Source organism: Narcine bancroftii, chromosome 1 (assembly GCF_036971445.1).
Source record: "Narcine bancroftii isolate sNarBan1 chromosome 1, sNarBan1.hap1, whole genome shotgun sequence".
Taxonomy (NCBI): domain Eukaryota; kingdom Metazoa; phylum Chordata; class Chondrichthyes; order Torpediniformes; family Narcinidae; genus Narcine; species Narcine bancroftii.
The window spans coordinates 144063456-144207634 of NC_091469.1; the positions used below are offsets into that span (position 1 = coordinate 144063456).

The 144179-nt window shown below is 41.9% G+C and overlaps 1 protein-coding gene across 4 annotated transcripts; it reads left to right on the top strand.

The window, feature by feature from the left end:
- The first annotated feature begins 4528 nt into the window (after positions 1-4528).
- LOC138764726 (15-hydroxyprostaglandin dehydrogenase [NAD(+)]-like) lies at positions 4529-103506 on the top strand. Of its 4 annotated transcripts, XM_069940982.1 has the most exons (7): positions 4534-4887; positions 6603-6726; positions 8649-8755; positions 27094-27190; positions 84163-84239; positions 86629-86792; positions 99948-103506. In XM_069940982.1, the coding sequence occupies exons 1-7, from the start codon at positions 4552-4554 to the stop codon at positions 100084-100086; spliced, it is 1044 nt and encodes a 347-aa protein (XP_069797083.1). In that variant the 5' UTR covers positions 4534-4551; the 3' UTR covers positions 100087-103506. The 4 variants fall into 4 exon arrangements, with proteins under 4 accessions (XP_069797087.1, XP_069797097.1, XP_069797090.1 ...); XM_069940986.1 differs by lacking the exons at positions 84163-84239; positions 86629-86792; positions 99948-103506 and adding an exon at positions 30733-32479 and having other exon boundaries at positions 4529-4887; XM_069940996.1 differs by lacking the exons at positions 84163-84239; positions 86629-86792; positions 99948-103506 and adding an exon at positions 56036-56133 and having other exon boundaries at positions 4530-4887.
- The last annotated feature ends 40673 nt before the right edge of the window (positions 103507-144179 follow it).

Below are 144179 nucleotides of genomic sequence, written 5' to 3' on the forward strand. Positions count from 1 at the left end.
CTGCCCACTCTTCCAAACAAACCAAATCCTTCTGTAATCCAAGAAAATCTTCCTCACTATCTACCACTCTCCCTATTTTTGTATCACCCGCATATTTGCTTACCCGGTTAACCACACCCTCCTCTAAATCATTAATATAAATGATAAACAACAAGGGACCCACCACCGATCCCTGAGGCACCACACTTGTCACAGGCTTCCAACCTGACAAACAGTTGTCCACCATGACTCTCTGCTGTCTATCTCCCAGCCACCTCTGAACCCATGTCACAATCTCTCTACTAATTCCTAGTGACTGAATGTTCCTTATTAACCTTCCATGCGGAACTTTATCAAAAGCCTTACTAAAATCCAAATAGATCACATCCACTGCTTTACCTTCATCCACCTTTTTTGTCACTTCAACAAAAAACACAACACGGTTCATCAACATGACTTTCCTTTTACAAACCCAAGCTGGGTGCCCCTAATCAATCCCTGCCTATCCAGATATGCGTATATACTATCTCGAAGAATACCCTCCATAACCTTCCCCACCACCGAAGTCAAACTTACTCTGGCCGATAATTACTTGGCCTCCACCTACTGCCTTTATTGAACAATGGAACAACATTTGCAACCCTCCAATCCTGTGGTACCACCCCCTCCTCCAGTGATCTTTGAAAAATCACTGTCAGTTCCCCCGCTATTTGCTCCCTGACCTCCCTTAAAGTCCTGGGAAAAAAATCCCATCAGGGCCAGGAGACTTATCCACCTTAATTGACCCTAGAAGCTCCAAAATCCTCGCTTTACTAATCCGTATCCTTTCCATAACTAAGCCCTTTGCCTCTCTTATCTCGTATAGCCCAATGTCCCTTTTCCTCGTGAATACGGACGAGAAAAAAATTATTCAATATTTCTCCCATCTCATATAGTTCCTGACATAGTTCACCGGTCCCATCATCCAGTCGACCTATTCTATCCTTAACCCTCCTTTTACTGTTCACATATCTGTAAAAACCCTTAGGATTCGCCTTCACCTTATTAGCGATGGACACCTCATACATTCTTTTTCCTTTCTCATTTCCATCTTAAGGTTCTTCCTGACCATACATCTCCTCAGTCCCTTGGTTTTTTTTATATTTGGTATAGGCCTCCCTCTTGTCCCAAAACCAACTTCTTAATTTCACCAGAAAACCACGGCTCCCTCGAACCTTCAGTCTTTCCTTTCGGCCTGAACATAAAGATCCTGTACTCTCAAAATCTCACCCCTAAATGCCGCCCCCCCCAAATTTCCTCTACATCCTTTTTGGCAAAAAAGATCAGCCCACACAACTCTCTGCAAATTCCTTCTCATTTCTCCAAATCTGGCCTTCCCCCACTCGAAGACCTTCAACCTCAGACCTAACCTATACCTTTCCATCATTAAGCTAAAGCTTACTGGATCCAAAGTTCTCTCCAATGCTTACCTCCATCACCTGCCCCATTACATTCCCAAACAACAGATATAACACCGCTTCCCCTCTAGTTGGTGTCTCAATATATTGCTGCAAAAAGCAATCGTGAACACAATGCATAAATACTAAGCCATCCTGCCCTTTTACTAACTGCATTTCCCAATCTATGTTTGGAAAATTGAAATCCCCAACCAACACCACCCTATTTCTACTGCACATCTCACCTATTTCCTTGCACATTTGCTCTTCTAGTTCTCTTTCTCCATTTGGATGCCTTTAATATATCCCCATAATAGTAACCTCACCCTTCTTATTTTTCAGCTCTACCCACACTGCCTCCCTCGACGAGCCCTCCAGTCTACCTTGCCTCAGCACTGCTGTAATATCCTCCCTGACAAGTAATGCCACACCTCCCCCTCTTTTAATCCACCAACTCTGTCACATCTAAAGCAGCGAAATCCTGGTACATTCAACTGCCAGTCACGACCTTCCTTCAACCACGTCTCGCTAATGGCCACAAGATCAGAATGCCACATGTCAATCTATACCTTTAGCTCATCCAGCTTCCTTACTACGCTCCTCGCATTAAAGTAAATAAATCTCAGGGATCTCCTACATCCTACCTTCTGCCTATCCTCCTCTCTACCATTCTCACAATTTTCACTACAACATCTTTTTACTACTTCCTGCTGTTCCTCCCTCAAATTATTTAAACTTGCCTCTTTCCTTAGACTGCAAACCCTCTCCCTGCTGCCCTCCCTAACTTGAAACCCTGTCCCCAACCATACTAGTTTAAACCCACCCCCACCCCCCGACGACCCTAGCAAATGCCCCCACCAGGAGACTGGTTCCTCTGTGATTAAGATGTAACCCATCATTACAGTATAGGTCCCATCTTCCCCAAAAAGGTCCCAGTGGTCCAAGAACTTGAAACCCTATCTCTCACTCCACCCCTTTAGCCACGCGTTTAACCTCCACCTAATTCTATTTCTGCCCTCACTGTCACGTGGCACAGGAAGCAATCCAGAGATTACCCCCTTAGTGGTCCTCCTTTTAAGATCCCTACCCAACTCCCTAATCTCATTCTGCAGGACCACTACCTCCTTCCTTCCAACATCATTGGTACCAACATGTACCACAACCTCAGTCTCCTTACCCTCCCCCTTTAGGATGTTCTGAAAGTGCATAGTCACATCCCGGACCCTGGCACCAGGGAGGCAAACCACCATCCAGTTTTCCTTATCGTGTCCACAAAAACCTCTGTCTGTCCTCCTAACCATTGAATCCCCTATGACTATCACCCTTTTTTCTTTTATCCCTACCTTTCTGGGCCACAGAGGTTGACACCACACCTCTGCCCACCATAGTCTGACTCTCCCCCTCCTCAGTACTCAAGATGGAGTACCGATTTCGATTTCTGATGATATCAGACTTGTGTGCTTGCACATGAACCTGACCCCTCCCTTTCTTCCTCCTAACTGTAACCCACTGCCCCTCCTCCCGTGGCCCCTGTGCGATCCCCTGCCTGTAGCTTTTGTCTACAATAGCCTCATTCTCCCTAACCAGAGTGAGGTCATCGAGCTGCAGCACAAGTTCCTTGACCCGGTCCTTCAGGCCACACTCCTTGTCCGTGATGGCCTCACTCTCCCTAACAAGAAAGAGGTCATCGAGCTGCAGCTCAAGTTGCATCTTACAACCTAGCTATGAGTCTTACCAGAGGATGGTAAATCTGTGGAATTTCTTGCCACAGGCAATTCACTGGGTGAATTTAGAGGCAGAAACTATGTTCTTGATTAGCCAGGGCATCAAATGTTATGGGGAGAAGGTCGGGAGATGAGGCCGAGTGGGAAAATAGATCAGCTCGTGATTGAATGATGGGAAAGACTTCATGGCCTGAATAGTCTAGTTTTGTTTCTGCCTTGTGGTCTTTCAACCCCTTGCTTGACTGGCAGTGAGAGGAGACCTGCAGGTCAGATGCATCCTGTGCATTGGGATTATTGCTTCCAACGTTGACCTGGAGACAACTGTGTTGAGGAGGGGACAGTAGTCAACCTCTTTGCAGACTATGGATATGTGATCTGGAGAAAGACTCCTCAGATCTCAGGGTCTCAGGGAGAGGCAGTCCTTATCCGCTTTCAGGTGGATTCGTCGCCAAGAATGCACTTGGAGAAGCGGATGCAGAGCTTTGGGATCAACATTCAGGTGGCAGCCTTGAAAGCGCTGCGCTGTCAACCTGAAAGGGACAGCTGCACGGAAGGGCCTCGGAGCGCACTCCAGCTCCTATCCACTGTAGCTGTACTCCCGCCCACTGATGTCTTCCTTCTTTGGCTTGGCTTCGCGGACGAAGATTTATGGAGGGGGTAAAAAAGTCCACGTCAGCTGCAGGCTCGTTTGTGGCTGACAAGTCCGATGCGGGACAGGCAGACACGATTGCAGCGGTTGCAGGGGAAAATTGGTTGGTTGGGGTTGGGTGTTGGGTTTTTCCTCCTTTGCCTTTTGACAGTGAGGTGGGCTCTGCGGTCTTCTTCAAAGGAGGTTGCTGCCCGCCAAACTGTGAGGCGCCAAGATGCACGCCCACTGATGTAACATCATCTAAAGCGCAGCGAAGGAGAAGCAGAAGGAACACAGGATTATGGCGGACCCAGAGCAGGTCTGAGAAATACTGAGGATGGTTTCAGCCTTTCTCAGAGTTCAGGATGAGATACCCTGCCTGCACACTGTGTTTCCAAATTCGCGCCAAGCGTCTAGAGAGTGCGCCTCGGAGGCGCCGCCTGCTCTTTCAGGTGGGTACCCCGAGCCGCATCGGGGTACAATATGCGGCTTTACATCGGGGTACTCTGGCCACCTGAAAGAGCCTTTTGGTTTGGAGAAGAGGCTGGTCATCTGCCCTCGTCAGGCCAAACATGCATAACCAGGCGGAGCAACTGGGAGACCCTGAGTCTTCAAACCACGAGAGGACACATCAGCCCACGGAGTCAGCAGGTCTGCTGCCAATAGTCTGATGTGCAAAAGAAAACACCCCTTCTGATCGCAATCCATCCTATTAAAATGAAACCAGTTCTTCAAGGGGGAGGAGAGACGGGAACATGAGAACGGGGAGAAGGGGAGGGGTCAAATGGGTAATGCAGACCATGTTGACTGGGGCCCAAGGGGATTTAAATGGACTCAGTGTCACCATCAAGCCCATGAAGTCCACGTTGCGAGGAGGTGCAGAGAGGAAACAGGGAGAGGGTGGGAGAGAGCAAGAACTTCGCTGAAGTTTGCACGCAGCCGGGCTCTTGCCCTTCCGCCTTCTTCCAACACACACACGCACAAAAGGCATCCCTGCGAGCGGGGCAGAGCCTCCCGGGGAGTCCCGATGGCGTTGAGTGGCAAAGTTGCGCTGGTGACCGGAGCGGCGCAGGGGATCGGCAGAGCGTTCGCCGAGGCTCTGCTGCAGGACGGCTGCAAGGTACCCGGGGGCGGCCGGCGGCGATGCTGAACCCTCTCTCTCTCTCTCTCTTCGTCTCTGCCCGTCTTCCTATCCCCACCGTTCCGATCCCTTTTCTCTCTCTCTCTTCCCCCACCTCCCTCGCTCTCTTCATTTTTCCCACCCCCTCCTGCGGCCAGTTTTCTCCGCTCCCCCTTCCACCCCACGTTTATCCAGCTCGCTTTCCTCGCCTCCGCGATCTCCTGTTATTTCCTTTACATTCCTCCTCTCTGTTTCGTCCACATTCCTTCCCTCAGCTCTCTATTCATTCCCAACATTCTCTCCATCCCTCGATCTCTCCCTTCACTCACTTCGTTCCTTCCTTCATTCCCTCCCTTCTCTCACTTCATTCCTTCCTTCATTCCCTCCCTTCTCCCACTTTGTTCCTTCCTTCAATCCCTCCCTTCTCTCCATTCCTTCCTTCAAACCCTCCCTTCTCCCACTTCGTTCCTTCCTTCAATCCCTCCCTTCTCTCACTTCATTCCTTCCATCAAACCCTCCCTTCTCCCACTTCATTCCTTCCTTCATTCCCTGCCTTCTCCCACTTTGTTCCTTCCTTCATTCCCTCCCTTCTCTCACTTTGTTCCTTTCTTCCTTCAATCCCTCCCTTCTCTCACCGTTCCTTCCTTTTCCCTCTCTTCTCACACCGTTCCTTCCTTCATTCCCTCCCTTCTCTCACTTCGTTCCTTCTTTCAATCCCTCCCTTTTCTCACTTCATTCCTTCCTTCATTCCCTGCCTTCTCCCACTTCATTCCTTCCTTCATTCCCTCCCTTCTCCCACCATTCCTTCCTTCATTCCCTCCTTTCTCTCACTTCATTACTTCCTTCATTCCCTCCCTTCTCCCACTTTGTTCCTTCCTTCAATCCCTCCCTTCTCCCACTTCATTCCTTCCTTCATTCCCTCCCTTCTCCCACTTCATTCCTTCCTTCATTCCCTCCCTTCTCCCACTTCATTCCTTCCTTCATTCCCTCGCTTCTCCCACCATTCCTTCCTTCAATTCTTGCTCAGTTCTGTCCATTCACCCCTCTCTGTTCTCTCTTCATCTTCTTTCCTTCCTTCTATTCACCCCCTTTATTCTCATTTCTGTCCCTTCCATCCATTTCCCCTCTACCTCTCCATCCATCCCATCTGTCCTCTTCATTCATTCAATCAACCCTGCAGTCTCTGACCCTTCTCTCCATCTCTCCCCTCAGATCTCTCTTCAATTTTTTCCATCCTTCCTTCCCCATCCCTTTCCCTCCCCTCTCATTCCTTGATCTATCATTTGTTCTCTCAATTCTGTCTCTCCACAACCCCTTCTATTTTTCTCTCTATCCATTCCCTTCATCCCTGCACTCTGTTCTCCCACCTTCAGTCCTTCCTTTGCTCCTCCTCAATATATTCTCCTATTCCTCCTTTGCATTCTGTCTGCATTCTTCTTCCACACTCTTTTCATCTCTCCATTCACTCTCTCTTGACCTTCCCTCTCCTTTCTTCTTTCTCCATTCTTATAATTCATTTCATTTCGTCTCTCTCCATTCCCCTCGTCTGCATGTTCTGCACATCCGTCTCACCTGCTCCCCTGTGCCACCTCTTCTCTGTTCCTTTCCTGTTCCTCCATCAGGTCTTTATTCTGTCTGACCCTCTCCGCTGCTCCAGTTTGCTCCATTCCTCTCCATTCATTCTCTCCCTTTATTCCCCCTGTCCTTTTTCTCAGGTTGTTCTCCTGGACTTTAACAAAAATGCCGGAGAAAGCTGCAAGAATGCACTAGATATGGAATATCAGAGTGCTGACAGTTTGTTCATTGCCTGTGATGTGGCATCCGAGGAACAGTTGAAATGTAAGTGTACGAGTAGGAGATGTGTGGCTCTTTGATAATAATTATAATTCTCATGTAGCCTGAAGCACAACGGCAGAAGGAAAGACATTGAATCTTAAATTGATCAGTAACACACTCTGATTGCAATGATCTGAGGGTTAATAATCGCAGCAGTGCCTGCCGAATGTTATTTCGACACGTCGACCACATGCAAACACACCCACACACACACCCCACTTCACACCCCTCTTGTATTAATATTTGCCCAACTGTTAACAAACATCTGATATTTGTTATCTGATGAACATTTAAACTTGCACCTGAGGACTCAGGTGAACTATTTAGACTCTCAATGGCAAGCATTTTAATGATCTGTATTCGCTATGCAGACTTTATTTCCAATATTTTTAATGTTGCATTCAGTGGAAGAAGATCAGCATTTTTATCCCTCTCCCGTGGGTCCCAACATGCTTGTCTCCTGCCACAGTGTATAATGGAGCTAGGTATAGCATTTAAGTATCTGAGTGAGCCCTTGAACTACTCAGGCACCGAAGGCTGTAACCCAAATGCTGATAAAGAGAATTAGTAATAATGGGTACTTGATGGACTCTTTGTTTAATTGAGTGAAACATGGGCCTGAGCCCTTCCTCATGGTATGAATGACTAAAGTTAGACATCTGAATTAAAGGCTGGGACAAAAAAGGGGGAAAATGGGAGAGGAGGGGTACAGGCCAACAGATAAAATGCATTAATAGGATGAGGAAGTGAGAATTGAATTTGGCTCTTTGAAAGGAGACAGAAGGAAAAGAGAAAGGGAGAAAGATCTGGGGGAAAGGCAACAGGGGGAGAGGGGAGGTTTAATTGAAACCGGAGAAGTCGATATTATTGCCATCCAGTTGGATGGGAGATGAAGTGTTGTTCCTCCAATTTGCACGTGGTCTCAGTCCGGCAATGCATGGACAGATACGTCAGCAAGGGAATGGGATGGGGAATTGAAATGGGTGGCCACTGGGAAATCCATACTGTTGTGGCAGACAGATCTGGACGCTCCACAAAGTGATCTCCAGCCTGCGCACAGTCTCTCCAATGTAGAGGAGACCACGACAGGGTCATCAGATACAGTAGATGATCCCTGCAGATTCGCTTCACCATGAAAGACTGCTTGAGGCCCCGAATGATGGTGAGGACTGGGTGCAAGTGGAGCATCTCCTGTGATCATAGGAGTGGGGGCCAAGGGGGGGATTGATGGGGAGCAGTGGAGGAGGAAATCACAGAGGGAGAAGACACTGTGGAAGGCATTGAGGGAAGGAGAGGGCAAGATGTATCTGATGGTGGGATCACCTAGTAGGTGGCAGAAATGGAAGAGTAGGATATGTTGGATGCAGAGACTGGTATGGTAGTAGGTGAGGACAAGGGAAATCCTGTCTGTGTTGGAAGGGGCTAGGACAGATATGTGGGTAGTGGCGAATGTGTGAGTGTTCGCTATTATAGTTTTTTTTCTTTTTAAGGACTTGTTTGGCTGTAACAAGTAAGAATTTGGGTGGATATATACATTGTACAATGTGCATAACAATGAACACATCGTGATCCTTCAGGGCTGAAGGACTTGTATCTCTGCTATATGATCATGACTTTAGAAGAGAGGAATCCTTCTACCTTGGCAGAAATATCAGTAGCCTGATGTAAGGCCCAACCTGAAATGTTAGTTACCCTTGACTTCCTGTGAATGTTGCATGACATGCTGAGTTTCTTCAGCATAATACAGATTTCACTTAACCAATAGATAAATAAGCGAGGAGGGAGTTTCGGAGGGATAAGTAGTGTGGCAGGGAAACCATCTGGCTAGATCTTCTAAAAACCCATTACGTATTTGATACGTTAAATGTGCTTGTTTGATGCTGCTCTATTCTTCTGTGATTGCATCCTGCACTGATTTCTTTTAGGTGCCTTTAAGAAAGCAGTTGAACACTTTGGAAGTTTGGACATACTGTGCAACAACGCTGGAATAAACAATGAGAACAAATGGGAACAGACAATCAGCGTTAATTTGGTAAGACAGACCACATCCTCCTTTACATACAAAGATAAAAATGCTCGGTCAGCTTCTCAGATGCAACAAGCTGCACTTATGTCAGAATAATCGTACTTTAGGACAGTGGGTCTTAACTTTTCTCCCGCACTCACATACCACCTTAAGTAATCCCTTACTAACCACCGAGCACTGATGGCGTCCTTCAACAATCCAGAGAAATGTTTGATCTTCAGAAAATAATTCAGAACTTAATGGCACAAGTTCACAAAAATTTACAAGAGCGCGAGGCATGTGTCGAAGAGTTGAAGCGGGCTTTATCAACAAAATCTTATCTCATGCAGGTTTGAAATGGTGGCACAGTGGGTGGTCCTGCTGTCCCATGGCAACCAAATCCTGGGTTTTGATCCTGATCTCAGGGTCAAGTTTGCACCTACTCCCAGACTCCTCTGTGTGCTCCTTTTTCTCACATCCGAAAGGCGTGTTTGTTTGTTAATTGGCTGATGTTAATTAATCCTTAAAACAGTTAAGTGGTTAAAAAATATAAATATATAAAATATTATCTTTCAGTCTTTTTATTTAGTTTTATAGAACAAGCACACATTGTATAGAGAACACGAGGCTATCAAATATGAAGAATATAAGTACATTTCCAAAAATAAAACAATAGCGACCTACCCCTTCCCCATACAACGTCAGAATGACAAAAAGATTTTTTTTTTGAGTGGCATGGTTGGTGTAGCAGTTAGTGCAATGCCTTTTACAGCAGCAATGATTGGGACTGGACTAGTGTTCGAATCTCGCGCTCTCTGTAAGGAGTTTCTACATTCTCCCCGTGTCTTTTCTCCAGGGGCTCCAGTTTCCTCCCATCATTCAAATCATACCGGGGGTCTAGGTTAATGGGGCGTAAGTTGGGCGGCATGGACTCATGGGCTGAAATGGCTAGTGACTGTGCTGTATGTCTAAATCGAAAAAAAAATTTAAGTTGTCGCCTCCAGTAGAAAGGCAGTGGGACTCATGAGACCGGCAGCTGGTATTGATTCAAGGGACGCAATGGCCACCTTCCTTTTTCTCTGAAAGGAAAAGTTACTTGATTATTTCTATATGTTGATCCCAAGACTGCAAAAATCTGTGATGACTTGTGTTCGTAGTTCAGGCCATCATGCAAGCCAACCTCGCTTCCGTCGACTCCATCTATGCCTCCTGCTGTCTTGGGAGAGCTATCATTTTAAAGGAGACATCCCACCCCATTCAGTTTGTCTTCTCTCCACTTTAGTCAGGCAGAATAAACATGACCTTGCAAACACAGACAGGGCAGTTCCTTTCCTGCTGTTAGCAGGCTCTTAAATTGACCCCTCATTGCTAAAAGCTGATACCTTGAACTGTTTTAACTGTAATTTTCTCTTTACCCTGCTCAATTTGACTGACTGTAACATTATATCCTGCATGTGCTTTATTATTGCGCTACTTGCTATACTACTTATGAGTTGATTTGTCTGGATAGCATGCAAAACTAGGCATTTTACTTTGGCTTGATACACATGACAATAAACAATTGAATTCAATTCACTGATTTTTTTTCATCTCTCCGATGATATTGCTATTGGAATTCCTATTAGCAGTGGGTGGGGTGGGGGGTGGGGGGGGGAGCAGCCACTCCCCCCAAGCACATTCTTTAAAAGTGGCACCTTTTTGAACTGTGTGCTCACTGCTCAGTCTCCTGTGATATGCTGGACCAATGAAAACAGTGAGCACACAGTTCAAAAAGGCACAGTTGAAAAATGTGCTTGGGGAAGAGATCTGGCCACTGGCATCAGGGGACAAATAGCTCCAAAGGTATTTATTTCTTCTTGGCTTTCAAAATTATAATGACTTCATAATAAAAGGTGTAAGTGTGATTTTAAAAAAAATAATATCCTTTAAAACTGTATCTTACTTAAGTTCCTGTCTTTTGATGGTAGATACAGAATAAAAACATATAATGAATTTAAAATTACTTGGTATGCGCCGTACTCCTGCCACCTCAACCCCACGGTTGATGCCACTGCCAACCCCTCACATTTCCCCCCCCCCACCACACCCTAGTCTAACACTGCCGAAAAATCAAGTGTGGCCTTTCATTCTACCATCGATGCACCATCTGGTATGTGTTGTGGAGCCTTTTACATGCGCTCGCTCCCTCTAATGTTAGAACCTGACCTCACTTCTGCCCATTAGATAGCTGGTAGGTTCACGGTTTTGCAGTCTAATTGGAATCTGTTTATACTGTCTCTTTGTCTTTTTCTTCTCAAGGAAATAACTGTGGGGTGACCCACCAGAGATCCAAAGTAATGAGCAATTTTGATAATATAAGATGCACCTCTTGTAACCAGAGACCTCAAAAGCATCCAGGAGCAAACTTAAGGGAAATTTCTTTACTCTAAAAGCATTGAGAGTGTGGAACTCACCACACAGAGAGTAAAATAGCATTAATGTACCAGTCAGAAGGCTAGAGGCAGAAACAAATAGAAGATATTGCTGATTAATTTAGATGGGAGAAAGAGAGGATGCATGGACTGTAAATACTGGCTTGGTCTGGTAGGGCCGAATGGTCTGTTCTGGTCCTACATAACCTCTGCAATCCTGAGAATGCTGGTTATATTACCTTGATATTCTTGAAAATTTGCTCTTCAAGACTCCAGAGGCAGTGTAGTGATAGAGTGGTACCACCAGAGGAGTCAGAGACAGAATTTGTACATCTGGGGAATGTTGCATCTTGTGAACATTGTTGCATCTTTAGAAGATTCAAGATAGATGCCTTTCATGAGGTCTTCATGTGTGTGTTCTGATTTTGGTGCTGGTTTCTTAGTTAATAAATCTAGTTGTTTTAAAAAGAACACAAGTTTCTTTATGTAATAAAAAAAATCACATGGTGCCAGGAGTGGAAAAAACAACCAAGTTCTGCTGTGCACAGAAGTAAAAGAAAAAAAAAGTGTGCATAGTGAATAACGGTCGATGTCAGCAGAGAAAATATGGAGGGTTTAAAAGCTCCTAACATGGAATATTTGACTGGAAATATTGACAACAAGTGGAGGCTGTTTAAGCAAAGGTTTATGCTTTACCTGCAAGTGTTTGCAATCGATAGTGAACCAGATACACAGAAGATTGGAATGCTACTTACTGTGGCGGGACCTCAAGCTGTAGAAGTTTTGAACAAATTTGATTTTGCCGAGGCAGAAGACCAGAGCAAATTTGACAAGGTTATTGAAATGTTTGATGAACACTGTTCACCAAAGATAAATGGAACCTTTGAAAGTTAGGTGTTTCACTCACTCACGCAGCTGCAAGAAGAGAGCTTTAACACAATTTTTTTAACAGACTTAAAACTAAAAGGAAAAATATGCAATTTGGATGGCTGCAAGATTCAATGGTCTGTGATCAAATTGTGTTTGGGATTATTGATCAGAAAATGAGAGCAAATTTGTTGCGAGAGACAGAGCTTACCTTGGTAGGAACAGTGAAAATATGCCGCATGCAATAAAGTTTGGTGATAGAGTAAAAGCCAGTTGAGATGGAGGCATAGTCATAGCCACAGTGTCTGGGCACACACACAAACAAAATATGAGATACAGGAACCAACAAACCGATGGAGACACATTCAATTCTAAACAATGTGGCACTAAGCATGCACCAAATCAATGCCCATCTTATGGAAAAGTCTAACAAGAGCAAAGGGCAGAATTACCATGCAAAGGAATGTTTTTCCAAAGGGAAAATAAACAGAAGTAAAAATGTACACATTATAGAAGAAATTGCTCTCAGTGGTACACTTTTCAATGCATGGTGGTGCAGGAAATGAACAGTGTCGAGCAGGATAAATGGACTGTTTCATTTCATACAAATGGAATAAATATTCCTTTCAAGTTAGACACAGGGACAAAGATCAATTTGATCTGTGAGCACGACATCAGGGCAATGAAGATAAAGCCATACATCCACACAAATCCTGCACTGCTCAAAGCCTACAATTGACATAAATGGTATATGTAAACTCAAGGTGAAAATTAAAGAGCATCATCTCAGGTTCACAGTAGTCCAAAACTGACATTATTGTTATTCACTGCTTGGTGGCAAATCACCCTTTTCAGAGGTAAACTGTTAGAGACATGTGTAGAGACAGATAAGAGCAAGGTGAAAGCAATTTTAGAGATGTCCAGACCAATTGACAAAAAAAAGCATATTGAGAGTGCTGGGAATGATCAATTTCATTGGTAGGTTCATATCAAACCTGTCTTCCAAAACAATGTACCTAAGGAAGTTGTTGCAGGAAAAATGTGAATTCAAGTGAAGAGACAACCACGAGGAAGTATGGTGATGACTACAGAACCAGTAATCTTGGTATTCTTTGACATATCCAGAAAGATGAAAATATCCACAGATACTTCAGAAGATGGAATAGGTGCCAAACTACTTCAGGCTGTAGGAGAAGATTGGAGACCAGTAGCATATGCATCAAGGATGATGACAACATCTAAATGTCGATATGCACATTCGAGAAAGAGTGTCTAGATCTGGTTTACAGACTGGAGAAATGTGTATGGTCTACCAACATACGTGACAGAGACAACCACAAGCCATTAATAGCAATAATCAAGAAAAAACTCAGCCAAATGTCGCCGAGAATCCAAAGACTGATGATGAAGCTACAACATTATGACTTTGAATTAGTGTACACACCAGGGAAACATATTGTATTAGTTGATGTGTTATCCAGGCCAACGATGCAGAGTGAAGCACACAATGAGAGTTCCACAGCGACAGATGTGAATTTCCATGTGAATCTCTCCCTATATCTGACATGAAATCCAAGCAGATTGCAGCTGAAACACAAAAGGACACAGGTCTACAGAAGGCCATCAAGAATGGCCTAGAAATGAATATCAGCCATACTACAGCATCAAACCTCAGCTGAGTATTGTCAATGGGCTTCTACTCAGAAGAGCAGAATTTGTCATTCCTCCATCACTGAGACAAAAGAAATGCTGAAAAGGGTGCATGGGGGCACCTTGGAGTGGAAAAATGCAAGAGAAGGGCCAGAACTGCTGTTTATTGGCTAGGTATAAATGCTGATATTTTACAGGATGGTTTACAGCAGTGAGACCTGTTTGAAGAACTGCACACTTACGTTTGTGCTGCTGATGTTCATATTACTTACGTGTTGAACTTTAAATTGAAAGAATACTGTATTAATGTGTCATGTTTGATTAAACATCTTAAAGAAAGGGGATGTAGTGATAGGATGCTACCACCAGGAGAAGTCAGAGTATGTAGCATCTGGGGAATGTTGTATCTTGCGAACATTATTGCATCTTTGGTAGATTCAAGATGGAGGCATTCCCATGAGGTCTGCATGCAAGTATTTTATTTTTAATGCTGGTTGCTTAGTTTTTAAAAAGAATTCCAGTTTCATTATTGTAATAAAAGAAACATCACAGGCAGCTGATGAAGACTAGCAATTCTGCTAGTGTTTCTGAAGCCATCAGCATACCTCACCCCCAAGACACTTTCTTTGCCTTGGCTTTGCGGATGAAGATTTACGGAGGGGTATGTTCACGTCTGCTGCAGGCTCGTTGGTGACTGTCAAGTCCGATGCGGGACAGGCAGGCACAGTTGCAGCGGTTGCAAGGGAAAATTGGTTGGTTGGGGTTGGGTGTTGGGTTTTTCCTCCTTTGTCTTTTGTCAGTGAGGTGGGCTCTGCGGTCTTCTTCAAAGGAGGTTGCTGCCCGCTGAACTGTGAGGCACCAAGATGCACGGTTGGAGGCGATATCAGCCCACTGGCGGTGGTTAATGTGGCAGGCACCAAGAGATTTCTTTAAGCAGTCCTTCTACCTCTTCTTTGGTGCACCTCTGTCTCGGTGGCCAGTGGAGAGCTCTCTCAAGACTACTCAACCTATAAGTGATTTAAATTGCTTTGTTCTACAGTAAAATCCCCGGAATCCAGCACATCTGGGGATTGTTAGATGCCGGATAAGTGAATTTGCTGGTTTCTTGAGATTGTGTGTTGCTCACTAACTAACTAATTAACTGCTAGGGGAACCAACTTTTATTTTTTTTGTATTTTTTACCTATTTATTTTCCATGATTTTCTTTTGCTGGGTACTTAAGGCTGCCAGTTGCTTCAATTCCAGATTACAGGGATTTTATTGTATGCTTATATTTTCTGGAAAAAATGCCCTTTTTTGTAATCTGGTTGTTTTTATATCTTTTATTCTTTGAAGGCATTGTTTACTGATTCCTTGTTTTTTTTTTCTCCATAAATGAGTGAGGCCCATCCATCATCAGTTCATGGATGGTTCAATGCTATCAATAAATACTGTAAAAGCATTTTTAAAATTTAAATCTAATTTTAAATTTAGACATTCAACATGGTAACAGGCCTTTCCAGCCCATGAACCTCTTCCCTGACAAATTCACCAATTAGTCAACAGACCCTGTATTTGAAGTGTGGAAGGAAACCAGAGCACCTGGAGGAAGCCCACACAGACACTGGGGGAACGTACAAACTCCTTGCAGACAGCGCCAGATTTAAACCGGGTTGTTGGTGTCATAATCATGTCGTGCTAACTGCTACGTGAACTGTTTTGCCCACGGTAATTTACAAATCAATAGAATTAATTAAGCAGAGCAAAGACAACAGAGCAACTGTTTAATAAGTCAAGACAGTGGCACAAAATGAACTGAATAGTATGGGAGCAAATCTTGGCTATGACCCAAACCATTCTGGAGTTGATAATTAAACACAAGTCATTTTGTCAAGCTGTATTTTTTTTTAATTAGGAATGCACATTGATGAAAATTATTCATTCATTTTTCTTTCATTTAAAATATTTTTATGAAGTTTAATAGAAAAATCCTTCATACAAAATCATCTAATAAAATAATAAACAACAGATCAAATATACATATAACATATTAAACATACAATGTAAATCAAAAAACCATCCGTAAATGTTTATTTAACTTGTTTCTTTAAGACATCAAATTCTATAAATATGATAATTAATTGTTTATCCCTTTCTCATAATATATCCCAGTATAATTCTGGATAGAAAATACATAAGACTAAATTAAACAATCCCTTTATATAAACCAAAGGTAAATTCCATCTTAATTAATGATAAACCACATATAACCCCATGTTTAACTAATCTAAAAAAATAAAAGATAAAAGAAACAAAACAAAACAAAAACCACTGATTAATCTAACCCCTCCTTCTAACCAAGGTTAACTTGTAAAATTGTAAAGATATGGATGGAATAGTGACCTTCAAATACCAGAGAGTCTCTGGAGCGTCCAGACTTCTTACATCTTAGTGAGCTGTGAACAGGCCTCACATCTTGTCAAATTGAAACTTTATATCTTCAATGTTATATTTAAGTTTCTCTAAGCTTTAACAGGGCATTACATCATGCCATGACTGGTTAGGTGGAGAGTCATCCTTCTACTTCCTTAAAATTGCTTTGCTAAAATTTTCCATGGGTTGAAGACAAAAATATACCCTCTTCTTTTTTTAAATTTTTTAATTTTTCACATTATGAACCATACTGACCAAAATACACATAAACATTTCCCTCTTGAATATACACAGTGTCATTTTCTCCCCTTTTCCCCCCTCTCTTTCCTCCCTCCTTCACCACCCCTCCCCACTCTCTCAACATTCAACATATATGATACATTAAACCCATTAAACAATATCGTAACACAATTAAAATAAACAAGAAATTTGTGTCTTCTACTTTTACACACTGGGTCAGTTCATTTCGTCGTCTTCTCCTTCTGTCATTTTAGGTGGTGGAGGTCCGTGGTAGGACTTCTCTATTGTGTTCCATGTATGGTTCCCAAATTTGTTCGAATACTGTGATGTTATTTCTTAAATTGTTATTTTTTCTAATGGAATACATTTATTCATTTCTATGTACCATTGTGGTATTCTCAGGCTATCTTCTAATTTCCAGGTTGACAAAATACATTTTTTTGCTACAGCTAAGGCTATCATAATAAATCATTTTTGTGCTCCATCCAAACCAAGTCCGAGTTCTTGACTTCTTATATTACTTAGAAGAAAGATCTCTGGATTTTTTGGTATGTTGCTTTTTGTGATTTTATTTAATACCTGATTTAGATCTTCCCAAAACTTTTCCACTTTCTCACATGCTCAAATTGCATGTACTGTTGTTCCAGTTTCCTTCTTACAGCGAAAACATCTATCTGATACTGTTGGGTCCCATTTATTTAACTTTTGGGGCGTGGTGTATAGCCTGTGTAACCAATTATATTGTATCATGCGTAACCTCGTGTTTATTGTATTTCTCATAGTTCCGGAGCATAGCTTTTCCCATGTTTCATTCTTTATCTTTATGTTTAGATCTTGTTCCCATTTTTGTTTAGGTTTACAGCTTGTTTCCTCGTTCTCCTTTTCTTGAAGTTTGATGTACATGTTTGTTATAAATCTTTTAATTATCATTGTGTCTGTAATCACATATTCAAAATTGCTTCCTTCTGGTAACCTCAGTCTGCTTCCCAATTTGTCCTTCAAGTAGGTTTTCAGTTGGTGGTATGCAAACTTTGTACCATGACTTATACCATATTTATCCTTCATTTGTTCAAAAGATAATAATTTATTTCCCAAAAAAACAATTTTCTATTCTTTTGATCCCTTTTCTCTCCCATTCTCTAAAGGAAGGATTATCTATTGTGAAAGGGATTAGTTGATTTTGCGTGAATATTAATTTTGGTAGTTGATAATTTGTTTTCTTCCTTTCTATGTGAATCTTCTTCCAAATGTTGAGCAGATGGTGCAGTACTGGTGAATTTCTATGTTGCACTAGCTTTTCATCCCACTTATATAGTATATGTTCAGGTACCTTCTCCCCTATTTTATCTAGCTCTAATCTGGTCCAATCTGGTTTTTCCCTTGTTTGATAAAAATCTGATAGGTATCTTAATTGTGCTGCTCTATAATAATTCTTAAAGTTTGGTAGCTGTAAGCCCCCTTGTTTGTACCATTCTGTTAATTTATCTAGCGCTATCCTCGGTTTCCCCCCTTTCCATAAGAATTTCCTTATTATTTTCTTTAGCTCCTTGAAGAATTTCTCTGTTAGGTGAATTGGTAATGATTGAAATAGATATTGTATCCTTGGGAAGATGTTCATTTTAATACAATTTACCCTTCCTCTCAGTGGTAGTGGTAAGTCTTTCCAATGCTCTAAGTCATCTTGTAATTTCTTCATTAATTGCTGATAATTTAGTTTGTATAGATGGCTTAGATTATTATCTAGTTGTATACCTAGCTATCAAATGGCAAATTGCTTGCCATCTATATGATGATTCTTTCTTAAACTTTGTGAAATCCGCATTATTCATTGGCATTGCTTCACTTTTATTTGCTTTGATCTTGTACCCCGATACTTCTCCATATTCCTTCAATTCCTTATGTAATCCAACAGTGGTGGTTGCCTTAGATGCAGAGAAAGCCTTTGACAGAGTAGAATGGAATTATTTATTCAAAGTACTACAGAGGTTCAACCTTCCAGAGAAATATATTAATTGGATTAAAGCATTATATATATAAGGGACCAATGGCAAAGGTGACAGTAAATGGATATATATCAAACCAATTTAAATTAAGCACATCAACTAGGCAGAGATGTCCACTATCTCCCTCACTGTTCGCGTTAGCTATAGAACCACTGGCAGAACTGATGAGAACAGAAAATAAAATAAGAGGGATAAAAATAAAAGAGAAGGAACATAAAATCAGTCTATTTGCAGATTACGTCGTAGTATAAACAGAACCAGAAATATACCCTCTTCTTGAGGAGAAAAAAAACAACAAAGCAATGAGGGGGCATAGTTCTAATTTGATCTTTAAAATCTTTGATAAAACTGGAAAAATAGCTTTCCAACACTTTTTTTCTCAATTAGGGCACTAATGTAAAACATACGAATCAATGAGGCTTCAAAGATTTTATACTTACTGCACAGAAGATCAACATCCGCTTAGAAACGAGATAATTTGAGGTTGGACTTGTGTATCCTATGCATGTGATAGTACAGATTCTATCACCAATGTGTATATGTAGATAAGTACGGATGGTAGTGTAGGATGACTGTGATTGGCTGAGAGTGTAGCCACACCTACTGGCAAGTCTTAAAGGATTGCTCCTCGCCAGACCAGGTCATTCTGGACTGGTCGACCTACTTGTGATACACTCCAGTCTTTTAGTTAATAAAAGCCTTGGTTTGGATCAATAAGTCTTTGGTTCTTTCGACGGGCATCACGATGCACAACCTTAAATTGTAACAAACAATGTTGTGCACAAAATGACGATTCATTGATCAGGTTAAGAGTGGAAAACCAATCTTGGTCTGAAATTAAATGTTTAAATCACATACCCAAATACTCTTAATCCCAGTACATGGAGGCTGCTCTTAAATCTAATAAATTATTATAAATAATTGATAAATTATGCCAAATGAACCATGTTAAACCCTTTTTATTGTAATAACGTATAAAATAAGGGGAGAAAATGAAAAAAAAAATTGAAAACTAAAACTAACTTTAATCTAATCCCATCCCTCTAATCAAGGAAGTAATGCTACAGCTGTTTAAGGCATTGGTGAGGCCAGGTTTGGAGTACTGTGCTCAGTTCTGGTCTCCAAATTATAGATAAGATATAGATAAAGTGGAGAGGGTGCAGAGAAGGTTTACAAGGATGATGCCTTACTTACAGCATCTGGATTACAGGGAGAGATTAAGGAGACTAGGACTTTATTCATTGGAACATCGACGACTGAGAGGGAACTTGATAGAGGTATTTAAAATTATGAAAGGATTAGATAGACCAGACATAAACAGACTCTTTACCCTGAGGGCAGGGGAACAAGAGGCCATGAGTTAAGGGTAAGGGGGCAAAACTTTAGGAGAAATATTAGAGGTGGCTTTTTCACTCAGCGAGTGGTGACAGAATGGAATGATATTCTGAATGAGATAGTTGCGGCAGGGTCCCTTCTGTCCTTTAAGAGAAGGTTGGATGTGTACATGGAAGTGAGGGGTTGGGAGGGTTATTGTTAGAGAGTGGGAGGTTTGAGCTAGTGGAGTTGTTCTAGTGAACCGGTGCGGACTTGGAAGGCCGAAATGGCCTGTTTCCGCTCTGTAAATGGTTATATAGTTATATGGTTACCTTCTGAATTAATTAAAGAAAAAATTCCACAGGCAATGAACGATCAGAACATGCAATAATTGTTAATTCTTTCAATTATAAAAAAAATTTGTAGAATGGGCCCCAGAATTGAAATAAATAAATTGAAACTTTCCATCTTTGATATTACATCTAATTTTCTCTAAACTTAAATAGGACATTACGTCACATAACCACTGGGTATGAGTAGGGGATGAGTCCTCTTTCCATTTCAATAAAATTGCTCATCTGGCTATCAACATGGAAAAAGCAAAACTTATATCAGCGTCTCGTGAAAAAATGTTTTTCTGAATCCTGAGGAAGAACCAAACAAAGCAATTAATGGGCAAGGTTCCAAATTAATCTTAAGAATCAAGTTTTGAAAATGTCTTTCCATAACCTCTCCCTAAACACATGGATCAAATTTGTAACGAAACAGCAGACATTTGTAGTAAGCACCGGGTTGTGATTGTGGGAGATTTTAACTTTCCACACATTGACTGGGACAACCATTCTGTAAATGGGCTGGATGGTTTGGAGTTTGTTAAATATATGGAGAATAGTTTTCTACATCAATATTTAGATGTACCAACTAAAGAAGGGGCAGTGTAGATCTGCTATTAGGAAATGAGATAGGTCAGGTGACCAAGGTGTGTGTTGGGAGCACTTTGGGTCCAGTGATCACAGTACTATTAGTTTCAAAATAATTATATGGAGAGAGATGGGTCTGGACCAGGGTTGGGATTTTTGATGAGAGAAATGTTAATTCTGAGGAGATGAGAATGGATTTGGAAGGTGTGGACTGGCATAAATTGTTATATGGGAAGGATATAGAAGGAAAATGAAGGGCATTCAAAGGTGAAATTTTAAGGGTTCAGGGATGGTATATTTCTGTTAGGATTAAAGGTAAGGTTAAATGTTTTAGGGAGCCTTGGTTTTCAGGAGTTATTGGAAATCTGGTTCAGAAAAAGAGAGGTGCTTTGACAGCATGAAGTAAATGTAAATGAGGTATTAGAGAAATATAAAGAATGTAAAAAGAATTTTAAGAAGGAACTTGGAAAGGCTAAGATGAGATATGAAGTTGCTTTGTCAAATAAGGTGAAAAAAAGTCCATAGGGTTTCTACAGATATATTAGGCGCAAAAGGATAGTGAGGTATAAAATTGGTCCCCTCGAGGATGAGAGTGGACGGCTATGCGTGGAGCCAAAAGAGATGGGGGAGATTTTGAACAGTTTTTTTTCTTTTAGTATTTACTGAGGAAAAGGATATTGATCTGTGTAAAGTAAGGTAAATAAGTAGGGAAGTTATGGAAATGATGAGAATTAAATAAGAGAAAGTACTGGTGTTTTTCAGGAAAATAAAGGTGGATAAATCTGAAGTTCCTGACAAAATATTCTCCAGGATCTTGAGGGAGGTTAGTGTAGAAATAGTAGGGGCTTTTACAGAGATATTTAAAAAGTCATTTGTAACGGGAATGGTGCTGGGGGATTGAAGGGTAGCTCATGTAGTTCTATTGTTTAAAAAAGATGCTAGGAGTAAATCTATTAATTTTAGGCTTGTTACTTTGACATCAGTGGTTGATAAGTTAATGGAAACTATTCATAGTGATAGTGTATATAAATATTTGGATAGGCAGTGTTTGATCAGGAATAGTCAACATGGATTTGTGAGGGGAAGATCATGTTTGACAAACGTTATAGAATTTTTTGAGGAGGTTACTAGCTGATGAGGGTAAGGCAGCGGATGTTGTATGTAAGGACTTCAGTAAGGCCTTTGATAAGGTTCCTCGGAGAAGGTTAGTTAGGAAGGTACAATCATTAAGTATTAACAATGAAGTAGTAAAATGAATTCAATGACGTTTGAATGGGAAATGCCAGAGAGTAGTGGTAGATAACTGTTGGTCAGACTGGAAGCCGATGACTAGTGATGTGCCTCAGGGTTCAGTATTGGGTCCATTACTATTTGTCATATACATTAATGATCTGGATGATGGGGTGGAAAATTGGATTAGTAAATATGTTGATGATACTAAGATAGGTGGAGCTGTGAATAGCGAAGAAAGGGTTTCAAAGCTTGCAGAGGGATTTAGAGCAGTTAGAAGAGTGGGCTGTAAGATGGCAAGTGGAGTTTAATGCAGATAAGTGTGAGATGTTACATTTTGGTAGGCTAATCAAAATAGGACATACATGGTGAATGGTTGGGCATTGAAGAGTTCAGTAGAATAGAAGGACCCAGGAATAATGGTGCATAGTTCCATGAAGGTGAAGTCACATGTGGATAGAGAGGTGAAGAAATCTTATGGTATGTTGGCCTTTATAAATCAGAGCATTGAGTATAGGGGCAGGGGATATTATGTTAAAATTGTACAAGGCATTAGTGAGGCCAAATTTGGAGTATTGTGTACAGTTTTGGTCACCAAAGTATTGGAAAGATATCAACAAATTGGAGAGAATGCAGAGAAGATTTGCTAGAATGTTGCTGGGGTTACAGAGTCTAAGTTGTAGGGAAAGGTTAAATAAGTTAGGTTTTTATTCTTTGGAGCATAGAAGGTTGAGAGTGGATTTGATTGAGGTATTTAAAATTATTAGGAGTATAGATAGTGTTGATGCGGAGAGGTTTTTTTCCTTTAAGAATGGGGGAGATACAAATGACAGGACATGAGTTGAGAGTTAGGGGGAAAATGTTTAGAGGAAATATGAGGGGGGACTTCATTACTCAAAGAGTGGTGGGTGTGTAGAATGAGCTTCCAGATGGTATGGTGGAGGCAGGTTAGATATTAGCACTTAAGGAGAAATTGGAAATGGAAGGAATGGAGAGTTATGGGTTTAGTATAGATCAATGGAGTTAGCTGGGATTAAGTGTTTGACATGGGCTAGAAGGGCCAAGGTGGCCTTTTCTATGCTGTAATTATTGTTTGGTTAAATGAAGTTCCAAACATTTTACACTTCTCACATAATGGATCAACATCTGAATAAAAACTAGATAATTTAAGTTTGGCCATACGAGTCCTGTGAACCACTTTAAATTGTAATGAGCAGTGTCTTGCACAAAATGAGGAATCATTAATCAAGCTGAGAGTAGAGAACCAATCTTCATCTGAGAATGTTAAGTTCAAATCTCTTTCCCAAACACTTTTAATCTCTGCCATTGGAGCTGAATTTAAATCCAATAACTTATTATAAATACATAATGTTAAACCACAATGAAACTAAAACAGTAACTTAAAAACCAGATCAAGAATATTTGAAAATATCCTTTTTCAGCTCGCTGGATTCAGCTATTTCAACTTGAATATGGCAGGCAACAAAAAAAACACAATAAATAAAAGATCACAATAAATGGATGATTATCATTTCCAGATTTTAGATTTTATTATTGGGTGGATTAACAGACATAATTTACTTTTATTATTAAATTTGTATAAGCCAATGAATCACCCCTCTTGGGTAGAAATGGAAGTGCAGTTCTCCAAAAAAAATGTCTATGTTTAGGTAATTCATCAGAATTAATGGTTTTTCGCTGGCTAGTCCAGTTATAGTAATATCTTCTTGACCATCTTTATTGGCTGCAGTTTTTGAGAAATGGCATAGAATAGGCATTCAAAGTTTTAATACTCTTTATTTGAGATCATTTGCATCCTTTGAACAATTCTGAGCTAAATTTAATTTTTCCAATAGACACTTTTTTAGATATTTACAAATTAGACATTTTGTTCAGACTAAGATTTCAGATTTTCCATGTATTTAGAACTGCAGATCAAAAGGTAAATCAAGAATATTTTAATGCATTTTAATATGATGGAATATTTCAGCAGGTCTGCATTGATTCAATCTGCCTAATTAGTCGCAGGCCCTGGCTCTTGCCTTAGAACTTTTGAGAAAGTTGTAAAGTAGCAAGGAAGTTTGCTTCTGCCACACATACTCACACTTCACTAGGTGCATGCTAGGGGTGGAGATTGGGAGGACTGGGAGCTATCTGTAGATTCAGGGATGGCACCAGAATGAGTGTTAGAGTAGGGCATTTGGGGTAACCAGGTGGGGCAGAGTCCAACAGATGTAAACTTGCTCATCTGGGGGGGAGGGGTGGGGGTGATGGCGGTGGCCTATCTGCCCAGGAGGGCCAAAATGTTTGGCCTGGAAGTCAGCCTGAAGAAAACTGAGGTCCTCCATCAGCCAGCTCCCCACCATGACTACCAGCCCCCCCACATCTCCATCGGGCACACAAAACTCAAAACGGTCAACCAGTTTACCTATCTCGGCTGCACCATTTCATCAGATGCAAGGATCGACAATGAGATAGACAACAGACTCGCCAAGGCAAATAGCGCCTTTGGAAGACTACACAAAAGAGTCTGGAAAAACAACCAACTGAAAAACCTCACAAAGATAAGCGTATACAGAGCCGTTGTCATACCCACACTCCTGTTCGGCTCCGAAACATGGGTCCTCTACCGGCACCACCTACGGCTCCTAGAACGCTTCCACCAGCGTTGTCTCCGCTCCATCCTCAACATCCATTGGAGCGCTCACACCCCTAACGTCGAGGTACTCGAGAGGGCAGAGGTCGACAGCATCGAGTCCACGCTGCTGAAGATCCAGCTGCGCTGGATGGGTCACGTCTCCAGAATGGAGGACCATCGCCTTCCCAAGATCGTATTATATGGCGAGCTTTCCACTGGCCACCGTGACAGAGGTGCACCAAAGAAAAGGTACAAGGACTGCCTAAAGAAATCTCTTGGTGCCTGCCACATTGACCACCGCCAGTGGGCTGATAACGCCTCAAACCGTGCATCTTGGCGCCTCACAGTTTGGCGGGCAGCAGCCTCCTTTGAAGAAGACCGCAGAGCCCACCTCACTGACAAAAGGCAAAGGAGGAAAAACCCAACACCCAACCCCAACCAACCAATTTTCCCTTGCAACCGCTGCAATCGTGTCTGCCTGTCCCGCATCGGACTGGTCAGCCACAAACGAGCCTGCAGCTGACGTGGACTTTTTACCCCCTCCATAAATCTTCGTCCGCGAAGCCAAGCCAAAGAAAGATCTGCCCAGGAGGGGCACAGTCTGACAGTTGTAATCTCACTCAGCAAAGCTGTGAGGGGGTGGTTTCTGATACCTACTTGCTGAGCATACAGAAACCTTCTCCATCCCTCTGACATAGTAGTCAAAGCACTGCGGTGATGTGAGAGGGGTGGGTCTGATGGTAAGCGATGGCCACGAATGTATGGGGGTACAGCCCCTCGCAAGAGAGGGCCATGCCCACAAATGCCTCCCTCTGATGCCAACCATGTGTAGTTTGTAAAGGTTGAGAGAGGCTTGATGTGGGGAAGGCAAGGATAGTGGTTCTCAACATTTTTCTTTCCACTCACATATCACTTTAATTATTCCTTATGCCATAAGTGCTCCGTGATTAGTAAGGGATAGGTTAAGGTGGTATGTGGGTGGAAAGAAAAAGTTTGTAAACCAGAGTTTTAATTGTGCCTAAATGACTTGTTATCTGCATGGTTTTATAACTCCAAAAGAAATGGGCCATTGACAATTTTTCTCAAACAAAATATTTCAGTAACAATTGGGTCTAGAGCAGTGGTTCCCAACCTTCCCAGTCACATCCCACCTTAAGCAATCCCTTATTAATCACAGAGCACCGATGGTATAGGGATGACTTAAAGTGCGATGTGAGTGGAAAGGAAAAGGAGAACCATTGGGCTAGGAAGTGGCTGGAGATGTAGGAGCTGAGAAGGAAGCTGGAGATGAGGATAGTCATGGATTAGGTGGCGATTGGGGGCATTTAGACACTGAGAGGAGATAGGCTGAAGATCAGAAATCCAGAGGGTTGGGAAGTGACCAGAGATCCAGAAGGCCAGGGGAAGGTACAACACATTTGTAAGCTGGATTGAACCTTTCTGAGTTCTGTCAGTATAAGAATCATCCCACATGACATGTTTCAAATGTCATTCAGCAGGGTGCTATGACATTTCAAGTCAAGTTGTTTATTGTCATCTGATTGTGCAAGTACCACCTGACAAAACTGCGTTCTCGAGTCCTCGGTGCAAAACATAACCAGAAATAACATACATACAAACAAACAATACTTACGCAGTATTCACAAATACAAATAAATAAATAAATTTTGTTTTGTGAATAAAAGAATCTCAGATGGTTAGTATGAGAAGTTCCTTTGGTCATTCAGCATTCTCACTGCCCATGGGAAGAAGCTGTTCCTCAGCCTGGTGGTTCTGGCTCTGATACTCCCGTATCTCCTAAGAATAAGGCGAAGACTACAACTAAGAATATATAGCAACACATCTTATTAGATCATTCATTAATTTGTATCTTCACTACATTTACTGTCATGAGGCTTTATAAGATGGACATGCCTATGTTGCCCACCATAGAGCAGACCAGACAAGCAGATTCAAGGGCTGGGGCTCTCCATTGAATCTAAGTCCAGCCCACAGCAGACATTGTGTGATCAACATCAATCTCATTAGGAAGGAGACAAATGAGGATGAAATCCATTTGTCATTCTTCTGATAAGAAACCCCTGTATCTATTACACAGCCATTCCTCTTCATTTCCCCGTATAACTAAGTACCCTGTGATTAAAATTTTTACCTACATCATAATCCCAATATGTTCCTGTGGGTCAGCTACATTCAGTGCTAAGGAACAACGCAATGCACAGACCTTGTCTCTTTTCAAGATTCAAGATTCTTTTGCATCACTTAACAAAACAGGTGTAATACTACACAAAATTGCATTTAGTCTGCCAAAAGGCAGACAAAGATTCGCTATCAGCAGAAATTGCACGATGCCCCATAGTCAGAGAAAGGGAAACGAAAGAGAGATCCTTCAGAGTCACAGAGTGTCCATGGATTCGTCTCCAGCGCTCCCACGACTTTTACAGCCACGCGGAACTTCAGTCCAAGCCGTCGGTAACCCAAGTTCCAGGTCCAAGCCTCCAGCGCCCTCGGCACCCTCTCGCATCCCAGTTCCGGTGCCTTGTACCCCTTCAGCCAGTCTCCAAAAGTCTACAGTCTGGTGTGAGTCCTTTGACCACAGTCAGCAACGCATAGCTTATTGAAGAAATATCATGTCTTTTGAATACTTTAGAAAAAAATGTTTCCATTTTCTCAATACCAGATCTCTGTGATCCGAGGAACATATTTAGCATTGGAGTATATGAGCAAACAGAATGGTGGGAAAGGAGGAATTATAGTGAACGTGGCCTCTTTGGCAGGTAAGAAAAGATTTTTGATTATTTCAGTTATAATAAAGCCTACCATTGTCAAATAGTGAAAGGTACCATCCAGCGTACAGCATGCAAATTGGAAGGGAACAGTAGAGAGTAAAACATACTGAGCTAATAGTTAATTCTATAGATGAATGGCGAATGCAGAATGAGAATTCGTGAAGTTACAGAATCCAGCAGAAGGGTGCAATGTGCCTAGATGCAAGATATAAATTTTTAAAATTTAAATTTAGACATATAGGACCACAAGTCCAATTTACACCCAATTAACCTACACTGCTGGTACATTTCGAACGGTGGGAGGAAACCGGAGCCCTTGGGGAAAACCCACACAGACATGGGGAGAATATACAAATTCTTTACAGACAGCGTGAGATTCGAACCACGGTTCCGATTGCTGGCACTGTAAAAGTGTTGTGCTAACTGCTATGTCAGCTGTGCTGCGTATTCCAGGTCTATGGGTGTTGAAAGCAGAGAAGGAACATTCAGATTGAGCGTAGAACAAGACAGCACAATAGAGGCCCTTCAGCTCACCATTTATTTTGACATACAGCACGGTAACAGGCCCTTCAGGCTTGTGAGCCTGTGCCATCCAATTACACCCAATTGACCAACAACCCTGTATATTTTTTCTGAAGGGTGGGAGGAAACTGGAACACCCAGAGGAATCCAACGCAGGCACGGGGAGAACATACAAACTCCTTACAGCCGGAGCTGGATTCAAACCCAGGTCGTGGCGTTGTAACAGCATTGCCCTAACAATTACACTAACTGTGCCACCAATAAGTTGACATGATGAGCTATGTAAACTGACTCCACAACTATCTAATTTTTTTCCTATCTCGCACCTAATTTTCTCACATCCATGTGCCTAAGAATCTTTCAAATCTTTCAAATGTCCCTAATGTGCCAGCCTCCCCAAGGCACACACCACTCTCTGAGAAAAAAAACATACCTTTAGCATCTCACCTAAACTTTCCTCCACGCAATTTAAACAAATGGTGTCTGGTGTTTGGTGCTGGTTGTCCACCCTTGTGGAAATAGCATTGAGAATCTTGAGGTCAGAAAATGTATTGCTATAACTTTTAAGTCTGATATTGATTTGGCAATGTTTCGATGGCATGCAGAAGTTCGGAGTTGTATTCCACTTGAGAAAATTACTTTAAGAGATAAATATCATATATTTTGGAAAATATGGACCCCATATTTTACAAATTCTTGGTTTTAAAATTTAAAAGAATTCGAGCATTCCCTTTCTCTTATAGGTCTCTATAAATAATTATACATTTAAAGGTATCGGAAAGTGAGGTACTTCTGTGTGGTTTTCTTGTCCCTTTTCTTTTTCTTCTGTTTTTTAGTTTGGGGAAGGGGTGAGGGGGGATTAATAGGAGGTTTTTCTTTTTTTATAAAATACCACATGTTAAGTTTGAAATTCTGTAATATGTTTGCTAAGTGTTTTTTATTTTAAATAAAGTTTTTTTTAAAAAAAAGAGAATCCCAAGGTCATGCTTTAGGAAGGGGCAGAAGTGAGCAGTCGAAAGAACATATTAAGCAAATGTCTCTTTGTAAAGATGTTAGTTAAAGCATGTTAAAGCATAATGACTGAACAATTAGAAAAAAGGAAAAGGCCTTTCCAAGATACTCCACTATACATTGAGATTAAAGTTGATCTTTTTAACTCAGGACCACTTTCCTGCCCTCGCCCGATATCTCATGCTCCTTTTCAATAAGCTGACAGGAACCTCCGGCTCTATCCATGGAAGAGGCAATGTTTCCCACTTTGTTCTCATCAGTCAGCTAATTGCAATTGGAAGAGGGTCATCCTTGATCCCAAGGAATTGCCAAAAAAAAAGAGGAACTATTTTCACCATTTTCAGGATTTTGCTTTCTCCTTTGTTTTACATTGTTCGACTCAGAAGCAACTTCTTTCTCTGGAGAGGGCAACGTGGACAGACAGAGTAAATGTGGATAGGCTTTTTTCAATTAAGAAAGGGGGAGATTCAAACTAGAGGACATGGTTTAAGATTGAAGGGGAACATGAGGGGAAATTTCTTTACGCAGAGGGTGGTGGGGATGTGGAATGAGCTTCCGGCAGACGTGGTCGAGGCGGGATCATTGGTTACATTTAAGGAAAGACTGGATCGTTACATGGATAGGAGGGGACTAGAGGGGTATGGACCGGGTGCTGGTCAGTGGGACTAGGAGGGTGGGGATTTTCTACGGCATGGACTAGTAGGGCCGAACTGGCCTGTTCTGTGCTGTAAGTGGTTATATGGTTATATGGTTAATGCAATGCTATTACAGCGCTAGCAACCTGAGTTCGAATCCGGCGCTGTCTGCACATTTTTCCGTGTTAACATGGCTTTTCTCCAGGTGCTCCGGTTTTCTCCCTCCTTCCCAAGAAGTACCTGGTTGATAGGCTAATTAGGCGTATTTGGGCGGCGCAAGATCTTTGGCTGGAGGAGTCTGTTACCGCACTTTATGTCTATAACAAGAAAAAAAATAAAGGTTGAATTAATCAATGAAAAGTTTGCATGCTCAAATCTACTACACTGAAGGAGATCATGCAACTTATAAAGACAATGATGCCAATGATCCCCACAATTGTCGGCAGAATCACAGAGGGCGATGAGGAAGCAGACAGGAGTGAGAGAGATCAGCTAGTTGAGTGGTGTAACAACAACAACCTTGTTAGTAAAACAAAGGCACTGATTGCGGATTTCAGGAGGGGGGAAATCAGGAGAACAGGAACCAGTCCTCATCGAGGGGTCAGCAGTGGAAAGGGTTAAGAACTTCAAGTTCCTGCGTGTCAACATCTCTGAAGATCTTCCCTAGGGCCTCCATGCCGATGCAATCTTAAAGAAGGCTGTGCTTTGTGAGGAGTTTGAGGTGATTTGGTATATCATCAAAATCCCTTGCAATTTTCTAAAGTGGAGAGCATTCTGACTGGTTGCTTCACTGTCTAATATGGAGGTTCACAGGACAGAAAAAGATTACAGGTGTTGTACACTCGGCCAGCACCTGGGTGATGGGAGTCCTTGAGGATAGAAGCTGGTTTCTTAAGACACTGTCTCTTGTAGATATCCTTGATGGAGTGAAGACTGGTGCCCATGACGCCCGGCCGAGTTGACAACCCTCTGGAGTTTTTCTTCTTCTCCTGAGCGTTGGCACCTCCATACCAGTTAGTGAAGCAAGCACCCAGAATGCTCTCCAAGATACACCGATGGAAGTTTTCAAGAGTCTTCGGCATTCTCTCCATGGAGGCATGTGTACACTTTGTGCCACCTCCCCTCAATGAATCTACTCTTTCAGAAAGAATCATTTACATATCTGGAAGCATTTTGCAACTGGAACAAAATGAAATCCACAGTCAGCTAATATCTGGTTGCCATCGCTGAGCTGTACAAGGTAAACGCTGAGAAGGTTTTATTTATTTTCTACCCTTGAAATAAGAAATGGACAGAATCGCCACACAATAGTTACAGAAGTTCACAATGTCACAGTACTTGATGATGTTTTCTTTTTTGCAGAAGGAGCTGGCCTCATCAGTAATTTGTACACAATGTTCCCAAGTAAACTGATATTAACAAGTCAAGACAGCAGTTTTCAGTCCTTTTACATGAAGGGAACTCATTATCGTAGTTGAAGCATTCTTGGGGGAGTTGTTTTGTCTCTTCTGAATCAAAGACAAGTGAATTTTACGTGTGTTTTTTAAAAAATATTAATGCCAGATAAAGTATTCCCACTGCATTACAGTTCAACAGATTGAGGCTGGACCATTTTATGGGAAGATCAATTTGAAATTGTGACAGGGCTGAAGTGTGATATAGTAAAAATATAAAAATGCTGGAGGAAGTCAGCAGGTCTCGGAGCATCCATAGGAGGTAAAAATACACCACTGTTTCAGGTAAGTGTGATATTCCCAGGACATCTGAATTCTGCGCAATGCTCAATGACAGTTGATTGCCTTATAGTCAAGTGATTGAACTAGATATCTCAGGTATGCAGTGAGCCTTATTAATTGTTGCTACACATGGTGCATCTGAAGAAACATCACCAGAGTTGTCAGGGATCCAACGAACTAATGCCGTTGTGAAGAAAGCATGTCAGTGCCTCCGCTTCCTCTGGAGTATGCCGAGTTTGAGTATAACATCGGAAACCTTGGCAAGCTTCCATAGATGTATGGTGGAAAGTGTGCTGGCCGGTTGCATCATGGCCTGGCTTGGGCGGGGGGGGGGTGTGGGGGCCCAAACCTCTGAGCGGGAAGCCCTGCAAAAGGGACACAGCCCACTACATCACAGACAGAACTCTCCCCACCATTGAAACAATCGACATGGAACACTGCTGTCGGAGAGCAGCAGCAATCATCAAGGATCCATCCCACCCAGGACACGCTCTATTCTCACTGCTGCCATCTGGAAAAAGGTATAAATGCCACGAGACTCATACATCCAGGTTCAGGAACAGCTTCTACCCGTCCACCATCAGACTCCTCAACCACAAACTCAATCAGAGAATCATTTGAAGATTGTCTGTATATTATTTATCACTGAATTTTTTTTTCTGTATTGCACAGTCAGGATGTTTATCTTTGTTTGTTTACATTTACCTCTTTTGTATATGTATCTTTTTTCTTGATTATACATTACATTACCGACAAGTAGAAATTCTGCCTGGCCTGCAGGTAAAAAGAATTTCAGTTTTTTTTAGACTGCAATGTCGGGAAAATCGCGGAAAAAATTAACAAAATTATTGCCCGTGTGATCCTTCGCATTGGGCGTCTTTTTAGACTGCAAAAACCTGAGTGCAACAGTTCCTGGGGTTGGATGTGCAGTAAGGTGGATGACAGTCAATGAATTTTTCTGGTACGATTTACACTGCAGGCTTCCTCCAAAAAGTTGAGCAGGATAAATTGCAGGGCATGAATTGACTCAAATTCCGTGTACGTTCCTTCTGAGACTGCCCATGGAGCAGCAAATTTCCTTGCTTGTGCTGTTACATGTCTGCAGTCTAAAAACGATTGGGACTGGGGTTCGAATCCCACACTGTCTGTCAGGAGTTTGACCATTCTCCCCATGTCTGCATGGGTTTTCCCCAGGGGCCCCGGTTTACTCCCATCATTCGAAACATATTGGGGTGTAGATTAAATGGGTGTAAATTGGGTGGCCAATTTATGGGTCAAAATGGCCTGTCACTGCGCTTAATGTCTAAATATAATTTTATATTAATACAGGCAGTGTATTATTTTGCAAATAGACACTAAAACAACTAACTGAATCAGACTGACTTTGTACATTATTTATTATTGAATATTTATTTTCTGTATTGCAGTTTGTTTGCACATCCTTCTTGTTTACATTTCTCTCTATTGTATAGTATCTTTCCTTCAGTACAGTATTTTTTTGCAGCGAAGATAAGTTGAAATTCTGCCTGGCCCCCAGGATAAAGAATTTCAAGGTTGCCTGTCATGTCATGCATGGACTCTAAACATTGAACTTTGAACGGAATATGTAACACAGGCATCCTTTAGTAACTTCTATAGGAAGACCATTGGAAGTAATTTGTGCAGATACATCACTACGTGATGGCTGCAAGAGCCAAGAGAGAATTGTGAAAGCAGCTCAGGCTATCATATTACAACCCCACCACACCCTCATCCCACTCCTATCCATGACTCAATCATACTCCTTGCTGCCTTGGTCAAACAGCTGACATATTAAAAGTCTTATCTCACTGCAACTATATTCTCTTGAGCCACCACCCATCAGAAAGAAGATTCATGAGTGTGGGGTCATGATTCAGAGTTTCCCAAATCTCTTGGATCCTTGAATGAACTTCACACTTGTCTTTGCTCTTTACTAACTTAATCACTCTGCAATCACCACTTTTTTTTAAAACAAAAACTGCTGTATATATATATATATATATATAATGGTTGACCAACTGGATTGCTGACATGAACTTGAACTGGAGACTGCATGCTAACTGAATCGCAGGAGGAGCAGGGGAAATGCTAGAACCTTTTACTACAGATATGGTGACAGGACATTTAGAAATGAATCATGGTTCTGAAGAGAAACACCATGGATTTATGAAAGGGAAATCATATGTGATGAACTTTAAAGTTGCGGTGATCCGGAGGTGTGGCCATGCGAAGGCCTTAAGACAGATGTGTTTTGGTTGAGCAGAGAAGTTATCCAGAATGATAAATGCAATAGAAACAGAAGCTGATACTATAACATATAATCCAAAGAAATAAATATTATGTTTAGACAATACTATATGAATCTATACAAATCAGAATTAGTAGGAGAAGAAAATGAGATGGAAGAATTTTTAACGAATGTTGAACTTCCTAAACTAGAAGAGAGAGAAAAAGTATGACTTAGATGCTCCTTTTACAAGGAAGAAATAGAGAAAGCTCTGGGTACTTTGCAAGCTAATAAGTCCCTGGGGGAAGATGGAATTCCCCCTGAGTTCTATAGACAACTTAAAGATTTGTTGATGCAACTTTTGATTAAGTGGTGGAGACTCAAACCCTCCTGGAAACTTTTTCAAATGCTCTAATTACAGTGCTACCAAAGAAAGGTAGAGATCATTAAAAACTTCATCATACAGACCAATATCACTTCTGAATGCAGACTATAAAATTGTAGCAAAGGCCCCAGCCAACAGAGTGGGTGAGTATTTACCAAAATTAATACATCCAGATCAGGTGGAATTTGTTAAAGGCAGACATTCTTCATGTAGCTTAGGCAAAAATCAAGGTTGAATCCAAACATAACTATTTCCCTAGATGCAGAAAATCCATTTGATTGATTAGAATGATCTTTCTTATTTAAAATGTTGGAAACATCTGGTATAGGCAGAAAATTTATAAATTATATAAAAATTCTCTGTCACAGCTAAAATTATAACTAATAACCAAATGTTATCTATTTTCCCTTGAGTAGATCAAATGGACAGGGGTGTCCCCTATCACCAGCATTATTCATCCTAGCTATTGAGCTTCTGGCGGAGATTATAAAAAGGGATCTGGATATTAAGGGCTTCAACGATGGAAATGAAAAACATAAATTAGTTTATTTGGCTGATGATGTGCTATTATTTATATTTGACCTGGCGGAATCGTTGAGAAGATTACAAACAATATTAGAAAAATATGGAAGAATATCAGGATATAAAATAAATATGGATAAAAGTGAGATAATGCAATTGCAAAATTCAGATTATGATAGATACCAAAAAGGTGGTAGATTTAAATGGAAGAAAGATGGAATTAAGTCCTTGGGAATATGACAGATAATAATTTACAGAATTTATATAAGCTTAACTGAATCTCTCTACTAGAAAAAAGATCTACAGAAATGGAAAGACCTGCCGATTACAATAGTAGGAATGGTAAATTGTATAAAAATGAAGGCAATGCCAAGACTACAGTATTTCTTCCAATCATTGCCTTTTGTACAAACTAAAAAAATTCTTTAAATTATTACACAATTGTCTCAGACAATTCCTATAGAATGACAAAGTACTAAGAATTGCAATGGAAAAGTTAACATGGGACTATGAATTGGGTGGTCTTAGACGTTCAGATTTTAAGAAGTATTATCTATCGGCACAAGCAAGATCTCTATCAGTTTTCTTTCAAGAAAACAGCTCCCATCGTGGATTCAAATGGGACTGAATTCAATATAAGAGGAGACAATGAAGGATTTCATTTATAAGTGGAATGTTAAATCATTTAAACCACAGGAATAGGCCAGTTCGGCCATACAAAAAAAAAAGATAATTCTGTATTAATATATATGATTAGAATCTGAATCTGGGTAACAAAATATTGAATTCATGGTATGACAAAGAAATAAGATGTTGATGATTGTTATGTGGAAGTATCTCTTATGTCTTTTGTCAATTAGGAAACAAGTATGGAGTAGCTAATGGGACATTCTTTTGATTTCTCCCATTAAGATCATTCTTAAGAGAAAGATGGGGACAAAACTTGGCCCCACCTGAAATAAATGAGATAGAATGAAGATTTGGCTGGGATACATACCTAAATTATATCTAAGATATACTTTGCTCTCCAAATGGGAAGTGCAAAAGCAGGTTTACGGAGATCAAGAGAGAGAGAGAGATGGGAGTCAGATTTAAGAGTTGCAGTAATGGAAAGATGCTGGTGTTTGGACAGCATGATGTCAATTATAAATGCAAGATACAGATTGGTACGATATAATTTTCTGCACCAATTATACCTCACACCACAGAAATAACATAAATCAAACTCAGAAATATCAGGAATGCATTTTAGATGATGTGGAATAGAAATATGAACATTTGTACATGCTATGTGATCGTGTGTAAAGGTGAGACATTTCTGGCAGGATATTACTGAAATACTAACGAGGATAACAGGCGTGGCCTTCACGGATGACCTGGAGCTTTATCTTTTGAGCAACTTTATTGAAATTTGCAATAAACTAACTAAATTCTAAATTTAATTTGTTAAAATAGCTTTGGCTATGATCATTACTTGGAAATCTAACAGATACCATGATGGGAAAAAAAATCACATCCAATCTAAACAACAAATGTGATGTATTTATAAAAAATATGACAACCATATATAGATTATATAGGGGCCCAAATATAAATAAAAAGGTGCTAATATTATAAAAAATGTGACCTCCCCAATTAAGACTTTATTTTTTTTTAAACCCAACTGTAAACCCTGATGGTGTACGGATTTATACTGTAAAGGGGGTGGGGGAGAGGGGAGAAGGGGTTTTGTTCAGTAAGAAAAAGTTATAAATATATATTTATATCTATATATTTTGAAAATGGAAAATTTTGATAAGTATATTTATGGAAAACTAAAAATGTTCAAAAAAAAGGTTGCAGGGATCAGATAGTTGAGGGCAACCCAGTTAATCAGATGTATTTGGACTTCCAGCAGTACTTTCAAAGGTTGTTAAATGGAACCTAAGGGAACAGCCTCAGAATAAAAGGACGTCCCCTTTGAACAGAGATGAGAAAACATTTCTTCATCCAAAGGGCGTGAATCTGTATCATTCGATGTCACAGATGGGTGTGGAGGCCAAGTCATTGGATGGATTTAAAGCAGAGGTTGATAGATTCTTGATTAGTCAGGGTGACTAAGGCAGAAGAATTAGGTTAAGAGGAAAATATATTAGACATAATGGGCTGAATGGCCCAATTCTGCTCCTAGATCTAATGGTATTAAGACTAGAGGGCATGAACAATAATTGGGACTAATATTGATACATGTAATACTGATGTATGGCTGCGAGTCATGGACCATCACAAATGCAATGGAGGAAAGATCCGATGTGGTTTCTCAGAAGAATGCCGTGCATATCATACATGGACAGGATTACAAGCAAAAGTTCTACAAAGAACAAAAAAAAACGTACGTTATTAAAAGAGTTAGAAAACTGCAATCAAAATTCTTTGGACGCATCACGTGAAGAGATACATTAGAACATTTAGTTACAACTGGAAAGCTGGAAGGAAAAAGAAGGAGAAGCAGAATGAAAATGAGAGACGGATTAAGATCATGTTTAGAAACAGGGGAGACAACTACAATTCAGAGGGTCAGAGACGGTGATGGCTGGAAAGCTATAATCTGCCATGCCAAACGGCAAGGCTCCTAAACAAACAGCATATTGGCATGGTTTAATGGGCAGAAAGCAGTGAATTGCCTCAACTCCAAGCTGGGGTTCTGCAGATTGGTGCCAAAGATCCTCTTCTTCACAATTTATATTGCTGCTTCAGTTGTGACAATCAAGAGAACTTCAGATGTTGAAAATCTAAAATTGGGAATTGCTGAGATGTAATTAGTGTGCTGGATCCAAGAAGATCCTTCATCAGAATTGGGACAAAGACAAGAGAAGCATGTTCAATGAGGGAGGAGAATGTCTCCGATTGGGGAAAATCCACGTCCGCGGTGACCATGGGGATATCTTGCCTGCTCATTTGTCTATGTTCTCATTCTAACTGCTCCAACTTACTTGTTGAGCTAACATCAAATTTGTTTTCAAAATTTGCTTGGCTGTAGAAGACAAAATATAGTGGTGGAGGGAGGGTTCTGTTACTAGATGTCAATAACCACTGACGTTCTGCAGGAATCAATGCTGGGTTCTCTGTTGTTTTGATGTCGATGAAATATAGAACATTGCAGCCCAGTACAGTCCCTTCTGCCCATGGTGTTGTGCTGACCTATGTAAACCTACTCTACACAATCAAATTTTTCCCGACCTCACACCCATAACATTCTATTGTAGCAGCTACTACGGTAGAGCTACTAAAGAACTACAAACACACGCCAGAGTAGTCAACTCAAGACTGATTTATTCAGGGTTTACAGGCTTCTTTTAAATACTGTGTGTCCCAGACTGCACGGGACAAGGTGGGACATCACTATGAGTTTGCTGCCGAACCACGGGACCGGCAGGTTTAAATTTAGCCTTGTAAGTGTCCCGTGTCTTCCGGCAGGAGACTCAGTAGCTCAACGTGCCGTTCCTTGGCATTCAGTACTCCCTAATGAGATGAGCAGGTAGACATCCGCATTAGGATTCTGAACACCCGCAGAAGCGTGCCAGCGACAGTTTGCATTGTCGCATTGCACCTGCTCGACCCGCTACACGGCCGTTGCATCATATGCAGGCCCGTATTATGGTTCTGCACACCCACAGAACCGTGCCGATGACTGTTCGCGTTGCCGTGCTGTGCACCCGCTTGGCTTGCTACATGGCCGCTACACTATATACCTTACACTCATGTGCCTATCTAAGTATTTTTTGAATGTCCCAATTGTACCAGCCTCCACCACCATGTCCCCTATTGCATTCCAGACACCTACCACTTTCTGAGTTAAAAACTTGCCTCTGACATCTCCCCTAAAACTCCTCCATTCACCTTAAACCGGTGTCCTCTGGTATTTGCTATTGTTGACCCACAAAACTGGTGCTGAGTGTCTACCTCTCATAATCTTACATACTGTATATTTCGGTGTATAAGTCCAGTCTTGAAACCCTCAAAAAATCATTAAAAAAATGGTGGGGGAGTCGATTTATATGCCCGATATACTTTTGAGACCTTAAATTCAACTCAAAAAACAGCTTGATGTAGATTTGGTGTATAAGATGACCCTTGCCAATATTCCCAAAGGATCGCATACTGAGCTTACAATTGAAAGAATATCTCTACTTGTTAAAGGCCATTCTTTGAAAACAATTTTGAATTTGAAAATATCAGATTGAAGACACCACTGCACCCCTAGAATTCTTTCGGCAGGTAGAACGTCACAATCCAAATCAAAATGTTTTTATCTCCTTTGCTCTTTCTGCCTCAGGAATAACAGCTAACACTTCTCGACTCTTGCTAATGCATTTCGTAAGGAAGAAACCTCCTTTATTACAAATCTCATTTAACTCATGATAAAGATCTTCTGCTTCTTTTTCTGAAACCACTGAAGTAAGACAATCATCAACATGGAAATTATTTCTGATGATGTTAATAGCTTGAGAACTAAATTATCTTCAGCATGTTTTCTGAGAGAAAAATTTGCACAACTCAGTGATGAATTTGCCCCAATAGTTCATCAACTGTCATTCTGCATTCAATCTCCTTTAGACCACCATAACAATTGTAAAAAATCATGACCTTCTGCTGATACTTTCATTTGATGAAACATCACATCAATACCTGCAGCAATTACAATGGGCTCTTTACAAAATCTTATCAGAACAGCTATTAAAGTACTGATTAAGTCTGGACCTAGTAGAAGTTGAGAATTCAATGAAACTCCTTGAAATTATGCTACACAATCAAATGCTACACATGATGAGGTAAATACTTTTTTTTAACCATCTTCACATATATCTTAAGATACCTTTTCAATCATGTCCAACATGTCATTTACATATTCCAAATAAAAGGAAGAATTTCTCTTGAAATTACTCTTCAAATTCAGCATACGCTGTTCTGTAATTATTTTATTATCTGGCATAAAAATCTCCCTTTTCTTCAAAGGTAATGCTATACAGTAATGACCATCAACATGTTTAACAGAATTTGAAACTAAATCCAGAAACTGCTTATTCTCCTTTGAAGGTTCTTGAATATCTCTGAGATATTCATAAAAATTAATTTTATTCCCACAGATCATAAAGTTTCACAACTGAAATTCTGTTGACATTCACGTTCAACGTCTCTTGATCATTATTCATTTTCCCTCCTAATGGTCTGTTAATCATCCATCCAAATAACGTTCTTACAGCATAAGGTCCACCTTTTTGACTCCTTATTACTTCTGGAGGTTTGAGAGCTTTTGGTACATCTAATCCAATTAACATCTCAATCTTGACATCAATCTTAGGTAAGCAAACATCCTTTAGATGAGCCATACAGTTTGATATCATCCTGACATGGAATATTCTCCTTATTCACAGGCTTAGTTTTCTGAGTATATCCACTTGGAAGATCACAAAATTAATTGCTATTCAATTCAGCAATCTCAATGTTTTTTTCCATTATTCATTGTCTTCATTAAGAGCTGTGATCTTTTTTCCGTGAAAATTAAGTTTATTCATTAATTCAACAGTACAATATGATGTGGTACTTCGTGGTTCAGGAAATGCGTAGGACTTCAATATAAAGTTCCCTTTTTTATCTTTAACCTGCACAGGAACTACTGAGAGGTCTTTGTCACCAGCCCCAGAAAGACTGTTTGTCCGAACTGAAGCTGAAATGTCCTCTCTGACTGTGTCTTTAGTCTTGCATTCAGATTGTTTGACTTCCTTCTCAACTTTACTTTGTGAGGGGGACATCACGTGATGTCATGAGGAACACCACGCAACCTACCGACTCCCAAGGGATTAACTGAAAAAAAGTCCATATTAAGCAAAGTTAAAGTTACAAAAACTATTTTAAAGTTACTTTAAAGTGCTCATCAGAAGAAAAAATATTTATCTGAATAAAGGAAAAGCTATAAAAACTACACCATATTAAAACAGGACGAGAGAAAGGAAAGAGAACTCGGGCCTACCTTGTCATTGAAGCAGGATCTGCTGGTGAGGGCCCAATTGGAGGACCATCCTCCAGAGCCTTCTCTGCGGTACCCCGCAAAGATGGTGCTATTCGAAAAATTAACACTGCACTGTGCATGCAAGAGAAGTCGGGCATGGGCATTGCAGAGGAAAAAATAATTGAAAAAAAAAACTTCAAGTCTTTCAAAGGGCCACTCTGACATCTCCAACTCTGAACAGGAGGGTAGCACTTCTCCTGTGGAAGAGGATTCAGAGGATTATGGAAGCGAAGAAGAAAGGATAAGTTCAGAAGAAGAAAGATGTAAAGGCAAGAAAAAGACTTTTAATAAGAAAATGGATAAAATTGAAACTGTAGTGGCCTATCTGACAGCACTACCTTATGCAAGTGGCAATAATTGACAATGGAGACAGTAGAGACAGGAATCAGTCCCTTTATTGTGCTTAACCACAGCTTTTATAGTTTCTTCTGCGCGTTTCACGCTGAGCCTTCTGGGATGCGGTAGTGCCATTACTTTTCAGCCACCGGTGTCGGGTGCCACAAAAAGTGCAGGCTCTTATTCACGCGCTTTTCCTAATTGCTGGTGCCTGGCTTGTAGCTGGAGGACTGGGACGTCGTTGAAGGTTATGCGCTCTGGTAATGCGCTTGCTAAACTGCTTTGGCTGCGCGTGATTCTGTTGTTCGCCTGGGGCTCCCGCTACAAAGCTAAAATTGACAGACTTTCTGATACATTGGAGAGTGATTTTAAACTTTTAACTGTAGAATTGAAGCAAATCTGAATGGATAAATAATGTTTCACAGAGTTGATAAATTGGAAGGGAACATTCAAGAAACACAAGGTATTGAAGAAAGGTCAAATATAAATGAAGATTTCTATGAATGAAAAATTGCTTGAGAAAGTTGACATTTTGGAAAATTACAGCAGAAGGAATAATCTTAAAATTCTGAGAATGTCTCAAGGTAAAGAAGATCAAGATGTGATCTGATTTTTTTCAAGAATAGATAACAAAAATATTTAGAGAAGAAGATTTTAATTGAGAGAGCTCATCGAGCTCTTAGACCAAAGCCAGGGCCTAACCAGAGACCTCTATCTATCTATCCTGATTAGATTTTTCAACTATCATGATAGAGAGAGAATACTTAGTTTAACAATGAGAAGAGCTAGAGAACATGGAACTTTGAATTCTGAAGGGGATAATTTTTTTTAAAATCCAGATTTGAGTCAAACTCTATTGAAGAAGAAAGTTTAACCCGGTTAAGAAGCTTTTATAAGATACTTTGAAAGTATTTTTGCCAGATCAGCAGAATATGTTTTTTACAAGTCATGTGCTAGCTGAAGATTATGTGAATGGTTTATCTAAAACTCAAGCAACAATAGATGATGATTTGTTGAAATAAATCAAAGCTGATGCATAAAAAAGGGGGTGTAATTCTCCCCTTTTATTTACCTTTTTTTTCTTCTTTTTGATGGATGAAGAAATTCTGTATGGAGAAGTACTATTGTTTCTATAGAAAAGATCCCCTCCCCCCCCCCCCCCCCGCCGAGGGTTGGGGGACATGTTTGTTTATTTCTGACAGCTACCTGTGTTTTCGCGGTTTGACCATGACCCATAAAATGTAGGGTGATAACACTAGTATCTTCAGCATTTTGGAGAGAGAGGGTGTGGCTTGTTTTATCTTTCTTTTCCTTTTTTTATAATAACTTTTTATAATGTCTTAATTTTGAGTAATTTTGATGTTCTTGGATTGCAAACATTGACATTCATGACTAAATTAACTTGTGGGAATCCTTCCTGGATAGGAGTGATCGACAGGAAGTTTTTTTTTAAATTCATGGATAATGAAAATGAATGAAGCAGTTAAGATTTTGAGTTTTAATATTAATGGGTCTATAAAAAGAATTTTTTTAAAATCCTGCATTAAAAAATTGGGAATAGATATTGCTTTTTTACAAGAGACTTATTAAACCAAAAAAGAACATTTGAAATTAAAAAGAGATTGGGTAGGCCAGATAGATTTTTATACATTTCATTCTAAAGTTAGAGTAGTAGCAATTTTATATAAGAAAAATCTACCAGTTAAAATTCAAAATGTAATTACAGATCGGCTGATAGATATGTAATAGTAAATTGTGAAATATTTTCTGAGGAGTGGACTTTGTTAAATATATACACACCAAATATAGATGATCAGAAATTCATACAAGATACTTTTTTGAATTTAGTAGATGTCTATGAAAATGTTTTAGAAGGTGGAGATATTAATTTCTGTTTGGAACCTAGTTGGATAAATCATCAAGAACTATAGTTAAATCAAAAGTGGCTAAACTAGTGTTCTTTAGTGAAGGATTTGAATTTAATTGATATATGGAGAAGGATACATCCTAAAGATAGGGATTATTCCTTTTATTCTAGTAGAGTTGATACATATTCTAGAATTTTTTTTTGCATTCGACTCAAAATTAATCAAGAGTTTTAAATGTTGATTATAAAACAGGAATATTTTCTGATCACTCTCCACTGTTGACTGAATTGGAATTTACTGAAAAACAACACTTAGATTCTAGATGGAGATTAAATTCTTTATGATAGAAAGGGGTAGATTTTTATCTTTTTATAAGACCACATATGGAATTGTTCTATGACACAAATTTACATTCAACAGAAGATAAATTTATTATTTGGGATGGGTAAAAAGCTATTTAAGGGGACAAATTATAAGTTATACTTCAAAACTTAGAAAGAAATATATGAAAGATATTGAAAAAGAAATACAAAAGTCATCTTAGGAGAATAAATATAGAAGTTTAATTAATAAGAAATTAAAATATAATATAATGTCAATATATAGAACAGAGAAAATGATATTATGGTCAAAGCAGAAATATTATGAATTAGAAGAATGATCTCATAATGTTTTAGCTTGCCAATTAAAAACGGAACAACCTTGTAGAACAATTATTGCAATACAACAGAATAACAATGAAGTGACATTTAAACAACAAAAAATAAATGATGTATTTAAGGAAATCTATGAAAATTTATATACATCTGAGTTGTTACATGATGTCACAAATGGTATTATCAAGTTTAACTGAAGTTGGTAAAGATGATTTAGTTACTCCTTTTACTGATCAAGAGGTTAATTATGCACTTAAAAGTGTAGATGCCTCTAGCTTTAAATAAAGTTGTTAATTCTTTTAGACAAATTGTATGAGCTTCACCTCCAAAGTTCACAATTAAATTTTTATTTGAATTTCAATCGCTTTAATCCAATAAATCCAACTCTGTGGCTGTTGCTTTTCATAGCTTTAATTTGTTGATAAACATTTTGCATAGCTTCGCATTAAGACTTTCATAATAATAAATAACAAAGTATTTTCTGCATGATAGAGATGTAAAATGTATATAAAGAAGCTCAAACTTTAAAGAGATACATAATGGTATTTAAAGAGATACACAAAAAAATTCAAAGAAAATTTTCTTGTGCTTATGCATCCTTCACATGTTGTCAAATAATAATCAAGGCGCTAGTCTGGGTGGCTATTACCACGTCGTCACTATGGTAACACTACAAATAATAGTTCTCTTAAAGAGATAGGCACAAAATTAACTAAGAGTTAAAAACCTTTACAAGCAGGACTGCTCTTTATTCTTTGGCCAGATTGGCCTCTCCCTTTAGCTTTTGCAGTCACATATGTGGAATTGTTTATACAGAGATCTTTCATCCTTCTTACTGAGCCATTAATTGTTTACAGAATTGTACATTCCTGAATGCAGGAATGAAAGGAAATAGGAGCAGGAATGGGCCCCCCTACCCTAACATTTAATATGATGGGGGCAGCGTGGTTAGTGTTACAGTTAGTGTAATGTTATTACAGTGCCAGCAAACTGCATTTGCATCTGGCGTGGTCTGTAAGGAGTTTGCGCGCTCTCCCCGTGTCTGCGTGGGTTTCACCCGGGCACTCTGTTTTTCCTCCCAGCCTTAAAAAATGTACAGAAGTTGTAGGTTAATTTGGATGTCATGGACTAGTGGCCTGTACCATTCTGTACGTCTAAATTTTAAAAAAATTATGGTCAGAATCAATCAGAATTTATTGTCATGAACAAGTCATGAAATTTGGTGTTTTGCCACAGCAGCAGTGTGCAAGCATTCATATTATAACCATCTTACAACATTGCCGTAAATAAAATAAATAAAAATAACAGTGCCTGTAAAGTAAAGCAGTGTTTTTGGTTCATTGATTATTCAGGAATCTGATGGCATCGGGGAAGAAGTTCTCCTTGTGCCTCTGAGTGTTCATCTTTAGGCACCTTTATCCTGATGGTAGCAGAGTGAAGAGAGCATGGCCTGGGTGGTGGGGCATCTTTGAGGATAGAGGCTGCTTTTTTAAGACGCCGCCTCATGTAGATGACCTCGATGGAGTGAAGTCTGGTGCCTGTGATATCGCAGGCCGAGTTAACAACTCTCTGGAGTTTATTCTTGTCCAGAGAGTTGGTGTCTCCATACCAGCCAGTGATGCGGCCAGCCAGAATACTCTCCACGGTACACCTGTAGAAGTTATAAGATTCTTCTGTAACATTCCGAATCTCTTCACACACCTCACAAAGTATAGCCGCTGACGAGCTTTCTTTATTATTGCATCAAAATAGAGGCTCTGGGACACATCTTCGGAGATGTTCACACACAGGGATTTGAAGTTCTTGACCCTCTCCACTACTGAGCCCTTGATGAGGACTGGGTCATGTTCCCCTAATTTACTCCTGGAGTCCACAGGAGGAAGTTAGTGGAAGTCATAGCTGACCTACGCTGGCCTCTCTTCTGCGCTCGTTCCACATTGCCTTTCATTCCATCTCTAATGAACTGGCCTCCATCACCCCCATGGACATGGGATTCTTAGGATCACTACATTCTGGGAGATAAAATATCTACTTTCCTTGGTTATAAGTGATCGGCCCTTATTTTATAACTCCATCACCTTGCTCCTATCTCTTTCAAAATTTAAAAAAAACCTCTGCTGTTGTCCTCCTAAAGATCTCATATGTATGAACAAAGTTACCCTTCAATATTTTAGAATCCAAGAAATTCAAGTCCAAACTGTCTACCCTCTCTTAATAGTTCATAACTCTTTTCCCTTGAATTAGCCTGGTGAATTTTCTTTTTTCTACCTCTAATGCAACTATATAATTTGTTTAGGTAAGGGGGCCAGAAATGTGGTTTTACCAACACCCTATGCAACTGCCGTAAAACTTCCTTGTTCTAAAACACTAACCTCTTCACATTAAAAAACAATATGTTGTTTGAACATAGAACAGTACAGGCCCTTCAGCCGACAATGTTGTGCTGACCTAAGGAAACATACTCCACAACAATCTAATTTTTTCTCAATCTTACATCCACAACCCTCAATTTTCTACATCCTTATGCTAATCTAAGAGTCTTTTAAATGTTCCCATTGTACCAGCCTCCACCATCACCCCTGGTAAAGGATTCCAGACACCCATTGCTGTCTGAGTAAAATACTTACCTCTGGATCTCCCCTAGACTTTCCTCCATTCACCTTAAACAGATGTCCTTTGGTATTTGCTATTGTTGTCCCAGGAAAAAGGTGCTGACTGTCCACCATATCTCAGCCCCTCATAATCACATCCTTTTGGTCACCTCTCATTCTTTGTCGCTCCAAAGGGAAAGCCATAGCTCTGTCAATCTTGCTTCATATGACATGTTCTCCAATATAGGCAACATCCTGGTAAATCTCCTCTGCACCTCTCCAAAGCACTTAGAGTATATCTATGCTCTCACGAGTTGACCAGAACTGAACACAATGCTCCAAGTGTGCAGCTAATATTGTAAAGTTGCAACATCACCTCATGACTCATGAACTTAATCCTTCAGCAGCAGATGAAGGCCAACAGGCCATACACCTTCTTAACTTGTAGAAGCCTTCCATTCACCATTTAGTCTGCTTTAAGTCTGTGCTTTCAAAGTGCATCACTTTACACTTACCCCAGATTGAACTCTATCTGCCAATTCTCTGCCAAACTCTGAATTCTTGTAACCTATCAACCTTCTACACTATGCACAACTCCTCCAACATTTGTATCATATGCAAACTCACAGATTCACCTCTCCACTTCTTCATCCGTCATTTACAAAATTCACAAACAGAAGGGATTCTAGAACATATCCCTATGGAATGCCATTAGTCATGAATACCCTCTGCTTTCTGCAGGCAAGCCAATTCTGAAACCAAGCAACCAAAGTTCCTTGGATCCTATGACTTTCTGAAGGAGCCTACCATGGGGATTTTGTCAAACGTCTTACAAAAATCGATATAGCATATCCACTGCCTTATCTTCATTGGTTTCCTTGTCATCTCTTTCCATTCTTAATTAACAGTTGGACCTGCCTTCTAAATTTTTACGATTCATGCAGTTGGACAGCTAAGTCCCTCTGAACTTCACTTATTTGCATTCTCTCTCCATTTAGGTAAGATCTTCTTTACGGATTTCTGATGTCATTAGCCCTTTTTACACAGAGATCCTGCAACGCTGTTGTGAAGAAGACACGTCATTAAGCCGGTTTTGCTCCTTTACACTAAACCAAACAACAGCGGCAGAACATGATTCGGCACTGTGACTACCTCCGCTGCCGGCTTAAAGGGGGGACTACAATGACCTCCCACCCCATCCCCATTCTGCATTTGTACCTTTTACATAGAATGGTATAGCACATTAAAGGCACAATATTCCTGCCTTGAAGTGGCTGGGTAAAAGAGGCTGTTGACTTGATGGAGTCACCTTGCTTTGCAAAATAAGAATCCTTTAATGGAGATATTGGAGATCTTCAGTCTTCCCTTTGGATCAGTGAAGGTCAATGTGGTCTGTCAGAATGATAGTCAAAACCGTGAGATGGTAATCTAGACATCACAATGTTACATTTAAAGGCAGGGAGTTATAAAATGTATTGTTGCTGTTGCAACACATGACTCTGACCTGTTAATTTGCATGCGATAAATCTCCTGTCAAGAGCAATGCCATAATGATTTGAGGATCTAATGTTATGATGCCGTTGACCAGTAACTATGGACATGAATGTTCTCCTACAATTAATCAGTGTGTTGTTTATTACCTTACATTTAGAGATCTCATGCTGCATCAAACCTCCAACACAAGAACTTGGGTGGAATTTAGCCTAATTTTTCTCTGCCTCACCTTCTGCAGTTGAACATCTAACTCAGAGATGAGTGTGACCAGCTGACTTGCAGCTTATTACAACAGTGAGAAAATAAGGAAGTGGGCACGATGGGTGAGCGGGTTGGTAACGAATGCATTGACAAAAATAACTTGAATTGAAATTGGACTCATTGCACAATGGAATTCAATGCAGTCATAATCAAACCAGATTTGCTTAGACTGTCACTTGGAGTCATATAGGCCAATGTAAAAGACCAGTTGAGTACATTGATGATGGGTTCAGGCCCAAAACATCTTTATCTTTGCTGTATAAATATATTGTTTGATCTGCTGAGTTTCTCCTGCATTGAGTTTTTACTTCAATCATGTTTGTCTGCAAATTTCGGTCAAGTGTTGTCCATTGCTGTAACAATATGTGTAGAATTGAAATGTTGCTGATTAATGGTTGTGCTGGTTACGTGGTTTAAAGTTTCTTTATACAACCCTTAATCCTGTGATAGGCACGTAAAGATCACAGAAATGCGGGAGGAACTCAGCCAGTCTCGCAGTGTCCTTTGTTCTCCAACATTTCTGTGTTTTGACTATAATCACAGCGCCTTCGGACTTCCATGTTTCACTCCTGAAGAGCATGTGAGTGGTTCTCAACCTTTTTCTTTCCACTCACATACCACTTCAAGTAGTCCCTATGCTCTGTGATTAGTAAAAGATGATGTGTGAGTGGGAAGGGAAGGTTGAGAATCACTGCTCTAGACCCAATTGTTACTGAAATATTGTGCTTGAGAAAAATTGTCATGGCCCATTTCCTTTGGAGGACTGAAACCGTGCACATAACGAGTCAATTAGGAATGATTAAAACAGTGGTTTTCAAACTTTTTCTTCCCACCCACATCCCACCCTAAGCAATCCCTGACTAATCACAGAGCACCTATGGCAGAGGGAATACTTAAAGTGGTATGTGAGTGGAAAAAGAAAGATTGAGAACCACTGATCTAGAGGGTATGGAATTATGACTTCAATGTGTGGAGGTGGTGATACCCCAATTATAACACCCTGCATCTTGCTATTTTCAGGTGATGCTCACTATGGTTTGCATCCCCTTTGCAGTCTCTAATTCAAGCTCAAGTTCTTTGTCAGATTTAGCGAAAATCATTCAGGCATCTGCCTGCTTTCAACTCACATCTTGTGGAAAGGCTCAGGTCTGAAACGTCGGTTATATATCTTTACTTCCTATAGGCGCTGAAAGACCTGCTGAGCTCCTCAAGAGTTTTTTTGTTTTTATTATCAAAATTCTAGTGACAAGAGGGTGTTTTGCAGTGAGGCCAGTGGACATCTCATACATAGTACAAAAATTAAAATACAGAACTGCAGAATTACAAAGAGAAATCAGTTCGTACAGAGCAAAGGCAACATAATTTTACTATTTCAGGGCCAGGTCCGAAGTTTTATAATAGAGAGAGAAACTGTCCTTGAATCTGGTCCAGGAACACTGGAGGAAAATCTATGGACACTCAGTGGCTCTGAAGGGGCACTCTTTGTTTCTCTTTCTCTTGTACTGTAAGGGGCACTGGGCAATACTAATGGCGACTCTTCAGCTCCTGTCTGAGCGGTGACATGGATCCATTCCAATTCGTATACTGCAGCCACAGGACTACAGTGGATACCATCTCACTGGCTCTACATAAAGCCCTGGAACACCTGGACAGCAAAGATGCATTCATCAGGGCGCTCTTTATCAACTACAATTCAGCATTTAACTCCGCCATTCCCTCAAAATTGATCAGCAAACTCCAAGACCTGGGACTCACCATTCCATTGTGTAAATAGATCCTGAATGTCCTCACCTCCAGACCACAGACTGTGAGAAATGGTAAGAACTTCTCCACAATCTCCATCAGTACTGGAGTACCGCAGGACCATATTCTTAGCCTTCTGCTCCATTCGCTTTGTACCTATGACTGTGTGGCTCTGTAAAACAACAACACCTTTTATAAATTTGCTGACGATACCACATTAGTGGGTTTTATGGCACAGCAAGAACAATTCATCTAGATGTGCTGGCACCATATTTATCTCCCAATTATCTATCACTAACTATATCATGTTGTTCTGTGATACAGAAATGCCAAAGTAAATGTTTTGTTTTGAATGCTATGCAGGCAAGTCAATGTCTACATAGTAGAGCAAGTAGTCCAAGAATGAACAATTAAGCTATAACATTCAGTCCAATCCTACAGTGTCTCTGGGGCTTTACTGAGCTTTATGCTTCTCTGAGTCATTTACGGAACATGGTTATTGCTGACAGAGGCAGCATTTATTGCTCCTTCCTAATTGTTCTTGTGACGATGGTGGTCAGAGGCTGTGGTCCAGTTGGACAGGGTGTTTTCAGGGGTTAGACCCAATGAGGATCCTAAACAGGATTCTATGTGACCTTTACGTGATGTGGTTAACAAAGTCATACTGACCTTGATGGCAGAGAATACAAATTTGGGGAAGTGGTAAACCATTCTTATGCCATGATTGGCTTCTGCTGGTTGGACACGCCTCCTGAGAGCAATCCTACCCATAGCCCCTTGCAAGCTCCCCTTTCTCTTTGCTTCGATAAGTCAATAAGGTTGATAGTTAATAAAAGCCTGAGAGTTTTAGAACTCCAGCCTTTTGATATTATTGATGGTACGTCAGGGGATTGCTATTGCAGTAGCCTTAGTACATAACAACCAACTGAAAAACAACCAACATAACAACCAACTGAAAAACCTCACAAAGATAAGCGTATACAGAGCCGTTGTCATACCCACACTCCTGTTCGGCTCCGAATCATGGGTCCTCTACCGGCACCACCTACGGCTCCTAGAACGCTTCCACCAGCGTTGTCTCCGCTCCATCCTCAACATCCATTGGAGCGCTTACACCCCTAACGTCGAAGTACTCGAGATGGCAGAGGTCGACAGCATCGAGTCCACGCTGCTGAAGATCCAGCTGCGCTGGATGGGTCACGTCTCCAGAATGGAGGACCATCGCCTTCCCAAGATCGTATTATATGGCGAGCTCTCCACTGGCCACCGTGACAGAGGTGCACCAAAGAAAAGGTACAAGGACTGCCTAAAGAAATCTCTTGGTGCCTGCCACATTGACCACCGCCAGTGGGCTGATAACGCCTCAAACCGTGCATCTTGGCGCCTCACAGTTTGGCGGGCAGCAACCTCCTTTGAAGAAGACCGCAGAGCCCACCTCACTGACAAAAGGCAAAGGAGGAAAAACCCAACACCCAACCCCAACCAACCAATTTTCCCTTGCAACCGCTGCAATCGTGTCTGCCTGTCCCGCATCGGACTTGTGAGCCACAAACGAGCCTGCAGCTGACGTGGACTTTTTACCCCCTCCATAAATCTTCGTCCGCGAAGCCAAGCCAAAGAGTACATAACTGCAGTCCATTTTGTAGATGCACAATGCATTCACAGTGACCCAGAGGTGGAGGAAGTGAATAGTTTATGAACATATTGTTTGATGGTGAAAAGAACTGCAATTGGAAATAAATGAGAAGTAATGTTTTGTAAACAGAAATATTGGAAAGAATTTTAACCTTGAAATTTGTGCAAATTAGTTGGATCATTTATTGCCTGAAGTGAAACATAAAAGTCTACGAATGCTGAGATTGTAGTAAAAACACAAAAATGTTGCAGGAACTCAGCTGGTCTTGCAGCATCAATAGGAAGTAAAGATATTGTTATATCATCAGGACAATGTGAACTATTTTGTAACTTCACACTGCAGTAGCTGTAGTGCCCCACTGTGGGGTGTATGTATATGTGTGAACTGCTTCCTGAGATGGTGGAAGACATCAGTAAGTAAACTCTCTTCTGTTTTTAGAATCTTGCATCTTAAGAACCTCCCAAGTAACCCAGAGACATAAAATGGTAGCAGCAGTACAAGAGAACAAGAATAAAGCCATAGAATTGAATTTATATCACTGAAATATGAAGAAGGGGAAGAAGAGAAAAAACATTATTGAAACAAAATGGCTGGAGCAACAACAGTTCACCTAGTGATGGACTGGGAGGCTGAAGATATTGTTGAATTATATATAACCATATAACATTTACAGCATGGAAACGGGCTGTTTCAGCCCTTCTAATCCATATGGAACTAAGTACTCTCCTCTAGTCCCACCTACTTGCACCCCACCCATAACCCTCTATTTCCCTCCCATCCATAAGCCTATCCAATCTTTCCTTAAATGACAAAATTGACCCTGCCATCACTATCTCTCCTGGAAGCTCATTCCACTCTCTGAGTAAAGAAGTTCCCCTTCATGTAACTTCTAACCTTTTGCCCCTTAACTCTAACTCATGACCTCTTGTTTCAATCTTTCCTACTCTCAATGGAAAAAGCCTATACATATCAACTCTATCTATTCCTCTCAGAAACTCAAATACCTCTATCAAATCCCCTCTCAACCTTCTACGCTCCAAAGAATAAAGACCTAATTTGCAATCTTTCTTGTAATCTAGATGCTGAAACCCAGGTAACATTTTTGTAAATCTCCTCTGCATTCTCTCTACCTTGTTGATATCACTAATATAATTCAGTGACTAGAATTACACACAGTACTCTAAATTTGGCCTCACCAAATTCTTGAACAGTCTCAACATCACTTCCAAACTCCTGTATTCTATGCATTGATTTATAAAGGCCAGCATACCAAAGCCTTCTCCACATGAGCTTCTCCCTTCAATGAACAATGCACTGTTATTCCTGGATCTTTTTGCTCCACTGCTTTCCTCAATGCCCTCCCATTTACTATGTGTGTCCTGTTTTGATTAATCCTACCAAAATGAAACACTTCACACTTATCAGCATTAACATCCATCTGCCATCTTTCAGCCCACTCTTCTAAGCAGTCCAAATCCCTCTGCAATATTTGAAAACCTTCTTCATTATCCGTAATTCCACCTATTTTAGCACCATCTGCATATTTACTAATACAGTTACCACCCCATCATCCAGATGATGAATGTATACATAAAACAGCAATGGACTCAATATAGATCCTTGAGGCACACGCTTGTCACTGACCTCCACTGACCTGACAAACAGTTATCTACTATGACTCTCTGGCATCTTCCTTCCACCCACTGCTGAATCCATTTGACTATCTCAAAATTACTTTCTAATGACTGAACCTTCCTAACTAACCTTCCCTGCGGAACCTTATCGAAGGCCTTACTGGTCCATATAGACAACATCCACTGCTCTACCCTCATCAACATCCCTAGTCACCTCTTCAAAATGTTCAACAAGATTGGTCAACATGACCTTCCACGCACAAATCTGTGTTGAGTGTTCCTGGTCAGACCCTGTTTCTCCAGATACTTATATATATCAGAAATCATCTACAAATTTCTGGAATTCACTACAACTGTGGCATGATCCATTATCACTGCAGACAATTTAAAGAATTCCATGTCTTGCAAAGATCAATTTCATATATTGGATCACACAAGCAGCAGACATGTTAGGAACCAGCGCAATCTCTGGATAGTTCAATAGATTATCAAAAACCAGCAAGTAATTCTTTCCATCCACGTAGAACAGATCAGTCCCAACATTCTGCCATGGTTCTGATGGTCCATCAGTTATTATCATGGGTTCCTTTCCCTGCTTTCCAAAAGGAATCCTCAAACAACAGTATCTGCCAAATGGTGTATTAAATGTCCAGTATTTTGTGCTATCTTCATGTAGTTTTATTTGCCAGAAGCCCTGGGATACATCCAATTGAGTGAAAAAATTTGCACCGGCCATCTCACTTGCAATTTCATCCCTGGTGGGAATCTGATATTGTTTCCTCTTTATTGGTATTGAAGTCTTTTGGATCCATGCACACACATAGGTCACCGTTATTCTTTTTGACACACACCATTGAATTCATCCATTCTGTGGGCTCCTCCACTTTCTTTATGACCCATAGTGCAATTATTCAGTCACGTTCCTGCTTGAGCTTTGCTTTTGGGGGCACTGGAGCCCACATTGGGATATGCACTACTGGCTGTGAGTCCTCTTTTAAGTGTATCTTTTAGGTGAATTGTAGAACTCCAAACCCATTGAAAATGACAGGCAATTGATCCAGTATTTCTTCTACGCTGATCTGTGCATGTTCACTGTTAAAGTGATACACCCTCTTGACTAGGTTTAAGTTTTCACATGCTTTGTCACCAACCAGTGAATAATGTCAATCTGGGACTACTGTGAACCTGAAAAGTGGTGCTCTTTATCTTTAAATTTCATCTTGAGTTTACATGTACCTTTCATATTGATGCACTGTCAATATGTTTGCATGGATGTACGGCTTTATCTTCATTGCCCTGATGTCGCGTTCAGAGATCAAATTGACCTTTGCCCCTGTGTCTAACTTGAAAGGAATATTTGTTCCATTTGTATGCAGTGATATAGTCCATTTATCCTACTCGACACTGCTCCCTTCCAGCACCACCATGCCCAAGAAAAGTGTACCACTGAGAGGAGTTTCTTCTATTGCATGTACACTTCTACTTCTGTATAGTTTCCCTTCGGAATCACATTGCTTTGCCCAGTGATTCTGCCCTTTGCACATATTACACACTGTTCCATAAGCTGGGCATTGTTTTGGCGCAGGTTTAGTGCCACATTGTTTACAACTGAATGTCTCTCCATCTTTTTGTTGTTTCCTTTATCTCGCTTTTTGTTTATGTGTGTGTCCAGATGCTGCGGCTACAACTAAGCCTTTGTTTTCACTAGCTTTTGCACCCTCACCAAACTTGTTTTGCAGGCTACAGAGCTACTTCACTGGTGTGCCACATCTTCACAGCAGTAACCTCTCTCTCAGTTTCTTATCATTAATTCCGAACACAATTTGACCCTGCTATTCTAAGGGTGCTCATGTCAAATCCTGCAGCATAGTGATGTGGTAACATCCTGGCTGAACTACTGATCTTGGAGCCAGAATTCTGGATCACTAACTCAGAGATGTGTGTCCCTACAACTAAAACCTGAACTTGAACTTGAAATCCCACCCTACGGTAGCTGAGGAAATAAAATTAAATGTTAGTTTGGAGAAATCTGAGGAAGAAATATTTTTCACAATATGGAATGAGTAACTTGAAGGGATTGAATTTATTTAATTTTTTTTTTAATTGAGGCATACAGCGCAGTAATGGGCCATTTCGGCCCATGAGTTCTTGCCATCCTATTACACGCAATTAACCTAACCCTGGTAAGTTTTGAACGGTGGGAGGAAACCAGAGCCCAGAAAGAAAACCCACCTAGACATGGGGAGAACGTACAAACTCCTTACAGACAGCGCAGGATTCAAACCCCAATCCAGTCTCAACCACTATGCCAACTGTGAATTGAATTGAATTATAAGTGCACTGAGATAAAGCAAGAAACTTTTTTGTGTGCTATCCAGGCAAGTCAATCTCTTGTTACAGGGGGTAGTGCAACAATAACAATGTAGCATTTAAAATCAAAACAAACTTGCAAGCTGTAGTGTTGAAAAGTGTGAAAGAGAAAAGTACAGTTAACAGTGCAAGGCATCAGCTTTAAGTCAGGAGACGTTGATAGCAGCAGAAAGTAAACTTCCTTGAATCTGGAGGTACGTGTTTCAAACTCTATGGAGTGAAATGTGTACTGAACTTTACTACTGTGTGACAGGAGTGGGGATGAGAGAGCGTGTCTGGGGTGGGATGATAAAGGCAGGCATTCTCACTGCATTTAAGAAATATTTGGATGAACACTTGAAATCCCATGGAATAGAAGGTCATATGCCACATCCTGGGACAATAGATGAGTATGAACAGCTACTTGCTGGGCAGCATGAACATTGTGGGCTAGTATGAATCCATGATTATAAATCTCAAAACCAAGAGTAGCATAAAAAAAACAAAATAGTTCATGAATGACCTTTGAGAAGAAACACTGCCTACCCTGATATTTCTGAATCAATATTCATTAACTCCTCAGTGCAGGTCAAATATGGGATGGGTAATAAATGCTACAGTTCCCAGTGGTTTCCATATCTGTGACTGCATAATTACTGAGGAAATAGTTACCTTATTTGAATTCTTTGATGGAATTAAATTATCGGGAACAATTCCAATATGGTTACACGTAGTTCATGGTTTTTGAAAATGTATTTCTTCACTAATGAGTTGAATTGTTTGTTGTTAATTGGTCAAGTGACAGTGAGAAGCTCTGTTTGGCTTTGTTCCCAGAATCTCGAATGACAATTTATTTTTATAGATGTGTCATGAAGTTCATTGTCTTGCAGCAGCATGACGGTGCAAACATTTATAAAAACAACCTTACAAAATAAATCAAAATAGTACAAGAAAAAAGTGAGGCAGTGTCTGTGGTTCATTGTTCATTCAGGAATCTGATGGCAGAGGGGAAGAAGCTGTCCTTGTACCTTTAAGTGTTTGTCTTCAGACTCTTGGACCTCCTTCCTGATGGTAATGGTGTGCGGACGGCCTGAGCGGTGGTGGGGTGGGGGTCCTTGAAGATAGCAGCTTCTTTCTTAAGACATCCTCTCTTGTAGATGCCCTCGATGGAGTGGTCTGGTGCCCGTGATGTCTCCCTCTGGTGATTTCTCCTGTCCTGAGAGTTGGTGCCTCCACACCAGACAGGGATCCAACCAGCCAGAATGCTCTCCACGGCACACCTGTGGAAGTTTTCGAGACTCTTTGGTGACATACCGAATCTTCTCAAACTCCCCACAAAGTGCAGCTGCTGGCGAGCCTTCTACCCAGGCAAGTCATCCTATACTCTTACAGTATAGGATGTGCAATAATGAAACAAAAGTGTTGTAACAATAATATTTATTTAATGATATATTTGTATGTACATACTGTGCATATGTATCGCTAGTGTGTTGAACCGAGAACTGCTCGTCGGGTTGTACTTGTACAATCGGATGATAAATAAACTTGGATCCAGTGATATCGTCAGTCAAAGAAGGTATAATGTTAAGAAGACAATTGGCAGGGAGTAAAGAAAAGTGCATTAAAACAGTATGTGGGTTTAAAAATCTGATAACAGCAGGAAGGAAGGAAGTAAACACGCAAGATTGAAGAAACTCAGAAGGTCAAACAGTATATTTTTAGAGTAAATGTTAAGATACATAAGCAACGTTTCGGGCTTGAGCCCTTCAAGTTATTCAGCAGGAAGGAAACTGTCCTTTAAGCTAAAGATTTATGTTTTCAAGCTCCTCTACGTTCTGTCTGATAAAAAAGGGGAGAAGAAAGTGTGAACAGGCTGGGCTTTAATAAGTTGGCTGCTTTCCAAAAGCAATGAGACAACAAGGAGATTGGGTTGTTTGACAGTCTGCAGTGCAATCACAATTCTTTGCAGCTTCTTGTGGTCTTGGACAGTGCAGTTTCTTCTATGCAGCTGAGGGGCATGATTTTTGTTCTGGTGAATCTGCAAATATTAGTAAGAGACCTCAGGGCCACAACAAATTTCCTTGGGCTTCTAAGGAATTAGAATCAATGGTGGACTTCCTTGGCTGGAGTGTCGATGTGATTGGACCAGGACGATGGTAGGAACAGTGTTTCTTATATACGATTTAGATGGCAATCTTAGATGACAATCATCAAGGAGCCACTCCACCCAGCACATGCCCTGTTCTCATTGCTACCATCAGGAAAGAGGTCTAGGTGCCACGAGCCACACCATCAGGAAAGAGGTATAGGTGCCATGAGCCACACCATCAGGAAAGAGGCCTAGGTGCCACAAGCCACACCATCAGGAAAGAGGCCTAGGTTCCACGAGCCACACCATCAGGAAAGAGGTCTAGGTGCCATGAGCCACACCATCAGGAAAGAGGTCTAGGTGCCACGAGCCACACCATCAGGAAAGAGGTCTAGGTGCCACGAGCCACACCATCAGGAAAGAGGCCTAGGTGCCACGAGCCACACCATCAGGAAAGAGGTCAAGGAGCCACGAGCCACACCATCAGGAAAGAGGTCTAGGTGCCACGAGCCACACCATCAGGAAAGAGGTCTAGGTGCCACGAGCCGCACCATCAGGAAAGAGGTCTAGGTGCCACGAGCCACACCATCAGGAAAGAGGTCTAGGTGCCATGAGCCACACCATCAGGAAAGAGGTCTAGGTGCCAGGAGCCACACCATCAGGAAAGAGGCCTAGGTGCCAGGAGCCACACCATCAGGAAAGAGGACTAGGAGCCAGGAGCCACACCATCAGGAAAGAGGCCTAGGTGCCAGGAGCCACACCATCAGGAAAGAGGTCTAGGTGCCACAAGCCACACCATCAGGAAAGAGGTCTAGGTACCAGGAGCCACACCATCAGGAAGGAGGTCTAGGTGCCACAAGCCACACCATCAGGAAAGAGGTCTAGGTGCCATGAGCCACACCATCAGGAAAGAGGTCTAGGTGCCACGAGCCACACCATCAGGAAAGAGGTCTAGGTGCCACGAGCCACACCATCAGGAAAGAGGTCTACGTGCCATGAGCCACACCATCAGGAAAGAGGCCTAGGTTCCACGAGCCACACCATCAGAAAAGAGGTCTAGGTACCACAAGCCACACCATCAGGAAAGAGGCCTAGGTGCCACAAGCCACACCAGGAAAGAGATCTAGGTGCCACAAGCCACACCATCAGGAAAGAGGTCTAGGTGCCACGAGCCACACCATCAGGAAAGAGGTCTATGTGCCAGGAGCCACACCATCAGGAAAGAGGTTTTGGTGCCACGAGACACACCATCAGGAAAGAGGTCTAGGTGCCAGGAGCCACACCATCAGGAAAGAGGTCTAGGTGCCACGAGCCACACCACCAGGTTCAGGAGCTGCTGCTACCCTCCACCTTCAGACTCCTCAACATCAAACTCAATCAGGGACTCATTTAAGGACTCTGACTTGTGCACTTTCTTTTTTCTTCTCTCTGTCGGGCACAGCTTGTTTACATTTCTTTATTTGTATACAGATTTTTTTGCACAGCCAGTAATGGTAATCCTGCCTCACCGGCAAGAAAAAAAGAATCTCAGGGTTGTGCGTGATGTCATCTAGGTACTCCGACAATAAATCTGAAATCTGATTTCCACTTGAGTTGAGTGGATTGATACATCATTTGTGTTAGCACACCATTTTGTTCGCATTGAGTCACATATAAGACAGGCGAATTAAGAGGAGATATTTTTCCCCAGAAGGTCATGAATGAAACTGAACCATCGAACATTACAACACAGAAACAGGCACTTTGAATGTGTGGTGATCTATTATTCTGCCTTCTTCCATAAACCTGCACCCAGTCCATATCCCTCCATGCCCATCCCATCCATTAATCCAGAAGAAAAATATCAATCCAGAAGTTTCACATTTGCGATTCGTCATGTGTAATTCCAGATTTATTTCATGGACTGAATGTCAGGTCCCCACAGGTACCATTGTGGTTCTGAGCCAATATTATTGCATTATTAATGAAGGTCTTTGGTTACTATTTCATTAACCATTGCGCTACAACTGCACCAGTCAGTGGCTGTGTTTTCCTTTTCATTGTTGCTCCGTCAAGGTGGAATTTATGAATTCCTCCCCCCCCCCCCCCCCACCCAGATTTAAAGTATGTTATGAATTACGTCACGCTTTTAGGTCTGGCGCTGTTGCACATGTCGTATTGACTCACTTCTCTCTTTAGGAAAAATGGTATTTCTGTGCAACTCATCTTGCTCCACCTCAACTTCACTGAACATTGAATGATTTAGCAGAATCAGAATTTATTGTCATGAACAAATCATGAAATTTGTTTTTTTTGGCCGCACCACGGTGCAAACATTCATATAAACCACTTTTCCAACAATAAATTTTTTTAAAAATCAAAATAGTGCTGTGGTGAATCTGTGTCATGCTGCCAGTCTCTCGCTGTGCTCAGTCTGACATTGGACATGTATTATCTCTACCACTAAAGACACTCTCCTTGGGTATAACTGCGTACGCACCCATTGTTATTCATTAGTTTCTGCTAATAAAAGCCATGATTCCTGGTTAACTACCCAGCCTTCGTTTTCGTCCTTAACTGGCACTTCAAGTGCACGAAAAGTAAGGCAGGGTCTTTGGCTCATTGATTATTCAGGCATCTGATGGCAGCGGGGAAGAAGCTGTCCTTGTGCCTTTGAGTTCGCATCTTCAGGCTCCTGCACCTTTATCGCAATGGCAGCAGAGTGAAGAGTGTGCGGCCTGGGTGGAGGTGGTCTTTGAGGATAGAGGCTGCTTTCTTAAGACACCGCCTCTTGTAGATGTCCTCGATGGCGCCTGTGATGTTGCAGGCTGAGTTAACGACCCTCTGGAGTTTATTCTTGTCCTGAGATTTGGTGTTTCCATACCAGGCAGTGAAGGCTGCTCTCCACAGTGCACTTGTAGAAGTTTTTGAGAGGCTTTGGTGACACAGCACAACTATTTTCATAGCAAATATCAGCAACTATTTTCACAATTTGATTGAATTTAGAGGCTTAGAATGTTGTGTTCACAGCTACAACTCACTAAGGTACACATTCCTCCAATAGAAGACACTGCAAGATATCAGCCCAATCTTCACTGACAAACTGCCATGTTGTGATGGGAGCTTCTGTGGGTAAATGCCATGGGATGATAGTTGGTGGGGAGGAGGACTGGACATTGACAACTATGTTCCCCTTCAAAAGTCTGGGATCAGGAGTTTGCTTCCTAAACTGAAAATGTTGTTGATTGACCTCAGATTCAACATTCACGATCCCATTATTGTCACATAATAGTACAGATTAAGTTAGTTTCACCCAGCATTCCTTGTAGCATGAGAGAAAGAGAAGCAAAACAGGGTCCCTTTAGAGTCACTGGATGTCTGTGGATTTGCCTCCATTGCTCTCACAGCCTCTGCAGATCCTGTTCGATCCATCGGTAACCTGAACTCCAGACCTCTGACATGACCAGGAAGCCTTCAGCACACAAGTAGCTTCAAGCGCCCTTCTTGAGCACAGCACTCTCTCAAATCCCAGCTCTGATACCTGGTTCCCGTGGCAGCTCACACCCAATGCAGTTGCATCGTCTCCTCTGCTTCTCCTTCTCAATAGGGAAGTGGGGGGTAGGGACAGGTGATCTCCCCATTTCTGGTGCCCTGGGCAGATCCTCTGAAACCTCTTGTGGTCTCTGCTAAGTGCAGGCACTGGCATCTTGAGCACTAACCCCACGGTTGCAGGATTTGACTGACAGACACAATCGGCTCCTTTGACAAGCCGAGTCAAGCCTGTATGGAGACATGGCATTCGGACCGGGCAATTGAACCATTCAGAGCTACACTGTGTCTCTGCTTCCCGCTCACCCTGCCCCTTAACAGCGGCAGCGCTGCCATTATTGTAATTGAACCCCACCACCACCCTCTCCCTCACCCTTTCCCACCTCTGCACCTGGATGGAAAGGCCGCAAGCCCCATCACCCTGAGCCGGTACCGACGCACCTCGGGGATATGTGCTCAGCCTGCCACTGTTCATGTTGCTGACTCAAGACTGCTCTGCTGGATTCAATTCAAACAGGTTATCCATATTTACCTCAAAATATTGATTTAGAAAGCTTTCCTGAAAACATTTGGCAAACTCTAAACCATCCAGGCCTTTTTACAGTATGGGAGCCCCAGTCAATATGCAGAAAGTTAAAATCACCTACTATCACAACTCTATGTTTCCTGCAGCTGTCTGCAATCTCCCTGCAAATTTGCTCCTCCATATCTCACTGACTATTGGGGTAGTTGATAATACAACCCCACTAATGTAGTTTTACCTTTCCCATTCCTCACCTCTAGTCTGTCCTGTCTGAGCACTGCTGTGATATTTTCCCTGATATTTCATCCCTCCTACTCTATCGTGTCTGAAGCAACAGAACCCCAGAACATTGAGCTGCCAGACTTGCACCTCCTACAACCAAGTTTCACTAATGAGCACAATGTTATAATTGCACATGCCAATCCAAGCTCTAAGCTCATCTGTCTTTCCTATGATGCATTGAAATAGATGCACCTGAGAGCACTACTTCCACTATGAATAACCCTTCGATTTCTGTCTTTTTGTGCAGTATTCATATCATCCTTTTCCTCCTCCACTCCACTATCTGCTCTGGCACTATGGTCCCCATCCCCCCCACAAGTCTAGTTTAAACTAGCAAATCTTCCCACAAGGAACTGGAGGTCCACCTCCAGTTGCAATGCAAACCATCCTGCCGGTACCTATGCCAGACTCACAACCCGCCCTCATTAGTCACTTCCTATAAGGAGTTGAAGAGGGCAAGGCTCCCAGCCCGCATCTTGACAACATTATACAGGAGTACATATAGGAGTTTCCTGTCCTCTGTATCATTGTGTGGTATGGCTACTGTAAAGCATTGGAGCGGAAGTCAATACAGAGGATTATTAAAATAGCTAAGATCACTGGGGTCTCCCTTTCAACTGTTTGACAATATTTACTGGGAGTGTTGCTTAAATAGGGATCGAAGAATTATTGAGGACCCTTTCCACCCAGCATATGGTATCTTTGGCCCACCACCATCAGGATGAAGGTACAAGAGCATCAAAATCAGGACTGTCAGGCTGGGAAATAGATTCTTCCTGCAGGTTGTGATGAATAATATCCTGTATTCAAGTAAATAATTCCAAGATCTGTCACCATAATTTATGTTATATTTTTATGCATATATGCAATTATCAACTTTAAGTTTATTTGTCATCCAATTGTACTAGTACATCTAGACAGGTCACTCGTCTGAGTGCTACTGGTACCAATGTAACCCAGTACTATCTGTCACAAGGTCGGCGACTAAACCGACTCACCCAGCAGGCTTGCCTGGTGAGGAGGGTGGCTAGACACCCTGTTAAAGGTCGGACAAACCCTCTCATAGGGTGAACGGCCATCTAACAGACATGAGCCGTGAAGCGCGGAAAGCATCGAAGCTTGGTCTGGCTATTCACTGCAACGGAACTTCTCCCCTCCGTCTTGGACCTCTCCTTGCCGCTGGATCCTGGAGGGGCTGTCAAGAGGGTGGGTCTGGACCTGTGCAACCTCCTACTCAACTAAGATCCATTCACACCCTCGCTGTTCCTTTCTGAGGAGTGGGGTATCCTCACATCAAACCCCACAAACTGAGTGAAAGGAACCATCTGCATCCTATGGGATGGACAGTCAGAAGGCACAACTGGACAAAACACTGTTCTTCAGTAGAACAGTGCAAACACATGCAGGCATAACTCACATATCAAATGATACATATACTAAACGACATTACTAGAGTCACAGAGATTCCTTTTGGAAGTCATTCAGCAATCTCACTGCCCATGAGAAGCTGTTTCTAAGCTCAGTGATTCTGGTTCTCATTCATTCTTCTGTATCTTTTTTCCCAATGGAAGTATCTGGAATATGCTGCATGCGGGATGATAGAAGAATTTGTGAGTTCAATCCCGATAAATCACATCGATGGTGGGGGGTGGGGGGGGGAAGAGACCCCAGTGGTCCTCTCTGCTATTTTTATGGTCCTGTGGATTGGCCTCCAAACTGATGCTCTACAGCAACCATACCACAATGTGATGCAGCTGGCCAGGTTGCTCTCAATGGAACTCCTGTAGAAAGTCGACAGAATGGAGCTTAGTAGCCTTGCCCACCTCTGGCTTCTGAGGAAGTGCAGTTGCTGTTCCTGACCAAGTGAGATGTTGTGTGTCCAGGATAGATCAGTTTTTCAGTGGACTCCAAGGACCTTGGGGCTCTCCACCCTCTCCACTGCCAAGTGATGGTATTAACGAGTAGTGAAGGGTGGTTGGCCCTGGTCCTCCTGAACTCCACAGTCATTATCTTTTTGTCTTGACCACGATGAGACTCAAGTTGTTATTCTTGTACTATTTCATTAGATTTTCCATCTCTTCTCTGTAATTCAAATTATTGATGTTGCTGATGGGGCCAACCTCTGTTGTGTCAACTACAAACTTGATGACACTTTGAGCTGGATTTGGCAATACAGTCATGGGTCAAGAGTGGGTTGAGCACAGAGCCCTGAGTGCCTAGCACGACGATTCTCAATGTTATGCTGCCGACCCGGACAGACTGTGGTCTTTCCCTGAGGGTGTCGAGAATCCAGTTGCAGAGAGGGGCATGGAGTCCCAAGGAGGACAGCTTCTCCACCAGCCTCTGGGAAACTCTGATCTGAAGTCAATTAGGCATCATTCACCAGGTGGGTCAGGACGGAGTGGAGGGACAAAGCTATAGCATCTTCAGTGGAACAGTTCCGTCGGTAGGCAATTTTAAATGGGCCTAGTGTCTCTGGGATGTGTACTTTGATACATTCCATCACCAGATGCTTGAAGCATTTCAAAATGGTGGAGATCAGTGCCACTGGGTGGTGATCGTTGAAGCTTGATACCAGGATGATGGTGGCTGCCTTGAAACCCATGTGGATGACCAGCTGCTTCAAAGACATGTTAAATATCTCTGTAAGGGCTTCCATCAGTTAGTCTGCAGAGTCATTCAGTACCTGACTGGGTTTGGTCCCGCTGCCTTGTGTGGACTCACCCTGTATAGGATTCTCTTCATCCCGGTCGTGGCTATGCGTTGTATAGCCTGTGTGCATCATGGACCAGAGAAACATTTGTCTGGTTGTACGTGTCCAGTCAAATAATAATAAACTTGAACTTGAGGTTGATACATTCAACAGCCTTAAGGCTTTCAATTCACTCCTGCTCTGAGTTGTGCGTCTTTTACAGCACTTAATTTCAGCAAATACTTAGGTTCATGTGATAACAAACTTTTTTTCTGGCACCTTTCCGAGAGTAAATTGCTTTGACATTTCTCAATGTCAAATTTTATTTTGATAACTTTTTGCTGGGTTATTTATGAACTCGTTTCCAAATCGTACACTGGATTTCAAGCAGTAGGAATTGGTTGTACTCTGCCCGAGGGACTTCCTCAGCAGAGTGCAGGTCAGTTCAAGAAACATTTCTTTTTCACCCTCTCAGGGCATCTTCCTTTGAATTCAACATCTGGCACTTTGCACTGGAGTCTTTCTGAAGTGATATCTCTCATCATGTGTGTTTGTTTTAATCAAGAGTGCTGAACATTTTTAAGTTAATAATGAATGGCTCGTGTCCAATCATGCTGACTCCCTTTTCTCGACCAGAAATTTGACTCTGGAAGAGATTTCCCAGCATGTCACAACGCATCAGGAATTACTTAGTTTGATTGTGTTGATACTTTTCTCATTGGAACATGGAGACAAATTTTGGCAAGACTGATGTTATCAGGAAGCTTATTTATATTAAATATTTTTTCAGGTATTAACATTAGTTATGATTATTGGTGAAAATAGAACACTACAGCCTTTTGGTCTCAGTGATCTGTCAACCCATATCTTCTTTCTTTGGCTTGGCTTCGCGGATGAAGATTTATGGAGGGGGTAAAAAGTCCACGTCAGCTGCAGGCTCGTTTGTGGCTGACAAGTCCGATGCGGGACAGGCAGACACGATTGCAGCGGTTGCAGGGGAAAATTGGTTGGTTGGGGTTGGGTGTTGGGTTTTTCCTCCTTTGCCTTTTGTCAGTGAGGTGGGCTCTGCGGTCTTCTTCAAAGGAGGTTGCTGCCCGCCAAACTGTGAGGCGCCAAGATGCACGGTTTGAGGCGAGATCAGCCCACTGGCGGTGGTCAATGTGGCAGGCACCAAGAGATTTCTTTAGGCAGTCCTTGTACCTTTTCTTTGGTGCACCTCTGTCACGGTGGCCAGTGGAGAGCTCGCCATATAACACGATCTTGGGAAGGCGATGGTCCTCCATTCTGGAGACGTGACCCACCCAGCGCAGCTGGATCTTCAGCAGCGTGGACTCGATGCTGTCGACCTCTGCCATCTCGAGTACTTCGACGTTAGGGATGTAAGCGCTCCAATGGATGTTGAGGATGGAGCGGAGACAACGCTGGTGGAAGCGTTCTAGGAGGCGTAGGTGGTGACCCTCTCTATCCTGTCACCTTCTATTTTTCTTCCAACCATGTGCCTTTCTAAGAGTCTCCAAAATGTCTTAATATTTCAGCTTCCACCACCATCCCTGGAAAGGCATTCCAGGCCCCTACAACTCTCTCTATAAAAAAAAAGCACCCCTAATATCTCTCCTAAACTTCCCTTCCTTCATTTAGTACATAGATCCTGTGGTATTTGCTATTCCTGTACCCTATCATAATCTTGTAGGCCTCTATTAAGTCTCCTCTCATCCTTCTATGCTCCACAGGGAAATGTCCCAGCTCTGCTAACCTTGCTTCATAAGACATATTTTCCAATCCAGGCAACATCCTGGTAAGTCTCCTTTGCACCCTCTACGTAACTTTCACATCCTTCATGAGGTGGCCAGAACTGAACACAATAGTCTCAGAGTGGTCTCTCCAAAGATGTGTAGAATTACAGCAAGACTTCTCGACTCTTGAACTCAAAAATACGATTCCAATACTGGAAGTCGAACCCAGGCTGCCTGGATAAAAACCAGGAATCCTAACTGCTAGGCCTTATGGGAACAGCTGCTGAATGACAAAACCTGACAGCACAGTGGTGAGTCAGGACAGTCTCAGGCCTCAACTCCATGTAGGAACCTTCTTACTGTCATGGTATGGATTGTATGTACTCATTGGCCAGTAAAGGCTTGGGCCGGCCTGCCTCCTGATGACACTCTCCCCTGAACTCCTCCCCTGTGACCCAGGCCATAAAGGTCAAGCCACTCGCCCTTCCCTGCACTTCCCTAGTTTGGATCTGGGCCAGCTCAAGTCTTGTGTACAATAAAGCCTATTGTTCCGCTCAGTCTTTATCCTTGTGGTTACTGGGGCAAGTGATGGTGCCCAATACTTGCCTTCTCATCTCACCTAATTAACATGTCCTAGCATTCTCCTGGAGTTCAAAAGAGCTATCATCACAGAGCCCTTTGGTTCATCTTATCCATGCTAAGTTTCCATCTAAGCTACTTGCCTGCATTTGGCCCGATTGACTCTGACCCTTCCCTATTCAGGCACCTGTCCAAATGTCTTTTAATTGTTTTAATTGTACCTGCCTCTACCACATCCTCTGGCATCTCATTCTATCCACTCTCTGTTGAAAGAGATGAGTTTACTATCGTATATATTATGCAATGTACATATCCATATAACCATATAACCATATAACCACTTACAGCACAGAACAGGCCAGTTCGGCCCTACTAGTCCATGCCGTAGCAAATCCCCACCCTCCTAGTCCCACTGACCAGCACCCGGTCCATACCCCTCTAGTCCCCTCCTATCCATGTAACGATCCAGTCTTTCCTTAAATGTAACCAATGATCCCGCCTCGATCACGTCTGCCGGAAGCTCATTCCACATCCCCACCACCCTCTGCGTAAAGAAATTTCCCCTCATGTTCCCCTTATAATTTTTCCCCTTCAATCTTAAACCATGTCGTCTAGTTTGAATCTCCCCCTTTCTTAATTGAAAAAGCCTATCCACATTTACTCTGTCTGTCCCTTTTAAAATCTTAAACACCTCTATCAAGTCCCCTCTCAATCTTCGACGCTCCAGAGAAAAAAGCCCCAGTCTGCACAACCTTTCCCTGTAACTCAGACCCTGAAATCCTGTCAACATTCTCGTGAACCTTCTCTGCACTCTCTCTATTTTGTGTATATCTTTCCTATAATTTGGTGACCAAAACTGTACACAGTACTCCAAATTTGGCCTCACCAATGTCTTGTACAATTTCATCATAACCTCCCTACTCTTGAATTCAATACTCCAATTTATGAAGGCCAACATTCCAAATGCCTTCTTCACCACACCATCTACCTGAGTATCAGCCTTGAGGGTACTATTTACCACAACTCCTAAATCCCTTTGTTGCTCTGCACATCTCAATAGCCTACCATTCAATGTATATGACCTATTTAGATTTGCCTTTCCAAAATGTAGCACCTCACATTTATCTGTATTAATTTCCATCAGCCATTTCTCAGCCCACACCTCCAGCCTTCCTAAATCACCTTTTAATCTACGGTAATCTACCTCACTGTCCACAACACCACCAATCTTTGTGTCATCCGCAAACTTGCCAAAATTCTTTCTTGCTGCAGCTGAACAGGTACTTGTAATGAAAAACTATAATACTAAACTAATTGAATTAAGTTAAAAGAGAAAATAAAAACAAAAGAAAGATAATAAATATTCATAATATTCCTACTGCAGAAAATAAATGGACTTGCAATAGTGCAACTGAGGAAACTGGCCCTTCGACCCATCAAGTCTATGCCAGCCATCAAGCACACATTTACCCCTACCATTTTTGTGGTGTCGGTACTGTCTACGATTAGTGTAAGGAGGGGATGTTCAAGAGCCTGATGGCTGTGGGAAAGATACAGCTCTCGAACCTAGAGGAGTTGGTCTTCAGGCTTCTGTACTTTCTGCCCGAAGGTGGCAGTGAGAAGAGATTGTGACCAGGGTGATGGGGGTCCTTTATGAGCTAAGCATTTCACTGAAGTATTAGCTGAAGGCAACGGTGGAAAGAGATTAATTTGTGCCCTAGCTGGGAGCTCTAATCTGAAGGGAAAGGAACGGAGAAGCAAAGGGGAGCAAGACAGCTAAGAAAGGACAGATGCAATAAATCAAATGACCTTCCGTTTTAAAAAAAGTTTTTGTGGCTTCCTTGAATGTATTTATTCATTTCCTCAAATGACTGGTGAATCATTTCCTCTTCTCATGCACTTGTTCTTTCAAGTGCAACTCCAGGCATTTGAATTTCTCTTCATAATCTCACTCTCCTTGGCCTTTGTGCTTGCAAACTTTCACTCCAAAAGCAATAGAAGTGTAGTTGGTGTGAAGCTACCACAAATCCCCAATCCCTCTTGACTAGCGATTGCAGCAAAGTTGGCTACTCTTCAGGAAAATCCAGGGCACTTCTGAAAATTTCACTTCGGAAATTCCTTTGAATGTTCTGATCTATGAGTTGCCAAAACCATGGGCTGTTGTGAACAGGTGAGTGCTGGCTTCCCATTCAAGATGACTCCAGCTCGTAGCATCGAGTCTGTTCACTTTCGCTGGCGGGAGCGCTCCCAGTAGATTGGTTAGATGTGAGAGAATGGCAGTTCAAAATGCAAGATGATGTGAGGAAGCAATGCCCTAACCTCAATGCAATTTAACATTATAATGATAAACTAGAGGATGCAACAAGGAAACAGGCTCTTCGGCCCATCAAGTCTATGCCTGCCATCAAGCACCCATTATTTGTTCCCCCTACATTCGCCTCAGTTCCCCCAAGATTTAAACACTCACTTACACACAAGGACCGATTTAGAGTGGCCAACAAAAAAAAAAGATTTGTACTTTTGACGTTAAGGAGTGATCTTGTCGAAACATATAAGATCCCGAGCAGAACAGATATTACCACGAGTGAAGGAATCTCAAATGAGGCCAAGAGATTGGGGTCAGTCGTTCTAAATTTCTCCTCTCAATGGAGTAGAACCTCTGGAATTCTCTCTTCTTTTTGAATATTTTAATTTAAGTTTGAAAGAAATACAGAATATAGGACCAATTAATATAATAACAATAATACATTGAATATAAAATCATAGAAAAACATTCATAAGGTCCGAGAAAAAAATTAAGACGGAAAGGAGAAGTCCCTCTTCTCCCAGTGCCCCCACCACCTCCCCCCCACCGACCCACCCCGGCCAATTCGAAGGAAAAGGAGACAGACAACAGGGAATAGTGGGAGATAAAAACCATGTAGTAAAATAGAAAAGAAAAAGCCACAGGAGCAGATTCAACATCTTAGGGTCACATCATTTTAAAAGTTTTAAATTTCTATTAATGTGTTTACTAATTGACAAATATCAAAATAAATGATACAGTCTGGGCATTTAAGTAATCTAAATAAGGTTGAAACATTTCAAAAAATATACTATATTTTTCCTATAAGTAATCTTCTCAAGGGGAATACAACTTTGCACTTCCATGTTCCAACGATCAATGTGAAGTAGGGAATCAGATTTCCATGTTAGGTTATATATTTCCTGGCTATTGACAATGCAGTTTTAATAAATTTAGATGTACTTCTGTGGAAATTAACTTTTATAACTGCCCAATTTCCCCGAAAAAACAATTCCAGATCTAGAGGGAAGTTCACCCTCAACAATTGTTGACAACACTTCCCCCAATTCTATCCAAAAGGGTCTTAATTTTGTGCATAACCAGGTAGAATGTAAAAAGGTACCAACATCTATACCACACCTCAAACACCTATCAAAAAATTCTGGCTTATTTTTATGTATCTTTTGAGGGGTGAGATATAATTGGGGCTAAAAATTATAATGAATCAGTCTATATCTAGAGTTAATTAACAACCATATAACAATTACAGCATGGAAACAGGCTATTTTGGCCCTTCTATTCCACACTGAAATAAGTACTCTTCTCTAGTCCCACCTACCTGCACCCTGCCCATAACCCTTCCTTCCCCTTCCATCCATATACCTGTCCAATTTTTCCTTAAATGACAAAATTGACCTTGCCACCACTACATCTCCCAAAAGCTCATTCCACACAGCCACCACTCTCTGAGAAAAGAAGTTCCCCCTTGTGTTACTTCTAAACTTTTGCCCCTTAACTCTGAACTCATGACCTTTTCTTTCACTCTCCGACTCTCAATGGAAAAAGCCTGTCCATATCAACTCTATCTATCCCTCTCATAATCTCAAATACATCTATCAAATCCCTTTTCAGCCTTCTATATACCAAAGAATAAAGACCTAATTTGCTCAATCTTTCTTTGTATCTAGATGCTGAAACCCTTCTCCTCTGCACTCTCTCTACTTTGTTGATGTCACTACTATAATTCAGTGACCAGAACTACACACAGTACTCTATATTTGGCCTCACCAATACCTTGTACAGTCTCAACATCACTCCCCAACTCCTGTATACTATGCATTGATTTATAAAGGCCAGCATACCAAAGCCTTCTTCACTACCCTATCCACATGAGATTCTACCTTCAGGGAACAATGCACCGTTATTCCTAGATCTTCCTGCTCCACTGCATTCCTCAGTGCCCTCCCATTTACTACGATTGTCCTGTTTCGATTATTCCTACCAAAATGAAGCACTTCACACTTATCAGCATTAAACTCCATCTGCCATCTCTCAGCCCACTCTTCTAAAGAGTCCAGATCTTCCCTCTACAATCTCTGAAAACCTTCTTCATTATCCACAATTCCACCTATTTTAGCATCATCTGCATATTTATTAATCCAATTTACACCCCATCATCCAGATCATTCATGTATACGACAAACATCAATGGACCCAATACAGATTCCTGAGGCACATACTTGTCACCAACCTCCAGCCTGACAAACAGTTATCCACTACAACTCTCTGGCATCTCCCTTCCAGTCACTGTTGAATCCATTTGACTGTCAAAATTACTTCCTAACGACTGAACCTTCCTAACTAACCATATAGACAACATTCACTGCTCTACCCTCAATTACATTCCTTGTTACCTCTTCAAAAAATTCAACAAGATTGGTCAAACATGACCTTCCATGCACAAATCCATGTTGAGTGCCCCTGACCAGACCCTGTCTCTTCAGCTACTTATATATACTAACTCTAAGAATGTTTTCCATTAAATTACCTACCACAGACATCAAATTACCGGCCGATAATTGCTAGGCTTGTTCCTTGATCCCTTTGTGCAATATTTTATATTAACCATATGTGCAATACGCCAATCCTCCGGCACTCTACCCATCTCTAATGACATTTGAAAAATTACTGTCAGAGCCTCTGTTATTTCCTCACTAACTTCCCTCAAAGTTCCGGTGAAAATCCCATCAGGACCTATCCACCTTTATATGTTTCAAAAGCTCCAGTACTTCCTTTTTCTTAATTACTATAGTCTCCATAATTACTGACTTTGTGTCCTTTACCCCACAAAATTCAATATCCTTCTCCTTAGTGAATACCAAAGAAAGTAAATTGTTTAAGATCTCCCCATCTCTTTTGGGTCCACACACAGTTGTACATCCTGATTCTCTAAGGGACCAATTTTATCCCTCACTCTTCTTTTGCTATCAACATATTTGAAGAAACCCTTTGGATTTATTTTCACCCTGCTTCCTATAGCCACCTTGTGCCTCCTTTTAGCTTTTCTAATTTCTTTCTTAAGATTCTTTTTACATTCAATGTATTCTCTGAACATCTCCTTTATTCCTTGTTTCTTATATCTATTGTAGGCCTCCTTTTTTCGAACCAAGTTTTCAATATCCCTTGAAAACCATGGCTCTTTCAAACTCCCTGCCTTTTAACCTAACAGGAACATGAAGATTTTGTACCCTCAAAATCTCACCTTTAAGAGACCCTCCATTTCTCTACTAAATCCTGCCCATAAAACAAATTATCCCATTCCACTCCTTGTAAATCCCTTTGCATCTCCTCAAATCTAGCTTTTCCCCAATCAAAAACCTTAACCCTAGGCCCTGACCTATCCTTTTCCATAATTACATTGCAGCTAATGGCACTTTGATCACTGGACCCAAAGTGCTCTCCAACACATACCTCTGTCACCTGACCTATCTAATTCTCTAACAGTAGATCCAACACTGTCCCTTCTCTAGCTGGTACCTTTATGTATTGCTCTAAATATCTATGCTGCACACATTTTACATACTCCAATCCATCCAGTCCTTTCACAGAGTGGGTTTCCCAATCTATATTTAGAAAATTAAAATCCCCCACAATCACAACCCTGTGCTTACTACAATATCTGCTATCTCCCTACAAATTTGGTCCTCTAGTTTTTGTTACCCATTAGGTCATCTATAATACACCCCTACAATCTATCCTGCCTAACCACCACTGTAATATTTTCTCTGACAAGCAAATGCAACACTACCTACTCTTGCCTCTCTGATTCTATCATACCTAAAGGAATGAAATCCAGGAATAGCTAGCTGCCAATCACATCCATCCTGCTTTCACTAATCACTACCATGTCATACTGCCAAGTGGGTTTTTTTTTATAACTTTATTTATTCGTTCAACAAGATTATTACATAGTTAAAAAAAAGTACATATTATGAATGATTTTTAAAAATGTATATATAAATATTCTGAATATAAAGACCACTTATTAAGAAAAAAAAGAATAATTATCATGTTAAACATTCGTGATTTTTTCCACTACCAAACAAGTTTTCATCTCATTATGCCATCTATTAATATCAATCACATTAGCATTTTTCCATGTACTTACTATACATTTTTTTGCTACAGATAAAGCTAAATATACAAAAGCAATCTGAAATTTGTCTAATCCCAAATCTTTCAAAGGCTTCAACTCACCCAACAAAAATATTGACGGGTCCAGAAGAATTTTGATCTTATACAAATGTTCCAAAAACAATTGAATTGCTTTCCAAAAAGATTGTATATAACACATAACCAAACAGCATGAAAACAAGTTCCAACTGAATGACCACATCTAAAGCAAGTCTGATTCACTAAAACCATAGTTTTTTTAAATTTTTTCAGTTGTTAAATACAATTGATGTAAAAAATTGTAATTACCCATTGAATAACGAACATTTATCAATCTAGTAACAGTGTCATGACAAATATCTAACCAGTCATCCTCAGAAAAAATAAAATTAATATCCTTTTCCCATTTAATCTTAGATCTATCCCATCCCATTTTTTCCATACTTTCCTGTAATATTTGGTACATCAATGAAATATATCTCTTCTTTGGTACAGTCACAAGAAAAGATTCAAATTTAGTCAATTTAGGTAAAGTCATATCTCTACCAAATATTTGTTTTACTAAGGATCGAAGTTGATAATAAACGAATAAAGCATTCTCATTAATACCAAAATCTTCCCTCATTTGATTGAAGGATACAAATTGACCTTCTTTAAAACAATCCCCCAAGTATTTTATACCTTTAGATTTCCAATGTAATAAACATTGATTATACATTGAAAAAGGAATAAGTTGATTATTATATAATGGTGTTAAAGTCAGTAATTTACCCTTAGAACGTATCGTTCTATTTTTCCTCATCCATAACTTCATTAAATGTTTTAGTATAGATACATTATATTGTTGTAATAAATTTAAATTCCACCAAAACAAAAATTGATGTATTTCAAATTCAGAAATATTCGCCATCTCAATTTTAGCCCAACTAGGGGGCCATTCCAAATCCATTAATGAACTAATAAATTTAAATTGAGCTGCTTCACAATAATTTTGAAAACGGGGTAAATGTAATCCCCCTAATGCATATTTACAGGTTAGCTTATTCAAAGCTACTCTCGGAAATTTACCCTTCTATAAAAATTCCCTAACCATTTTATTTAAATCTCGAAAAAAATTGTTATTAAGTTTAATGTAAGCCAAAACTCGCTTATGCTTGATCGGGTTGTTTAATCCCTGAACATTAAAGGTAGCAAATTTCAAATTCGACATATCTAATACAATTCCTAAATACCAAAAATAATCACAAAATTAACAATAACAAAGAAAAAATAGAGAATTTTTTTATATAGGACCCTCAAATTAAAATATATAGGCCCTCCAAATAAAAATAATATTCGTTAATAAGAGATAAGAAAAACAACAAAAAAAACTACCAAAAGGTAACTCCTTAAAAAATCTGGTTGTGGATTACTCACTAGTGACTGATGACTAACAAAGAAGTTAGTACAATCCCCTCCTCCCCAGCCAGCCAATCAAAAATATTAACGTATTACAAAAAAAAATACAGCATTGAGATTCCAGTCCAGATGGTGAACTCATTTCAAGAGTAGGTGAACTCTTTCCATTCCCGTTCTTTCCATTTCTGCCATTTTGCCCATTTCCAAGTCCATCAGATTTTCTTTTAGGAGATAATGATGGAATTCTTCTTTGTCCTCTGACATCTGGTAGCAAATTAGCAAAAACCATTGTCTCATGCTCACTCTCAAGAAATTGAGACTGATAGTTTCCATAAAACACTTTCAACACAGCAGTATAATGAAAAGCAAATTTGTAACCTTTACACCATAAAACATCTTTAACTGGATTAAATTCACTTTGGTGTCTGATGATATCTTGACTCAAATCAGGGTAGAAGAAAACTCTACTATTCTGAACCATCATTGGAGCTTGCCTTTGTCTTACATTTTGAACTGCAAGTTGAAGAATTGTCTCTCTGTCCAAACAATTCAAACAACAAACTATTACAGCTCTTGGAGGTTGACCAGGTAGGGTGGTCTTCTTAAAGCTCTATGTGCTCTTTCCAATACCAATCCATCAGGAAAAGACTCTTCCCCCAACTTCTGGGGAATCCAATTTTTAAAAAATTTGACAGGATCTTGACCTTCTGGCAAACCCATAATTTTCACATTATTTCTTCTGCTTTGATTTTCCAAATAGTCCATTTTTTTAATTAACTCTTTTTCCTGGACTCCTAAATCTTTAACTGAATTTTCCACCTTTACTATTGTTTCTGTATTGGATTGTACCTGTTGTTTACATTCAGAAAAAGAAGCTTCAAATTTTTTTAAGTTTTCCCGATTTTCTTTAACTTCTGCCTTAATCACAGTTAGGTCTGAAATCATATTAGTATTCATTTGAACCAGCTGGTTCAATTGACCAGTAATAGCATCCAAATAAGAAGCAATACCTTCAAGCATCATATAAACAGGCTGAGGTGCAGTTTGAAATGCAGGATTCAATTCCATAAGTTGTAACTCACTTTCTTCCAGCTCTTCTTCCATTTCCTGTGCAGCATTCTAGTCATTTTGCTGCGAGTTTGGATACCCAACGACGACCCCCTCGAATTCCTCAGGGGGTCGTCGCTACCGTCCCCCCGCAGACCATTTTTTCATAAAATTACGGAGTGCTCCGTAATTACCGGTGCCACCCAAGCCCACAGTCGCTGTAGACTGCGTGTCTGCCGTCACAATCTTCTTCCTCCGCACTTCCGTCTCTTCCATCGGGGGTGTTCATTGTAACACGTCTCCAGGCTCGTGCCCGACTTCTCAGGAGCGCACTCCTTCCTCCGCAGAACGGGTCAAACCAGCACCACCTTGAGACTGGTGAGTAGCTGTTACCTTAACTTTTGTCCCCACAGGCGATCGTTGAAGCTTGGGGATCACTGAAAATGGATCTGAGGCTATTCCAAGTCATTTAGGCCCCAAGTCTTCTGCACTTCAAAACTGTATTTTCTTTTGTAACTGAGGCTTAGATTTCTTTTGCATTAGCCAGCCATAATGCCTCACCAAAATATCAAACTGAAAATTAAAGTTTTAAATAAAAAATAAAGGGTTAAAAAAACAGGCACTTAAAAGTCTGACCAGAGAGGGCAGGGATTATAGGTCTAGTCTCTATGCCATCTTGCCACGCTCCCATACTGCCAAGTGTCAATCCATACCATCAGCTCATCCACCTTCCTTACAATGCTCCAAGCATTAAAATATATGCATTTTAAAGATTCCCCACTTCTTACTCTCTGTTTGCCCCTCTCTTTACAAACAATTCTATTATGTTCTTTTTCTATCATCTCCCCTCCATCTTCGTACTATCTACACATAGATCTGACCAGGATTGTGGATCTATAACAATGCCCAAATCCGATTTCCATCTCTCCCTCAATCTATGTAGTCCAGATTTTGGGATTTGATCTTGGATCAGAGCTTGTATATTAGAGATAAATTTGGTTGTATTCCCTTTTTAAATTAGAATTTCCATGTCTGAGCACATTGGTAGGATCATTAATGGTCCACACTTTTCCCTCAAAAAGGATCGCAATTGGAAATATCAGAAGAATGTGTGGTTAGGTAAATTATATTTAAATGTCTCAAAAGACAAATTGCTTCTGTTGATCATAACAATCTTCAATGCGCCTGATACTATGTTGGTACCAGGTAGCCAAGTTTCTGAAACTCTCTCTCCTGGCGGGTTGCAGGGGCTGGGCCATTTTGTGGGAGGTAAATCTTTAAAAGATGCTTAAATTGGCATTATGGGAAACAGGAACTGAAGTGTCAATGAGAAGATCAGAGTGAGTGCAAATCACCCATGATGGACAGGGTTGCAGAATGAATAGCTCAGTCTGCTCCTATTTTCTAGTATTTTCATGGACCAATCAACATGACTTCAGAAAGTGCACAAAAAGAAGAGAGCTTGAAGGAATCAAGGTCGCTGGAAGAATTTGCAAAATCCACACAATTACTTGTTTTGAAAAGTGGACCTATTTGAGTCAATAATGCACCAGAACTAGTAGAGGTATCCAGGAAAATCTGCAGATAGTACAGTGCACAACAGTACTGGAGAAACTCAAGTGATCACTCAGCATCCATAGGATGCCCGATTAAGTTGACGTTTTGGCCCCGAGCCCTTTGGGTTTGTGCTATAAATAATATGTAAATTATGTGATAATAAAGTTCACTCATTAATTCACCCGCAAAGGCAAGTAATTGTTGGTAAGAGGTGAAGAAGTGCTTTATAATCTGGGCAAACCTTGATGAAGGGCTCAGGCCTGAAATGTTGGCTACCCTTTACTTCCAATGGTTGTTGAGTTTCTCCAGCATGCTTGCATATTCCACTCAAAGTTCAACGTACTGTCAGAGTACATGTATGACAACCCTGAGATTCTTTTTCCTGTGGGTGAGACAGAATTACCACTTATTAATAGTCCAAAAAACTATACTCAAGAAAACATGTATACATGTAAACAAATAAAGAAATGTAAACAACCTGAAATACAGAGAAAAAAAATCAATACAGTGCAGAAAGAGTCCTTAAATGAGTCTCTTGAGTTTGTTGTTGAGGAGTCTAATGGTGGAGGGGGAGCAAATATTCTGAACCTAGTGATGTGAGTCAGTTCATCCCAAATACACTGGGTATTATTTATGGGAGCTTACTGTGTGCAAATCGGTAGCCACCTTTCCTACAGCAACTGAGCTGTCAAAGACTTTGATCAGCTGCATGCAATGTTCCTCAAGAATTCTTGATCACTGATACACTGAGTAAGTTGCTTTGGGGTAATCAGCATGCTACTGGAATTTCCTGGCTGGTGTCATGTTTCCCACCTTGCCCTGCTCAAAGGCTGCAGGCATTATGTCTTTGTTGAGCAGCTGAGGTGCGACATGGAGCAGTGGGAGCCACTGGAAAGTGGTGTTTTTTATCCATCTGAACACTTCCACAAACACCCCCGAACTATGCCGGTGCATGATAAACAAGGCGCGCTCATGGCAAGAAGTTGGTGGCAGTGGTAGGAAGGAATTCCATCAGCAAATGCTGATCAATGCAATCAAACAGATCAACATTACAAATAAAAACAGATGCTGGGAATCTGACATTAAAACACAAAAACTTGGCAGCATCTTTGCAAAAAGAAACAGATTTCAGGTCCAGGATGCTTGATCAGAATCATCAGACTGACGAAAGCTGTTAACTCCCTCAAATTTTAGACAAATATCGTACCCCTTAACTCTCTGGCATACTGACATTACCAGTGAAAAATTGCCAAGTTCAAGTACATTGTCACCTGTACTGAGAAGTAGCTAGAGAGTTTGTTATGAGAGAAGTCCAGCTAGACATCTCACACATAGTACAAGACACAGTGCAGAAGTGCAGATTTACAGAGAGAGAGATCAGTTGGTGTCATGAAAAAGACACATTATTTTACTATATGAGTTGCAAGCTAATGTTTATATCCTGAAAACAATGAATGAAACTGTGATTTGAGTATCTGGATATGTTTTTGGGAGATAAATTGGGAAAGGTCTGTTAGAGTAGGTCACATACATATACTTTAAAACAGATCTTATTTGAAATACTGGAGCTCTGCTAATGCTAGACATATTGGCTCCACAGCTTTCGTAAGAGATTTGGAGAGTGCTCAAGAGGCTTCACTAATGGATTGTTGTTTATAAAAGGCAACAGATGAAAGATCTTGTTGGAGCTGCAGATTGTCTGCAGCTATTCTAAGAGGGTCATGCAGTTTTGGAAACAGAGAGAGTCAATCAGGCTTTCTCTGAGAGAGAGACACACACAGAGATCAGTTCTGCAGTCTTACAGTCTGTAACACCAGCTAGGACTGGAACACGACAAGCTGGCAAGCTTGTGGAAACCCCATTTGGAAGATGGCCTGGCCAAAGCTCTTGTGGTTCTTGCAAGAGGAGAGGACTGGCCGTCTAATGTTTCACTTGGAATAAGAGAACAAAAAGGAACTCTGTGTTGACCTGAAAGAAAGAGGTTATCATCTGGAGAACCCTGAAGGGACAAGTTTTGTCAGCAAGACCCCGAAGTGGCTAATGGAAGTACATCAGTTGTGGATGTCCTGGAACAACAAATCTGTCTCTGAAAACTGACAAGAACCTTCCTGAGTGGGAACCATTTACCTTTCAAGCACCAAAGCCTGGTGAACTTCATAAATATTAAATTCTGTGCAGCATATAAGAATGGCCTGCAACCAGTAAACTTGGAGGAATGAGAAGTGAGATTGGACTGTGAAGCAAAGAACTTTTCTGAACTTACACACACACACACACACACACACACACACACACACACACATACGCACGGACGCACCCACGCACGCACGCACGCACACATTACGTACATGGGCGCTTAGAATTAGAAGGGGATTAAGTTAGGTTAGTTAAGTTGAAGTGTGATTCTGTTTTCATGTTTAAAGATAATTAAAAGCAACTTTTGTTCAAGAAACCATTTGTCTTGGTGAATATCTGTTGCTGCTGGGTTTTGGGGTCTTCTGGGCTCGTAACAAAACCAACCTTGTCACTCCTCTAAAGGGCAATAAATGTGTTTGACTTCTGGATATGACCAAAAGGGGTCAGAGGCATGCCACACATATATACCACAAATTGCATGTGTGTTATAAATATTACACCACATATGTGACAATAAAGTTAAGTCATTAATTCACCTCCCCCCACCCCAAAGCTAAATACATTCTCCCTGTGTCTTCCTGGATTTACTCCAAGTGCTCCGGTTTCCTCCCATCTTTCAACATGTAACTGGGTTGTAGGTCAACTGGATGTAATTGGGCAGCGTGGACCCATGGGGAGGAAGGATCTTTTATTGTGCTGCATGTCTATATTTAAAAATTTAAATGGATAACACTCCTGACAGCATGCACTCAGTCTCTTTAATTTTTTTAATTATTCTGCTTTCCAGCTACCCAGGAATGCATTATATCTTTCTCAATAAATTTGTTGCTCTCATTCTCAACCCCTAAACTCTTTGCATTTAATCATAACATTAAGTTCTAGACCCTTTCTAATTCCTTCATAATTTTAAATAGTTTTGTCATTAAATAGTTTCTGTTTCGAATAGTAAATGCAAGCAGACGTCAGATAATGAAATTAAATTGCATTCTGTTAGAATTGTGCAAACTGGATTGAGGTATCATATTTCAATTATTAAAGTCTCTGCGCCCCTACCAAGGCCTCTGTGCTCCTTCAGCTTTAGCTACTTGGCCCGGCCCAGATTTTCATTGATGGCTTCCAGCTGCCTGGACGCTGAAGCTTTGGATTCCCTATCTCTAAATCGCTCTCCGTCTGAATCTACTTTCTTCCTTTCTTCCCTATCTTCTTCTTTCTTTCTTGCTTCTTCTTTGGCTTGGCTTCGCGGATGAAGATTTATGGAGGGGTAACATCCACGTCTGCTGCAAACTTGTTGGTGACTGACAAGTCCGATGCGGGACAGGCAGGCACGGTTGCAGGGGGAAATTGGTGGGTTGGGGTTGGGTGTTGGGTTTTTCCTCCTTTGTCTTTTGTCGGTGAGGTGGGCTCTGCGGTCTTCTTCAAAGGAGGTTGCAGCCCGCCGAACTGTGAGGCACCAAGATGCACGGTTGGAGGCGAGATCAGCCCACTGGCGGGGGTCAATGGGGCAGGCACCAAGAGATTTCTTTAAGCAGCCCTTGTACCTCTTCTTGGGTGCACCTCTGTTTCGGTGGCCAGTGGAGAGCTCGCCATAGAACACGATCTTGGGAAGGTGACGGTCCTCCATTCTGGAGACGTGACCCACCCGGCGCAGTTGTGTCTTCAGCAGCGTGGATTCGATGCTTGCGGACTGTGCCAGCTCGAGTACTTCGATGTTGGTGATGAAGTCATTCCAATGAATGTTGAGGATGGAGCAGAGCTGATGGAAGCGTTCTAGGAGTCGTAGGTGATGCCGGTAGAGGACCCATGATTCGGAACAGACTCAATGTCAAATTGCATTTGCCTGGGGTATTTTACAATGGTGCAGATGCTGAATAATTCTCTGTTTTGATTGCAACGTGCTAGAAAAACTCAGCAGGTCACGCAGCATCCATACAAAGTAAAGAGCGACCAAAGTTGAGGGCCTGGGCCCTTCATCAAAGTGTGATGAAGCCACTTGCGTATGTAAAAACCTTGATCTTGCATGTTCGACCCTGCTCTCTATGGCATAGCTGCTTCGAAAGATTCCTCTCAGCCTCTGCAGATGTGATCCAGGATGACGAAGACAAGTTCCATCTACTGTTCTCATACATCGGGCACCAGATCTACTGGATGGTCTGGGACTGCTAAGCTTATGGAGACACCATGGACATCCTAAAACACCAGTACAAGGTACAGGTGACTCCTGCCCTTTTTTCCCCATAAAGGCTGTCATTCCACAACCCTGCCCCCAGTTCAACCCTGGGTCAGTGTGAGCCAGCAACTCAAGAGATACTGTCCATCTCTAGCTAATAAAAGCCTTCAATTCCACTACTTCAGTCTTTTGGTTAATTGATTGTGCATCAACTTTATTAGCTAGCTTTTTGCTTCCCCAGAACACAGACCAGTATCTGAAATTGGATCGCTTGGAAATGGATCCAAGAGAACCCAAAGCAGCTGACAAATTCTCTCTCTGGCATAGCTGCTTCGAAAGATTCCTCTCAGCCTCTGCAGATGTGATCCAGGATGACGAAGATAAGTTCCATCTACTGTTCTCATGCATCGGGCAACGGATCTACTGGATGGTCTGGGACTGCTAAGCTTATGGAGACACCACGGACATCCTAAAACACCAGTACAAGGTACAGGTGAACGAGGTCTATGCACGGCATGTTCTCCACTCACGCAGGCAGTGACCCGGGGAGACATTTAATGACTTTGTCAGGGCCCTGCAGGAGATTGTAAGGTATTGTAACTTTCATGCACAGCTACTGATGAGAGATGCCTGTATAGCAGGCACCCGTACCGACTACATGAGGCAAAGGCTACTCGAACAGAAACGGTTGAGCCTACCTCAACCATTGAGCTGGTGAATACCCTAGAAGGGGCCATCCACAGCAATGAATCATTCTCCAGCGAGCACGCGTCGACCTCGTGGGGAACATGGGCACATCCGTCTTGGGAAGCGGGATCGCAAACCCACTCCCGTTCCAACCTGACTTCCGGCGCCATCAGCAACCTCTTGACATGCTATTTCTGCGGGCAGGGCAAGCACCCGAAAAAATGCTGCCCTGCCAAAGACACCACCTGCACCAATTGCCGGAAAAAGGGACACTTTGGGGAGGTCCGACAGGATCAAGGCTACTGGCCCCTTTGAACGTCTAAGTATGGACTTCAAAGGACTCCTGCAATGTGAACTTCATCACCATCTTTAATGAGTACTTGTGGTTCTCTCTCACCATCCCCTGTCCGGAAATGACTGCAGCCACCGTCAAAAAGGTTCTGAACAACCTGATCACCATTTTCAGATACCCCTGCTATGTCCACAGTGACAGGGGTTCGTCCTTCATGAGCGACAACCTGCACCAATTTCTGCTGTCTAAGGACATTGACTCTAGCCGTACCACCAGCTATAACCCTAAAGGCATCAGCCAGGTGGAACAGAAGAATTGTCTGGAAGGCAGTACTACTGGCCTTAAAGTCCAAGGGCCTCCCTATCCCCCACTGGCAAGAGGTTCTCCCAGAGACCCTCCATACTATCCAGTCCCTCCTGTGTACGGCCACCACCGAGACACCTCATGAGAGTCTCTTTACATTCCCCTGGAGATTGGTGTCAGGAACAACCTTACCTACCTGGCTGACATCCCCTGGACTAGTATTCCTGCAGAAACATGCAAGGGCCCATTGGTCCGACCCACTAGTTAAGAGGGTCCAGCTGCTCCACGCCAACCCACAGTATGCCTACATGGCATTCCAGGATGGATGTGAGTACACAGTATCCATTCGAGACCTGGCATGCATGGGAGCATCTGGACTCCCACTCCTTACCAATAGTCAGGTATTCCCCCCCCACCCAGCTCTCCAGGGCCTCAGATTCTTACTCCCATCCCTCGACCAAACCGCCAACCGGTAAACACACGCCCACCCCCACCCCCCCCGGCTCAGCCAAGCCCCCTGGCTGATCCGACCGAGAAGGAGCAACCACCACTGATGGTGGGGAGGGGGGTCACCACACCACCAGAGGTACTTCAGTAACAATGCCAAAGGAGGCCGCTGGACAGACTGGACTTATGAGGGCACTTGACTTCACTGCACCTCCACTGGGACTTCCTTTTTTAAAAGAGGGGTTGAATGTGGTGAAACCACTTGTGTATGTAAATACCTTGACCTCACTTCCCATGACTCGTGACTCCTTCCCTTTATTCCCCATAAAGGTTGTCATGCCACAACCCTGCCCCCAGTTCGAGTCCGGGTCAGTGTGAGCCAGCAACTCAAGAGATGTTGTCCATCTCCAGCTAATAAAAGCCTTCAGTTCCAGTACTTCAGTCTTTTGGTTAAAAGATCATGCAACACAAGGTACTTTAGAATGAATCCCTGGTATCCAGAATTCAAGCAACCAGAAACAAGAAACTGGCAAAAAAAAATCGAGGAAAATAAATTTTTTAAATTAAAATCAATTAGAATAAAATAATAGATAAAAAATATGTATTTTTAAAATTGTTAAAGTAAATGTCCTCTGAAATAACACATAAACCTTTGGTGAAGATGGGAGCAAATACTCAGCCTTGGTCGTGCTTTGCTCGTAGCAGCTGTTTGAATAAAGTTGTGTGAAATAGCAATGGCGTCGCCCCGGATGAAGAACTGGTTGATGCCGTTCACCATTGGGTGACTCTCTTAAGTGTCACCTTATCCCTGCTTGATAAAAGTCATCCTGGTCTGAGGCTTTATCTGTAAACCTGGGTGAGGAGGGGGGGGGGAGTTAATTATCTGTAATGTTATTGTTAGTCTTTATTGCGGCTCCATGGAGGAGGAGGAACCTGCAGATGCAGCAACAGTTAAACATTTCCAAAGGTTGTGACTGAAAATAAAGTAAAATGCTTTGAGATTTATATATTCATGCAAGTCAAATTTGTTCAGTGTAAGTACATTATAGTATTTTTGTCTTTTAAACTGTTTATTCTTAATGCAGGTGTATTAATTTGGCATCGTAAGTTTCAAGCAACCAGAAAATACACTTGTCCGGCATTTATAAATCCCAGATGCCAGGGGTTTTACTGTATAGCCTTTCCCTTCAATCCCTCCCTCTTTCCTTATCCCTCAGACTGGAACATTGATTACCCCTTACTTTCAGTGGATGCTACATGACCTATTGAGTTTCTCCAGCTTATTGGTATATTTCCCCCGTCTTCAACCTCAGTAGAGTTTCTTGTTAACCTCTTTGCTTTTGATTACTCTGTTTTATCTTTTTAAGGTATCTACCCAGCTCCACATGGACCAGTGTACACAGCAACAAAACACGGTGTCGTTGGTTTCACCAGGGCGATTGCAGTGAGTACACACGTTATTGTTTCCTCCCTCAGCCGTTAACTCTCCCAGTTCACTTCACTCTCATGCTAACAGTGACAGATTAAATCCGAATTTCATATGCTCTTGAGGACATGTGAAATCTGCTGAAGATTCTAGAACCAGCAAAATCATCGAAACAGGCCCTTTGGCCCATCTAGTCTATGCCAAACTATTACTCTGCCCGGTCCCCTGCATCTTGTCCCTCCATTCTTCTCCCATCTATGCATTCATCCATATTTTTCTTGAGTTCACCCTGTGGCAGTTTGGTGTGGTGAGGGAACAGCGGAGAATTCTACCCAGTAAATCATTGCAGAATTTCTTAACCCTGCCATGCCAGCGGGTTTTGGATTAGCTACCAATCCCTGTGGCTTCATGTCACAGATTCCCATCCTCCCTTACACAGGCCTTTGATCTAGATTGAATTTGGTAAAGGTAAAACATTATTGTTACGTAATACTACATTTAGAATGTAATATACATGAAATTCTTTAACTTTTGTCTATCGTAAGTTAGACTGAGAGTCACCACTTTGTCCAGCTCCCCTCACAGAAACCTAGCACACCTGGTGTTCTTAGGCGGTCTCCCCTCCAAGTACTGACCAAGTCTGAGCCTGCTTAACTTCCAAGATCAGACAATCTCAGGCTATTAGGCTTCTTAGGGAAGCCGCTTCACAGAGAATTACCAGTAGATTCAGATTTTCAGATTACAGATTTAATGTCAGAGAACAAACATGACAACACATACAACCTTGAGATTCCTGTGGGCAGGATTACCACTCATGCACAAGAGTTCTTAAATGAGTCCCTGATTGAGTTGTTGCTGAGGCGTCTGATGGTGGAGGAGGAGTCACTGTCTGGAACCTGGTGGTGCGAGTTTTGTGGCAGCAATACCTCTTTTCAGCCTGGATTGTGATCGTAGCCAGTTTATAGAAGGCAGACAAAGTTGAAATCACCATTCCATTCAAGATCACAAATGTCCAGAATGTTAATGTTTTCAAATGGCTAGATTTATCTTGGTCTGTGGGCAATGACACATCAGGAGTGCCAGCAATTTTTGCTCATGTCTCTTTGTGGTCCTGTTACAGATATAGTCATACAGCAGTTATAGGATTGGAATCAAAAGGAAGGAAAATTGAATGTGCTGGAAACACTCAGCAGATTAGGTAGCCTCTATGGAAAAGGAGAGTGAGTTAATATTTCAGGTATGAGACTTTTCATCAGCCCTCAGGTAGAGTTAGTATCAGTCCTCCAAACTGAAACTAACTTGTTTTCTTTCTTTCCAAGTTCTGACAAAGGATCTCGGACTTGAAACATAAACTCTGCTTTTTCTTTCTCTATAGATGCCTGACCTGCTGGGTGTCACCACCATTCTCTTCTTTTCAGATTTCAAGCGTGTTACAGTCAGGTTGACATGTAATCCCAGACCCACCAACGTGGTTGAATCTTACCTGCCTTCATTCAGAAACACATTGGGATGGACCTTGCCTCCAGCATCCTGTTAATAAGTATAATTTTAAATGAGTTGATAAATAACCACAGAGGCAAAATTGTCAGTGAAACAGCTGGAAGAGCTCAGCCCCACGAGGAAAAATGTCTGTGCTTCTCCTCTTCAGCATTGCGTTAGTGCCTTCTTCTTTTGCTAAAAGGGCTGGAAGCACAGCTACAGACCAGTAGTTTCAGCCCAAACGTAAAAATGCACTGCATTCCAACAGCATCGATGGTTGAAAAATGGTCGTTCAACGTTTCGATTCTGAACCACTGCTCAAGGCTCAGTCAGCAATTTAAGGCAGAGCCCTTTATCGAGGCTAATTCAACGTATCTAGAATACTAGGGGATGTACTCCTCTATTGATTGGGATCATGAGTGATCTTCTGATTGGGTTTCAGTTTTGTGAACTGTTTTCATTTCTTTTAGTATCCAGAAATCCATCTGCCTTTGTTTTGAAAGAATTTTGTGGCTGAGCCTTCACAGATCCCTCAATTCACCACTTGCTGAGTGAAGAAATTTCTTCTTATCTCAGTCCTGAGTGATCCGCCCCTCATTCTAAAACACAGCAACTCCCTAACCCCTTAGCCAGGGTGCTATTTTCTCGAAGTAACCTATTTAGACTCACGAAGAAGGCCCACCACTCAGACGGCGACAAGTAAGGGATTGTGAAGGACTCTACCCAAAGGCAAAATGAATACCTGGCCTTAATGGTGCACTGAAAAAAAATCTGATGGTGCACACAATTCCTGTCTCCTTCTTGCTCCAGAATTCTCAGTTTCATGGGGTGCTCAGCCTTTATTCTTCTTCACCTGCCTCAGGATGTATGGGCTCGGCAGGTCTGCTTGGTACGGAAGATGTTGACTATCCATTGGCTTTCCTTTCAGGCATCATCGAAGATGGCGGGCTACGGAGTCCGTGTCAACACCATTTGCCCAGGATTTGTGAACACTCCGCTGCTTAACTCTGTGGACTGCAAAGAAATGATGGGAAAATATTACATGTTCAAGGACACCGTCAAAAAGCTGATTGACCACTATGGAATATTGGAGTAAGTACATTATAAGAGAAGGCTGCTGTGAGGGATGGGAAGGTATGGTTAGTGTAGTGGTTAGCACCACGCTATTACAGCTCAAAAGAACATAAAACACAAGAAATAGCAGGAGTAGGCCATCCAGCCCATCAAGCCTGCCCAACCATTCAATGAGACTATGGTTGATCTGATCTCCACCTACCTACCTTTTCCCATATCCCTTAATTCCCCTACTATGTAAAAATCTATCCAACCTTGTCTGAAATATATTTACTGGGCTAGCCTCCGCTGATTCAATGGGCAGTGACTTCCATAGATTCTTCTCCCGGTGATCTGGTGCTGGCTGTTAGGAATTTGCACATTCTTCCTGTAATGGGTGTGCACTGACTACCTTCCAACCTCCAAAAGCCATAGGGGTTGGTCGGGTAATTGGGTGCAATTGAGCATTATGGGTTTCATCGGCCAGAATCAGCCTCTAGCATGTTGTAAATAAATTATTTTTTTTTAAATCAAGAAAATTTAGAAGATGGTAAGCAACATTTGCAAACAGGCAAACTAGTATCAGCCCAGAGGACCCAAAAACCCAGCAGCAATAGATATTCATCAAAACAAATGGTGACTCAAACAAAAGTTGCTTCTAATTATCTTTAAAAATGAAAACAGAACAAACTTTAACTTATCTCTATTGACTTAAATAACCTAACTTAACCCCCTTCTAATTCTAACTGCACGTATATGAAATGTGTGTGTAAGTTCAGAAAAGTTCTTTGATTCACAGTCCAATCTCACTTCTCATTCCTCCAAGTTCCCTGGTTGCAGGCAATTCTTATACTGTGCACAGAATTTAACATTTATAAAGTTCACCAGACTTTGGTGCTTGAAAGGTAAATGGTTACCGCGCAGGAAGGTTCTTGTCAGTTTTTAGAGAGAGATTTGTTGTACACTGGACACCCACAACTGATTCCTTTTTAATCAGCCACTTCAGTGTCTTGCCAAAGAAACTTGCCCCCTCAGGGTTTTCCAGAAGATAACTTCTTTCTTTCAGGTCACCACAGACTTCCTTTTTGTTTCCATTATTTCAAGTGAAACATTAATCAGCCAGTCCTCTCTTCTTGCATGAACACAAGGGCTTTGACCAGGCTGAACTAAGCACTCACAACCTATCTTCCAAATGGGGTTTTCCACAAGCTTGCTAGCTTGTCCTGTTCCAGTCCCAGCTGCTGCTGCTGAACTGTAGAACTGTAGAACTGATCTGTCTCTCTCTCTCTCTCTCTCTCTCTCTCTCTCTCTCTCTCTCTCTCTCTCTCTCTCTCTCTCTCTCTCTGAGAGAAAGACTGTTGTACCCTCTCTGCTTGCAAAACAACATGACTCTCTTAAAACAGCAAGTTCTACTGCAGACAGTCTGCAGCTCCAACAAGTTCTTTTTTTTTAACAGCAATTCATTAGTTAAGTCTCTTGGGCACTCTCCAAAGCTTTTGTAAAGGCTCTGGGGCCAACATGTCTAGCATGAGCAAAGTTCCAGTATTTAAAATAAGATCTGTTTTAAAGTGTTTGTATGTGACCTACACTAACAAACCTTCCCCAATTTATCTCCCATAAACATGTCTATAGACTGTCACAAAACCAAGTTAACATTTCAAGTAAATGGCACTTGCATCAAAACCAGAAAAATGTTGAGATAAAAACAATTTACGTCGTGGAGAAAGATAGATGGATAGAATTAAAGGCAGTTCCCGAGGAAGCATCGTGACACAACTGGAAGAGTCGCTGCCTCTCTGTTCCATTGACTTGGGTTCAATCCTGATCTCCAGCGATGTCTTTGTGGGATTTGCGCCTTCTCTCTGTGGCTACGTAGTTTTTCTCTGAGTGCTCGGCTTTTCTGTCACATCCTCAAAGACTTGATGAGTTGAAAACTGCCCCTGCTTTGCAGGTGTGTGGTAGAATTAGAGTTCAGACTGTGAGGAGAATAAAATTGCTGCAATGCGAGATTAGTGTCAGTGAGTGTTTGATGGTCGGTGCAGATTCAATGGGCCAAAGAGCCTGTTTATGTGCTGTTAATCAATGATTCCGTGGAATGTCTGTGATATGATGGAGAGCAGGTAAAATTGAACTGCTAGATCATCCCGCATGGTAGACTCGTCCTGAAGGTCTGATCCCACAGGATGCAGAGATGAAGACTATTTACTGGAAGAATTCATATAACCATATAACAGTTTATGGCATGGAAACAGGCCATCTCGGCCCTTCAAGCCCACACCGCTTCACTCAAACAACTCCGCTAGATGCCCCTGCTTATTCTCTGCCCATAACCCTCCAACCCCCTCCTATCCATGTATATATCCAACCTCCTCTTAATGAAAGAATTGACTCTGCCTCAACTATTTCCTCCGGAAGATTATTCCATTCAGCCACCACTCTCTGAGAGAAGAAACATCCTCTAATGTTTCTCCTAAAATTTTGCCCCCTTACCCTCAACTTGTGTCCTCTTGTTTCAACCTCCCCTGCTCTCAGGGGGAAGAGTCTACTTGCATCTGGTCTATCTATTCCCTTCATAATTTTAAACACCTCTATCAAATCCCCTCTCTATGTTCCAAGGAATAAAGTCCTCACTTCTTCAATCTTTCTCTGTACTGTAGGTATTTTAAGCCAGGCAACATCCTTGTAAATCTTCTCAGCACCCTCTCCACCTTATCTATATCCTTCCTATAATTTGGAGACCAGAACTGAACGCAATACTCCAAACCTGGCCTCACCAACGCCTTAAACAGTCTCGACATCACTTTCCAGCTCCTATACTCTATGCTGTGATTTATGAAGGCTAACATATCAAAAGCCTTCTTAACCACCCTGTCAACATGGGAATCCACCTTCAAGGAATGCTGCACCATAACTCCAAGATCTCTTTGTTCTTGTGCATTCCCGAATGTCCTCCCCTTTACTACTTATGTCCTATTTTGATTATTAGTGTGTCTCCATTTAGATACAAAATTGGCTTGATAGTAGGACAGAGAAGGTAGTGGTAAAGGGTTGTTATTCAGATTGCAGGCCTCTCATCAATGGTGTGCAGCAGTGATCAGTGCTGGGTTCACTGTTTTAAGTCATCATTATTAACTTCTTGGATGATAATGTAGACCTGGTTGGTAAGTTTGCAGATGTGTCCAAAATTGATGGTATAGTGAAAAAATCAGCAAGATTGTCTGACATTCCAATAGGATCTAGATGATGGCACAATTAGCGAAGCGATTAGCGCAACATTATCATAGTGCCAGCGGACCCAGGTTCCAATCCACCGCTGACTGTAAGAGTTTCTCCCCGTATTCGGTGTTTCCTCCGGGTGCTCCACTTTCCTCTGAACTTCCAAAACGTACAGGGCTGTAGATTAATTTGGGTGTAATTGGGTGGCATGTATTTAAATGGCCATAGTTGGCTTCTACCTTGCAGTAAATAAAATTGAAAACTGGAACAGTGGGCAGATCAACTTGGATATGCATCAGCTGTTGCACTTCAGAAAATTTGAACCAGAGTAGGGCTTACGCAGTGATTGGCAAGGCCCTGGAAAGTGATGTAGGACAGCAACACTGGTTTAGGTACATAGAAAATGGAGTCACAGGTCAATACAGTGGTGGAGAAGGCATTTAACATGCATGTCTTCAGTGGTCATGGTATTGAGTGCAGTGGCAGGGCAGACATTGTTGAGACCGCACTTGGAGTTTTGTGCACAGTTTTGGTCACCCAGTTAACGGAAAGGTATCATTCAGCTGGAAGGAATGCTGTAAAGACTGACAAAAATGTTGCTGAGCTGGCAGACCCGAGTTATGTGGAGGGGTTGGATAGCCAGGGACCTCTCTCCCTCAGGTATAGAGAGGTTTCTAAAATCAAGAGGACTTAGCAAGAAGTCACATTCTTGCTCCCAGTGTGAGGGAATCTAAAACCTGAGGCAGAAGCCCCTTTTATACAGAGATCCCACAATACTGCTGGAAAGAAGATGCGTCATTAGGTCAGTTTTGCTTTTTTTCAACGTTCAAATAATGCTGTCCCATTGTGCCATTTTACAAAGCTTGGTGGCATTCCGGAAGCAAAAGAGGCGTAATGTGTAACGCAACAGTGTCGGCATCTAGTGTGATGGCTCACCTTTTTACACAGACGTCGATTGGATGCTGTGACTACTTCCACATGTGAACCATATAAATCAAAATACATACAAACATTTCCTTCTTAAATATACACTGGCGTTTTCTCCCGTTTTTTACCCCCTACCTTCCCTCCCCCCTTCCCACCCCCCTCCAAACCCATTTAACGTTCAACACATACAATACAATAAACCCATTGAACAATGAAAATAAACAAGAAAAACGTGTCATCTACTTTTACACACTGAATCATGTTATTTTGTCTTCTTATCATTCTGTCATTTTAGGGGGTGGAAGTCCGAGGCAAGCCCTCTCTGTTGTGTTCCATGTACGGTTCCCAAATTTGTTCAAATAATGTAACTTTATTTTTTTTTATTCTATGTTATTTTTTCCAATTTATTCATTTCTATGTACCATTGCTGTACTCTCAGGCTCTCTTCTGATTTCCAAGTTGACATTAGACATTTTTTTTGCTACCGCTAAGGCTATCATAATAAATCTTTTTTTGCGCTTCATCCAATTTGAGGCCTAATTCTTTACTTCTTATATTACTTAGAAGAAAGATCTCTGGATTTTTTGATATGTTGCTTTTTGTGATTTTATTTAATACCTGATTTAGATCTTCCCAGAACTTTTTCACTTTCTCACATGCCCAAATTGCATGTTTCCTTCTTACAGCAAAAACATCTGTCGGATATTGTTGGGTCCCATTTATTTAACTTTTGGGGCATGGTGTAACAAATTATATTGTATCATGCATAACCTCGTGTTTATTATATTCTTATATAATAAGAATTCTTATTATATTCTTCATAGTTCCAGAGCATAACTTTTCCCATATTTCATTTTTTACCTTTATGTTTAAATCTTTTTCCCACTTTTGTGGGGTTTATAGTTTATTTCACCATTTTCCTTCTCTTGCAGCTTGATGTACATGTTCATTATAAATCTTTTAATTATCATTGTGTCTGTAATCACATATTCTTTTTTTTAAATTTTTTATTTTTCACACCATAAATCACAATAGCCATGATATACACTTTTTCTTTTTCACACATTTACAGTGACTTTTTCTCCCCCCCCCCTCCCAAGCCACCCCCCCACCCCCCCCCCCTCATCCATTTTAGGTATACAATCTAGGTTGCATTAATTCAGTCAGACAATGTTGTCATTCAACAAAAATACACCAGAAATTCTACAGAGTCCATTCTTTTCTTTCCTTCTCCTTCCATCAACTTAGGTAATGTTTGTCCCCGGTAGGTTTTCGCTATTGTATTTAATGTAAGGCTCCCATACTTGTTCGAATATTTCAATATTATTTCTTAAACTATATGTTATTTTTTCTAATGGAATACATTTATTCATTTCTATATACCATTGTTGTATTTTCAAATTATCTTCCAATTTCCAGGTTGACATAATACATTTTTTTGCTACGGCTAGGGCTATCTTAACAAATCTTTTTTGTGCATCCTCCAAATCAATTCCAAATTCTTTGTTTTTTATGTTACTTAGGAGAAAGATCTCTGGATTCTTTGGTATATTGTTTTCTGTTATTTTATTTAATATCTGATTGAGATCATCCCAAAATTTTTCTACTCTCTCACATGTCCAGATTGCATGAATTGTTGTTCCCATTTCTTTTTTACATCGAAAACATCTATCAGATACTGTTGGGTCCCATTTATTTAACTTTTGCGGTGTAATGTATAGTCTGTGTAACCAGTTATATTGTATCATACGTAGCCTCGTATTTATTGTATTTCTCATCGTTCCAGAACATAATTTCTCCCATGTTTCCTTTTTTATCTTTATATTTAAATCTTGTTCCCATTTTTGTTTAGTTTTACCATTTGTTTCCTCATTCTCCTTTTCTTGCAGTTTAATATACATATTTGTTATAAATCTTTTGATTAACATTGTATCTGTAATCACATATTCAAGGTTACTTCCCTCTGGTAAACTCAGATTGCTTCCTAATTTATCCTTCAAGTAGGATCTCAGTTGGTAATATGCCAGCGCTGTATCTCCAGTTATATTGTACTTATCTCTCATTTGTTCAAAGGATAAGAATCTACTTCCTGAAAAACAATTTTCTATTCTTTTAATCCTTTTTTTTCCCATTCTCTAAAGGAAAGGTTGACTATTGTAAAAGGGAGTAGCTTATTTTGCGTCAATATTAGTTTTAGTAATTGATAATTTGTTTTATTTCTTTCTACATGGATCTTCTTCCAAATATTGAGGAGATGATGTAATACTGGAGAAGTTCTATGTTGTACCAATTTTTCGTCCCATTTATATAATATGTGTTCAGGTATCTTTTCTCCTATTTTATCTAATTCTAATCTCGTCCAGTCTGGTTTTTCCCTTGTTTGATAAAAATCTGATAGGTATCTTAATTGTGCGGCTCTATAATAATTTTTAAAGTTTGGCAATTGTAAGCCTCCTTGTTTATAACATTCTGTCAATTTATCTAGTGCTATCCTCAGTTTCCCCCCTCTCCATAAAAATTTCCTTATTATTTTCTTTAACTCTTTGAAGAATTTTTCTGTCAGTTGTATTGGCAGTGCCTGAAATAAGTATAATATCCTTGGAAAAATGTTCATTTTAATACAGTTTATCCTTCCTATCAGTGTTAGTGGTAGATCTTTCCAATGCTCTAAATTGTAATCACATATTCAAAGCTGCTTCCTTCTGGTAACCTCAGTCTGCTTCCCAATTTGTCCTTTAAGTAGGCTTTCAGTTGGTGGTATGCAAACATTGTACCGAGTTATTCCATATTTGTACTTCATTTGTTCAAATGTTAATAAGTTATTTCCCAAAAAACAATTTTCTATTCTTTTAATTCTTTTCTCTCCCATTCTCTAAAGGAAAGGTTATCTATTGTGAAAGGGATTAGTTGATTTTGCGTCAATACTAATTTTTGTAGTTTTTTTTTCCTTTCTAAGTGAATCTTCTTCCATATATCGAGTAAATGATGCAGTTACTGGTGAACTTTAATATTGCACCAGTTTTTCATCCCACTTATAAAATTTATGATCCTTCTCCCCTATTTTATCTATCTCTATCTTAGTCCAATCTGGTTTTTCTCTTGTCTGGTAAAAATCTGATAAATACCTTAATTGTGCTGCTCTATAATAATTTTTGTCACTGTCTTCCATATAACCATATAACAATTTACAGTACGGAAACAGGCCATATCGGCCCTTCTAGTCTGCACTGATTTACGTTAACTCCGCTAGTTCAACCTACCCACTCCCTGCTCATAACCCTCCAACCCCCTTACAGCCATATACTCATCTATATAACCATATAACAATTTACAGTATGGAATCTTGAAACTTTTGTTTATTGCTCTCGACCCCAGGGGTGAATTTATTGTCATATGCAAATGGACCAAAGTTCTTGCATGAGGCAGTCAAACAGCTCCTTTGTAAAACCATGAGGGAAGAGGTGTAGGTGCCACAAGACTTGCACCACCAATTTTCTTCTTAAGTCATTCACTTTATAGTGAATGATACAGCCATTTCTCGTTCTTCCACATTTTCTAATCTTTTCCCTATTTCTGTCATGAACAGCTCTATTCTACTCACTTTTTCTTCTGTACTTTTCATTTTTCTTTTCATTTCACTAAATTCTAATGTCAACCATTCTTTTAATGCTCTCATTTGTTCTTGAAATTTTTTAAAATCTATATACTGCCCATCTATTTTACCTTCTATTCCTCTGTGCAGAGCTTGGTCTTCTTCTTCTGTGCCTGCACCTGTGTTTGTCTCTTTTACTTCTCTTCCTTGTATCTGTGTCTCTTCTGACTTTCTTGTTGAGCTGCTTGCCTCAGTTTGCTGGGTATTTTTTTGCATAGCTTCTTGCTGTTGGTCCTTTTCTTCTGGACTAGTCATCTGTTGGGCCTCCTGTTGCTGTTTTTCATTCCTATCACTCCCTTTCCTGTCGCTTTCCTCTTCTTCCAACTGAGATGCTGTCGGGCATCTGTCAGCTGGTCGCACTGTGTAAGTTCACTCCTCAGCTGTTTTCTTTTTCCTTAGTGTGCGCAATTGCTCACTTTTTAGCTCAGAGAGCCATTTTTGCAGTCCAGCAGTTGGGAGATTGCGACTCTGCGGGGTCACCACCAACCTCAAGGAGTGGGCTCCTCCTTCCACGATGGCTCACTGCCTCTTCATGCAAGTAAGGCCTTCTCCTTTCTCTTCCGGCGTCTTTTCTTCTTTTTTTCCCATTATTTTTGCTTTTTCCTTCTTGGGTGCCATTTTCTTTCTTTTCTCCACACCTTTATCTTTTATTTGTTGTGTTTTGTGTTTCTTGAACTTTGTGTTTTCTTCACTTTATTTCTTCTTTTCTGGAGAGGGCTGGTATTCTCCTACCATCACGTGACTCCTCCAGTATTTCCTTCTTGAAGACGTTGTGTAAAAGGGGCTATAGATTTACGGGAAACATTTAAAAGGTGGGTCAGACACAGGCAAATGTGACTAGTTTGGGAAGACATGGTGGTCAGCATGGTCAAGTTGACCACTCAACTTGTTTACATGCTGTAAAACTATGATTATCTAATAGCAAAGGGTAGTTATGCAACCACTGGACTGTGACTGTCTGCACCTGTCTGCATTCCTACCTGCCTACTGCAGGGGGCAACCCACTGTACCTGCAGGGAAGTAACCTGGGAGGTTGGCCCCACCTACTCCCTGCCAGTCTCTGGCCCCATATAAAGGCTTATGCCAGGCCTTGGGTAGCAGTAGAGCACATGGAGCCAAAAAGGAGACTGAACCTTGTGTGCAAGTTTGAAGCTAATTAAAGCCTGTAGTACAGACTTCATAGTTTGAGCTTGTTTGTTCACACTGCAACGCTTAACACAAAGTGATTGATGAATGAGCTGAATTACAAATGATATGTTATAGAGTCATAAAGCCATGGAGCCCTACAGCATCCATGCTGACGCAGTTGTCACTCTGGGCAAGTCCCATGTGCCTGTATTTGGTCCATACCCTCTTAGGGAATCTGGAGAAAGTGAACCCTATAAATGCAGAAAAGAGAAAATAGAAATGATGAATATTGAAAATTTGAAACTGGAATTCTGAATTCACTGCTGAGTCAGAAGGTGAGATGCTCTTTCTCAAGCTTACATTGGGCTTCACTGGAAAGGCTGAGAACAGATCAGATGGGGAGTTGATCACACAATTAAAGTGCATGGAGGTGGAAACTCCCTAGAGTCAAGTCAAGTCACGTTTGTTGTCTCTAATTGCACAAATGCAACCTGACGAAACAGCATTCTCTGACCCTCAGTGCAAAAACACACAGAAATAACACAGAAACAAACATTACATATGCAGGACAAGTATTCATATATACGAATAAATAAACATTGTTTTGTGAATATGAGAGTCTTGGGTGGTTAATATGAGGGCTTCCTTTGATTGTTCAGCATTCTCAATGCTCATGGGAAGAAGCTGTGCCTCAGCCTGGTGGTTCTGGCTCTGAGACTCCTGTATATCTTTCCCGATGGTAACAGCTGAAAGATGCTGGATGTGGGGTGGAAGGGGTCTTCAAGGACTTTGACTGCCCCCTTCAGACAATGATCGCAATAGATCATGTTGATGGGAAGGGGTGGGGGAAGGGAGGAAGACTCCAGTGATCCACATTAATGGTCCAGTAGATTTACCTCCAATCTTTTTCTCTGCAGCAGCTGTGACATTGTGATGCAGCCAGTCAGGACGCTCTCGATAGAGCTCCTGCAGAAGGTTGACATGACAGTGGCCCACTTCAATCTTCTCAGGAAGTGCATTCGCTTTTGTGCCTTCCTGACAAGTTATGAGATGTTGTGTGTCCACAATAGAGGAAATGGGTTGTGTCAATTTATGAATCCCTTCCCACCATCCTGTCTTCCCCGGTATTGATTTGATCAATACTGAGAAAATTGACTCTTTCCAACTTTCACTAAGCAACACTTCTTGTCCCGAGTTTTCAACTCCCTTTATCTCAAATAATTGTGGGCAATTGAAATTTGCAGAAGTATGATCAATAGATCATTGTTTGTCTGTAATACCATTAGGAATGTAGTGGTAAGACAAGACTGTAGCTTAAGACATTGAAGCAAGAATAATCCATTATCTACTTGCATCTGCTGTGTTTTATTAAACTAATCATTTACTTCAATGCCATTTTGTTTCACACATCTAAAAAAACTATTGATCCATGTCTTGACTGAGGAGGGAAGTTTGTTTAAATGTCAAGATTCAATTGTATGATGTACTGTGTTTGAAAAGCTGAATTGTGCACTCCCTTTCTCAGAGAGTCAATTAACCAGGCACCATCAAGTGCTCTAGCAGGGGGTAAAACTAGGGGAAGTCCAGCATATGGGTGCAATCATGGAGACGGGCGAGAGTCTGCAGAGGCTGGAATCTGGAGCAAAAAAAATAACCATCTGGTGCAGATTGTCTTCTTGCTCCGAATACGATCCTGCAACTCGTTTGGATGGGGGTCTCCCCGAGTGAATAGCATCACTGCTGCTACCTTCTCTTCTTGTTATCCAACCTCTTCCCATTTTCCCTCATCCCCACTTCTTCCTTTCAGGAGGCTCAGGGGCAAATAGAGTCAAAGTGTACAGAAGAGGGGACTTCAGCTCATCACGTTCATGCTGACCTTGTGCCCAGCTACACTTATCCCAGTAGCCTGCATCAGGATGGTACTTTTCCACGCCTTGTTAACTATCTCCCTCTTAAATGTGGTGATTATGTCTGATTCCAAGATTCAAAATTCCTTTATTGTCATGTCATGAAGACAGTGACAATATTAGATGGAATTTGCTTTTGTTTGGCAGACAGATTCACCATCAGCAGAAATAGCCTGAAGCTCCTCTTACAGTCAGGGAAAGAGAAGCATAAAAGAGGCCCTTTAGAATCCCTGAGTGACTGTAGATTCAACTCCAACACTACCACGGACCCCACAACCACACAGAGTCCAGTTCAAACTATCGGCAGCCTGAGCACCAGATCCACACCTCCAACACGATCAGGAAACATTCAGCACCCTCTCGCTTCCCGGTTCCAAAACCTGGTGCTCCTTCAGGCAGTCTTGAGTTAACCTCCAGCTGTCCACCTCCTAGTGTGAATCCCCCAGCCCCCAGCCTGCGTGGGTTCCTCGCCTCAAGTTGCCAATAGCATACGGCCTGTATGTTCGTCAGCCACAGAATCCATGGGTCGTCCCCTCTGCTTTTCCCTCTCAAATATGGGATATTCTCCCCATTTTCTGGTGCCCTACACCAGTCCTCTGCTTCCTCAGAGTCCGCTACCCCTTACAGCTGCTACTGATCATAGGCGCCGCCATCTTGGGTGCAGACCCCATGGTCGCAGAATTTTTAAGTAAAACCACCATCTGCTCCACTAACAGACTGTTTAAGGCCTTTGAGGAGCTGACGGCAGTCAGACCCCGCGTGAGCACCGTGCCTCCGCTCCCGGCTCTCCGCGAGTCCGGATCAGCTCCACCTTTCTGCCACCTTCATGAGAGAGAATCAAGTTCAAGTCTATTGTCACATGTACTGAGAAGGTTGGTTTAATTCATGGTTCAGCTTGTGCAGCCATGCATTGTACAAACAACAGTGCAGAGTTGAAGAGGGAGATCAGCTAGAACAGAGCAAGGCAATGTTATTTTACCAGTGTGAAGTTCGTTCAGGAGTCTGACAACAGCGGGAACGATTGGTTGTGTGCAATGTCACATTTGTGAGTCTTTTTTCACCCCCAATGGGAGGAGGGCGAAGGGGTGTTGGCTGGAGTCGGATGAGTCCTTTGAAATGCTCACAGCTTTTCTGTGGCAATGGGAGCTATAGCTGGTTCCAATGGACCACGAATACTATTTCTTAAAGTGAAGATCCCCTCCTTTCTCGTTAGTTTTCAAATGCTCACTGGTCGGAGACTCGCACATGACACATTTAATAGAAATATTTATCCGATTTCTAAGCAATAGAACTAGCTGACAGATCACTCATGAGTTAAACAAGTGACTGAGTGCAATACACAAAAGTGCTAGAGAACCTCATCTACATCCATTGGAAGTAAAGGGTAACTAATGTTTCAGGCCTGAGCCCTTTATTAAGATAAGGATCACTTTATTCCAGTGGACCTGCTGAGTTTCTCCATCACTTTTGTGCAAATTACTCATGACGTTGATTAACAGATGTGGCATGTGATTTTCAGTTCATTTGGTACAGCAAGACCAAGGGTCTGAGACAAAGTAGGGTGCTGTAAAATACACGTTTTATTAGTTATGGACAAGATAAACACTGGGGCTGTCCTGGGGTACACATTTATTAAAATAATGGTTTGAATAAGTCAACGAGATGCAGCCGTGAAACAGACAACCGCACGCGTACACACATGCACACAGAGTTAACTTGTACAGTAGCACAACACTCGCAAGAGCCTCACACCCAACCTAGGAATCCCAACCGGGAGAAGGGGCTCAGTGACATTTGAGGGTGCACGGGCACTCACTGCAGCTCAGGAGTAACGACCCGCGGGAAGGATTCTGACTCTGGCTGAGGTGCTGGACAGGTGGCTTGGTTTAAAGGGTGGGGGGGAAACACGCAGCCTCCAATCCCAGGTTAGTGGAGGTCTGTGGCTGCTCTACCAGTGACTACCCGAATGATGGGGAAACTCTGGTCAGCGTGGGGGATTTCTATCACTTATCCATGTTCCCCTCCAGATGGTGTCCAGCCGTGGTGACAGCGACCCAGACTGAGTGCAGGAGTTGACCACGAGGCAGAGAGAGCGGACAATGGGGGCTGTGGTTTAAATATCCTGCAGTGATGATCAGGGGCTCCCATTATACCATTCTCTGGCTGGTGGGCAGGCATGCACCTGGTTGGCCAGGTGGAGAGGCTGGGCAGTTCCTGTCAGTGGCTGGCAGTTCAGTGTGACCTTCTGAAACTCAGGCAGACTGCTGTTACCAGCCTAACAACTGATCAGGCTTGGCAGGCTAAATTGGTAAATACCTCTCGACATGCAAATGAAAGTATTTGTGTTTTATTTGAAATTTGCAGACCTGCACTAATTGTTCAGGGACTGATGAAAATCGTACATGACGAAGACTTGAATGGGGCAGTAATGAGGATAACCAAGACTAAAGGAATCCACTTTGAGAACTACGAGTCAAGGCTGATTCAGCCAGAAATAAAGTAAACCATCACCGAGAAATGGTCAGATTTTGGTTTGCATGCACTGGTCCTGCCTCTGAACTCAGTAGATGAGAGCACGACCTGAAAAACTATACTTTGGCATTTGGGCCACGCATCCCTGGACGTGTTGCTTTTGTCACATCTTGGTTTTATGTCATTTATAATTGCATTTTGGTATGCACGATCATCAAGGAATCCTTCAAATAATGTTCCTTTAAATTAACAAACAACAGTTTGAACTTCCAGTCCAGAGACAAGATTATTGGAAATGGGTTGACTCACTCATGGAGACCACAGTGAACCCCTCCCTCCCTCTCTCTTGAAAACCTAAGCTTTTCACTGGAGCTTTGCACTTCAGACTGAAAAGCTAGATTGTCGTCCAATCTGGCCTGGGTCAAAATTGAAGTTTGCTTTTGCTCACTAAATGCCTTTCGCATGACAAGCAATGGAGATGTTGGAAAACGTAGCTAAAATCTCCCGTGAAAGAGCTTATATTTTCAAGAGAGGAGGGAGAGATGGGGTTCACTGAGGTCTCCATGAAATTGATCTTTGTGAGACTGAAAAATGCAATGGTAGTACTCCTCATATCTGGAGCACCAAAGATGGGCCAATCCCACCCATAAGCAAAGAGAGAACAAAAGAGCAGCAGTCTGTCCTGTGGTACCATTGTGTTTACCAAGCAAGTACCTGGAGGGAACAGAAGGGAAGACATATTTCACCAGCTGCCCAGTGCACTGGAGAACTCCTGATACCTAGAACAGCAGTTTGTCCTGTGGGACCATTGTGCTTCCCAAACAAGTACCTGGAAGGGAAAAAATGGTAGACTTTCTTTTTTACGCAGCAGAGATTGAGTATGACTTCCTTAAAGACGAACTATAATTTTGGATGTCACAGTTAACGCAGCTGTTAGCGCTATTACAGCACTAGCGACAGGGGTTCAAATCCAGCGCCATCTGTAATGAGTTTGTATGTTTCCCCATGTCTGTGTGAGTTTCCTCCAGGTGGTCCGGTTTCCTCCCACCCTCCAAAGATGTAAGGAGGTTGCAGGTTAATTGATATATTTGGACCGCATGGGCTTGTGGGCCGGTAGCGCCTGTTACCGTGCTGCACGACTACATTTCAAAAATAAAATTACATAATTCCCATGTGAGTAAAGGGGGCAATGAAAAGGTTTATCTTGTGTCTGTGAGCCGGCAATAGATAGAGTACATCATCTTGAGCCATTGAGCCTCTTCGAGGTCACCAAGCAGTCCTGTCCCACAGCAGTGTTCCAGCTCCTGCTCCTTCCTCTAGAAACCATTTTCACATTGTGACCAAACATCGCTGCAGCCTACCTTTTAACAAAGATGCCAAAAACCAGTGTCAATTCATTCAAACTAAACACTTTACCCGCAATCATTCCTCGTTGAATACAGGACCAAAACCCTTCTTTTCATAAATGTTAAAAAAGGAAAGCATAAAGCTGTAAGTTTATGTTTGTTTTCTTTTCAGCCATTTTTGCCCTAAAGTCAAGTCAGCAGTTTGATGGTGTGAACAAGAGGAACTATTTAACCTAATTTGAGGAATGAGAAAGCAGCGGCATCCGATGACAAGGAAGTTTTGCGTCCTGTTCAATATTCCTATATTCCTGCCTTGCGACTGCAGTGTAGGACCAGTATCACGCTTTTCATATAACAATTACAGCACAGAAACAGGCCAGCTCAGCCCTTCTAGTCCATGCCGAACATTTTCTCCCACTTGGTGCCATTGACCTGCACCCGGCCCATAACCCTCCACATCTCTCTCATCCATATACCTATCCAACGTTTCCTTAAATTTTAAAATCGAATCCACATCTACCACCAACTAGAAGCTCACTCACTACTGAGTGAAGAAATTCCCCCTCATGTTTCCCCTTCAATCTCAATCCATGTCCACTGTTGGGTATGGGGCCTTGTGAACGGCTTCTGTTCCTGCTGGATTTATTCGCACCCCCTTATTGTTGATTGTAAACCCAATATATGTTACTGAGGGGTGTAAGAAGACACATTTGTCCTTTCATAATCATATATGTGTGTCAGTAGCCATGTTAGTCTAATAGATGTAAAGGATGGGAAAGCATCACATCACTGGGTCTTAATTGTGTGAGTGCCTACACAATAGTGGCGCCGAGGAACGAAACAAACCCTACACATACTCCATGCGCCAACCGTGAGAAGGAAAACAACTGAAGAAAGGAAGAAAATTATTATCTTGAGATCTGCGTTCAGGGCAAGTGCAGTCACATAGTACTGGTCTGGTATCCACTGACATGAGCTGTGGATTTTGGATCCCTCTGCAGGAGGAGAGAAATTGAAATGAAATGATTTAAATTAATCTTCAGTTAAAAAAAACTTCCGTCAGTAATGGTGACCACAGCACTACCAGACTGCTGTTCTTTTAAAAGATATATCTCAATATATGGAGAAGGAAATCCATTGGTGACTCCGAGCCCACTAATAATATTGGAGATACAAATCGTTGGACTCTGGAGCAAGATAAAAAACTGCTGAACTAACTCAAAGGGTCCAGCAGCATCTGTAGAGGGAACATAATGGTCGACGCTTTGGGTCCTGATGCAAGCTTTTGACCCAAAACATTAAGAATTACTTGCCCTCTGCAGATGTTGTCTGACCCGCTGAGTTCCACTAACAGGTTTTTTTTTTGCCACTGACTTTCAACTGCCCTCTGAAGAAGCAGAGTCTGGTGGACAAATTGACCACAATGAGTAGGTAAATACAGAAATACCTTGTATAACGGGTTTAACAGCGCTGCTTTTGATATAACATGGTTTATAATTTTAAAATAGTAATAACTAAAAATTGTTAAATTTTATTAATATCGCATAACCAACAATAGCGCAATAATTTAACATGTCAGCAACAATGCTCACCCCTCGACTGCGTTCATTCATCTTCATTATTGCTTAACTTGTTTTATTATCGCTCTAGACTGTGACCGGGAAAGACGTGGCTGCTCTGTAATATTTTAATTGCGTTGTATAAAAGTGCACATTTACAAACGATATTAGTGGAAAAAGGAAACACAGTGAAGGTGATACATGTAATACACGTAAATGGCTAATACTGGAACTGTAACAATGTGCACCAATGCATTAATTCACGTTCAAGTGAACTTAGAGTGAATCAACAATGTGTAGAGTATGCACTGAGGTAACATTTACACAACCTGCTCAGAGAATGGTGAGGGGATTTACAGAACCCACAGAATTCTGGTACATTAAAAACCTGCCATCTCAGAAAGAAGACCAGCTGATTAATCGTGACCCATCCTGCAGAATATTCCCCCGATATTTGGATTGCCAAAACTATGGAAGAAAAAATTAAATTCACATTAGAATAATAGTGTACTGTCTTAACTGTTGTAAAATAAATTACTGAAATGATTCTTTTTGCACTGACCAATATTCCTCTCACACCCAGAACCATTGAAAATGTATCTTGCTCTGTCTGGGACCATGGTGCATTCCATGCGCATGTTGTCAATGTTGCAGTTTTCACCCACCACACTTCAGTGAAAGGATGGTGTTGGGGAATAAGGGGGAAGGATCATCTGTACCAGTGTAGAGTGACTCTGTAGCCCCTTTCACATGTGCAATGGGTCCCAGGACTTAACAGCCAATCGGCCTAAAAAGGGTCTAGTGTGAAAGGAAAATCTTCTCAACGCTGGCGTGATATGGGATTGATGGCCTCGACTCCTAGTACAATCCCTGGCATCTGCAGATGCTAGCGTTGCAATCAGGCAAGTGTAGAACAGGCAATTGCATTCTTGGATAGAAATGACCCATGTTTTTGTATGAATGCAGGAATGTGAAGGAAGAAAAGATTAAAATGAAGGTATAAACTTTGCCATAAGGAAGTTGCAGTGGGAGAGAGGGGAAATAAATAGCAATAGCGGATATTTTTTAAACAGCGTGGGAAAGTTGGTAGCTCTACAATGCACAATTTATAAAGACCATGGGAAAAAGCAATGGTGAACCTGACTTCCCAGAATGCCATGCAGCAGAGAAACCCCTCCGTGACTGCTCCATGCATGCAGTCGTGCATCCAACCCTTTCTCTGCTGCATGACATTCTGGAGGGCAGGTGTATCATCGCTTTTTCCCACAGTATTTATATATTGTCTGCTATAGTGCTACCAACTTTACCGCGCTGTATGAATTGTGCACATTAGGGCTCCAACTTCTCGATGCTGTATAAAAATTGTCTGTTATTGCTGTTTATTGGTAGCACTTTCCCACGGTCCCTTATGAAGGTTTATATAGGTCGGCACAACAACAAGAGGAACTGAAGGGCTCATACTGTGCTCCATATAAAGCTTAATTATGTTATAATTAGGCATGATTAATTTTGTTCAAATATATGAGATGAAATATAATATCATAATATATTGACCAAGATTTAGGGCAGGTCCGCCATCCACCATCGCTTGATGGCCATGACATCATCGGTAGAAGGAAGAACCGTCCTGACCCTGGGGATGGCTCCTTGCAAGTGTGAACGTGTGCGGTGTCCCAGTTAAGCGTAGTCAAGTGTGAACAGCAGCAACACCATTCTTATTCTGGGACACTGAATGGCCGATTTAATGGGATGCAAGGGTAAAAGGGGCTTGCGATTATGAAAATAGATAGCAACAATAGAATCACGCAACGTGGAAACAGGATCTTCAGCCCAATCTGCCCACACTGACCAGCATGTCCCACCCACACAAATCAAACCTGCCTAGTGTTTGGCCTACATCTCTTTAAATCTATCCTATCCCTGTATCAAGTCGAACTGTTTCTTAAACATCGCAATAGTACCTGGCTCAACTGCCATCTCCAGCAGCTTGTTCCAGGCACCCACCACCCACTATGTAAAAAATGTACCCCTCAGATTCCTATAAAATCTCTCCCCTCCCCCATCACTGTAAACCTATGGCCTCTGGTTCTTGATTCCCTTTACTCTGGGCCTCTGCTCCACTAGATGTATTCCGTTCATGATTTTGTATTCTTCTGTGAGGTCACCCTTTATCCCCCGCTGCTCTGCAAAGGGATAAAGTGCTTTCCTGCTCAGCCTCTCCTTATAATTCAGACCCCCACCCCCCCCCCCCCCACCCCGAGACCTGGAAACATTTTCCCTGCACTCTCTCCAGCTTGACTACATCTTTCCCGTCACATGGTGACCAAAACTGAAAGCAGTTGACCATCACATGAAGCTGGCGGAAGTTACGTAAATGCTTACAGAAACATTATGTTTAGGACTATTACCCCTTGGAAGTTCTTCCACTGATTGAATTACATTGGGTTTGTACCAGATTCTCCAGTCTCCCTTGTAAAGGCCTTATTTGATAAACATGAAAAGTTTCATAAACACAGAGTGAATTTAGGAAGGGCTCAAGCATTGACTGTGTTGATAAAACTGGTTTTCACATCTCCAGCAGGCACTCATTGTGTTTCTCAGCTCTTTAATCTTTTACAAAGAGCAAACAAGCTCTTTGATCGATGTTTTTTTTCTCTCTCTTGAGAGTGACACATTGCATAAGACACAAGATAGGGAAATCTTTTAAAAAACTAGTTTCACCTCAACTTTTCAAGTTCAAGTTTATTTTCAATCAAATGCACAAGCACAACTTGGCGAAACAGCGTTTGCCGGCCATCGGAGAAAAACATGCAGGCACACACCAGGCATAATACACATACAGACCACCAATATATATACAGGACAAATGCACATGTATAAAAATATATATTTTTAAATGTTTAGTAAATATTAAACTCTCAGATGGTTAGTGCGAGAAGCTCCTTTGGTCGTTCAGCATTCTTACTGAAAAAGATTTAATTATATTAAGGAAAGATAGGGTAGCTACAGGAAAGATCCCCAGGATTACTACCAGTCATGTAGCTAAACCGGGAAAGGTTAAGTATTTAAACGCACCAAAAGCTCGGAGGAACTCAGCCATTCTTGCTCCAGTTCCTCCAGCATTTTGGTGTCTTTATTTCAATCACGACATCTGCTGCCCATAGTGTTTGGACTTTTACCCCCTCCATAAATCTTCGTCCGCGAAGCCAAAGTTCACCATCAGTAAACCACCAAGACTAGGCTGAGGGAACGATAGGCTCGAATGTACAGAATAACCTTGCTGGCCTGGATCCCAGGTACAGGAACGGAGGGAAGGGAGAGGTGGCTCGACCTTTATGGCCCAGGACCACGGGGGAGGAGTCATAGGGTATGAGTCATCCATGGGCAGGCCAGCTAAATATATTCAGTAGCCAACGATAACTATATACAATGGAGGAAACATTTCACCACACTAAGGAGAAGTATTTTGACAGATTTTCAAAAATTAGAATGCATTTTGATAGAGCAAATAAGGGAAATCTTTTTCCAGAGGCACGTTGCTCATTCAGTAGAGATAAGGTAGGTGGCAAAAGGACTGACGGCCACGTGAGGGATTATTTTTTAAAAAATATAATAAGCGGGGAAGGCCTTTAAGTATAAGATTGCGAGAAGGAGCTTCAGTAGAAACTTCCAAAAGGAGCTTGGGTATATGTGTGAAGTAGGAAAATAGGGTGAAACACAAAAGTCTGCAGATTGTAGTAAAAACACAGAAATGCTGGAGGATCTCAGCCAGTCTCACAGTGTGCATCGGAGGTAAAAGCCCCTTTCACACTTGTGTCCCACTAAATCGGCTGTTGAGTTTCTTGGGATACGAAGGGGGTTTGGCTTTTCATACTTGACCACTCCTAATTTGAACACTGAACGCTTTCACACTTGGAAGGAGCCATCCCCGGGGTTAGGACTGTTCTACCTTCTACTGGTGATGTCATGGTGGACCTGCACTAAATCCTGATCAATGTATTATGATCTTATATTTGAACAAAATTAATCATGCCTAATTATAATTCAGGTACACGATCCTTTATCCGGACATCTAAAATCTGGAAGGCTCCAAAATCAGGTAAATGGGGAGAGTGGTGGCCGGTGTTTGGGGGAGGTGGCCGAGGGACCGGTTCTGGGCTGAGTGGCCGGTGCTTGGAAGAGGCGGCTGAGGGACCAGCGCTTGGGGTAGGCAGCTGGGTGGTCGGCGTTTGGGGGAGGCAGCCGAGGGACCGGCAGTTGGGGGAGACGGCCAGGAAACTGGAAGGGGGTGGGGGTGGATACGGCAGCACAATTTGGTTGGGCTTTCTGAAATCTGGAAAAATCCGAAATTCGGAACATATTGTCCCCCAAGGATTCCGGATGAAGGATCGTGTACCAGTATAATTAAGCTTTATGTACAGCACAGTATGAGCCTTTCAGCCCCTGTGGTTGTGCTAACCTATATAAACCTTTATAAGGGACTATGGGAAAGCGCTAGCAATAAATAGACAATTTTTAACAGTGTGGGAAAGTTGGTAGTGCTATAATGCACAATTTATACAGTGTGGGAAAGTTGGTAACACTATCGTGTATAATTTATAAATACTGTGGGAAAAAGCGATGGCACACCTGCCCTCCCAGAATTTTGTGCAGTGGAATAGGGCTGTTTGCATGACTACATGCACGAAGTACTCAGGGAGGGATTTCTCTGCCGTGCGGCATTCTGGGAAGTCGGATCTGCCATTGCATTTTCTCCCATAGTCTTTATAAATTGTATGCTATAGCTACCAACTTTCCCATGCTGTTTAAAAATTGTCCACTATTGCTATCTATTTTCTCTCTCTCTCTCTCTCTCTCTCTCTCTCTCTCTCTCTCTCTCTCTCTTTCTCTCTTCCACTGTGACTTTCCCACAGCAAAGTTTATAGCTTCATTTTAATCCTTTCTTCCTTCATGTTCCAGCACTCACGCAAAAAAAGTGGGTAATTTCTATCCAACAATGCAATTGCCCATTCTACATTTGCCTGATTGCAAAACCAGCATCTGCCAATTCTGGGGATTGTACTAGAGGTTAATGCCTTCAAACCTGGCATGAGATGATGTCATCTGACACCGACCACCTTTGACTTTGGACAATTTAAAATGTTAACTCCTGGAACCACTTGCAAGTGTGAAAAGGGATATACTAACGACCTGATATATTTCAGACCTAAACCTTTCTCAGGATAAGGAAAAACTAGGCAGTGCCTGAACAAAATAAATGGTGGAGGAGAGGAGGGGGGAAGTACAGACCAACATAAAAGAGGTGATAATTGGAAATGGAAAAGAGGAGATAGAGAGGGAAGGATAAAATTGAAAGGGGGAGGGCAGGTTTCTCTGTGAACACAGATCTGTCATAAAGGAGAGAGAGGGAAGTGGAAAGAGAGAGACAACAAGAGGTGAGGTGACATGGGGCAGGAGAGCGCGGTGGAGGCGGGGTGGGGGGTGGGTTGTGTGGAATAATTGAAACCAGAGAACTCAGTAGTGTTAATACCATCTGGTTGGAGAGTGACCAGACAGAATATGAGGTGTTGTTCCTCCAATTTTCAGGTGGTCTCAGTCTGGCAGTGCATGAGACCATAGACAGACATGTTAGCAAGGTAATGGCCCAGGGAATTGAAATATACAGAGAGTAAGGTAATAGCTCCTCCAACACAGGCATAACAGATCAAGTGGGCTCCCATATTGTGAGAAGGAAGTCACCACAGCCCTATCACTACTCATGCCTGAAGGACATTCAAAGTTCTAATGTCCAGTTCTTCTTTAAATTTCATAATTTAATCAATTTACTTGCATAGACTGCAATCAAGTGTCCCTCGCACTCCACCCCACCCCCTAATCGACGTGATCTTCTGGGAACGTTGCCTAAAGAGGGCGTGCAAAAATCATTGAGGGGCCCCTCTCACCTTGCACACGGCATCTTTCAGCTGCTCCCGTCGGGGAAGAGATCCAGGAGGATCAGAGCCAGCACCGCCAGGCTGAGGTACAGCTTCTTCCCACGGGCAGTGAGAATATTGAACGGCCAAAGGAATTGCTCACACTGACCATCCGAGACTCTCATATTTACAAAACAATATTTATCTATTTATAAATACGAATACTTGTCCTGTATATTTAATTTTTGTCTGCAGGTGTGTTATATCCGGTTGTGTGTCTGTGAGTTTTGCACTAAGAACCAGAGAGCACTGCTTCATCAGGTCATACTTGTGCAATCAGATGACAATAAATTTGACTTGAAGTTACAGTTGAATAGTAATCACAGAGATCAGAATAAAGAGGGTACATTACTCCTGTTCGTTGATCTAATTGAGCTGATGAAGGGTTTAGTCGAGGAACCTGAGCTGGAGAAGGGTGCAGAACAGATTCACAAGGGATATTGTTGGCATTAGCATTGGAAAGCTTGAGTAATATGTTGGTAAGATGTTTCCCTTGGTGGGTGAATCGAGGACAGGGGGTCATAGTCTGAAAATTAGAGGTTATTCATATAAAACAGAGATTAGAAAGAACTTCTTTAGCCAGAGGGTCATGGATCTGTGGAACTCGCTGCTGCACACAACAGTGGAAGAGAGATCACTGGGAGTATTTAAACAAAAAATAGACAAATATCTCATTAGTGAAGGCGTCAGGGATATGGGGAAAAGGCCAGAAATTGGAACTAGTGTAGAGTAGCTTAGTGTAGTTTTATGGTACAGACTCGATCGGCCTAGTGGCCTCCTTCCGTTCCCTTGTCTTGTGATCTTGTGAGTTCTGAGGAGAGGCAGGATAGGCTGAGATGGTTTTCTCTACAGCTAAGGAGGATGAGGGTGACTTTGCAGAGGTTTATAATGTAGTGAAGTGCTTAGCTATGATGAATGGTCACAGTCTTTCCCAGGTTAGAAGAGTCTACAACTAGAGGGTGTAGGCTTTGCAGTCCATAGATTTTTCAATACAGTAGAGATGAGTACAATTACAACATTTAAAAAACATTTGGATAGGTGCATGGATGGTCAAGGTTGAGGAGATTATGGGCAATAATCAGGAGCACCAGAGCAGCAAAGAGGATCACTGGTGTCTCAATCCTCCCCATTGAGATGTGATCCATTGGGATTGTTGACCGAAGAGGCTACGCAAAATTGTCGACAACACCTACCACCACACACGTTTCATCTTTCAGCTGCTCTTTACGAGAAAGAGATGCAGGTGTATCAGAGTCGGAACCACCAGGCTGAGGAACAGCTTCTTCCCAGGAGTAATGAGACTGCTGAGTGATTGATGAACTCCTCACACTAACCCTCCAAAACTCTACGATTTATTAAACAATATTTATTAATTTTTATATTTGTTCTTCATATGTATCGCTTGTTTGTATATTTATTTTTTAAAGTTAATTTAGAAATATAGCACAGTAACAGGCCACTTCAGCCCACATGTCTATGGCCCAATTTACACCCAATTAACCTATACCCCCATTTCAAAGAGTGGGAGGAAACCGGAGCCCCTGGTCACAGTCCCACACACACAGACACGGGGAGATCGTAAAAACTCCTTGCAGACAGCCTGGGATTCAAACCCCAATCCCAATTGCTGGCACTGTAAAGGATTTGCAGTAACTGCTACACCAAACGGGCCATCCTTAAATGTATGTGTATGTTTATTTAGTAGTGTGTTTGCATGGTTTGCACTGAGGGCCGGAAAATGTTGATTCATCGGTTGTACTTGTGCAATCAGATGGTATATAAACTTGTAAAAGAAATGCCGAGGTCAGGAAGGTAAATTGGACAGTTTCCATGTTATGTGACTGTTTACGCTGGTGGAAGGCGATGCAAATTTCTGTTTGATTATTGAGGTGACGCAATAAAACATGACACAAAGTTTAGAGGAATTCGGATACCCCTTCCAGCAAAAAGCCATTGAGATGAAGAATCAAACCAAGATATTGAGAAAAACATGCTGGGGGCGGAACAATTAGCATAGCTAAGAAACTATTAGATACGTTCATGGAATTGACAAAAAAATGGAGGGTTTTGCAGTCGGGAAATTCTAAGCAGTTGTTGAAGTAGGTTATTAGGTCAGCACAATACTGTGGGCCGAAGGGCCTGTACTGTACTGTTTCTATAGTCCATGTTCTATGTTCCAGATCACCTAGAGAATACATGAGCTGTTCATTCAATCATTCCTTAAATGACAATAGGAAATTGCCTATCCCAACATGTGAAGAAAGATTCCGGAGGACTGAGTGGATGAGACCAATGGAAGGTCTGATCATCAAGAAGGCAGTCTCTGCAAGCATCATGGAATGCGAAGAGAGTGACAAGACCCAGAAGATGTCCTGGGCATCCACTGTGCCTAGTCCCATCTCCAGCCATCTCAACCTTTGATTTGCCACTGGATCCAGGTGAGAAGTGGAAAGAGAGTGAGGCTGACACGGCACAACTAGGAACATAGGAACATAGGAAGTAGGAACAGGAGTAGGCCAAAAATGGCCCAACGAGCCTGCTCTGCCATTCAATACGATCATGGCTGATCTAATTTATGACCTAATTCCACCTACCTGCCTTCCCCCCATATCCCCTAATTCCTCTATCATGTAAAAATTTATCTAACCGAATTTTAAATATGTTTAATGAGGCAGCCTCAACCACTTCCCTGGTTAGAGAATTCCAAACATTCACTACTCTCTGGGAAAAACTATTTTTCCTCATCTCTCTCCTAACTCTACTCCAACGAATCTTGAGACTGTGTACTCTCGTTTTAGTTTCCACGGCCAGCTCAAAAAACCTTCCTACATCTATCCTATCCATACCCTTCATAATCCTATATGTTTCTATAAGATCTCTCATTCTTCTGAACTCGAGTGAATAAAATCCTAGATGATTTAATCTTTCATCATAAGTCAACCCCTTCATCCCAGGGATCAACCTAGTAAACCTCCTCTGGACCATCTCCAAAGCCAGTATATCCTTCTTCAAATATGGAGACCACAACTGGACACAGTACTCCAGGTGCGGTCTCACCAGTACCTTATACAGTTGCAACATTACCTCCCTACTCCTGAATTCAATTCCTCTAGCGATGAAGGCCAACATTCCATTTGCCTTCTTAATAACCTGCTGCACCTGCAACCTAACTTTTTGCGATTCATGCACAAGCACTCCCAAGTCCCTCTGCACAACAGCATGCTGTAGTTTTTCACCCTTTAAATAATATTCAGCTCTTTTATTTTTCTTGCCAAAGTGGATAACCTCACACTTACTAACATTGTACTCCATCTGCCAGACCTTTGCCCACTCATCCAGCTTAACTATATCCCTCTGCAGACTCTCCACATCCTCATTACAATTTGCTCTTCCACTCAATTTGGTGTCATCCGCAAACTTGGCTACACCACATTTTGTCCCCTCCTCCAAGTCATCAATGTAAATGATGAACAGTTGTGGGCCTAACACTGACCCCTGCAGCACCCCACTTACCACTCTCTGCCAACCTGAAAAACTCCCATTTATCCCGACTCTCTGCCTCCTGTCAGACAACCAATTTTCAATCCTGGCCAATAGACTTCCCCGGACTCCACTTTCCTGAACTTACTTATAAGTCTCTTATGCAGCACCTTACTCTCCCTCACTTTAATCCAAATCAAGTTGTAGTCTTGGGACCATCATCTTGATACCTTAAATGGCAAACCTACCATCACTGGAGCTGGTCCAGTGAATTTTAGCACCGTTCCCTCCATGTCCAGAGTACATGGACATGGACATAATGTTTCCATTGCATTCCAATGACTCACCCCGATATGTGAAGAGACCTTGAAGACATCACCCCAAACCCCTTATGACTTTTTCATTCCTGCATTGAAATCCTCCAGTAATAATGGTGAACAGATCAGTTACACTCATCACTTGCTAAAAGTTGGCCTTCAACATTTAACATGCCTTAGGGCATCAGTACCAGAGTACCCATGACCTGGGTTCATATCTGGCACTATCTTTAAGGAGTTGGTATGTTCTCGCCATAACCTGCATGGGTTCCATGGGCCAGAATGGTCTTCGACAGTGCTGTAGCATTTTAAAATAATTAAAATTAAAGAAGCACTTAATCTCCAACAGTTTAACAAATGCTTTGATTTGTGACTTAAAGTGGATAACTTCACATTTTTTTCCACAATATGGTCCATTCTCATTCATTCATTCACTCGACTTGTCCATGGCCCCAGGAATTCTCTTTTCATTTTCCTCCGTACTCTCATGCCAGTTTAGTACTGTAAGCAAACTGGGAAATGTGCATTTGGTTCATTCAGTCAAGTTGATCGTTTAGATCCAAGACCCATCCAATTAATCACAGCCACCAATTCTCCACCAGCATCTCCTTCCCCAATCCCAATGTCTCCTTTCCTCCCCCTTCACTCTCTCTATCTCTCTCTCTCTCTCTCTCTTTCTCTCTTTCCCTCCCCCCCCCCCCCCTTTCCCACTGTCCTCCAGCTCTACATTCATAGAGTCACCCACTTCACTCCGATCGATTCTCACCTTTCCTCTCCAGTCCACCTATCCATATTCAACTATAGCTTTTGGTCTGTTGGCCGGTGTTCCTCCCCCTGCCCATTCTTCCCTTTCTATTCCGGTGCCTGCTTGCTTTTTGCCCATACCTTGAAGAAGCCTGAACCCAAAACGTTACTCTTTAGCTCTTATGGAAGCTGCAAGAAATACTGAGTTCCTCTGGCATTCTTGTTTTTTGACCACAATTGCAGAGTCTGTAAAATTTTGTGTTTCATTCTATATAAACTCCAATCTTGTGATCAATATCCTCAATATCCTTTGTGAATTCTTCCAAACTCACATCACACTACTGCTCCTCCCTTATCCCATTCATCACCTGTTCAAGGCACACCAGCAGATGAGTGAAATACAATTCTCATTTTATAAATTCATGTTGGCTCTACTCCATTCGATTCTTCTTATCAAGATGTTCTGCCATCGCATGCTTCATTAGAGATGGCTGCCACAAACACGAACAGATTAGCATCTCTCCTCTTTTCTTTAATAGATGGGCCATATTTTCTATCGTCTAATCCACATGAATTATTCCAAGGTCACCTCATTTTCAGTCATCCTTTGATCCTCTAATATGTGCATCTATTTTGCTGAACACAAGTGCAAGGTAATTGTTTAATTCTGTTGCTCTTTCCATACTGTAGTTCAAATTTTGGCTAGGCTAGGCTATGATGCTCAGTGACTCTCCACAGCCCTGTATCAGTCCACACTGATCTCGCATAACCTGCACTCTCTTAACAGCCTGCTATCACCCACCATACTGATCCCACTGCCCTTTATTGACTTAGGAGTTTTTCGACTTATGATGGATGTGTCGGAATGCAACCCTATTGTAAGTTGAGGACTACCTGTACACCGTTTGACTTGGTGAGTTCCTCCAGCATTGCGTTTTCACTTCAACCGCAGTGTTGGGAGACCTAAGTGCTTTACTCGACTCCAACCAGATGGCATTAACATTGACTTCCCCAGTTTGCGTTATCCCCTTCCCCCCTCTCTCTCTCTCTTTCATTCCCTCCTTTTCTTCAGATCCCAACATCCTTCTCTCTCCATTCAGAGTTACCTCCTTCCCTATAACCTCTCAGTATTTTTTTTCATCCATATCCATTCATGGCCTCTTACCCTGTATTCCTCCCCTTCATCTTCTTCCCTCCTCTCCTCCCACCAGCTTCTTCTCCAAGCACCTGCCTACTTTTTGTTCATTCCCTGATGAAGGGATCAGGCCCAATGCTTTGGTTACCCTTTACATCTTGCATGACCTACTTACTGAATTTCTCCGCCACTTTTGTGCATTGCGCTACAATCACAGCTTCTGCAGACATTCTGGTTTAACTCATGAATTGGTAAAGAGGGTGTGTGAAAGGAGCTGGCTTTTGCAACTGAATAAACCGGTTAGGTTGCTTAATGCCTGTAACCATGGTACAAGATTTGAGTGTCCATGACAAATCAATGCTATGCTGGATAACTATGCACATCAGCTGAAAGGCAACCTTTCATGTTTTCCTGGTCTATCCCATCTTGATGTTTGACAGTTAAAATCAAGGTACTGTATATGTTCACTCTTCGACCCATCTTCATATGGAATGCTGCTTGTATTTCTAATTACATAGGTTTTCCATAACATGAACGTATAATTTGCAAAAAAACTTTTATTTTAACATCGTTGACATCTTCAGGTAATTGTCTTCAATTATCAAAAGCTATTTTTCACCATAACAAATTTAACACAGGAACATCAAGTCAAGTTTATTGTCACCTTATTGCCCAGTATAACAGCATTCTCTGTTCCTCAGTGCAAAATATGCAGACACACCACCAGACATAACACACATACAGACAAATAATACATGTGCAGGACAAGTATTTTATCTATTAAATAAATAAATAAACATTTGATTTGTACAAATGAGTTTCAGTGTGAGCAGTACTTTTGGTCGTTCACCATTCTCATTGCTCGTGGGAAGAAGCTGTTCCTCAGCCTGGTGGTGTTGATTCTGATACTCCTGCATCTCTTTCCCAATGGGAGCAGCTGAAAGATGTGTTCAGGATGGAAGGGGTGCTCAATGATTTTGTTGCACCCTCTTCAGACAAAACTCCCCGTAGATCATTTTGATGGGGGGGAGGTAGACCCCAGTTATCCTCTCTGTCAATCTTATGGTCCTGCAGATTGACTAACAATCTATTTCTCTGCAGCAACCGTACAATACTGTGATGCAGCTAGCCAGGACACTCTCGATAGAGTTCCTGTAGAAGGTTGACAGTGGCCGGTAGCCTCACCCGCTTCAGTCTTCTCAGGAAGTGTAGTTGCTGTTGAACCTTCCTGACAAGTGAGGAGATGTGTGTCCATGATAGGTCATTAGTTAAGTGAACTCCAAGGTACTTGTTGGTATCAGCATCTCTCCACTACAGAGATGTTGATGTGTAGTGAAGGGTATGAACATACTGTATGCCCTCCCCCTCCCACTGCCCCCACCTCACCCCTCCTAGGACTCCATCTGCTTTATCTCACGAATATATGCTAAAATAGAACATTTTTTTTCCGGGAATAAATTTCTTTCATAAGCTTTGTTTGGTTTTGCGGGTTTTTGCAAGTTTCAAGGGAAGTATACACTGGGAATGAAAAGAATAATCAGGATGTTACAGGCACATTTTCATATCACATTTTATTTATTATTTTGAGTTGAATTTTAATGATACTGAAGGAATTTAGCTGTGGTGTGTTGATGACTAAAATAAAATTCTAAGACAGTCCCTTTCCTCTTTCCAGGGTAACTTCTTCTTAAAATGAATGAATCACGGTTACTCTGAAGAAAGTAAAACTGGAGGAGGAAGGGAGGATTGAGTAAAGGGGAGAGAATGAGGGATTAACTTTTAATAGAAAGCAAGAAACTCTTCTCAGGCATTGAACAACTTAGAAAGCAGCAAATGTTCGGAAGTGGGTATTTTTTGACATGACTGGGATTATCTTATCTACTCACAGAATAGTCAAGTGTTTTGGATGAATTTGTTGCAGTCAAATTTGAGAGGGTCAACATTGACACGGGTCATACTTTTGACTGCAGAAGGTACCTGCATCATTCAAGGAGTCGGGAGCTTGGATGGCCAAGGCCGGTGGTAAGTGCGTGTTTGGGGCATCAGGAGCTCAGTTGGCCGGGCAACCCAGAGCCTAAGAGAGAGTGTGTGGCCAGGGCATCAGGAGCTCTAGTGGGTGGGTGGCTGGGGTGAGGGTCCATAATCGGGATGTTGGGATGGCGGGTGGTCGGGTGGGTCGGGAGATCGGATGAGGTGTCAGGAGCTTGGAATAGCGGACAGTTGCGGTGTCAGGAGCTCAGATGGGCAGGTGGTCCAGAGCATCAGGAGCTTGGATAAGTGGGCAGTTGGGGCCAAAAATCAGGGGGAGGGGGGTGGTCAGCTTTTACAGGTTGTACGGAAACACACATTTTTTGGGCCAAATAAGACAGTGTCAACTATTACATTGATTGACTAGTTCAAGAGGACCAGCTGTCTAATGTTTCACTTGAAATAAGGGAAACAAAAAGGAACTCTGTGCTGACCTGAAAGAAAGAGGTTATCATCTGGAGAATCCTAAGGGGGCAAGTTTCGTCAGCAAGACACTGGAGTGGCTGATTAAAAAGAAATTAGTTGTGAACATCCTGGAACAAAAAATCTCTCTCTGAAAACCGACAAGAACCTTTCTGAGTGGTAACCATTTACCTTTCAAGCACCAAAGCCTGGTGAACTTCATAAATGTTAAATTCTGTGCACAGTATAAGAATTGTCTGCAACCATAGAACTTGGAGGAATGAGAAGTGAGATTGGACTGTGAACCAAAGAACTTTTCTGAACTTACACACACATTACATATATGTGTGTTTAGAATTAGAAGGGGGGTTAAGTTAGGGTAAATAAGTAAATAGTGATAAGTTAAAGGGTGATTCTATTTTCCTGTTTAAAGATAATTAAAAGCAACTTTTGTTTAAGCTACCATTTATCTTGGTGAATATCTATTGCTGCTGGGCTTAGGGGTCCTCTGGATTCGTAACAGAGGTGCTGTGCTCCCCCCCATATTGTCGTGGCTATCGTTCACCATCAGAACCCCCCCACCCACGTCACTAGCATGTGTCAAGTTTCACTAGCGTCTAAGCTGACGCATGCCCCTGACTGCGTCACTAGCCTGTGTAAAGCGTCACTAGAGGCTAATGATGCTTGATGCCATAAAAGCAGCGCTTTCTGCACCTACATCAGAGAGGGGTGGATGATGTTAAAAGCACTCCCCACCCCCGCTGAGTGTCTTTATGAGCTTTGAAACATACCCCCCCCCTCCAACACGCTAATAGCCCCACATTTATACTAAATCTATGCTCTACCTTTCTTTATCTGTTCACATTTCTTTATTTGTTTACATGTGTACATTGGGTACAGCTTTTTTTTGTTTGCATTACCAATAAGTAGTAATTCTGCCTGGCCCGTAGGAAAAAGAATCTCAGGGTTGTATGTGATGTCATTAAAGTACACTGATAATAAATCTGAAATCTGAATTAGGGCATGTGGAGGTCACTGGGACATTGTAAGCAGGATTGACCTGACACCATCTGAACTGTTCATTAGTAAATCAAATATCAGCTATTATCTTAACAGACTTTGGGTCTCCTGATTTAAATATTCAACTTCATGTGCCTAAACATGTAAACACGGCAATCACACATTTTAAAAATTTTTTTTATTTAATACTTCACTGTGAGGCAATCATATATTTGACATCAGGATCATCTCCTTTGAGGACTGGTTTCAGGTTTTCCCACCAATGCATAGTTTTATTGTTAACTGCCCTTCCAACGTGGTGCAGCATGGAAGTAGAACAGGCATTGTAATGGATTTTTTTTGTTGGGCCAAGAGAGATGGCATCTGGAATACACTGCCAGGGGTGGACATGGAATTAGGTACCATTACTACACCTATGACATGCATAACGGCAAGGAGTAGAAGGACACGGTTGTAAAATGGGAAACAGAGATGAGCGCTGATAGCCAAAAATCATGGACAGAGTGATCCCAAGGACTTGTTTCTGTGATGGTCTCACATCACTGGTAGGACAACACGTGGAAAAGGTACTTAGGCATAGGATTGACACACATTTGGAAAGTGATGGTCAGATTTAGGGCAGTCAGCAAGGCAGGTGTGGTCGTGTCTTGCCAATTTGAATTTTCTGAGGAGCTGACAAAGATGGTTGATCAGGCTAGGTGTTGTCAACATGGATGGTGGCAAGCTCTCTCATGGTAGGCTGATCTACAAGATGCCAATCCATGATGAATTGATAGTTGGATATGGAATTGGCTCATCCATAGAAGACATCAGGTAGTGGTGGGAATTTATTCTTCCGGATGGAGGTCTGTGGCCAGTGGTCTTCTACAGGGATTGGAGTTGTACGTAATTAATTTCAATAATGTCGACGATTAAGTGGCTGGGAGGTTTAATGTGTGTAGATAGCACCAAGATTGGAGAAGCTCTGGACAGTGTAGAGGGTTATCAAAGAATATAACAGTCAATTACAGATATAAGCAGAGAAATGACAGATGGTGTTTAATCCAGACAATTGAGTCAAATGTAAGGTGAAGTTGTTGAGTAAATAGCAGGACTCTGAAATACATTGATGCCTGTCCCGCATCGGGCTTGTCAGCCACAAACGAGCCTGCAGCTGACGTGGACTTTTTACCCCCTCCATAAATCTTCGTCCGCGAAGCCAAGCCAAAGAAGAAGAAGGAAATACATTGATGTACAGATGTATCTGGGGTTGCAGGTCAATAGCTAATGGAAAGTGTCCATGCAAATAATTAGCGTGGGAAAGAAGGCAAATGGCGTTCTTGTCTTCATTGGTTGGGGCATTGAGTGGAAGAGTAGGAAGTCACATTGCAGCAAAATAAAATTTTGGTTTGGCTGCATTTGGAACGTAATGTTTAATTCTGATCATCCCATTGCAGGAAGGATGCAGAGGCTTTGGAAAGGGTACAGAAGAGGCTTACCAGGATTGGGCCTGATATAGGGTGGCACGAATGGCGTAGTAGATAGTGCAACACCTTTACAGTGCCAGCGATCGGGACTGCGCTGTATGTAAGGAGTTTGTACATTCTCCCGGTGTCTGTGTGGGTTTTCCTTAGGGGCTCCGGTTTTATCCCACCATTCGAAATGTACTGGTGATGTAGGTTAATTGCATGTAAATTGGGTAGCATGGATTCGTGGGCTGAAATGGCCTGTTACTGAGCTGTTGGTCTAAATTTAAAATTGAAATAGATAAAATGAACATGAGGAGAGATTGGACAAGTTGTTTTCTCTGGAACATCAGAGGTTGGGGGGAGATCTGACAGAGGTGCATGAAATCATAAGGAGTGGAGAGTCAGAATCTTTACCCCAGGGTAAAAGTGTCACATGCTGGAGGACATGAGTTTAAGATGGAGTTGGGGGGGGGGGTGGTTGGGGGAAATAAGAGTAAGAGAGATTTGCATGGCAAATATTTGGCACTGAGATTGGTGGATGCCTGGAAAGGGCTACCTGAGTTAGTGGTGAAAGCAGATAACATAGTAACAATCAGTGAAGCAACAGAGTTTTAATTTCATTTGGACAGGAGAGTGAATCCAAGGAAAGCATCCAGCCTGGATGGGGTACCCGAACGAGTATTAAAAATCTGTGCTGACCAACTTACCAATGTATTCACAGATATCTTCAACATCTCACAGGGCGTTGTAGTTGTTTCAAACAGGCGTTAATTGAACCAGTGCCCAAGAAGAATGTTGTAACCTGCCTCAATGACTATCAATCAGTAGGACTTGCATCAACAGTGACGAAGTGTCTTAAAAGGCTGGTGTTGAAGCATATCAGCTCCTGTCTGAGTGGTGAAATAGATCTGTTCCAATTTGACTATTGGAGCAACAGGTCTATGGCGGATGCCATCTCATTGGCTCCACACAAAGCCCTAGAACATCAGGACAGCAAAGATGCATTCATCAGGATGCTCCTCATCGACTACAGTCGGCATTTAACAGGGGCAGCATGGTTGGCGTTGCAGTTAGCACAACGCCTTTACTGCGCCAGCGATCGGGAGCATCCTGCACTATCTGTAGGGAGTTTGTACATTCTCCCCGTGTCTGTGTGGGTTTTCCCTGGGGGCTCCGGTTTACTCCCACCATTCAAAATATACTAGGGTTTTAGCCAGAGCTCCGGTTTCCTCCCATCCTAGTTTAATGGGTGTAAATTGAGCAGCATGGACTCGTGGGCCAAAATGACCTGTTACCATCCTGTATGTTTAAACTTGTTTTAAAAGTTAAAAAAAAAGAATTCTGTGCAGGCCACTTGATTTGATTGGGTTTTTGCCTGAGATCCCTGTAATGAATGAGGCTCTGGAATTGCAACTGCTGCATCCCTGAAACAAACACCATGCCCCAACTGAGCAACAAAGTGGTTCAGCTCACAGAGCCCCTGCCTCACAGTTCAATCCTGACCGCAGGTGCTGTCTGCGTGAAATTTATCTGTTCTGCCTGTGACTGCAGGAGCTTTAACAGGTTCTCCCATTTCATGGAGCACAGAACCATGCAATGCAGAAACAAACTTTTCGAGTCATGATGTCTGCACCGAATGTGATCCCCAAACTAAACTAAATCTCTGCTACTTGCAACTGATATGTTCCTTTCTGTCTTGACATGTATCCTGTTTCTTCCTAAATTCCAAAGATATTATGTTTGTTTTGCATTGCTGTAGGCACCTTGATCTTGATGATGAGAGCAAGTTTGTTGTCTGGCACCACCATACCAGATTTCCGATCTACATTCCTTTTTTTAATTTTACATTCATTCCCTTTTGGCCACAGTGCCACCCAATTATACCCAATTGACCAGGAACGTTTTGAACGGTGGGATGAAACTGGAGCGCCCGGAGGAAACCCAGGGAGACATGGAGAGAACGTGCAAACTCCTTACAGATAGTGCTGGATTCAAACCTGGGACGCTCGCACCGTAACAATGTTGTGCTACCCACTACACTACCCATGCAGTTCTTGAATCTCCATCCTTTACATTCACTGAGAACATTGACCAAATAGGGCTCAAACAATAATTGAGAATCCTCACCATCCATCACACAGTACCATCAGGAAGGAGGTACAGATCTGCCAGGCTGGGAATCCTGCAGACTGTGGGATTGATGAATGGTTTTCTGTACCCTTGGGTCTCTTCAAAATTAAACTGAGCAAATTATTCCATGGACCTCCTCCACTGCATCCTCCCAGAGCACTATAAGCTCAATGAATTAAAAGTGATGGAGTTAGGTCGACCACAACATAAGGTCTGGTCTGAGGTTGGTTTCCACAATTTCATTTGGGAAGCAGAGCCTCTGGCCTGTCTGCCACCATCCTTCAATCACATACCCTGCCTAACCATCCCGAGTCTGATCTTGATGTGGCCATTGCGGCCTGACAATATTTTGGGCTTGAGCCCTTCATCAAGGTATGAGCAAAATATAGGTAGGTACCTGAATAAAATGATGGGGGGGGTGGAGTGGGGAGGGACAGGGAAGAAATAAGGGATGGAGGGCACACCAGCAAAGAGAGGAGGGGAGGGGGGTGGGTGGGTGGGTGCAAATGTTTCTGTCAATGAAGAGGGAATGGGCTGGAGAGCTGGAGGAGAGGAGACCGAGGAATAGGGAAGAGAGGGAGAACATGGAGTGAGTTAGCAAAAACCAGAGAAATCAGTGTTAATGCCATCCAGGTGGAGAGTGCCCCGATGGAATATTAGGTGCTGCTCTTCCAATTTATGAGTGGCCTTGGTTTAGTGGTTCATGAGGCCGTAGGTGGACACGTTAGCATGGAAGTGGGGCACAGAATTGAAACGGTTGGTCACTGGGAGATCCCTAGCATTTATACATACGGACGGAGCGAAAGTGCTCAGCAAAGTGATCTCCAGTCTGCATCCAGTTTCTACGGCGTACAGCAGAGCGCAACAGGAGCACCAAATGCAGTAGATGACTCCATCAGATTCACAAGTGACACGTTGCTTCACTTGGAAGGACTGTTTGGGGCCCCGAATGGTGGTGATGGGGGGCGGTGTGGGCGCATGTAGCACTTCCTGCTGCCGCAGGGGAATGTACCAAAGGGACTATTAGTGGCAAGGGGTGAGTGGACGAGGGAGTCATGAAAGGCAGCGGTCCCTATGGAAAGTGGAGGGAGAAAGATGTGTCTTGTGGTGGGTCACAGAAATTGCAGAGGATATTGTATTGGCTGTAATATCGTGATAATTCAACTTTCCTAATCCTGGCATCAACTTCGTAAACTTCATCTGTATCCTTTCTAACTTTATAATATCCTTATGAAAGACGAGCGACATCTCCCTCGAGATCACCTTACTAAAGCTTTGTGTCCTGATTGATCCCCCGTACATCCAGCTACAACTCCAGCTCCTTAGTCTGGTCAATCAGGAGTTGCAGTTGTAGCTACTACCCACAGGATTAGTTATCAGGGACACTGGGACGTTCCCCGACTTCATAACTTCTGCAGAAGGATCACCGGACAACCCTAATTGTCAGCTTGTCTGCATTAACTAACGGCAAGCTTTACCCTTACATTACCTTCTGTATTCCTGCAGCCTCTATTGACTGGAACCTCTCAAGCCAAAGCCTCATTATCCCACTTTTTCATTGTCTGGTCTCACAAGGGCTGCTCCAAAAGGGCCAGTCACCTTAACTTTACCTTCTTGGTAGCTGTTAATTGGCTAGTCAGCGAAGCAATGAGATTTGCCTTCTTAAAATGCTCCCATTATTGCTTCAAGAATATTTTCAAGATGAAGAGATGTGTTCAAAATTCAAGGTGGATCACTTTAAATGGTGCTAAAACGGCCTCACTGTTTTTTTTACAATGCCTGGTGTGTGAGAAGTATCATAAAACTGTTGGTTGTAAGACAGCAAAGGTTGAATGTCTCACTTAGGGTGAGCTGATGTCCATAAGCACACAATTTCTTTGGCCGTATGTTTACCTCTTATGTGTAATCCTCAGGAGCCCCACGTACAGGATCCCTCTATCCATTTCAGCTCATGGAATCTCTGCCTTTTGGCCAAACGATCTCATTTCCCCTAAAGTTCCCATGTAACCCATTCTCCCTGCGTACACATCAACCCCCCCCCCCACTGATTCTATACTCACCAGCACAATAGTGGGCAATTTGGAATGGCTGATTAACCTGCCAAATGGCATTTCTTTGTTCAAATTCAGGTTTATTTTTATCATACAATTCTACAACTGGATGGAACAACATTCTTCGGTCCTCGGTGTAAAAACATGAAAACACATATATAGACATAGTACATATATAATATACAAGTGATTTTTATGCAGTATGTATTTAAAAATAAACAAATATTTTTTGCTAAATTAATTATAGCATTTCAGAGGGATTTTGTATGAGCAGTTCATCAGTCATTCGGAAAACTCGCTGCCCGTGGAAAGAAGCAGTTTATCTGGCTCTGATACTTCTGTATCTCTTTCCAGATGGGAGCAGCTGGAAGATGCTGTGTATGGGATCGTAGAGGTCCTTAATGATTTGACAGGCTCTCTTCAGACAATGATCCCATTAGATCATGTCGATGGAGAGAGAAGAGAGACCCCCAGTGATCCTCTCTGCTGCTCCTATGGTCATTTCTCTACAGCATAAAATCTCCAGGTGGGGCATACACCCCACAAGTGGGGTGTGGGAATGTTTTGGTCGGGAATGGGACTTGAGAATATTTTAATGGGGTGCAGGAATATTTTGAGAAATAATTAAAAAGTTGGTTTGAAAAAATAAACTCATTATGTTGGTATGAAAGGTGTGACTGGGCAAGTGTCAGTGGAACACAATTGTGGTAACTACCAAGTAAAATCACTTTGTTTTTTTATTTTCATAATGTGGTTTTGCTCTTCTGATGTTTCTCTGTTGTTTCTCTTATTTTAACTGTTGTTATCCTTAGTTAACATTATAATTATATTTTTTTCTGACCAGACATTATCATCCATTCCAAATTATCTCAACAATCATGACTCCGTCCATGCTCCTTTACTTTTTCAGTTCAGTAGTGAGTGAGGCCTGTATCTGTATGTGTCTTTGTGCACTTACATATTGATGGGGGGTGGGGGTCTTCCCCAGGCACCAGCCTAAGGGGGATGCCAATATTGTAAATAAAAATGGACCCCAGAAAATAAAGCACGAGGCTGGCGCAGTTTTGATACACTCTCTGCAAGAAAATATGTCCAGAAACTGCACTAGTGGTTTTTTTTTCATTTTGTTTTAGGGTCGGTATTCTTCATTTGATTCAATCATTACTTGTATTACATGGTTTTTTTTTCATTTTGTTTTAGGGTCGGTATTCTTCATTTGATTCAATCATTACTTGTATTACATTTTTCAATTCTAATTCATAATAAAATATTGATGAATCTGTTTCAGGGAGCTCACGCTGTTGTATATTCAAAATGAGCGGACCACGCTCATTGATTGATCAATATTCAGTGGACTTCTTGAAGTTTGAGTTTCTACCTGCTGTACACGATGAACGTGCACCTTTTTGCCTATTATGCCAACAGACTTTGACAAATGAATCAATTAAAGCAGGCCGTCTTGAAGCTCATTTGAGGGTAAAACATCCTAACGATGTCAATTCGAAATTGGAATATCTTAAAACACTGAAAGAGAAGTTTGAAAATAGATCAAAAATCACTTCACTATTTGCTGTCCAAACTACAGCCCAGATTCATACCCTTGAAGCGAGCTGTGAAATTTCTCTGCGGATGGCAAAATGTGGGAAGTATCAGACAATTGGAAAGGAACTGAAAAAGACAGCAATATCATTGTTTCTCAACACAGTTCTGCAAAAGGATGAAAAAGATGTCCCAGCAATGCCATTGAGTAATAATACTGTCTGCAACAGAATAGATGACATGGGTCAAGATGTTGAAAAACAGCTTATTGTGAAGTTGAAATCATGAAAGTTCTCAATAAAACTGGATGAATCTTCTGTACAGGACAGTGAGGCTCTGTTTTTGGCAAATGTGAGATATATTGATCAAAAAGTGTTTCAAGAAGAGATGTTGTTTTGTGAATCCATTAGAAACAATCACTACTTCAGTTGATATCTACAGCAAGCTCAAAAATTGTTGGGATGAAAATGAAATTCCTGAAGGAAATATTGTATCTTGTGCTGCAGGATGTTTAAAATTAATGAAGGATGAAAATCCAAACATGTTGGTTGTGCATTATGTTATTCACCGAGAAAACTTAGTTGGCAAGAAAGTTTCCCCTGTTCTACATGAGATACTGCATTCTGTGATCAAGTGTATCAATGCCATCAAAGCTAATGCCAAATGTGAACCTCTGTTTTTAAGCAGTTTTGTATCAATAAAAATACAGAACATGTGAGATTATTGCTTCACACTGAAGTAAGGTGGTTGTCAAAGGGAAACTGCTTCAAAAGGTTTATGGAACTGTTTGATTTCCTCAGTGAGATTTTGAAAGACAAACCTGAAATGAAGCTCTTGCTAACAATAGATGGCAAAGCTTATGTGAGTTACTTGATGGACATTTTTGAGAAACGAAGTACATTGAACAAGCCAAATCCAAGTTGGAAATATGATGCTCTGGTCCAAAAACAAAGATATCTGGATTCATGACACTTCTAGAATTATGCCAGAGGAATATTTCTGCAAGAAATTTCAGTCAATTCTATTGGTTGAATAAGTGTGAGGTAACTAATGCTGCTACAAACATCATTGTTGATCATTTGAAAATGTTGGTTACTGACTTCGATGATTGATTTTGTAATTCAAAGGCAATGGATTTTCCCTCTCAGTTAACTCAGCCATTGCTGGTGGACTTATCTGAAGTTCCAGTGCAATACCAAGAGTTTGTATCTGAGTTGCAACATAAAGAATCTGTGAAAACTCTGTTCAAAGTGAAAGGAAGCATGATGTGGTTGTCCAAAGAGATCGAAAAGAAATACCTAAACTCAACGACTTTAGCAAGGGAACTATTGATACATTTTCCATCATCCTATTTAGTAGAATGTGGCTTCAGTGCTGTTGGTGATTTGCTACAAGCTAAGAGAAACTGTCTGGAAATTTCAAAACGTGGAGATTTAAGGTTGAAACCAACAAAATTAGACCCTTGAATCAAAAAAAAAATTGCAGCCAGTGCCAGGGGCAAGGTTCCCATTGAAGTGATGACAATTGTTGAATGTGTGTTTGAGATGGTTGATACATTGAAGTAAAAACACCTCCAAGAAAAGTGCAGAGAACAAAACAAAGGACTCTACATCACCTTTGTTGACCTCACCAAAGCCTTCGACACCGTGAGCAGGAAAGGGCTTTGGCAAATACTAGAGCGCCTCAGATGCCCCCCAAAGTTCCTCAACATGGTTATCCAACTGCACGAAAACCAACAAGGTCGGGTCAGATACAGCAACGATCTCTCTGAACCCTTCTCCATTAACAATGGCGTGAAGCAAGGCTGCGTTCTCGCACCAACCCTCTTTTCAATCTTCTTCAGCATGATGCTGAACCAAGCCATGAAAGACCTCAACAATGAAGACGTTGTTTACATCCGGTACCGCACGGATGGCAGTCTCTTCAATCTGAGGCGCCTGCAAGCTCATACCAAGACACAAGAGCAACTTGTCCGTGAACTACTCTTTGCAGATGATGCCCATTCAGAGCCAGCTCTTCAGCACTTGACGTCCTGTTTTGCGGAAACTGCCAAAATGTTTGGCCTGGAAGTCAGCCTGAAGAAAACTGAGGTCCTCCATCAGCCAGCTCCCCGCCATGACTACCAGCCCCCCCACATCTCCATCGGGCACACAAAACTCAAAACGGTCAACCAGTTTACCTATCTCAGCTGCACCATTTCATCAGATGCAAGGATCGACAAAGAGATAGACAACAGACTCGCCAAGGCAAATAGCGCCTTTGGAAGACTACACAAAAGAGTCTGGAAAAACAACCAACTGAAAAACCTCACAAAGATAAGCGTATACAGAGCTGTTGTCATACCCACACTCCTGTTCGGCTCCGAATCATGGGTCCTCTACCGGCATCACCTACGGCTCCTAGAACGCTTCCACCAGCGTTGTCTCCGCTCCATCCTCAACATCCATTGGAGCGCTTTCATCCCTAACGTCGAAGTACTCGAGATGGCAGTGGTCGACAGCATCGAGTCCACGCTGCTGAAGATCCAGCTGCGCTGGGTGGGTCACATCTCCAGAATGGAGGACCATCGCCTTCCCAAGATCGTGTTATATGGCGAGCTCTCCACTGGCCACCGTGACAGAGGTGCACCAAAGAAGAGGTACAAGGACTGCCTAAAGAAATCTCTTGGTGCCTGCCACATTGACCACCGCCAGTGGGCTGATATCGCCTCAAACCGTGCATCTTGGCGCCTCACAGTTTGGCGGGCAGCAACCTCCTTTGAAGAAGACCGCAGAGCCCACCTCACTGACAAAAGGCAAAGGAGGAAAAACCCAACACCCAACCCCAACCAACCAATTTTCCCCTGCAGCCGCTGCAACCGTGTCTGCCTGTCCTGTATCGGACTTGTCAGCCACAAACAAGCCTGCAGCTGACGTGGACTTTTACCCCCTCCATAAATCTTCGTCCGCGAAGCCAAGCCAAAGAAGAAGAAGAAGAAGAAGTTGAATATGAAATATTCCCGACCTTAATTGCATTGAAATGCCCTTGCAGTAAATGATTTAATTAAAACTTCTTTTGAATATATAACGCTTTTCAGTTAATGGTGGTACGTACATTTTTTTTGAAAAATTAAAGTGGGGCCTAGACGAAAAAGGTTGAGAATCACTGCTCTACACTTCAACCATACCACACTGTGATGCAGTTTTCTCCGATGATGCTCTTGATAGAGCTCCTGAAGAAAGTTGACAGGATGGTGGCTGGTAGCCTTTGTTGCCTCAGACTTCTCAGGAAGTGCAGTCATTATTGTGCCTTCCTGACAAGAGAGGAGATGTTGTGTGCTCAGGATAAGTGTAATGGAAGGGTCATGTGATCTCTCCAGCAAGCAGGAGATCGGAAGCGACTTCACCCACCAATCCAGGGTCAGATTTGCCCACCTGTGATGTTGATGTGTGATTGGCCCTTGCAGCTGATGTGTGATTGGTCCTCAATAGATCTGCCCACAGGTATGGCTGATATGTGATTGGTGCTCACAGGCCACATGTATAGGCCCTGCATTGAAAAAGTCCATGCATGAAGTCTGCTGGGTTTTTTTTTGCCTTCGCCAGCACTGGAGGACTGACTGCAATGGGCCCATCTTGGATCCTGAACTATGGGTGATGCTGGATACCAGGTTCATTTGATATATTTATTAGGTGTAATTTATTTACAGTTTATTTGTGTATTGTGACTGCTAGAGAGCGAGAGTTGGTGGGCACTGCTGTTTAACCCTTGCATTCCCAATCAGGACTTGAGAATGTTTAGAGGCAATTTATTTGCACCTGATATGTGTAGTTACTGTTTTTATGTATTATTATTTTATGTATCTGTGTGCCCTTTTGTGAATTCCCTGGTGTGTAAATAAATACCCCCCTGCTTGTTAATAATATGCATCTAGCCTTGATTCTCTTTGAACCTATTCTCAACACAACATTAGGTCATTACATCAGTGGACTCCAAGGAACTTGGTGCTCTCTACTCTCTCCACTAGAGTAATTTATTTCCGGAGGACCTGGGGAAAACTCGCGTGCTCACAGGGAGACCATTTAAACAGTACCCGCTGACAGCAGTGAAACCACCTCACAGGAGTTGTAAGGTAGCAGCTGAACTGCTGTGCCATGTTGCTGGAAGAAATCACTTAGTTTGGCCCCACTGAAGCAATAATATCATATCCTTTCTTACCTCAGCACAAGCATATGGGAGGCTCGTATTCCACGTCAGCAAGCAGCTACAAGTCCATGTCAAAGAGCTGTGACGCTCATTCAAGCTCCAAGAAATTTCAGTATCAGACAAGGATTGGAACACAACAAAAAAATAATGGTATCACTTTAAAAGGCCTGGAGACATTGGCGATAAAATACGATTAATAAATCAATCTGAATGAAACTAGACTAAACAGGCCAGACTGGTGACTGAAACTGAGCAGACAGCAAAGGTTAAAATGAAAGTAATGTAAAAGAACTCCCTCACTACCTTCAGCCGGAAATCAAAAATACCATCAATCTTAACATGCTTTTTGTTAATCCGACAAGTTAATTTTTCACACTGCACAATCTTTCTCCCTCTAACCCATATAATTTTACTGCTTATCAATCTCATTCTCTGCCATGCGTGGGAGTTAATGCTCCATGCTTCTTTAGACCTCACCACTTGCAAAGAATTGTGCCTGAGCTTTTTTGGGCAGCAGTGTCGCACACAAGCAACCAACCAGCCCATCGTCCCCCTTTATCATTCACTTGCCTTCAGTTGTCACGATTAGGTTCCGAACTCCCTCTCTGCAATCTTCCCTTTTACATTCTTCTTGGTTAAAGTGGTTATTCAAACATACTCTCCAAGACATCTTTTGGTCTCTGGTCCTGACATTTCCACTGGGGTGGAAGCAGCTTCAGTCTACAGTGAAGTGTCCGAGGATATTCTACCCCATGAAACAAGTTATAGCCATTTCACCATATAACCATATAACAGGCCACATCGTAGCAATACAAATCATGGTTGAGTTACTATAATTGGTTACAATATGCAGAGTTGTGTCTGACTGAACTTCCTTTCAGTTTTGTAATGGAGCTGTACAGACCGAAAAAAGAATAAAAGCAGGCCTTTGGCACAACTTGTCCACGCCACGAAGTTTACCTAGTCACATTTCATAAAGTCATCATGATACAGTGTGGAAACGGGCCCTTCTGTCAATCCTGCCCAAGCCATCCAAAATATCCTACCCACGGTTGACTCATCTGCCTACATTTGCCTCAGATCCCTCTAAATCTATCCTATCCATGTTTCCCATCTCAAATATATTTTTTTTAATTTAGGGTTATAGAACAGCAACAGGCCCTTCTGGCCCATGAACCCGTGCCACCCAAATACCACCATTAATCTACAAGCCCCATAGTTGTTTGGAGTTGCAAAAAGTTGCAATAGTACCTGCCTCAACTTTGGCAGCCCAATCCACCCACCGCCCTCTGTATATAAAAAAGAAGTTACCCCTCAGGTCCCTTTGAAATCTCTCCCCCACTCAGCATAAACCTATGTCCACCGGTTACTGATTGCCCTATTCTAGGCAAAAGACTTCATGCAAAATATTTTTGTTATGATTCTGTATACCTCAACGAGATCACCTCTCGTCCTCCTGCTCTCCAATAGAGCCTTAGCCTGCTCAACCTCTCCCAAGAGCTCATTCCACACTTTCGCCACACTCCTGAGTGAAGTCCTTCCTCCAATATTCTCTTTAAAAATATCACTTTCTACCCTTAATAGATGCCCCTCTAGTTTTTGTCTTACCAAATCTCAGTGGGAAAAGCCTGCCTGCAATTACCCTATCTTCCCATGTACACCTCCATCAACTGTCCCCAAATAAAGTCCCGGCCTGCTTAACCTTTCCCTATAACTCAGCTCCGCAGGTCCCAGTGACATCCTTGTAAATTTTGTCCGCTCTCTTTCAGTCTTATTGATATCTTCCCTGTAGGTAGGTGATCAAGAGGACATGCAATACTCCAAATTTGGTCCTATCAATGTCTTGTACAACTTCAAAATAACATTCCAGCTTCTGTTTTCCAATGCTTTATGAAGGGCAAAGTGTCAAAAGCTCTCTTTATAACCCTATCTAATTGTTACACCACTATCAAAAAAAATGATGTATCAGTACTCCCATGCCCCTCTGTTCTACTGCACTCCTCAGTTCCCTAGCATTTACCATGTACTGGTCTGTCCTGTCAACATGCAATATCTCATACTTGTCCACATTTTTGCCAGCTGGCCCAGATCCTTCTGCAAGCTATGAAAGCTTTCCTCACTCATCTGCAAATTTCCTGATCCAATTTAGCACATTTTCATCCAGATAATTGATGCAGATGACAACCAACAAGGACTAACACCAATCTCTGGGGCCCACCACAAGTCACAGGTCTCCAGACAGAGAGGCAATCATCTGCTTCCACTCTCTGGCTTCACACAATGTCTAATCCAATTTTCTATCACATCCTGGATACTGAGCAACTTAACCTTCCTGACCAACCTCCCGTGCAGGACCTTATTAAAGGCCTTACTTAAGTCCACAATATCCACTGCCTTTCCTTCATCAGCTTTCCTGGTAACATCCTAGAAAATCTCTATAAGATAGGTTAGACATGGCCTTCTATATAAACAAAGCCATGTTGCCTATCCTTAATCAGTTCCTGTCTATCCGAGTGCTTCTGTATCCAGTCTCTTAAGATATCTTCCAATAGCATATCCACTACTGATGTCAGCCTTACCAGCCTACGTTCCTGGATTATTAGCTTCCCTTCAATCCTCCAGCATCTTACCTGTGGCTAAGGATGTTTTGAATACCTTGCAATTTCTTTACTAGCCTCCCTTGATGCTAATACCATCTGGTTGGAAAGTGCCCAGACTTGGTAGTGCCTGAGCCATGAAAAGACAGGTCAGTATGGGAATGTTGTGCACTCTCCAACCAGACTGCATTAACATTGACTTCCGCTAAACCCTTCCCCTCAGTCACTCTCTTTCCCTGTCCCTCTGTCTCCTTTCCTCCAGCTTCCCCACTCCCTACCTTCACTATTCAGAGCTACCCTCTCCTCCACCTTTTTTATTCAGATGCCTGACTGTTTTTTTTTTTGCTCAAGCCTTGACTAAGGGCTCAGGCATAGAATGCTGGTTTCCCCTTGGTTCTTATGGATGCTGCGTGATCTCCTGAGTTTCTCCACCACATTTGTGTATTGCATACTGACCCAAGAACCAATTTGCACCACTCCTATGCTATAATTAATTTTAAATTTAGACAGACAGCACAGTAGCAGGCCCTTCCAGTCCCCAAGCCCATTCCATCCAAATACACCAAGTCATCTGTAAAACCTGTACATTTTTGGAGGGTGAGAGGAACTGTGGGAAATGGGAGGAGACCCACACAGGTCACAAGGAGAACGTAAAACTCCTTACTGACAGCACCAGATTTGAACTGTAATCTCTGGCGCTGTAACAGACTTGGTAGTGCATGAGGCCATGGACAAGCAAGTCAGTGTGGGAATGCTGTGCACTCTCCAACCAGACTGCATTAAGATTGACTTCCGCTAAACCCCTCCCCCCATTCTCTCTCGTTCTACCTCCTTTCCTCCAGCTCCCGACTCCCTACCCTCTCCCCCATCACTTCTCAGCTTTTTTTCTACTCTCCCACCTATGACTTCTTACCTGATAGCCTACGTCCACTAATGGCTGCACAACTGTGCCACCCCCATTTCATTTTTAAAAATTCTCCCGTATTATCATCTTCTTTCCCCATATTCTTCCTTCCACTTGTACTCCAGGATCAATTTACAATTGCCAAATGATACACGAATGCAGAGGTGGCCAACCTTTGTTTAATTTAGACACACAGCACAGTAGCACGCCATTTCGGCCCACAAGTACATACCAGGGGTGTAAATTAATTGGGCGGCACGGTCTCGTAGGCGGAAATAGCCTGTTACCATGTTGTTTGTCTCAATTAAAAATTATAAGGTGGGCCACCCCTGTTATATTTTAGGGGAAAATGGAGCACCCAGAAGTAAACCCATGTGGAAACAAGAAGGAAGTGCGGGCTCCTTACTTACAACACCGGAGATCAGGACAAAGCTGAATTTATGGGAACTGTGAGGCAACTGATCCACCAGCTGTGTCACAATAATACATTTGAATGAATCAATCTTCCGAACTCCCAGTGTCTGCCCAGGGATTCTGTTTATGTTTAAGTCTATTTATCACAGTAAAAGTCCGAAAATCTGGGTGCCAAAAATCTGGTCTACACGAGAATCCGGACTTCTTGCAAACTCTCATCTGAAATCCGGACTATGAGAGAATCCGGACTTCTTGCAAACTCTCACCTGAAATCCGGACCATGAGAGAATCCGGACTTCTTGCAAACTCTCACCTGAAATCCGGACTATGAGAGAATCCGGACTATGAGAGAATCCGGACTTCTTGCAAACTCTCACCTGAAATCCGGACCATGAGAGAATCCGGACTTCTTGAAAATTCTCAGCTTTTGTGTGCATGTGTGCCTGTGTAAGTGCCACTGATGCACAGCAGCTACAAGCAGGCATGCAGTCTGTCACGGAAATATCAGAAAGAAAAATTATTTGCTTTCGTTCTTTGTATTTTAAATGAAAAAAAACGTTTCGTCGATAAACTTATCAAAATTGATCTGCTTTTTCTCCTTATATTTAAATTTTAAAAGTATTGCCCGAGAATCCTCAAAATATGGATCAACCCAATCCCCGAGCAGTCTGGATTTTAGGAGTTTTACTGTACCTGGTGGAGTGAGAAAGGTTCTTCTGTGAACAGATTAACAGGTTATCTCAGCATTCACACGACTGTTTAAAGAACACAAATGCAGAGTAGAGGATGACAATGAAAAGGAAGATTAATTAGCGCCAAACAAGGACAGTTCTGTTATGGGTTCATTCAGGAGTCTGATGGCTGCCTGCTCATCCTTCCTGTATCTTCCCGGCCTTTAGGTAAGTTAAGTTTGGGCTTAAAGTCAAGGATTAAATTTACCAACTCACCTCAAAGAACAAGCCTGTTCCCTTTGCACCAACAAGGTAAATTTGCTTCGCTGAATTACCCAGTCCCTTTGGATTTTTAATTTGCTCAAGAGAAAAGATGGAGACGGGAACTGACTGAGATATACATTGAACAAGCGGTACATAAATGCCAGACTAATTTTCAGACCCACCAGGCTAGGAAATCCAGCATTCCTCAATAAACCTGTTTCTGATTCTGGGTTGGAAACATGGCTGATTTTTATCTCATTCATCCATATGCATTAAAACAATTTGTAGTCTCAACAATGAAGGGTGGGACCCGGGTCCTGGTTGTACATCAATGTGTATTCAAGTGCAACATGGAAGTCTGCAGACTTACTGATTGGAGTAAAAACACCAGAATCAGAATTTACAAGTCATGAAATTCAGTGTTTTGTGGCAGCGTTGTGCAAGCATTCATATTATAACCATTTTGTGACATTACTATATAAAAAAAGTTAAAATATTAGTGCATGAAACGTAAGGCAGTGTCTTTGATTCATTAATTATTCAGAAACCTAAGAAAGATGATGATATGTCCTGACCTAATCTGAGATTTTAAAATTGGGCAGTTAATATTTCCTATTTTTTTTTTATTACTTTAATAAACTTGATCATCTTCTCTGTGTAGATTTGGATTTGAAATCTGTCCAGAATTATTCCTTATCTTCTTTTGTAGGACTGTTAGAAACAGAAGTACCTTCACAGAAATTGCTCGAGACAAAAATTGAGAACAAAGAACATTTATTATACAACAATGCAAAGTTGGGTGCTTTCCCCTTACCCTGGGAATACACACATACACTGGGACTCACCCAACTTTTATACAGTTGATTTCAGTATAGGAATACCCTCCCCCTTACATTCTTCTGCCTCCTGGATGAGTTTAGCATTAGGCAATCCTGTCTGCCTACCTGCTGTTTCTGTGAACTTGGAGGACCAGGGGGTATCCTGTAGGTGTCCCATAATGTCATTGTCCTTATTCACACCTTCCTGACTCTCAGGGCTTACTAACTTCTTATATGCAGAACTTGCTAATTCTGTCTAAGGCTAGAAGACCCTTATCTTATTCAGACTAACTTTACTTCCTACATTCTATTATCTATCCTTATCCTATTCATACTGGCTTTATTCATTACACATATACCCATACTAGTTTTCTTCATCTTTCATATTTTCATATTAGTTTTACTCATCTCTCACAGGACCAACATTACCTTTTAGACTTGCTTCCAATCCAATTATTAAATATTCATTACTTTTGGCTTCAATTTTGAAGGTTTTTTGGACTAAAGATTTTTGCTTTGGCTAATACATTTCTTAATTTTTTTTTTACACACTGTCTACTCTTGACTGAAATTTACTTATTTGGAAGATTAAAAGAATTATATCTTTTGTAGATTTATTCGCTGATGTCTTTTGTGCAACTTTCTACCAAATATAATGTACCATACACGCATTGTTTTTAGATATCTCATGTGGTGATACAACCATTACACTGGCCACATTCTTACCAGCCTACGGCTAAGGACAACCTCTGTACCTGCAGGTAGGCAACCTGGAAGGCTGGACCCACCTGCCAGCTGTCAATCACCAGCCCGTATAAAGACTCAAGCCGGCTCCTTTGGGGACAGTCAAACATGTGGAGCCAGGAGTGTACTGAGACCTGGTGTATAAAAGTTTAAGCTAATTAAAGCCTGTTGTACAGTCTGTGGACTTTGCGTCAGAATTATTTGCCCAATGGTGCTCATATCTACAAATTAAAAATTTCCTGAATATGGTAATTATCTAACCAGATTTACTTGACACTTTGTTCCAGTTAAATCCATTTCAGAAAGGTTTAATTTGTACCATTTATACTCTTGTATTAAATTTGAGATCAGTCCCCATGGATAAGATGCGACAAACATGGGAATCGGAACTTCAACTAACATTATCTCCTGAAACATGGGGAGTGATTATTAGACTAGTTAATACTTCTCCACTTTATGCACATCAGTTTAAAGTAGTTCATAGAGATTATACGTCTAAAGATAAACAAGCTCGCATTTTTCCTAATACGAGCTCTACTTGTGACAAATGTAATACTGATATAGCTTCATTGACTCGTATGTTTTGGTCATGTCCTGTGTTAGAAAAAATTGGGAAATATATTTTTAAAACTCTTTCATTTATGCTGGTTATTCAATTACAACCTAACCCCTTAACTGCTCTTTTTGGAATTAGAGATGTATGTTGTAGACCTACTTCCACATATCATGTTATTGCTTTTTCTACTCTATAGGTTAAAAGAGCCATTTTACTTAAATGGAACGAGTCTGATTCTCTGACATTATTTCAATAGCTGTCTCATGTTATGTCTTTCTTAAATCCTGAAAAAAATCAGAAGTGGTACTTCAGATACAACTAGTAGATTTGAAGCAACATGGAAACCGTTCATTGATTATTTCATGGCATTATTCTATGAATTAACTCTTCCTTTCCAGACATAATATAATTCTTGTCTATTTTGTTATCTGTACATGTGGATGTTTTAAACTATTCGACAGATCCTCGGGATAGGCCGCTCAGTTGTTTTTTTATATTTTTTCATTATACTTTTTTTAGTAGATTAGTTCTTTGGCTTGGCTTCGCGGACGAAGATTTATGGAGGGGGTAAATGTCCACGTCAGCTGCAGGCTCGTTTGTGGCTGACAAGTCCGATGCGAGACAGGCAGACACGGTTGCAGCGGTTGCAAGGGAAAATTGGTTGGTTGGGGTTGGGGTTGGGTGTTGGGTTTTTCCTCCTTTGTCTTTTGTCAGTGAGGTGGGCTCTGCGGTCTTCTTCAAAGGAGGTTGCTGCCCGCCGAACTGTGAGGCGCCAAGATGCACGGTTTGAGGCGATATCAGCCCACTGGCGGTGGTCAATGTGGCAGGCACCAAGAGATTTCTTTAGGCAGTCCTTGTACCTCTTCTTTGGTGCACCTCTGTCACGGTGGCCAGTGGAGAGCTCGCCATATAACACGATCTTGGGAAGGCGATGGTCCTCCATTCTGGAGACGTGACCCACCCAGCGCAGCTGGATCTTCAGCAGCGTGGACTCGATGCTGTCGGCCTCTGCCATCTCGAGTACTTCGATGTTAGGGATGAAGTCGCTCCAATGAATGTTGAGGATGGAGCGGAGACAACGCTGGTGGAAGCGTTCTAGGAGCCGTAGGTGATGCCGGTAGAGGACCCATGATTCGGAGTGTGGGTATGACAACAGCTCTGTATACGCTTATCTTTGTGAGGTTTTTCAGTTGGTTGTTTTTCCAGACTCTTTTGTGTAGTCTTCCAAAGGCGCTATTTGCCTTGGCGAGTCTGTTGTCTATCTCATTGTCGATCCTTGCATCTGATGAAATGGTGCAGCCGAGATAGGTAAACTGGTTGACCATTTTGAGTTTTGTGTGCCCGATGGAGATGTGGGGGGCTGGTAGTCATGGTGGGGAGCTGGCTGATGGAGGACCTCAGTTTTCTTCAGGTTGACTTCCAGGCCAAACATTTTGGCAGTTTCCGCAAAACAGGACGTCAAGCGCTGAAGAGCTGGCTCTGAATGGGCAACTATTATAATTATTTCTCTGTCTTTGTTTTCATTGTTAGGAACTTATATGATACTATACTATGTAGACTTGAACAGACCATTTTAATTGTGTTATTTCTATTCTCCTTGTGCTGTTTATATTATGAAGTTAATAAAAAGGATGGAAAAAAAAAGGAATCTGATGACAGCGGGGAAAAGGCAGTTCTAGTCCTCATCTTTAGGCTTCTCTACCATTTTCCTGACGGTAGCTGAGGTGGTGGGGTGGCTTGAGGATAGAGGCTGCTTTTTTTCAGACACTGCCCATAAAATATTGTTACCTTCTTGGATGCTGTGAGACACCCTGAGTTCTTTGAGAATTTACTCCAGATTTCACTCCCTTTCTTCCATAAAACTGCTTTAGCAGCATTAAACTCCTTCCATCTCAACAACCGCCTGACTCAAATCTGCATAAAAAAAGCTTTACTATATTGAATTACCATTGGACCGTTCATACGAGCCTGTAAAACTGCAACATGCAAAATCATCTCACGGTCTTGATATCTCAAACACCTCACCAAAATTGGCCAAGGCAGTTGACCTGGTAACAGTTTTTTCCTTAATGCACGATTCACCCTCTCTATCTCCAAACTCTCTGGAAAATATTCTGGACCAAATATTTCAACAATCCAATCTTTAAAAAATTTTGGAGTATTTGTTTCCTCAAAACCCTTTGGTAACCCCACAATTTTTATATTATTTTGCAGCTCTGATTTTCTAATGAATCCATCTTCTGTAAAAAATTCTTCTTCTCAATTTGCCATACAGCCACTGCTCCTTCATCTTGATTCATTCTGTCTTCTACATTTTTAATTTTGTTTTCAACCATATCCACTGCTGTCAGACACTTATTGACATCCACCTTCATAGAAGCAATCTCACCAGACATGTCAGTAATTTTAAGTCTAATATCAGCAAGTTGTTGATCAACATTTTGAAAACTGGTGGACACATAATCCATCAATCTTTCATTCTGCTTAGTTATTGTTTCTAACGCCACACCAGAAACAGCCATAGGGCTTATTGTACTGGGAGATTTATAAGGTGAAGGTAATTTCAAAGTTGTAGGGGTACCTTCTACTTTGGCTGCAGCTAATAAAAGTTCCTCCTCCAAATAATGTTCCAGCTCCTCTTCCATTTCTTCCTGTGTTAAATTAACTTCTTTAACTTCTTTAAGCTGGTTGTAGGTCAACTTCACACTCAATGACGAACTGAATTCCTCAGCCCGACGTTGAGCAGCACCCCCTGCAGCCATCACTCAATCGAGGGTTTTGCGTGTGCGTACTGCTGCATGAGTCCCAGCAGCGACTATGTAGTGCTGTTAAGTCGGTCCCATCACGTTGCCTGCGTACCGCGTTAAAGACACTGCCACAGGCCCTCTGACCACCCTGCGCTCAACCACCGTACCTGACACGCTTAGTACAGCAGACTCACGCATGTCACACACCTCACGAAGCGATGTCAAGGATGTCGCGGCGGCACCATCTTGCATAGATCTGCGCACAGAGGATGCCGTCGCTACAGCCAGTCGCACTGATAGAGATTGTTGAGTCTTCGGCTCCATCTTCAGTTGATGTCGAGGTGCTAAATTTTCGGTAAGGCCAAGTTTTTCAGAATCTTCCAATTCTCTAAAGTGGAGTTTTTTTGATTGTTGAACTTTACCTCTTTTAATCAGTTTTCTTCTCATATCCATAAGCAGAGTTTTCAGAAAGTTTTCAGACATATATTCAGACATTAAAATCAGGCTTTAAACTTTCCAGCTAAGGAGAGATGAGCTCCCACGTCTTCACCCTACGCCATCTTGCCATCCCCCCCCCAAATTCAAACTCAGCGCCATCATCGTCTGAGGAGGAAGGAGGGGGGCCATCTTGCTGTGTCACGAGGTTGACGCCATCTTACCCATGCAGGGCAACCCTGGATGGTGATGTCCACTCAAGTGACGAGCATGGAGTCTCCGGCATCCTAGCCTCAATGGTCCTGGAACAGGACAGACCTCCGCAGCTCAGCAACTCCATAGAGACTGTGACATTCCACTAAATGCCTAATCGACATGGGCTCTACTAAATGCTTCACTGACTCATGGACTGTGCAAGAGTACAAACTAGAGAAGTATCCTTCCAATTACCGCATACTCCTTGTGTCTCATTCGCATTCTAAGTGCATTGTATAGTATATCTGTCGTTTGAAGGGGAAATTCTGTTAATTTTTTGTTTGTATATTCTTGATGAATTGTGTGCTCCAGTGTTGTTGGGTCTGGACTTCCTGTGTCACCTTAAAAGTGACTCCAATTGACCATGGAGTATTCTGGTCCCCTCCCCCCCCAACAGTTTGGAACAGAGGGCCCCTAAAATCAGAACCCACATGCAGCCTCTCCACAATGAATATCGACCTGAAAGCTGCTTATCACCAGCTGCTAATCGGTGCGGAGGACTGTTCATATACAGCATTTGAGGCTAACGGTCATCTCTATCATCTCTCCACCCCCTTCCCTCTCCATTAACAGAGCCATTCGCCCTCCACACTCTGTTTTGTGTTGTGCCCTCCCTCCCTTATCCACCTATTACCACCTATTGTGCTCCTTCCCTGCCCCACCTCCCGCCCCAGCATTTTATTCTGACACCTGCCTACATTTTGCTCATACCTTGATGAAGGGCTCAAACCTGAAACATGAGTTATGTATCTTTATCTTTGCTATGTGAAGTGCACCATTTAAACCTGCTGAGTTTCTCCAACATTGTGTTTTTACTTCAACCAGGGAGGCTGCAGACTTTCGGGCTTTAATTTTAATACCTTTTGGCTGTAGGTTTGTACTCCTCCACCTCCCATTCTTCTCTTTTCCCCTCTCATCCTGCCTGTTTTGTGTTTAGGGGCTCAGACCCGAAACATTGGTAACATATCTTTACCTTCTATGGAAGCCATGAGGCTGGGAGAGTTCTTCTTGTATCTCTGGGTGTTTTTATTGTTTGAAAATGTTTACAATTTCAGGGTATGCCAAAGTGCTTTACATTCAATCAAAAATATTTTTTGAATGGGGCTATTATCATAATGCTTACATGTAGAAACTGCAACTTGTGACGTATGGGTGTGTATTATTTTAAGAATTGTAGCACGTACCAGCTCTTCCCTGAGCTGGACAAAACCAGTCAAACATTTTGTTTCCTCGGCAGACTTCAGTCTGCTTGTAATCACAACAATCTCTTTTGAGTTCTCCATTTATGCCAGAATTCTTTCCCCTTTATAATAAATAAAATACAATGATATTGTTATTTCAGTTTGTTCTTATTTATCTTTGGACCCTCTTAGTCTTTGGACATACTACAAGCCGAGAACTCCAGTGGCCTCAAATGTCTTAAATTGTTCGACGGTGCCCCAACTCAACTGAATCACATCCCAAGTCTTCCTTTAATCGTGAGGCACCACACTCAGTGGCTGTATTTTCATTCAGGATGGACAAAGATGACTGCAATTATCTGATTAACTGGAGCCAATAAAAGGAAGGGGGAAGCACAAGTAGAATAACCACTGTGGGGGTGGCAAGTGTAAGGGTGGGACTTGATGGCTTGAGAGGCTTCCCAGGAAAGCAGGTTGGACCTTCAGCCGTAAACATTCAAACACACTAATTGTCCAGTGGGCTGGTACATAAGACTAAACAAGGTTTTAATTGGCAATTAGCAATTAAATTACAAACTACGCCACTTTAAAACTAATTTAATCAAATAATGTTGCAAAGCCAGTGTGGTGAAACCATTATTGTATTTAGTTGCATGCATTATTTGTAAATGTCATGACCTTTCCTGGTTGACCCTGCTCTCACTGGGCGGCTCGTGAGTCCTCCCCCTTTCTTTCCCATAAAGGCTGTCATGCCACAAGCCTGCCCCCAGTACGGGTCCGGGTCAGCGTGAGCGACCAACACAGGGATGCTGTCCGTCTCTTGTAAATAAAAGCCTTCAGTTTCGGCAATTTCAGTCTTTGTGTAATTGATCGTGTATCCGCCAAGATGATGGGTTGTGGCTGCATGATGTGAGACCTGGTGGAAACCGTTGTGGTTCCAGGTGACCAGACCTCCAGTAAGTGTTAGGTACTTGAGGAACTTTGGATCAAGGTTTGGGGGTGGGGGATTTTCCTGGACACTGTTTTAGGAAAAACTGGAGCAACTCAGCAAATCTCCAAGCGTCCATAGGAGGTAAAGATATATAACAAATGTTTTGAGCCTGAGCCCTCCTACGGAAGCTGTAAGACCTTATATCTTTACCTCCTATTGATGCTGGAAGACCTGCTGAGTTCCCCCAGCATTTCTGTGTTTTTAATACAATCAGGGTCTGTAGACTTCTGTGTTTCACTGTGCTTTAAGAGGCAGCCTCATCCATGAAATTAATTGCTTCAAATTCGGTCTGCGGTCAGGGACAAGAGCCTACGGTTCCTCTCATAATGAAGCAGGATTATTATTGCAACAACACATTGATGCACCATCAATGACTCAAAAGATTGAAGTTGAGCAAAATTGATAGGCTTTTATTCGCTGGTCGACTGTCCCGAACTGAGGAGGGGTCTGAGAGATACTCACCTTTATTCAGGAGCCTGTGGGAGGAACCACAGATTCAGTTGGCCAATGGATGTGCCCAGAGAGATAAATACATAGAGAGGTTTACCTCATTCACCCTTGTTTTTAAAAAGAGTCTGGCACGGTTAAGTACTAATGATACAATTACAAATTAAGTATTTTGGGCAGTTTGATTTCCTGCTGTGACCGTCGTAGCTCTGGCTGTGGCTTCGCCGCAGTGATGGAGTTCTAGACAGTCTGGGGAGCCTGTATCCAGTCGTCAGCGTTGAGCTGAGGGGTGTGCACCAATGAAACTGGTGTTTAATTTGTTGGGACTAAGGTAATGTTCTGTTGCCCTGGTGTGTCATGAGTAGCAAGGTGTGGGAGGGATGTGGGGTGATCAGGGGTGGTCTCCAGAGTCCCTGAGGGTGCCAGGTCCCTAATGGAGACAGTGTCTTCATGCCCATCGGGGTACGTCACATAGGCATATTGGGAGTTGGCGTGGAGAAGGAGAACCCTTTCAACCAGTAGGTCGGACTTGTGACTCCTCACAGGATTCCGGAGTAGGAACCGACTCTGGGCACGTCAGCCATGCTGTTGCGTGGGCCCTGCTGCAGATTTCCTAGGAAAAGAAAACATACATTCATGCGATGTGGCATTGGTGGCCGTACATAGAAGAACCTGATGGACTGGAGCACCTCAGGGGGACCTCTTGCCAGCGGGAGACTGGGAGGCCCCTAGACCACAGGGTTAGGAGGATGGCCTTCCGGACTGTAGCACTCTCCCTTTGCACTTGCCCGTTCCCCCGGGGGTGGTAGCTGGTAATCCTGCTCATGGTGATGACTCTGACCAGCAGGTTCTGGCACAGCTCATCACTCACAAATGTGGGCCCCCGATGGCTATGAATATATCTGGGAAAGCCAAACAGAATGAAGAGACTGCATAGGGCCTTGATGACTGTGGCAGCTGTCATGTCAGGGCAGGGGTTGGAGAACGGAAAATGCGAATGCTCATCAATGGTAATGAGGAAGTACACATTGTGGTCAGAGGAGGAGAGGGGTCCTTTGAAGTCAACACTCAGGCATTCAAAGGGGTGGGTGGCCTTTATCAACTGCGCTCTGTCTGGCTGGTAGAAGTGTGGTTTGCACTTCACGTGGAACAGGTAGTTTTAGATCATTGACCCGATCTCTTTGATAGAGCAAGGCAGGTTGAGGGCTTTGACAAAGTGGAAGAATCTGGTGACTCCAGGGTGGCAGAGATCATTGTGAAGGGCTAGTAAATGGTCAAATTGTGGACTGGCACAGGTCCCATGGGATAGGGTATCTGGGGACTCATTGAGTTTCCTGGGCCAGCTCAAGATATTGTAATTGTAGGTGAAACATTCAATTCTCCATCTCAATAACTTGTCATTATTGATTTTACCTCACTGTTGGTTATCGAGCATGAACACAACTGCACATTGGTCAGTTAGTAGGGTAAATCGTTTCCCGGCCAGGTAGTGCTTCCAGGGCTGTACTGCCTCAACAATAGCTTGGACCTTCTTCTCAACAGAGGAGTGTTGAATTTCGGGGCCTTGGAGAGCACAGGAAAAGAAAGCGACGCATCTGCCCACCTTATTAAGTGTGGCAACCAGAGCGAAGTCTGATGCATTGTTCTCCACCTGGAACGGGATGAATACATCCTTGGTGTGCTTCGTGGCTTTGGCGATGTCTGCCTTGATGCAGCTGAAAGCTGCTCGGTCCTCTGGAGTTAG

What these genes read in the sequence shown, in the direction of transcription:
- LOC138764726 (XM_069940982.1), top strand. Translation starts at nt 4,552, where the DNA reads ATGGGTAATGCAGACCATGTTGACTGGGGCCCAAGGGGATTTAAATGG. An exon ending in TGCTGCAGGACGGCTGCAAG is followed by an intron (nt 4,888 to 6,602) that starts GTACCCGGGGGC and finishes CCTTTTTCTCAG; the next exon opens with GTTGTTCTCCTGGACTTTAA. An exon ending in AGACAATCAGCGTTAATTTG is followed by an intron (nt 8,756 to 27,093) that starts GTAAGACAGACC and finishes TCTCAATACCAG; the next exon opens with ATCTCTGTGATCCGAGGAAC.